This window comes from Ostrea edulis, chromosome 6 (genome assembly GCF_947568905.1).
Source record: "Ostrea edulis chromosome 6, xbOstEdul1.1, whole genome shotgun sequence".
In the NCBI taxonomy this organism is placed as follows: Eukaryota; Metazoa; Mollusca; class Bivalvia; order Ostreida; family Ostreidae; genus Ostrea; species Ostrea edulis.
In genome coordinates this window covers 70,505,536-70,649,714 of record NC_079169.1, presented here as the reverse complement: position 1 = coordinate 70,649,714, position 144,179 = coordinate 70,505,536, and the positions used below count along the sequence as shown (strand labels likewise).

At 34.8% G+C, this 144,179-nt stretch overlaps 5 protein-coding genes and 2 long non-coding RNA genes across 10 annotated transcripts in view; 4 read left to right on the top strand and 3 right to left on the bottom strand.

Annotated features, from left to right (window-relative positions):
• LOC125648051 (Parkinson disease protein 7 homolog) overlaps positions 1-34,893 on the bottom strand; it is a 112,306-nt gene extending 77,413 nt beyond the window's left edge. Inside the window, exon 1 of the mRNA XM_056140665.1 lies at positions 34,884-34,893. The gene's annotated coding sequence lies outside the window, so the exon portion shown is untranslated. The remainder of the gene's footprint in view (positions 1-34,883) is intronic.
• On the top strand, positions 2,082-25,073 carry LOC125648046 (kinesin-like protein KIF28P). The gene is made up of 21 exons (XM_056140660.1): positions 2,082-2,235; positions 2,782-2,987; positions 3,704-3,836; positions 5,076-5,155; positions 5,302-5,413; positions 5,846-5,957; positions 6,462-6,569; positions 7,330-7,460; positions 8,819-9,118; positions 11,016-11,140; positions 11,604-11,770; positions 15,973-16,104; positions 16,785-16,939; positions 17,190-17,476; positions 18,418-18,501; positions 18,661-18,723; positions 19,151-19,294; positions 19,611-19,736; positions 20,716-20,949; positions 21,975-22,113; positions 23,467-25,073. The coding sequence occupies exons 1-21, from the start codon at positions 2,190-2,192 to the stop codon at positions 23,712-23,714; spliced, it is 3,132 nt and encodes a 1,043-aa protein (XP_055996635.1). The 5' UTR covers positions 2,082-2,189; the 3' UTR covers positions 23,715-25,073.
• Positions 27,501-30,762, top strand: LOC125648052 (uncharacterized). Its single transcript, XR_007360184.2, has 2 exons — positions 27,501-27,788; positions 30,521-30,762. It is a non-coding gene; the product is annotated as an uncharacterized LOC125648052 (long non-coding RNA).
• A 2,175-nt stretch (positions 34,894-37,068) lies between the features above and the next one.
• LOC125648047 (serine/arginine repetitive matrix protein 2-like) lies at positions 37,069-103,653 on the bottom strand. Of its 3 annotated transcripts, none has more exons than XM_056140661.1 (6): positions 103,534-103,653; positions 85,037-85,145; positions 49,134-49,297; positions 42,363-42,521; positions 42,058-42,105; positions 37,069-41,951 (listed from the first exon to the last, which is right to left on the bottom strand). In XM_056140661.1, exons 2-6 carry the CDS (start codon positions 85,044-85,046, stop codon positions 40,041-40,043), a joined length of 2,292 nt encoding a protein of 763 aa, XP_055996636.1. In that variant the 5' UTR covers positions 85,047-85,145; positions 103,534-103,653; the 3' UTR covers positions 37,069-40,040. The 3 variants fall into 3 exon arrangements, with proteins under 3 accessions (XP_055996636.1, XP_048730902.2, XP_048730903.2); XM_048874945.2 differs by lacking the exon at positions 103,534-103,653 and adding an exon at positions 103,196-103,234; XM_048874946.2 differs by lacking the exons at positions 85,037-85,145; positions 103,534-103,653 and adding an exon at positions 61,792-61,885.
• Positions 56,485-59,174, top strand: LOC125648053 (uncharacterized). Its single transcript, XR_007360185.2, has 3 exons — positions 56,485-56,703; positions 57,588-57,673; positions 57,777-59,174. It is a non-coding gene; the product is annotated as an uncharacterized LOC125648053 (long non-coding RNA).
• Positions 103,654-116,920: 13,267 nt separating the features above from the next.
• Positions 116,921-130,473, top strand: LOC125645951 (aldehyde dehydrogenase, dimeric NADP-preferring-like). Of its 2 annotated transcripts, none has more exons than XM_048871976.2 (13): positions 116,921-117,060; positions 117,642-117,785; positions 119,425-119,520; positions 119,731-119,952; positions 120,315-120,478; positions 120,698-120,824; positions 121,049-121,149; positions 121,405-121,534; positions 124,206-124,276; positions 124,403-124,518; positions 124,737-124,866; positions 127,141-127,276; positions 129,460-130,473. In XM_048871976.2, exons 1-13 carry the CDS (start codon positions 117,043-117,045, stop codon positions 129,496-129,498), a joined length of 1,494 nt encoding a protein of 497 aa, XP_048727933.1. In that variant the 5' UTR covers positions 116,921-117,042; the 3' UTR covers positions 129,499-130,473. The 2 variants fall into 2 exon arrangements, with proteins under 2 accessions (XP_048727933.1, XP_048727935.2); XM_048871978.2 differs by lacking the exon at positions 129,460-130,473 and adding an exon at positions 125,498-125,626 and having other exon boundaries at positions 116,944-117,060; positions 127,141-127,202.
• A 4,909-nt stretch (positions 130,474-135,382) lies between these two features.
• Positions 135,383-143,849, bottom strand: LOC125648257 (neuronal acetylcholine receptor subunit alpha-9-like). Its single transcript, XM_048875233.2, has 4 exons — positions 143,533-143,849; positions 138,218-138,354; positions 136,602-136,750; positions 135,383-136,155 (listed from the first exon to the last, which is right to left on the bottom strand). Exons 1-4 carry the CDS (start codon positions 143,588-143,590, stop codon positions 135,810-135,812), a joined length of 690 nt encoding a protein of 229 aa, XP_048731190.1. The 5' UTR covers positions 143,591-143,849; the 3' UTR covers positions 135,383-135,809.
• Positions 143,850-144,179: the final 330 nt, after the last annotated feature.

The following is a 144,179-nucleotide window of genomic DNA, read 5'->3' as shown; positions in this document are numbered from 1 at the left end:
AGGACTCGCTTCATAACAAAGACTGAATTGAAATATACAAAAATTGTTTATAGCAACTATAAACAATTTTTGTATATTTCAATCTAATCAAAATTATATCTTCCATCCGCTCTCCAGTTTTCGATACGTCGCGTGGTCGCTAGCAGTAAATGATTGCGTTTATTTTATAGAATGTATCATTCTGATTTTCATATACTTATATATATTATATGTATCATAAAGTCAGTGAACAATAAATGTAAGAATACACTGCATCATGTGTAGATACACTGTACATGTGCGTTATAGACTTTTTGCCACGAGAGGGGAGCATTCAAACCCTGTGGGTTCTTTCTGTTCGCTATCCTCTGCTTGCCAACACCCCACCTCTGCCAATGCTAAAATTACAAGATTCTTGTAAAACTATATGAAATCTTTTATGCAAACATCCAAGTTAGCTTAATCAATTTATGGTGCAAAATTTTAAGATAACGTTTTACCGCCTGAGAACAATTTCCTAAAAATAATTTTCCGTTCCGCGTTTTAACAATGCCCATATATTCAGGAACATTTGCGCCAATTCATTTCTCTACTTTGTAAAACCAACAATATCTGCATGTATACATACATTCATTAAAGAAGAAAAAAAGAAGAAGAAAGAAACATGTAAATTTGCCCAAAGGCGGATCCAACGCGGCAAATCGACCCACTCCCCTCTTTTAGTATATTTCCCCAGTCCCCCGACCTATAAACCTCACATTCTGACTGAAATTGTTTGATCCGAAACTAATTGAGCCTGGTGTGATTTAATCAACTTCGGATATTTACTTTGTTCTACCCCCCTCCCCTTTTACAACACTTAACACTTTTATAATTTGCACGTGCTCATGCTTTCTTCTTCCCCCAAACACCAGCTTCTTCAAATAACGATTGATGTTAACTGCATGATGGACTGTATCAGTCAACCCGAAAGATTACATCAAAAGGGAAGCGAATTTCATTTAGGCCTATATGTGGTAACCTTTACAGGTGCCCTCGATACCATTTTTCATTAAATTATCAAAAAGAGTTCGGTTATATACAATAGTTCGTTTTGTTTCCTTAAATTTCGTTTCGTCTCCGTAGATTTCGTTTCGTTTCGCATTTTACAGGTACCCATTTGTATATAACGGATTTCTTTTGGTATAAATCCATGCTTTGTCTGTCTTCTAATGATAATCATTATTATATTACGCGGAAGTATAATTCATTCGTAGCGCATAAAAATAGGTCTATGTACATGTATGATCCGAGGCTATGCCATATATTTTGTTATACATATGTCTATATGTCTTTAATTTGTATGATGCAATATATTGGGGGTGGATTGGAAGCAGTAAGCCTAGCTATTTTTGATATCAAAAGCGCAGTTCATGCAGTTATTTAATATGTGACCTGTGGATTAAAATAAATAATCTTATTGAGCGATGCATTTAGCAATCATTACGTGACGATTAAATGGCCTATATAGGCACTAATACCCCGTGTATTGGTTCGTCGTCAAAACACGCGGGGCAATATAAAGGAAAGCATTTTCAACATTGAATTCTTTTAAAAGTGTTGAATTGAAATTGAATTGGAACTAACTTGAATATACATAGGCTACAGTGTTTAAAAAATGAACCCCTCCATCAACCAAAAATAAATATAAAATATCTAAATAAATCTAAATTTTGTCATTAATTTTATTTTCTATGAAAGGCACAATTGCCTAGTTATTTTCAATTAAATAAAAACATTGGAAATTCATATGTTACTGATTCTCTTATTCTCTCTCTCTCTCTCTCTCTCTCTCTCTCTCTCTCTCTCTCTCTCACGATTCATATACAAACACACACATATATATGAAGTACTACATTATTTAATATAAGAACGGTTAGTGAAAGAACTTGCAAAATACTGATCTGTGTATTGCCGTACACTAATGCAAAACCTATTTTGTGACGTACGTGCTGTTTTACGTCACAGTGCTAAAAAGTGGCACGGGCACCCTGTCGGTGCCTCCAAATGAATGACGCGCGCTATAGCAACCAATCAAATGTTTATAAACAGCTGTGAAGTAAGTATGGCTGTTTGGTGAGGGGATCAACATTTTAACCGGCTGATTTGATTACTGTACGGGCAATTTAGGTGTTTAAAGTGGAAAAGTAAAGACACCTCAGCGTTTCATCATGCCGGAGGAAAATGTTCGAGTTGCAGTGCGAGTGCGACCTTTCATATCCTTTTTTTCTTGAGGAAAATATAGATCCGGTACACTGCACCGGGCGCTCTATGGGAACATATAATGATATATATACCGTACAAAGACTGCAGTTTATTTAAATATCGAGGCTTATAGGCTCAAGGTATATGGCCAGTCAGTGAATCTCTTTGATGGGCTCCGCTGTGAAAGAAGTGCCGAACTCTTCAACCATATTTTGTAACATTATATGTAGAGCACAGCAATTTCAATATTAGACCTTTATGTTAATATTAAAGCGTGATTATGCATTGAATATGCACATGTGCATTCAAATTTGAATTCAGAATAGTTATTGCAAATGGTTCAAATAATGAATAAAGTAGCAGTAATCTATGTTGAAGTATATTTTGCCTGTATTTGATATCTTTTGAATAATAATTTGATGGAGCATTTTGTATTAATGAATTATACAATTTGCTTTATCAAAGTAAAGGTATTCCAATATTGTCAATTAACTATACTATATTGTAACTCTTAATACATGTAACAGGCCTAATATGTCTTCCTTAACAATGCATACAATCGCCGAGAGAGGGAGCGAAATTCTACTCTTATTATTGATATGAATGGTGCCACCACAGAGATCACAGATCCCGCTGGAAATGACGAACCTCGAAAGTTTACTTTCGATTATAGTTTTTGGTCACATGATGGAAGCAAGGAGCAGGCCGACGGATACTATGGCCCAGATACATCACATCCAAATGGGAAGAAATTTGCTGATCAGGTTTGTTATCATTGCCAAGAGTGTAATTAATGTCATTTAAATGAAATGGTGATTCAAATGATCAAGTATCTGAAAACTAACGACACTCACTGTTTAGCAAAATCATCGATGGTTATTAAGGAGAACAGCATTCATAAGTGTCGTGAGAAAAGAGTGTTAAATTTAATACTAAACGTTTGATTTTTGTACATATTGTAACTTTGAATGTAACCTTTAATATTGAAGTTACTTTATCAATAAAGAAATACTTAAAGGATAAGGATAATGAGGGATGGTACGTAGTTTTATCACCAGTATCACATTATTAAAGCCACCAGGGCACGTAACTCCTGCCAGGCATGCGTCATACAATTGTTCCCAGCAATGGAAGAACTCTTAATTGGTGTAATTTTATTTTTCATTTTGTAATAATCAAAAATAGGGGTAGGATTGCCAAAACAACTTGTGTAGGATGACTACCAGCTATGCCTTTGTAACTTTTCATTTTAGAATTTTGAAAATACATTGATGTACTATATTCATTTTAATTATCTGAATTAGTTGGTACTAAGATATTACAGTAATTTAACTCTATATAGTTAGAGGATGCCACAGCAAGGTGTGCTTTATAGACAGCATTGTGTCATATCTAAACATGATGGCTTAAAACTTCATTTGCATTTTGATAAATTACATGCACAGAAGTTAATGAACTGCATAAATTAAATGAATTGCAGAAAAAAGTTTATAATGAATTGGGAGTGGCTGTCCTGAAGAATGCCTGGGAGGGCTACAACAGCACCTTATTTGCCTATGGACAGACTGGATCTGGGAAAAGCTGGTCTGTTGTAGGTTATGGAATTAACAAAGGTATGACATGATATAACAGGGTTATATGTATGGTAATGCCCATGTGTTTGTCCTTTACAATTTTTATCCATTGATTTAAAATTTTGAGCTCACCTGGATTAACAGCCCTATGTCAGCTTTTTTTATTTTTGAAATTTCTTCCATTTTCTGACATCTCTCTGTCTGTAAACTCCTCAATTTTTGATTTTTGATCTGAAAAATCACAGGGTCAATTTCAACTAAACTTGGTCAAAACACTTTCTGGGGGGGGGGGGGGGGGGGGTCATCTTACAGAATTTGTGATATAAGGGCATTTTATCCAACTTTTAGATGTTACTATTCATTTCATATCTAAGGAGAATTTTTGAGGATGCAGGCATGAGCTCCCAAAGGGGAACAACTCATCTCACATTGCAATATCCCAGAACAAGGACTGATCAATGATTATTATTTATATATTGAACTTAATTTGATGATAAAAGAATTTAATGATAGAATATATAAAAAAGAAAAGAATATTGTTAAAATTCATATACAATCTGATGTAGGGAAATTCCCTTATTTAGGAGTTTTTCTACAATTGAAGTGAATTTTTTTTTTACATGTATGAAGGGGAAATACTCATTTTTTGTCCAAAGGGGAAAGTGTAGAAATCTGTCATGTTTTCAATTTTCTGTGTTAGTAAATGACTAAAGGCATGTATCAATCTCGGAGGAAATCTGTGTTCTGGCAAGAACTCAAAAGTTATTGGTTCATATTTCTATAAAATATAACCTCGCATGTAAACTAAGTTCTGTATTTGACTGTATTTTCTGATTGATTTGATTTTGGGTGGGGATATGTATTCACAAAACACTGAGTATTCTGAAGTCTGCAGCAATAAGGTGCATGGGTCATTATTACTCGTCAGGGTGGTTACTGACTCACTCTATGTACAGAAATTTGTCAGGTGAGTAACGTTCACAGAAGGTGAGGCGAAGCTGAGTCATCTATATGGATTTTAACAACCCCTGAACAAATATTCTCTATAGACAATCGGTAACAATTCTAAGAAGTGTTTTGTTTTGACGAGGACCAATATGTTTAATATGTAAATGTGTATAAGAAAGTTATACAATTAAAAAGATGCCCTGTTGCTGTCACTAGATATTGTTACTCACTGTCTAAAGAAATTAAGATGGCAATCACATGATGCGTCATTCTAATCCGAGGCAAAACAAATGCTGATATTTACATACATCACTACATTTTCTTATGCAGGTATTGTGCCAATGTTCTGTGATGATGTATTTAAGCAGATTGAGGCAAAGAAGGCAGAGGGAGACAAAACGGAGTTTGAGGTGAGGAAAAAAAAAGAATATATTTGAGGTCATGATGCATTATACTATGCATTTTCATTGAAGCACAATGAAATATTTTCTTTTAAAAGTTGTGGATGCTAACCAGTGGATTACTTTGCTATTATGTCTCTGCATTCCTGTTACAGATCACATTCAGCATGTTGGAAATTTACAATGAACAAGTTCGTGACCTTCTTAGCAGCACCGCAAGGAAAGGTGGACTGAAGGTCAGACAACACCCTAAACTGGGATTTTATGGTAAGGTTTAGTATTTTTTTTATCCCAATGGGACTTAGTGAAAATAAATGTTTTGTCAAAACTTATATGCCTTGATTCCCCCTTATCCATATTTGATCCTTGTTTTAAAAAATATGCATGTGTAGAAAATGTGGTTATGTTTTAGCCAATAATTAAACAATAAAATCAGTAGTCACGATCAACTTGCATATGAAGTATGATGACTATTAAGTAAGCAGATCTCTTGTTATTAGTCAGACAATATATGATCTGCTGACCAGCAGACACAAACTTACTGGTACTGACTGATGGGTAAAGGGATATATATAGCAGTATATTGTACCTGCATGAAAAGGGAGATGCATGAAAATGAAAGAGAGAGAGTATTGACTTGTGTCATTGATTGATACATATTAATGTGTCTCTGATACGTGTATGTCTTCCCCTTGATAGCTGAAGGACTGCAGATCGTGCCAGTCAGCGATTATGCTGATATTGAAAGAAGAATGGAGGAGGGTACACAGAACAGAACTGTGGCCTCAACAAAGATGAATGCCACAAGCAGGTTTGTTTAGAGTCACTCATTCGTAACACTATAAAGATAACATACCCCAGCAACCACACTTGCTCTGTATTCAGTTCAGATTAGAACTGTTTGAATGAATTTTTCCCCCCATTACAATGTTTACCAGTAATGGATTTTAAGGAGGTATGCTACACCAGAGAAATTTGATGTAGATGAAAAGTGGAGGATATGTACAACAATATTTTGAAGTTGAAAATTTTCAAATTTACTTTATTTTGTCAAAAAATACAGTTTTAGAAGAATGTAATCTGAAAAAAATTTAAAACCCCTGCTGGACTCAAACCTACGACCTACAGTTCAGCAGTCGGTATTCTAACCTACTGACCTATTCGGCTAGGTATTTAAATGGAAAAGGAAAAGTCAAATATTGCTGATATCGATTTTTTCATCCATGTTTTTACAGGAAGTCAGCCATTATGACGATGTAGAGTACTACCTTAATGATATTCCATGATGTAGTTGCATGATTCTACTTTATTTTAGTCGTGCCCATACCATTGTTGGAATCACATTCATTCAGAAGTTCCAGAATGCTGCGGGAGAAGACACTACAAAGTCTGCTATCACCAATCTGGTGGATTTGGCTGGCAGGTAAGTCTCCATGACAAAATGCATCAGAGTTCGAACTAGATATTAAATTAGGAGGAATTAGCTTTTAACACACACACAACCAATGGCCGTACTTATTAGTAATAGCTATGATTATATTTTGCATTCTTTTGTACAGATAATCATAGATTGTTCACTGAATATTGGGAAATATGCCTGCTCAAATTTGTTGCACAAAAAACTGGACTGAGCTTGCAAGATCTGCTATTGTGTAATGACTAAGGACTGGCACATTGTCAATATTTAGTCAATGAACTTTTCATTACATATATTTCAAATTTTCGGCGCTTCAAGAATAGTACACTTGTTTACGTTTTCAGTATCAGGCTAAGTTATTGTTATTTGTAAACAAATACGATGTCAGGTCACAATCATTGATTTGACGTCACAATTGCGTGTCAAAGTAGTCCCCAGACATTTACAGGGTGGGCTTTTTATGGCTCAGAAAAAGCCTAGGTACTCTTTACAATCTATAGGAAAAAAATATCAGATACATGTGTGGGTAGGAATACACAGTGACATACAGTCAAAAATTATCATAATGTATATGTACTAATTTGCATTATTCAATTTGCCTGGTATTGCTGCATATTATTAGCATTATAGATGTAAAATAAAAACGCTTCTATTTACATTGAATTTAGATGGGATTTTTTGAAAATTATCATTGAAATATTGTATTTCCTATATCTGACAAAAGTTGATATCAGAATAACATGTAACATTGTATTTCTTCATTTAGTGAGAGAGCTGACAGCACAGGAGCTACTGGTGACCGTCTGAAAGAAGGAGCCGCCATCAACCAATCTCTCTCCTGCTTGGGAAATGTAATTGCTGCTCTTGCAGACAGATCCTCTGGAAAAAATACTCGAGGTGAGTCTGTGCTAGCTCTTTACAATGAAATATCGGCTTTGTTTTATGTAGCTCCATATTGACACATAGGCATGAATAATGGGACCTTTTGTACCCAGTGGGCGATTTTCTAAATTTTCAGCAGATCCTGCAAAATGAAAGACTTTTTTTGTTTTAGAGTTACACCTGTGTTTACCATTGTTTCTTTAAATTTTAGATCTGTATCCATTTCTACAACATGTTGTACAAATCTAAACTACATTTTTAGAAAAATTTCGTTAAAATTATTTTAAAATATGGGAAATGCATAGAAACATGATAGTTTTCCATAGGGAACTTTAGTAAAGTCAAACAAATTCAAAATAAATGCCTATGGAGACTCTGTGATGAATTGTTAGACTTTACTACAGTTCCCTATCTAGACTCTGTGATGAATTTGTTAGACTTTACTACAGTTCCCTATCTAGACTCTGTGCTGAATTTGTTAGACTTTACTACAGTTCCCTATCAAGACTGTGATGAATTTGTTAGACTTTACTACAATTCCCTATTGAGACTTTACAACAGTTCCCTATTGAGACTCTGTGCTGAATTTGTTTGACTTTACTACAGTTCCCTATAGAGACTCTGTGATGAATTTGTTTGACTTTACTACAGTTCCCTATCGAGACTTTGTAATGAATTTGTTTGACTTTACTACAGTTCCCTATTGAGACTTTACAACAGTTCCCTATAGAGACTCTGTCATGAATTTTTTTGACTTTACTACAGTTCCCTATAGAGACTCTGTGATGAATTTGTTTGACTTTACTACTGTTCCCTATCGAGACTTTGTAATGAATTTGTTTGACTTTACTACAGTTCCCTATTGAGACTTTACAACAGTTCCCTATAGAGACACTGTCATGAATTTGTTTGACTTTACTACAGTTCCCTATAGAGACTCTGTGCTGAATTTGTTTGACTTTATTACAGTTCCCTATAGAGACTCTGTGATGAATTTGTTTGACTTTACTACAGTTCCCTATAAAGACTCTGTGCTGAATTTGTTAGACTTTACTACAGTTCCCTATTGAGACTCTGTGTTGAATTTGTTTGATTTACTACAGTTCCCTATAGAGACTCTGTGCTGAATTTGTTAGACTTTACTACAGTTCCCCATAGAGACTCTGTGCTGAATTTGTTTGGCTTTACTACAGTTCCCTATAGAGACTCTGTGCTGAATTTGTTAGACTTTACTACAGTTCCCTATCGAGACTCTGTGCTGAATTTGTTTGACTTTACTACAGTTCCCTATCAAGACTTTGTGATGAGTTTGTTTGACTTTACTACAGTTCCCTATTGAGACTCTGTGATGAATTTGTTTGACATTACTACAGTTCCCTATCGAGACTCTGTGCTGACCAAATTGTTGAAGAATGCCCTAGGAGGTAACAGCAAGACCATCATGATCGCTGCACTGTCACCCGCTGACATCAACTTCGACGAGACTCTCTCCACACTCAGATATGCAGACAGAGCCAAACAGATCAAAAACTCCACCTCTGTGAATGAGGATCCCACAGAACAACTCATCAGGGAGCTGCAGGAAGAAAATGAGAAGCTCAAGGCAATGTTGAAATCTGGAAATCTGGAGATGGTGGCAGGTGAAGATGATGACGATGATTTGACGGATGAAGGTAACCTTTGTTGTATTTGTTATATTGCACTTCCCTCTGAAAACTAAAGCTGAGAAATAATGTCATTAAAAAAATTCATCTTATGTCTCTCCTTTCCAGAATAGGGACATATTGTTTTAGTGTGAATTCTTCTTCCACTTCTCATACAAAGTTTGTCTGGACCATAACTTTTTTGTCTTTTGAAATATGCCTTTGATATTTGGTATGTGGGTATAGCATTATAAGACAAGTTTATCAAGTACCATTTTTTATTACCTTTGACCATACCTTTTATGTAAAGGTCATGTAATAGAATTTTTTGGGCATTTGTTATACCCCCCGAACGAAGTTCAGGGGGGTATATAGGAATCACTCTGTGTCTCTGTCCGTCTGTCTGTCTCCAGATTCGTGTCCGGGCCATAACTTCTTTGTTCTTTGACATAGGCATACCATATTTGGCACACAGGTGGATCACCATGAGACAATGTGTCGGGTACCTTCATGACCTTTATATGACCTTGACCTCAAGGTAAAAATTAAAGTTTTTTTTTACAATGGATTCGTGTCCGGGCCATAACTTCTTTGTTCTTTGACATAAGCATACCATATTTGACACATGAGTGTATCACCATGAGACGATGTGTCATGTACCTTCATGACCTCCATATGACCTTGACCTCAAGGTCAAAATTAAACGTTTTTACAATGGATTCGTGTCAGGGCCAAGACTTCTTTTTTCTTTGATATAGGCATACCATATTTGACATATAAGTGTATCACCATGAGCCGATGTGTCATGTACCTTCATGACCTCCATATGACCTTAACCTCAAGGTTAAAATTAAACGTTTTTACAATGGATTCGTGTCAGGGCCATGACTTCTTTGTTCTTTGACATTTGCATACCATATTTGACACATGAGTGTATCACCATGAGACGATGTGTCAGGTACCTTCATGACCTCTATATGAACTTGAACTTTGACCTCAAGGTCAAAATTGATTAGAGGGTTTTGACATAGTCATACCATAAGACATGGGTCTATCACCATGAGACTATGTGTCATGTACATTCATGACCTCTTTATGACCTTGACCGTTGATCTCAAGGTCAAAATTATAGGTTTATACCATGGATTTGTGTTCGGACTATATCTTCCATTTTCTTCTACAAAGGCATACTATATTTTTACACTCAGGAAAGAGGTAATTTATGCCTATTAACAACACCCTTTGGGAGATTGGGGTAAGCGGGGGGTATTCTTAGTGAGCATTGCTCACAGTACCTCATGTTTTGTCTGGACCATAACTTGTCTTTTGACATAGGCCTTTAATATTTGGTATGTTGGTATACTATAAGACAGTGTGTTGCATACCGTTTTTGATGACCTTTTATGTAAAGTATGGAAAACGGAAGGGGAGACATCAGTTTTAGTGTTCTTAAACAATTCTTCCTAGTTATATGAGAGTTTAGCAACAAATAAAAAGAGAAAGAAAATTTCCAGATTACAGCATTGTCCAAACATTTAAAAGGATGTTTCATGATATCCGTAGTATAAACAGGATGTTTTATTTATCCATTGTATACATGTCATAAAAATCTTTCTTTTTTAAAACCTTGTTTTGAATTGTTTGTGGTAAGGCTGCACTGTTTAATGGGTTTTTTTTTTTTTTTTTTTTAGATAAAGCATCAATCTAGATTTAATTGCAATAAATATACATAGGTAGAATTTCTTACAGTGTTTTTACCCAGTAAGCATCAAAAGTGAATTGCACATAGAATTTCTTACAATGGTTATTTTTCTAAAACCTCCCTGGCGATCACTGTTTGAATATTTCATTGGTGGTAGTTTTAGGGGAAACTCGATCCCTTACATGTTGTAAACATGCTGATTATACCCCCTAATCTCTTTGGCAGAGAGGGCTCAGATAAAAGCAGAACTGGAAGACCAGTACAAGTCTATTTTGGATAAAAATGCTCAAGAAATGGAGGATATGAAGAAATCCTTTGAGGACAAATTAAAAGAAGCTGAGCTGAAAGGCGTAAGTATCACCCAACAATGTTCAGATTTGCTGATGCTGTGTGACTCTAATAATCTTTTTTGGGGATGGGTTTAGAGCTAAATCAGATTTTTTCAGAATATCAGATACTAGTACTGTGCTTGTACTTATTTTAGTGAATGTAAAGATTCAGCACGATTGTAGATCAGAAATTATTTGGTATAATCATCAATTAAATCAATAAGCATCTCTCCATACCATGTGAATATTGATTTATAAGTTGGTGTGGATTATTATTTAGTGCACTTGAGATCATGAAAACTTCAGAAAAATGTTAATTACACCAAAATAAATACACATGATTACAGTGTACTAACTGATTCTAAAGAAAGTAAAAAAATAAAATAAAAAGAATTGACATTCATTTGATTTGTTTTTCATGAAAATTTGAACAGTGCCAATTCTGACTCAATTTAGAAAAGTTTTAACAGAAATTATATTATAGGGTGGAGGAAGTACAGATTTTGCTGCCATTGCTGAAAAGAAAAAGACAGTACCCCATTTGTCTAACTTGAACCTTGACCCCCAGTTGTCAGGGCACATAACTCATTTTGTGGAGGGACCAGAGACCTGTGTTGGTTCAGAAGGGGACATTATGTTCAAAGGACCCAGGTATGCTTGTGTTGTGCAACATGTCATTGTGTAATTTTTAGTGAGTTGCAACAAAATTAAACTTGTGGTGAATGGTGTCAGTGCATCAACATTTCACTTTCAGTATCTCAAGTACTGATGGAACATTACCATGGAAACATTATATGATCAATCTTCATATTGATTATACCCTTCTCAAACAAAGTTTGAGTGTACATGTATGCTGGAATCATCTTGGTCTTTTTCCGTCCTTGTGACCCACTATTTTTCCAGGCCATAACTATGTGATGGATTATTATTAGAAGCTTATACTTGGTTAGATGGTGTTTCATGACCCTGACTCAAAGTTATGTGAACAAGATCAAGGTCACTGTTAAAAAAAAAGTTGGAATTTTTTCATGGACCATTTTGTAAATGGAGAAACATCTGAAGCTCATATTTAGCATTATAGGAGATCAATGTTTTATATGGGATATATGATAAATCTTTAAAGATGATGATTCAACTTTTTAGTCAAAGGCTCAAGTGAGCTTTTCTGATCAAAATCTGTCCGTTGTCTGTTGTTGTCGGCATCGTAAACTTTTCACATTTTTGACTTCTTCTCAAGAACCGGTGGGCCAATTTCAACCAAATTTGTCACAAAGCATCCTTGTGTGAAGGGCTTTCAAATTTGTTCAAATGAAGGGCCATGACCCTTTCAAAGGGGTAGATAATCACAAAAATAGGGTGGGGTTATTTAAAAATCTTCTTCTCAAGAACAACTGGACCAGAAAAGCTGAAGTTTACATGAAAGCTTCCTGACATAGTGCAGATTCAAGTTTATTCAAATCATGGCCCCCGGGGGTTGGATGGGGCCACAATAGGGGATCAAAGTTTTACATACTAATATATAGGATAAATCTTTAAAAATGTTTTTCTCAAGAACCACTGAGCCAGAAAAGCTGAGATTTACATGAAAGCTTCCTGACATAATGCAGATTCAAGTTTGTTCAAATCATGGCCCCCGGGGTTGGATGGGGCCACAATAGGGGATCAAAGTTTTACATACAAATATATAGGATAAATCTTTAAAAATGTTCTTCTCAAGAACCACTGAGCCAGAAAAGCTAATATTTACATGAAAGCTTCCTGACATAATGCAGATTCAAGTTTGTTCAAATCATGGCCCCGGGGGTTGGATGGGGCCACAAAAGGGGATGAAAGTTTTACATACTAATATATAGGATAAATCTTTAAAAATCTTCTTCTCAAGAACCACTGAGCCAGAAAAGCTGATATTTACATGAAAGCTTTCTGACATATTTCAGATTTCAGTTTGTTAAAATCATGGCCCCCAGGGGTAGGATGGGGTCACAAGGGTCCGGATCAAAGTTTTGCATACAAATATATAGGGAAAATCTTTAAATATGAGCCAAGATGACTCAGGTGAGCGATGTGGCCCTTGGGCCTCTTGTTTTATGCTCCCATGGCTAAAGTCAGGATGGGATGGGCATATTGTTCTTGTCCTGTCTAGACTATCTATCTGATACTTGAACCTTGCTCATAACTTTTGATTTGTGAGCCATAGGACTTTCATAAAAATCACAATAGCTTAACAACAGCAGGGCCAAGGTGACTTACGGGCCTCTTGTTTTCTCCTTTCCTCTACCATGTTTTTAAATATTGAGAAGAAACACAGTAAATTTCAAATGTCTCTTATTTCACTATTATTGTATTTTAGTGTTTAAAATGTGGTAAGTTTAAACTCAGAATGGTGAACTGGTTAAGAAATGATACTTGATAGTTCTAAAAACTTAAATTTACATAGTAAACATGATAGAGATGTATCGACATAAGACTTTAAAAATACTGACTGTTCACTTTAAATTGTTTATAGTTTCAGACATACATGTACGTAGTAAACAGGTGTGAGAATTGCATGTTCACTGTTAGCCAGGTGAAAACTCTGTAAATGTACCATTATATTGTATGTTATTTCCATGTACTCATAGCAGGCCAGATCTCAGAATCAATATTATATTTGCTTGATTGACTAAACATTGAAGCAATGTAGTAGTTTATACATTTTGACAACAGAGTTATTATTCTGTGTACACCTATCCACACTTAGCAGTAACTGCATCTGTGAGACGTTTAGATGCATTTACTTTGTATATGACCACAATTGCCCCATTCTTACATAGGAAATCCGTAACCAGTACATGTACTTTTGGAAATAAGTACCTCCAACAAATACTGGAAAACAAACTGTAACTTAAAAATTATACAAATCATATAGAAAATTTAAAAGAATTTTGTCAAAATCAATTTCTTTCAATTAGTTTTTATAGAGAATAAATATTAGTAAAATTTTGTTAGGTTTTATTGATGCAAGTGTGAAAATAGAGCTAATTTGAATATTGTAGAATTTCAAATGCTGTATGTGATTAATCTTTCAGAATTTAGAAGTTTGTGCATAGTAATACATAGGGCAACTTTCAGCATTTTAAATTTTACCTGTCATCAGGGAAAAATAAATGAAATAAACCATATTACCTATATAGATAAACAAGCATTTTATTTCTTGCAAAACTGATAAATTTAATGTAACAAATTGAAATAATAGCAGAAATGGTCCAATGTCAAATATGGTTATCTGTGAATTTTCGCTTTCATCACCTGCCACTGTTACTAAACATTGATATACGAAATGCTCTCGGACTATCATAGAAGTACTGTTACTAAACATAAGCATACCCCATGATGATACGGAAATTCAATGTTAACACTATTATGCAAGTACTGATATTAAACATAAACTTTAGGAGTATGTGTATGTTCTTTTTTGGTTAAATTTGTGAGATACTGTTTATTCAGTGTCAAGGGTGCACATAGGGGCTCCTGAAAGGGAAAACCAAAATGTAAAATAAGTATTTAATAACATATTCCCAGTGAACTGCAATTGCTTTAATAGAATATTTTCCATGATGAGTTGAAGTGCATCCTTGAATATGCCAGCAAACCAATTGCAGTTCATAACATCATATATTCATTGAAAAATCTTACTTATTATATATGTTTCTATATCATTCTATGGCACGCCAAATTCACAAAAATGAGCTAAACATAGTTTCACAGATGATAAAATAGGTTTATCGACTGTAAACTATAGTTTACGGACTGTAAACTGTAGTTAACGATTCGTTAACTATAGTTTTCATCCGTAAAACTATATTTAACGGTTGTAAACTATAGTTTACAAATGCTAATCCAAGTTTATCTGTCTTTAAATAAACGTTAACAATAGATTTTGCTGATAAATACAGATTCACATTTGTAAACTATAATTTACATTCGTTAACTATAGTTCACAATTGTTAATCCTAGTTTCACAAATTGTGATACTATATTTATCAGACTTGTAAACCGTAGTTTACAATCGTGAAACCGTATTTATCAGATAAATTATGTTTTGCAATCGCTAATGATTGTTTTCATTGTTAATTATAGTTTACGCTTGTGAAACATAGATTATCTGTTAACTATGGTTTACAGATGTGAAATATAGATTAACGTCGTTAACTATAGTTTACAGTCCGTAAACTATAGTTTACAGTCGATAAACCTAGTTTATCAACTGTGAAACTATGTTTAGCTCATTTTTGTGAATTTGGCGTGCCATATCATTCAATATGCAATCCATATGGTAACGCATGGTGATGGCATGTGCATTTAATTTCTTTGGTAGAAATGTAGGAAATTTTATACAAAGTTCTGCTAGAATGCATAGATGGAAAATGAGACATTAGTATTGATGTGTTGTCATCTGAAATGTTATACAGATGGAAGTATACTGTATCATGCATGATATTCAAAATGAAAATAGTAGAATAAGTAGAAAATATATCGAGCTAAATGACAAACACTGTTTCGAATCATGGCAAAGATATATAATTCAATTGTTGTGAATTTTTACTGGTATTTGGAAATGAAATGAACATTCATTTTCTTGATACATGTAGGTTTCATATAGAGTTAATTTTGTAATTGTTAATGCAGGTTTCATATAGAGTTAATTTTGTAATTATCAATGTAGGTCTCATATAGAGTTAATTTTGTAATTATTAATGTAGGTCTCATATAGAGTTAATTTTGTAATTATCAATGTAGGTTTTATATAGAGTTAATTTTGTAATTGTTAATGCAGGTTTCATATAGAGTTAATTTTGTAATTGTTAATGCAGTGTGGTAGCTAAACATGCCATGATCCGAGAGGAAGGCGGGAAGTATACGATTGAACCATGTGAAATGACCAACAGATTGGTACAGAATGGAAAGGCAGTAGTAGCCAAACAGCCCCTCAGTCACAACGACAGGTACAACTTTAGTGAACTGTATTTCATATTGTTGGAACAAAGTATTAGAGTTTGTAATGTTGATGTCTTACAGATATATTACAAGTATCATGATAGTCAGTATCCAAATACATGTGATTTGTAATCAACTTCTTTATGTTGCTTAGATTTAAAATTATCTTACTAGCAGTATAAAGTGTGCTGCAATTTAATATTCCAAATTCTTAGTGTGTTATCATTGATTTTACTATGATCATGATTTTAAGTAGCCACAGAATTGTAGCTCTCTGGGAAAAATGTTTTGAAGAGAGCTAAGATTGTTGTTCTTGAAAGTTTCTAGGAGGAAATCTAAGAAAACTAACTTGGAAATGAATTCCAGCAAATCTTACATACTTGCTTTTATTGCAGACTTATCTTACACACCATACTTTTATTACAGACTTATCTTACACATCATACTTTTATTACAGACTTATCTTCAGGACTACACAGTACTATGTTTTATTGCAGACTTATCTTCGGGACTACACAGTACTATGTTTTATTGCAGACTTATCTTACACACCATACTTTTATTACAGACTTATCTTTGGGACTACACAGTACTATGTTTTATTACAGACTTATCTTTGGGACTACACAGTACTATGTTTTATTACAGACTTATCTTTGGGACTACACAGTACTATGTTTTATTGCAGACTTATCTTCGGGACTACACAGTACTATGTTTTTGTCAATCCTAAAGAAAGAGACGCCTCCAAACAGAAGTACCCAGAGGTGACCTTTGAGATGGCTCAAGAAGAGGTCGCCAAAAAGTCCGGATTTGACATGAGTGGAGAAAACAAATCTAGAGGTGTGTTGACTTGAAGGTGGTCCTGTAGAGTAAGCAAAACGCATTTAAATGAAATCAAATTTTTATGATTTGAAAAGAGATTGAAGACCACAGGCTTACTAAAAACAGACATGCCTAACAGCCTCTCTATATTGGCTTCCTTTTTAAAAATAAAAGTTACGTGTAATGTTTGTCAGAATACATGTAATGTTAATTCTGTAGTGTCTTCAGATTTGATAATGATGAACACATTTCCTTCTTTTCACGCCAGAGGATGCTCTGTTACAAGAAGACATGCTGGAGATCATGCCAGCAGTGGAGGAAGCTAACGCTATTAGTCAGGAACTGGACAAAAAGATGAAGTTTGAATCTATGATTGTGTCCCCGGAGGCCAGGGGAGAACAGACTGGCAGAACAGAAGTCATGATCAAGGCCACAAATATAGAGACCAAGCATGAATGGATCTGGCCAAAAGTCAAATTCATGAACAGGAAGTATGTAATGCAGGAGATGTACAACGACTTCCTGGATGGGGATGACCCATGGGAACTACCCCCTGTAAGTATATACAAATAAAAATTCTAGACTGATCGTAAATCAGGGAAACCATATAGTTTTTGGTCTGTTTTTTTGTCTGTCTGCACTTTAACCTTGATCGTAACATTTTAACCTGTACAAGATGGATCCGACTATATAGGAGGTAAACTGAAATGTCATGGTCAAATCCATATGAATGAAGGTCAAGGTCATTTATCAAGGTTGAATTTGCCGAACTTAAACTTCTCCACACACCTCGTTCTTCATCAGATCTCTCTTCTAGGCAAAAAGACATTAGGCGTAAATGATATGAGGTTAATACTCTAGATACACGCGCTATCACAACATTGACAATGTTATGTCAATCCATCTACAATAATTAATGTGGAGAGAAATCTTGTGTGGACTTTCAATATTCACTAATAGTATCAGCAAGTTTCACAAAATATTAGGATTTACAAGTACGAGTGGCCAGTGGCAGTGACTCCATGGTAGAACATTCGCTTCATGTCCGGAAGGTCACGAGTTTGAGTTCCACTCATACCATGGCCGCATCAAATCTAAGATGTAAAGTCAGGTAGTGATTTCTCCCTTGCCAAACGCTCAGCATTTAGAAGTGAGAATCACGGGTCTTTTGGATGTCCTTAAAATAGAGATCCTGTGTCGCTGCAGGTGTTGGTTCTTTAAAGACTGAGTCTCTGCTATGGCCCTGAGTGCTAAGCATAAGTTAGTGATATTGCAATATGAGTGAAAAATTCTCAAATGGACATAAAACATACAAATAAACAAACAAATACAAGTATGTGTGCATTGTTTGTTTGGGTTTTTTTTTAGGAATGAAAATCAATATCCTACAGTTGATTGAATTTCCATGAATAAATCATCATGGATAGGTAGTAAATATTTTGTGAACTGTGAATTTCTTCAATATGCATAATAGATTTCAAATGATTCTTTTGTAGGAGAAGGATCCGTTTATTGATGACATTAATGCAGAGTTCCACATCGGTAGTGTTAAAATATGGCTGCAGTCCACTGCCTACATGGTATGAGTTTCACTAGTCCTTTTGACTCAGTAACAATATATAGAGGGATATTTAGTAGTACCCTGCATCGAAATAAAATAGTTTTCATGAATCTAAATAAAATGTTGTTTAATTGAAAGAAAGTGGTGATGACACCATCTTGATTTTGAATTTGTGCAGATAGCCATGAAGGAACAGTTGGATGTTATTGACTTCCGCGGTTATGAAGTGGGAAAAATCAATGTAAGTTACACAACTCATGTAATCAAAGTACCGCAGACATATACATGCCGGTGATTTGCAATTCTTTTTCAAAAGATTTTAGAGTGATATATTACACCCTCACAGTGGGATTCAGGGTGATTTACTGAAGTTACGCAGTGGTGTGTTTGTGTGGAGTGAGTGCCTGCATAACATGGGATACAAAATGCATCGAGTACCATGTTGTCTGACTATAAGATTTCAGTTATACAAAAGCATTTTGTTGTCATACATGTATTTAGAAAATATATGATCATATACATACAACATTAAAATCATCATTGAAATAAGCTGTTCAATAATGTGTATTCATATGATTTTGAAAAAATGCCATATTCTTTTCTTCTCGTTTAGGTATAGAGAAAATATGTCTTTTCTTGACTATAACAGAATTTGTTTTTGATACCAGATTGAGCTTGTTCCTTGTAATAAGTCGGGGAAGGAATATGCGGAGGACGAGGTATTTGTGGAGGACACATCAGAACTTGTGGGGAAAGAACTCTACTTCAAACTGAAGCTGGAGAATGCCATGGGTCTGCCATCACGATTCACGGTAAGCTTTAGGATTGCTAGATCATATATTTATAGTTGAGTTAAAAAGTGAGTCATGTTTTTAATATCTAGACATTCAGAACACATAAAATGTTACGACTTTAAAAAGATCAAGAAAGTTTTAACATTTTCAACATTTCTTATTTTAGATAGGCATGCCTAAGTACTGAATGACCACACTATAAAATGGGAAATCTACAGTCACTTTGAATGATTTGCATGAATTTTTTATGGAATTTGTAGATGTCAGTGTTAGCAGAAAGTTGTAAGAGCATGGATTTGGTTATTGAATTCAAATATTGTTTATCTGCTTTCAGGATCTGTATGCCAAATACATTTTCAACCTTGAACAAAAACCATATGAGACCAAAAAGATGGCCAATACAATCAATCCCCAGTGGAACTTGAACCAGGTTCATGGATTTGCTAAAGTCACTACTGAAGTAAGCTTATAAAGTTTAGAGAGAGATATTGAAAGAGTTCATCAATGTTTCTGGCTATGAGGACAAAAGGAAGTTTTTTGACCCCTGAGACAGTGATTTCTGACTGTTGCTGTCAAAAAGGATAAGTCTCTCGGTTTTGTCATCATAGTCAGAACCTTTATAGGGTTCATGTACTTTTTTCCTTACTAGCTAAGGACCAGATGTATGTCTAGCAGTAAAATATTTACCTCTTGTATGTTTCTCTCTTGGCCACACTACTGAATTATTTGTTATCAAGCTGTTTTAAATGGTTTCTTTTGAAGTCTCATAATTTTCTTGTTTATGAAAAAATTACCCACGTACTAGTGGGGTATCTTATGACATTTTTATTGACAAACAAAGGCTGGTACCCAGGGATGAAAATATACAGTGAATGTCTTCTTTATACCCAAAGGATAAGTTGTTTTGGTTGACCAGTACATGTCTTTTTGCTAAGTGTACTGGATAGAAGGTTGATTTTTTACAAACTATTGAAAAGTAGAAATATTGATTGCCATGTGAGAGTGAAACAGGGGTAATACATGCATGTCTCAAGTGATGTCACACCCGATACAGTGGAAACATTTCATGTGACTGGAATCTATTTGTTCTTGGAAAAATAGTCATAAACCTATCTGAATTACGATTTTTTTTCATAACAACACTTTAACACTTGACACAAAAAAAAGAAGAAGAGAAAACTTCATAGGTGTGATATAATAGTAAAATACATAGGTGTGATATAATAGTAAAATCCACAGGTGTGATATAATAGTAAAATACATAGGTGTGATATAATAGTAAAATACATAGGTGTGATATGATAGTAAAGTCCATTTACTGTGGATTAAGTGTTAATTCCCAGGTTTTTATTTTCACATATGTAGATAGATGGATAAAAAACACATAGATTCATTCATTACAGAAAATTGTGACATTTTCCTTTAATTTTCTTGATTAGGATATTACATTCCTCCAAGAAGGAGCCATCATGCTGCAGGTGTGGGGGAAACAGAAGCCGCCGAAAGAGAAAAAAACCGTGAACACCAAGGATGCGCTCATTAAAGGAGCCATGACCAAGGGTCAGTCCCACAATGTCAACACCAACAACAAAAAGGTGGACCCTGAAAAGGTCAAGTACATGATGAAGTGTGCAATGTTAGAGAAACAGAACCAGCATTTGGAGCAGAAACTGGTGAGGATACAATCTTTTTAAAATGTCAAATGTTTGGATTTGGTGGTGGATCAAAGAAAAGTTGAAGGAAATCAGTACCTCATACATATGTATTGTTTTAAATTTTGCATCAGCTTGGGCCTGTGTATTATAAGGATATTAAAATATGTGCTCTTTAATGGAGAGAAATCATTTTGGGCATGTCACTGTTAAACACATTAAAATTATGATCATTTTAGGTGAAAACTTAGCCTTTCAAAAAGATTTTAACTTGCCATTTTAGCAGTCATCAAATTTAGACATTACAGGTATCAGCAATGGTTCTGACAAAGCTAAAGATAATTCATGCTAAATAAATCAATCGTTGGATTTCGGGCATTAATAAGTGTGTAAATGATTTTATGAAATGATAGTTTCTGGAGTGGTATGCATTAAGTTGACAGTTGTGTGTAGGAGATGACTGCCAGTAAATGTTGATCTCAGTGTGGGCCGTAGAAAGGCTCTGGGAGCTGAATGACTGGTTATTAAGAAGCAAACATGAAATAATTATCAATGGGTTTAAAGAAAGTGGCATTTTGTACTAAGTGACAGTAAGGTGATTATGCAGTTTGGTAACCATTGAATTGGGTAGTTGATATTGTAATTTACATGAATTTCTTAAATTACTGTAAGTAACCATCTTGTTTCGGATATTTTTTCATCAGCAGATGTTGCTAAAATTTTATTATGCTAATAGTGAATTATTAGAATCGATTTGAATAAATTTGCCAGTTGCTAAAAACTGTTATGCAGTATATAATCTGTATTTTTATTTTCACTTACTGTTAGTATAAAGTTACTGATATTGTCTGGGGGGGGGGGGGGGGGGGGGGGGGGGGCACAGTAGACACAAAGTCCTCTGCCAAGACCTTGACAATGTTCAGTTATTTCAAAAGCATGAAAATATGATCCGCTGAAGAGAAATGATTTTATACTGTGTTTGAATGTTTCCAGAATTAATTGGCTGTTTATACACATGACAATTTTTGGCATGGTTCCGATTGTAGGTAGCCATGAAGCGTATGTTGGAGGAAGCAAACAAACACAAGAAAAAGAAGCTGACAGTTCAACTGATCCACAAGATTTACCACGCACCGTCAAATGATGCTGCAGAGAAATGCATAGCTCTCATTCCACAGGAAAAAGGTAAATAGTTGGTACGTATTTCAGGAGAAATTTTCTTCTCTGCTTTCAAAAGACCTAGCTTGTTAGGTATGATATTGTTTGTGGTGAGATTTAGTCTAATTATGCAGCCCAGTTGTGTGGAGCGCCAAATTAACATAAACTCAAATAATTGAAGATATTTTCAATTATTTGAAGATATCATTAATTCATTTGATGCCCACAACAATTTAATTAAAGATCTCTTCAAATAATTAATGATATCTTCAATTCTGAATTATTGTGTGCATTAATTGAATTGATGATAGCATTAATTCTTCAGCTGAATTGATGCGCGCTTTAATTGAATTAATGATCTCTTCAAATGAATTAATGATATCAACAATTGAATTGATGTGCGCTACAATTCAATTGAAGAGAGCAATAATTGAATTGATGCACACATTAATTCATTTGATGAGAGCAATAATTGATTTAATGCACGCATTAATTCAATTGTTGCTCTCTTCAATTGAATTAATGATATCTTAAATTCATTTTAAGAGAGCAATAATTCTTTTAGAAATAGCAACTATAAAATTAAAGATATCCTCAATTCAACATATCCACAATTGAATTAATGATATCTTTAATTGAATTGTTGCTCTCTTTCAAAGAATCGATGCATGCATTAATTCCTTATACAAAAGCATTGTAAATAATTAAAGATATCTTCAATTGGATTAAAGAGATCATGAAATTATATATGCCGAGCTCTAAATTATTGCGAGCAATATTTCTATGAAATTGTTGCTCTCATCAATTGAATTGAAGAGAGCAATAATTGAATTAATGTGCGCATCAAATCTTTTATTGCTTTCATTCAATTGATGCGTGCATCAATTGAATTGAAGAGGGTAATAACTGAATTAATGCGAGCATTAAATCAATTATTGCTCTCATCAAATGAATTGATGAGAGCAATAATTGAATTGAAACGCGCATTAATTCATTTAATGAGAGCAAAAATTGATTTAATGCACACATTAATTCAATTAAAGAGAGCAATAATTGAATTGATAATATCTTCAAATAATTGAAGCTATCTTTAATTATTTAAGTTTATGTTAATTTGGTGCTCCATACAGTTGACTTGTTTCAATTTCATCTGCCAAATCAAAGGTTCGTTGATGACTGAATCTATGTAGAAATAGCATTGAAATTAATGGCATAAAAATTTGGAGTACAAAATCCACGTCTTAAAAATACCAGTGCAAGTACAAATAGGTAATAGCAAACAAAACTTGATAAAGTATTTATTAAAAAAATGTGTAAATATGATGTGAAGGAACTGATGAATAGAAGAGTTTATGTAATAAAAAAATTTCAACTTTATAGATGACTCTTCATCTGATTCATCTTCCTCCTCCTCCTCATCCTCCTCTTCCTCATCTGATGAGGAAAATAAAGGGAAAAATAAAGATGCTAAAAAGAAAAAGAAGCCATCATCAAAGTCTAAGCGGTCAAAGAGCCCAAAAGCCACACATCCACCGAAGGAAAAGGAAAACGAAAAGAAAGCTGTAAGTAAACAGACCTCCAATGCTATAAAAAACCAGAACAAGTCTAGCTCATGTGTACTCTTATAACTGCAAATCTGTGTGAAAAATATGTTTGACCCTGACCGTTTCTATTTCTTTTTTCATCTTGGGAGTTTTGTACAGAATAGACTGTTGATATTGATATGCTGTCATCATTAAATGTTTTTTACCTGCTAGATATTTGCTGCACATTGTATTTAAAACAAAAGCCAACCATACATTTGCTCAGATTCCCTTCTTTTTTTGTGTTCTTGTATTGTTATCAAATATGTATATTTAATATGTACATTTGTCCTATTTGCTATGAAAAATACTCTGTACATGTATTTCCTTTATACTTTAAAGACTTTATTTAGTATTAGAAACACACACTGCATTTTGTTTTGTACTGTGAATTTATTGTATTGTCAGAGAGTTCATAATTTATTATTATCACATTATTTTTAAAACTTAGAGCTGATGTAAATAGTTTTTGTGGAATTATTCAATTTACATCAGTTTTGAATTTAATTAATCTCTGGGCATTCAAAATATACACATGTATGATATGCTCCAGTTATTATTCATTTGAATGTGACCACATTCCATCAATTCTAGTATGTGATACTTTCCATTTTCCGTCCATTTTTCGATGATATTATGAATTATTAATGAGTAATGTATGTGCTTGCAAATACATGTATTTTATTTTAACTTGGTATCAGAATGCCATTTTTTTTTTTTACACATGCCTGTAATACTATGTTACTCCCCCACGCTTTTATTTTATTTTTTTTTTTTTTTACACATGCATGATACTAATAATGAAATCCCATTTGTTTTGGTAAGCAGGGTACTTTTGAAAAATATTTTGTTTTGTTGTGAATGTTAAATTTTGACCAAACAGAATGCTCTATATACTTCTGTAAATATCACAGTTATTACTTAGATAAATAAGACAATTTGAAATTCATTTTAATTGATAACTGACCATTTCATTGAATTTATATGGCTTGTTTGGCACAGTTCTGCAAGCTTTCAGCTCTGGGTGCAGTCTAGTAGTTTGCACATCAATATAGGAAAGCACAAATACAATGCTGTAACCAAGAAAAAAAAATCCTTTAATTCATAGAAACCAATAGTAACCCAGGATTAAGTTTGGTGTTAAATCTGCGGAGGTTGTATTTATGGTATAACGTAATGATTTGCTTTTCATGGAAATGATTGTCTAAATTATTTGTTGGTAACAGAATTGTTTAGATTTGGCTGTGAAATGTTGTAACTGACTGTGATATATACATGCATTGAACTGTTACAGTGTAATTGTCATAGTTTCTGTTTTTGTGAATTAAGTCCAGTGTTAATAACGAAAACCAACTTGAGATGTTTTTGCTGTTGAAATAAATCATATGATCAACATTCCCCAAATATGGTGTTCTTTGTCTTGCCTCTACTTGACAGTATATTGTGTGGTTTCAAGAAAAGTGCATTCACTAAGTATATAATTTTTGATCAAAGAATACAAGGAGTAATTTGTACAGTTGGCAAAATCAACTATGCATATTCACCACGTTTCTATTGTTTTCACGCTCCAAAATACAAAAAGCCTAGTAAAGCATTTCATCCAAAAAATTAATTTGTAAATGCCATTCTGATTCTACACACAAATACGCAGAAGTTATTTAAAAATATCTGGTGTTCCTAGTTAAAATATCTACATAGTCTTTGATGATTAGGTCTTCCAACAGTCCGTTGGAACTCCCATGGGCATGAATTGTGCTTCTTTATTAACTAACCTGGTTTTGTGTTCTTATAGGGCAAATTTATCAAAAACCGTCTACAAGTGCAAGGCAAGGGAAAATATCTTGCTGTGGCCTTCAACTAGACATCAGGGGCGCGTTTTACAAAAGAACTTACGACAAACTTTAAATGCTGCAAATTTCAACTTTATTGTAAATCATTCACTCCAAATGCAAAATATTTTTTATAGAAAATCTTGAAAATTAAGCCTCAGAAAAGTTTTAATTCATTCATTTAAAGTAATAACTATACTACAATATAAGACTTACGACTTTGTCGTAAGTTGTTTTGTAAAACGGGCCTGTTATTAACGGCGTTTTATCTTTTACAATACTCGTTTATGTTAATTCGATATACCTCGGTGAAATCAACGGAGTCTTCCTAATCTGCTTCATGTTTAGATATCTTACTGAGCATGGACATTAACTACAAACTAACAACTCAATGACAGACGGTGACTGCAGCTTCTCCACTGTCATTTCCCCAGATTTAGGGCTCTGCAATATGACGGATGCCCTGTAGCAATCACTTTCCGACCGTCATTACTCTCTGTGGCACTCCCATAACTTAGGTTTCATGGGGAAGATTTTCATAACTTTATACATATTACTTAGATTAGGCAGAGGAAGATACCCTCGTTTTTGGCCTTGTCGTGGCGGAGTTATTGGATTTTTTTTAGTCAATAAATTTAGGGGGGAAATTGTCCGGGTAGAATCCCACTCCTACGTGGGATGTTTTGTTTCATCTTCATACATTAATTTAGTGTCACCATGAACTGTATCAGCGCGTAATTCAGATTACCTACAGACAATGACATAATCAGGTATAACACAACAGGTGTAAAATAATACAGGTAATATACGCGGAGTAGAGAGAGGGAGAGAGAGAGAGAGAAGGGAGGGAGAGAGAGCGAGGAAGAGAGAGAGAAGAGGGATCGAGAGAGAGAGAGCGAGCGCTGCAATAATCATTTTCACTGTTCTCTATATAATATAGAAAGCATTCTAATTAATATATCAAGAAGGTACACGATATAAAAAATACTGTACCGGAGCGGGTTGTAATTAATTAAGCACTACAATGAATATTATTTACAGACTGAAATATTTGTCATATTGTAATTTTTTGTATCATTTACATTCACCCAGTAAATAGAAAAAAATACCACCACCCCCCCAAACAAACACCAAAATGAAATATACCCCTCCCCCTTCCCATTATATATAATGTTGATCTCGGAATATTTATTCCTGTACATGTTGTGCATGCAATATTTTGTATTTTCCAACCTCCTCTCTGTAATGTATGACTGTGCATCTATGAGAATAAAGCATTGATTGATCGAATGATTTAAGAATTAAAATTGATAGGGAAAAATACCATATAGATAGGGAATACGCTCTAATTAGCTGTTTAGATAATAATATATATTTAACTGAAGCTCATCAAAGGGATAATTACGAACGTCCTACGATTAAAACTACGAAAAAGATATTCTAATCAATGTATTCAGAGGTTAGACAACATAAAAAATCTAATTATTAAAGCGAGCTGTTATTAATTAAGAATGGACTTTGAAATAGGTGTCATATTGTAATTTTTGTATTTCAGTAATTTTTTTTTTTTTTTTTTTTTTTTTACAAAATGACATTATATGTTTACTGTATAAACTTGTGTATAATTGTAATTACAAACATAAGCCCTTCCCATTCCCCGTCTATACATAATTATAATGTTGATCGATTTAAAAATTGGAATTGAAAAGAAAAGACACCGGTCAGCTACACAGAGGGCGCGCTCTAATGAGCTGCTAATGTAGAGCCCACAGTACCTCTAGATAATAAAGAATAATTATATATTTTATTTGTAATAATAAATAGATTTCCTCATCAGAGGGCTTATGAATGTCTACAGGTCAACCCAACCCTACTATCAAAAAGTACGAGAGAGAGAGAGGGGGGGGGGGGTTGAGGCAATGCACTAAAAGGGCAAATTTAGTTCAATGCCCTCCTCAACGGCCGCCCTCAGGGATCGAATGTTTCTTGGCCTTGAGAGAGCGTTCAAAGAAAGATAACTCTAGTATTTGGTTTTTGCCACGTGTGAGCAGCACAGAAGGTAAACATGTCGCAAGGAGACGAGAAATATATGGACGAGTTCGACAAATACAACATCGAACAGGACAAATATGTTCATTCTGGTAAAAGTGGGAAGGGGCGCAGCAAGACGGAGACGGAGCAAAATAAAAACCAGGGAGAACACACGCGCAAAATCGCCGAACAGCTCATGAACAGCGCGCATAAATCGGAAAAGGAGCCCGAGCATAATAAAAAATAACCTGCCATATGCGTAAGTGTCATGTAATCTTATTTAACTTGTGTGTATGTTGCAATATTTTGTTACAATGGACAGTGTTGTCATGCCTGATTATTTGCCATTTCGCTAGCTTTTTGGTGAATGTAATCAATATGGATCGATATACATGTGCCCCAAGGGATAATTTGAATAATTGTACCTAATTTAATGGCGCACTAAATGCAGTGAACTGTTTTTAAAAGTTATGTTTATCGTCTACCCAGAGCTGTCGCGATACATCGTACCTTAAACTTGCTTTCAAAGTTTAAACCCTATAAGTACCCCACATGTACAAACAACGATGTACAGACAACTTGATTTGGTGAGTTGATGTACAGAGAGTTATGGACATCATATAGGCCTTGTTCACATGTTCTTGATAAATTAAGAATTCGAATTATGTATATGAATTCTGTGCTTCTTTTTGTTTTAAATCAATAAATAGGATTTAAAAAAATATATATATCTACATGCATAAATGGATTTCTTGATATATCAAGAATTAAGAACTTTGAGTAATAATAATAATCATTTTTTAAATATCAAATATTTCCCCAGAATCATTACCCAAGACTGATATTGTTTCATAAAATTTTGTAGCATTTCTTGATATCCATTATTTGAATTCGTATATATTTTAAAATAACAGAAAGTTTATTTTGCCAATCATTGCCCCATTGAGGACATAACATAGATAAGAAGAGCATGATTTCTGATTTGTTAGACATATACAAGGACAAAAAATCCACAGCAATTTATTCAAGAATTTTTTTTATTACCGGTAACCCTGGCTGGCCAGTTGAGACAGGTATTGAACATTTGAATTATCTCCCTTTTCACCGAATTCATCAAATACTAGAAGATATCAAAGGACGGTGTTAAAAACAGTCTGGACAAAATTCCTCTTCATATCTAATGTATAGATCCGCAATATAGCAATATCATCATCATAATAAAGTTATAGTATTTAAGTATTACTTGTATCGTATATATTAAAGTCATAATAAAAAAGTGTAAGGTTTGAATACATGGTAGGAAATGTACTTATGGTGCCAGTCTGTAGTAGAGATTAAGGGAGCTGTAGGAAATACATAGATTCATCTTCGGTAGCTTCATATAGAATACAGCTTTCCCTCTCATGTCTAATGTAGACAACACTAGCACAGAAAAAAAAATAATAGTATAGCAATGAAATACATGATTGATTGTATATTGTTTAACGTCCCTCTTAATTATCAACTATTGGATTATTTATGTTAATGGTGAAGATTTTGATATAAAGAATTCAATTTATTGGTATACCAATCAATATGAGGAATATTTGATATCATCATTTGGAATTGTTAATATAAAGAATTAATTATTGATATGAGTATCAAATAATAAAGCGTAGCTTTCCACAGATAATTGGTGTCGGGGGGGGGGGGGGGGGGATTACCTTCTTATCTCTGCTTTATTCAAGCTGAAAACTGACGTGGGTCTGTTCCGTGTTACCAAGAATATTTTACCTTTGAACCAGTGACGTTAACTAATCCTTGCGCCTTGTCAAATTAATAGGTAGTGACTACTCATGCGCCTGGGATTAGAAATGAGAGTCACGGGCCTCTCATGTTGTAACTGGTAATACAAAAGTTACAATAATATTGTAAATTTTGTATTAACTGTACATGTCACTCGGTAAATTCAAAGTTTACAGTATGGGATGATCTTTCGGGTATGGGATGATCTCTCGGGTATTTGATTTAAAACATTGGCCCCTGTCATGACAAGCGTCGGCACGATAAAGAACCTTCACTGCTACGACCGTAAACAGCCCTTTGCAGTCCAGATTTGCGGCCTGGCTATCACTTTTTTTTGGGGTTTACGTCCCGTCGAAAATTTTTCATTCATTGTTACGTCACCGGCTGTAGGCGAAGTATCACAAATTCAGACCTATGGTCATGGTGCTTAGGGCCTTAGCATCGCGGTTCTTTAAGGTAGTACTCTACATCGTCATAATGGCTGACTTCCTTTAAAAATATGGATGAAAAAATCGATATCAGCAATATTTGACTTTTCCTTTTCAATACCTAGCCGAGTAGCTCAGTAGGATAGAATACCGACTGCTGAACTGTAGGTCGCAGGTTCGAGTCCAGCAGGGGTTTTAAATTTTTTTCATATTACCTTCTACTAAAACTGTATTTTTTGACAAAATAAAGTAAATTTGAAAATATTCAAATTCAAAATATTGTTGTACATATCCTCCACTTTTCATCTACATCAAATTTCTTTGGTGTAGCGTACCTCCTTAATGTGTTAACGCCTGTCGCGACACGGAACCTGTGTTTTTAATGTCATGTCCGAAATACCCGTGAATCTCACTTGTAAATGCCGAATGTTTGACGAAGGCGCATTCGCTACCATCGTTGGATACCCACGGGTGAGTAAAAGACGAGATCACCCGTGGGTATCCGACGATGATTCGCTACGTGTATTTATATCTTTAGTTTAAAATAACGCGGCCAACACTCGAGCAGGACACGAGCACACGACTTCCTGGTTACGGAGCGAACGCTCTACCACTGAGTTACCGCGACCGGTACTTGCAGCTGCTGAGCGAAAAATCGTAAAGTAACATAAAAGCAAACAAAAACGTGGAGGATGTATCCTTTTTTCAAGGAGTTACTCAAAACTTTAATAGAGTCGGACACACAAACTGATTTAATTCTAGTTTTAATTTCTTACAGAACGATTATAACGGATGCGGAGTGGATTGATGTCAATGCGGTTCACTATAATGAAGAATTGTTGAGTTAAAATACATGGAATGCAATGTAAATTATTAACTGTGATTCAAACTGAAACAACAAAACATTAAATTTTGGATTGGGATGTTGCTTGCAGTCTCAGATATTTGTTTGTAATTCATTTAATTATATTTTTTTGTATTATTCATCGTTGTTTCTTTGTATAAACGTTGTTTCCATAAGTGTGTATGTTGTGTGTCATTTTGAAGGTCAGAGTGCAAGTATAAGCTTACTGATTTATGGTTAACATTGGTTGTCCAGCAATATTTTGAAGGTCAGAGCGCAAGTATAAGCTTACTGATTTATGGTTAACATTGGTTGTCCAGCAATATTTTGAAGGTCAGAGCGCAAGTATAAGCTTACTGATTTATGGTTAACATTGGTTGTCCAGCAATATTTTGAAGGTCAGAGCGCAAGTATAAGCTTACTGATTTATGGTTAACATTGGTTGTCCAGCAATATTTTGAAGGTCAGAGCGCAAGTATAAGCTTACTGATTTATGGTTAACATTGGTTGTCCAGCAATATTTTGAAGGTCAGAGCGCAAGTATAAGCTTACTGATTTATGGTTAACATTGGTTGTCCAGCAATATTTTGAAGGTCAGAGCGCAAGTATAAGCTTACTGATTTATGGTTAACATTGGTTGTCCAGCAATATTTTGAAGGTCAGAGCGCAAGTATAAGCTTACTGATTTATGGTTAACATTGGTTGTCCAGCAATATTTTGAAGGTCAGAGCGCAAGTATAAGCTTACTGATTTATGGTTAACATTGGTTGTCCAGCAATATTTCAAAATTAGAATTTCATGTATTTATACATGTATATTCAGAGTATTCACGCGTGATATCCATGCATTTTTTGTAAAAGTTGCGAGACTACAAGAACTCGTAAGGACTGGTGGTGTACGTATTGAATCTTCTTTCATTATCGTTATTTTAGCAATAGGAAAATAGGGCCATAACATTGACTAGCAAAGTAAATGTATAGCAATTCTAAAGTCATTAATGACTAACTAGCTTGTTCATTGTTCAAAGGTGCAAACCGAATTTAACCGGCGATGCGTCAGTGGAGTCGGTAAAACGGATGTTTGCGACTGTTAAACATGCAGACATCACAAGCCTCAAGGTTTCTACTATTACTTTGATTTTGTTTGATAAAACGTGTCACGAAAAGGAGGAAATATTTACTTGGCTTAAATTAGACGTGATATTTGTGTTCCGATATAACATCACAATTGAAAGTAACTATCTCTCGACCCATACCGCACTCGGATCATCACTGCCGTTTTTGTAAACTCTTGACGGAAAAGGCCAAGTATGTTCCGATTGTTTCATTGAATTAAAAAAAAAAAAAAAAAATTAAGTTTTATACGCCCGTCAAATATGATATAGCGTCGTCCGTCTGTCCGGACCTTGTAGTGAACTGTAAGCTCCAGGATCTTACAACTTGTTACATTTGATCACCATGATGAGAGGAAGATGCCAATTGTTTTTCAAGGTCAAAGGTCAAGGTCGTAGTATCAGTTACAAGGAAAACCTTGTAGACCGAACTATTGGGGCTTGGATCTTGCAACGTGGTGCATTTAATCACCATGGTGAAAGGAAGATGTTTATTGTTTTTCAAGGTCAAGCTTGTAGTATCAGTTGATAGGAAAACCTTGTAGGCAGAATACAGGCCAATCTATTATGGCTAAGACCGTCAAACTGGGTACACATACTCCTCATGCCAAGTGGAGGACGCCTTTTGTTCTTCAAGCTCAAGGTCGTAGTACCACTTAGTAGGAAAACCTTGTAGGCAGGATACAGACCAAACCGTTGGGGCTAGGACCGTCAAACTGAGTACATTTGCATCTTTTGCCAAGCAGAGGATGTTTATTGTTTTCAAACGTCAAGGTCATAGTATAATTTAGTTGAAAAACCTTGTTAATTTTTGCATTGACGTTTTTGGAGTATTTTTATGCCCCTTTTTAAAAAGAGGGTGCAAATTCGTTTGCACAGTTCGGTCTGTCGGTTTGTCGATCGGTAGACCAAGTGTCCGTCAATATCTAGAGAAACCTTTGCTTAAGAAACATCACACTTGATTAACTGGTGGCACCATAAGAGGAGATGATGCATATCGAGTTCGAGGTCACAATACGAGGGCTGTTCGATATGTAATGTGTATTGTACCACAACGCGATAACGCTTTGCACGATTTCGTGGATGATGATACTCTTGAATTGCTCTATTCAATACCTTCCCAACAGTATAAACACAAACCTTCAGCTCCACCTACTTTTAAACTTAGTCATTTCAATAGAACCAGTCGTTGACCACTGTTGTAAAAATGGTTGGGAAACGGGTTGAGAATATTGAAGAAATTGGAGCTTGTATATAACTTCGCACAGAACTCGGTCATTCGGTAATGCAGATATTTACTGAATTGGGGGAAGTTTATGGGTCTGATAAGGTATCTTATGAGACAGTTCGTAGGTGGAGAAAGAAATATCTGACTGGCACAGAGTCAGTCAAAGATGCAGCAAAATCTGGCCGACCTGTGACTGTAACAGGCAAGGCAAATGTCTCAAAAGTCAAGGAAATAATTAAAAGTGATGGCAGATACACGATTCGTGATATTGCCAAAGTTGTTGGCATATCGCTATCGCGGGTGCATTTCATTTTGAAGCGTATTTTGAAAGTATGAAAGATTTCTGCCAGATGGATATCACATATAATGACAGATGACCGAAAACGAGTACGAGTACAAACCGCTAAGCAATTGCTTAAAATGTTTCCCAATTTCAATCAAAGAAAATTTGCAAACATTGTTACTGGTGACGAAACATGGGTTCACTATTTCGAACCAGTAAGAAAAATTGAAGAAAAAAAAATATGGCTAACTAAACGTGGTAGAAGGCCTGTAGTTGACAAAAGAACCATAAGCACAAAGAAGGTTCTTTATTGCATATTCTTCCCATGAAAGGTAAAGATAACGAACAGTGATCAATCTCATAACTCCTATAAGTAATATAAAATATATAAGGGTACCTGTAAAGTGCGAAACGAAATCTACCGAAACGAAACCTCCCGAAACGAAACGAAACCTACCGAAACGAAACGAAACATTGTATAACCGAACTCTTTTAATTATAATAATTAAAAATGGTGTCATAGGCCCCTGTGAAAGCCGAAAGCCTACATCAAAGGGGAGGTGAATTTTATTTATATGTGTAAACTTTAACAGGGGCCTAAGATACCATTTTTAATTATCATAATTAAGAGTTCGATTATACAATCTGTTTCGTTTCGTTTTGGTGGATTTCGTTTCGGTAGATTTCGTTTCGCACTTTACAGGTACCCAATACATAATTGGGGAAAACACACCAGAGGTGGGATCAGGTGGCAAGGAGTAGTAAGCATCCCCTGTCGACCAGTCACACCCGCCATGAGCCCTATATCCTGATCAGGTAAACGGAGTTATCCGTAGTCAAAATCAGTGCGCCAAGAACGGTCTAACAATCGGTATGTAACACGTTAGACAGCATTTGACCCAATGATAGGTTGTATTGACGAATTAGATCATTATAACGACCACAGAATTTGCGAAATGCTGACTTCAATCGAGACTGTTGAAACCCCTGTACCATCAACTTGTTTGTCAGTAGCTTGCCTCGATTTAAAAACTGACTATACGCAGAATAAACTCTTGCGTATCGAATCAGTTGAGAGATATAAAGCAGGTGATAATGGAATATTGCTACATAAATATGGGAAGTTGACGATGGAGAAGCTGAAATCATCCCGTTTGTCATACAGTTGAGTTGTCAGTTTGCCATTAATGTTTACTTTCAATGAAAAATCTAAGTACGAAGCAGAAGTGGACGATTCTGTGGTGTCTTTTATTTCGAGCTCACAGGGATATATCAAATCGACATATGAATGAAAGTTATTATTATTATTAGACAAAACGTCGTCTATATATCTAAATGTCGAATTGAGAGCCACAGCAAGATATTTTTTCTTCTCACGTAAACGTTTTTTTAATACATTCTGCTTCATATACATATAAAAACAGGTCAGCTAACAAAGGAGTACAATTCGTGCCCATGGGAATTCCAACAGACTGTTGGAAGACTAAATTACCAAAAACCACGAAGATATTGTCAATGAGGAACTCTAGCATATTTTTTATTTCAACTTCAGAGTACTTGTGCGTGGAATCAGAGTGGTGTTTAACAAAGTAATTTTTGGAAGACTGATCACTAGATATGAATATTTCTGTTTTCCATTTTTGTTGAAGAAGCAACTGTCTATGATGTCAAAAAGTCTAGTCTTTAATTTATCGTGAGGCATGGTCGTGTAAAGTGTTGAAAAGGTTTTGGTTTTGATGTTTTTGATTTGGGAAAAGTTTTGCGATTTCTAGTTTTCCAAAAAATTCTTTAGAATTTTTTTTTAGAATTCACATTCGATTAAGACCACTTCTGGCATATGTAGTCGCACAATAAATTTGAAGTTTCTCCTTCACAGCTGTTAATACTTTCGTGAGTAGCAAAGATAGGGGGCTTGGTAGAGGATGTACTTACTGGATCCAGCAATGTATCTTTGTTTGTAAGGGTTTTTATGTAGTTTAGGAATCCAGTATAGGTACGGTAACTCATATTCATTCACCCATTGACTGGGATATTAAATGTGTCTAAAATTGAAGCATGGTTTTGAAGAATTTCATCTTCTGAAAGGGCAGTTGGAGTATAAGTACGATTACCAAAAGTGGAGTTAATGCCGTACAAATTCCGGTGCTGAAGGACAAAAGTGTTACCCTTCGGTATTACCGAGATGTTATAATAAAAAAAAGCTCAAGAAATATTATCATAAACGATGCCCTGTGTCAGGATTTAGGCATGTTCGTCTACTTCGTGATAATGCTCCATTACATACGTCTGAGCTTGTGAAGCAATTTTTGAAGTTGGAGAAGGTTACCGTCTTGTCACACCCACCATACTCTCCAGATCTAGCTACATGCGACTTTTTCCTTTTTCCAAAACTTAAAACGCTCTTATCTGGTCGTCGTTACAAGTCCCGACAAGACCTTGGCTCAGCCATCAGTCAGTCCCTCAGAGGTCTACCTAAATCAGCGTACCGTGACTGCCTTTTAGAAAAGGATTCAGAGATTGAAATTATGCATTTCAAACCGCGGAGAATACTTTGAAGGGATGTAATGTTCATTTCACTATTTGAGTCGAATACTTTTGAGATATCGTACAATACACATTATATATCGAACAGCCCTCGTACCTTGATATGTGCGTTAAGAATATATATTTCCAGTCTGATTAAAACCAGGCCCCCTTCTTCTATCCCTGACGACGATAGGAGAAGGGGGAGGGAAGATGATTTTAATCATAGTGATATATTTCGAGCATGCGCATCCGCTTCGAATGGGTCAACTTTTAGATACTCTAAATGAATAAACATACAGAATAATTTCCACACTGTTTTGATTTTTCACAATACAGTGTACATTCTTTTTATTACATTTTCTGAATACAGTACTTTAATACTATGAATTGTACTGTTTACCCGGTACACGTATATAGAATTGACAGAACAACAGCTGACTCGGTCTACTCGATGTCTTATTTCGACCGGTTCTATAACACGCAGTCTTTAAAAAAAAAAAAAGAAAAAAAAAAAAGCATAAAATTGACATATTTGTTATAAATTAATAGAATACTACTACAAGTTTTTAAATCTTCAAAAAATCCTTTTTATACCTTTATATCATACCTTTGTACTTGACCTTTGTATTTGGGAGAGGGTCTACATAGCCTCTGCCTGTTGCCCAATCCTGTTGAGTTTCTCAATAAAATATGTTTAAATAAAAAACACGCAGAGTTCTGTCTGTGCAGTGTTTTCTTTAGCGGAGGGTGGGGACAATTTAACACAAAGCTGCAATGTACTTTAATGGGGGAAAATATGGTAGAATGTTATTAATATAGCCTATTAATTGATTGCTTCTGAGAAATCATGGAAAGCTGCAGAGCGAAAACTCGCGCATTTTAAATTTGTTGACCGTATGTCAATTCCACCGTACACGATCGGTTGTTTTGTGTAATATTCTATTGATTAAACTCCAAGAGCATTTGCACCAAAGGACAACTGAAATATTTACTCAGAAAAGAATTAATTTTTTAAAAGTTCAATTATAGCTACTGAGGTTACATAACACGTTGCTTTGTACTTTAAAGGTTTTACAGAACGTACTTGTTATTCCACAGCCATGACGTCAGGCTGATGCACATTCAGCATTTCGGTATACATTTTTCTTTCTTTCGTAATTTAACTTTTTTTTCTTCTTTTTAAGAGTTTTTGTTTCTTACCGAGAGGCGTAGATGTAACTGCTAACAAAACCCTGGGAAATACGAATAACATACGAAGCGAATGGAGAACTCGTAGCAAATGGATCAGCCTGCTTATTGGGAGTGTCCGTTGTTGTCATTCAAAACAATATTGCAATGCTACGTGCACAATTTATTGTAACGTAAACAAGTACACAACAACAACATTACAGCATGATCAATAAAGCATGTTTCATAGTCAACATAACGATAATTATCACAATAAATAGTAACAAAGGATCCACCAATCAAAGCATTTCCTCGCCACGCGGCACTCACTACTAATACTTTGCCGCGTACTTACAATCCAATAACAAACAGGATCTGTACTTCGTCCGACTCCATTGCGACATAATATACCTCATCCCTGATATAGTGGCATATTTCAGCCAACCACTTGTCAAATATCAGTCGTTGATATGTTGATTCGTCAGAAATTCAAATTGACTTGTGAGATAATTTTGTTGATCTTTTTTGCAACTTGTCAGAAAATGATGTTGACATGTGGATGGAATTTTCAACCACATGTTTTTTTTTTGCAAGATACTGAGGTCCAGGTAGTCAACAGGTCGACATGAATATATCTGACTAGTAGGTGGCAGAAAAATGTCACCACATTCCTTCCAAATCATACCCATGTACAGAATTGGAAGGGGAAAAAAGAATACATGTATCTAGTTTGACAATTAGTATAACTTTTTTTTTTTTTTTTTTTGGTATCTAAACTTCCATGTAATCAGATTTCCCTTTACGTAACAATCTCAAATCATGGAATGATAATATTGGTACAGAATTGAAATATTTTCTCAATATCGCCTTTGGTAGAAGAGCATCTAAAATTCTCAAAACGTGAACAATGAGGACTTTAAATCCTTTTGCATGGTTAAAACATGATGTTGCTACTGTTACATAGCGACATACAGCAGTTTAAATGTACATATTGTATACCCGCATATAGGGTAATTTTTGCGCGATGGAAATATTTGCTTTTTTGCTTTGTTGATGACGAGAATTTATTGATATGAATCATATTTGCATGAAATAGGTTTCGAAATTGCATAAATATAAATTGATCACATTTCACATTAGCTTTTTCGAAATAGAATTGCCAAATATTCCTAATGCTAAAATTGCCATATATACGCTACTTCGCGTAAAATATCACAGAGGGCTTACTTGGCCATTTGCATGCGTAGAATTTCTATATATAAATAATGCACTCGCGCAAAATACAACAATTGTCTATAAATACATTAAAATACATTATTGGAGGAATAAATGTCAAAATCATTTATATGGTTGGAGGTAATAAAAGAATATCACGATGAGGTAATTTGCATAATCAGCAAAGCAAAAATTAACGTATACATGAACTTCTATTGTTTTTTTTGTTCTTATACCCCCACAACTGTTTTTTGTTTTTGTTTTTATACCCCCACAATGCAAACAATGTAATACCTATATATATATATATATATATATATATATGCTGTTATGCAAAGTTGAAATTTTATCACTTATCAAAAATGAAATACTTTAAACAGTATCTTAGGTTTTCTACGGACAAAACATTAATAGATATGAATAATTTATAGCTGATATGATAAAAGATACAAGGCATACAAATGAAATATAGGGTGTTTAATTTAGATCAGGGTTGCTGATTTTGAAAATGGTGTCCGTATTCTCTACGGAAAATGAAAAAAATCCCCATCAGGGTATACACAAGAGTGCCCTATATAGTTATTTCTTTGTTCCCATCCATGCCTCATTGCAGGACGCGCTTTGAACGTAAGCTCGGAACGCGTCATACTCAGCATCGGAAGTCTATTACCCCCCCCCCCCCCCGGGATTTTTAGAACGGGGAGTTTGGCCACTGAAATTGTCCGGGATCCATAACAATTAAAATATCATGGCAAGGATGCTTTACGATGCTTTTAAGGTTCGTCTAAGTCAATTTGGCTTGATTTCTCTCTCTATGCTTTAGCTCAGTTTCTAACACTCTGTAGCGTGTCAGTTAAAATATAATACATGAAAATGTTCGTCTCCATTTTGTAAACAGTAAATCAATGTTACAGTGAAATAATGCTACATGTTCCAGGAAATACATTTTTAGAATGCTTCAAACCGAACATAAATGTTTATAGAGGCAAAAATGTGAAAAAACTGAAAACACAGTTGAAATTTGATATCTCGAATATCGATATCTCGAATACCATGGACATGTCGAAGTAAGTTGGAAGTCCCATCTACATTTTCTTTATGAATTTTAATTCCAGATCTCGAACCCTCTGATGTTTGTTCTTGGCCCCATCGAGTTGGAGATAACGAGGTTTGACTGTATTAGCCACTTTCGATATACAATGCAAATTTATCCTTCAGTTAATGAATTTGTTGCTTCACTGAAAATCTTTCAAATAAGATTTCTCTCTCGAAGCATCCAGGAAAAATCTATATTTCTTAGTTTAGTCTAAACAATACTTATCATGATCATCATGTGTAAACAATAATGTACAAATACATATTAGGTAGAGAGATAGGGAAACATATCACCCCTGCTCTCTATTTCTGGGGAACTTTTCCTGCATTAAAGGTAACGACATCCTATTTGATTGGGTTAATATATCATTATATATTTTGAAAATTGGTCAAGAAGAATCATGCCAGTTTGATTTGAACGGAACCTTAAACAGCCCTATGGAGTTTAATGCGATGTAAAATGTCTACCGGTATCCTCAGCTGGTAGTTAGATTAAGGTACGGTGTGCAAGATTTCCTTGCGATCCCGTGGAGAGGGATAGAGAGAATGGATGGGAGAATTATTGCACATGTCATATGAAAAACATAGTAATGTAGCTATCGTCTATGGATAATTCGAGGTTCTTCCTTGATTTATCGTGATCACAATTGATAGCCTTTAGGGATCATTCCAGACAAGGTCACAACCTCTACATTAATATGTCAAATTAACTATGTCAAGTCAAACCAGAAGACGGGTCCTTCTTGTGTACATTAATACTTCAAACCCGTTTTGATATGATAAAATCTCATACTTCATCATATGATTCTAATCGCACCTTTATTACCAGTTAACTTGACAAAAATTTATCCAGATTTTCCTGAAATTCATTACCCATAATCTTCTTCATCATACTTTTGTCCACTGGAGGTGCTGGTGAGTTATCGCCCTTTCCCGACAAATTTTTCAGGTCAAAGTCTGAGAGCTTATCTAGCTGTTCTATAGCACTTAGTATTTCCCGATCCTCTTCGGACGGGGCCCTTGGTGGTTGGTCGTCAAAATGTGGCGCTGGTGTTTCCGGTTTGGGCTCTCTTTTCCGAGGAGCAGCCGTCGTGATAGGCGGAGGTGCTGCCCTAGTTTCCACAGGACTGGAGAGAACATCCGGAACATCATCACTGTCGTCGCTATTTTCAGACACTGCTGGCCTGGGCTTGTTTCCGGCCTTAACGGCTACATTTGATGAACTTTCTGCCTTCTGTGCAGGTGATTTACTTTTCGTTGGCACCGCCGCTTTAGGAACTTTAATTGCCTTCTTTTTCTCATTTTCTTTTTCCGACTCCTCAGTATCATCCCATTTAATCTCTTTGGGTTTTTCAGGTTTCTTCTTTTTGTTTTTCTGTTTTGCTGGTGGAGACTCCGGAGTTTCTGCACGTTCATCACTATCTTCTTCATCAGAAGGTTCCGGAGGGGGCTTCGCTTTCTTTGACTTCGATTTCCTTTTAGGTACTTTCTTGTCCTTTCGTTTGGGACTTGACGGAGGAGAGTTTTCATCCTCATCAGATGGTTCGGGGCTAGGACTTTTTTTGTTTCGTTTAGATTTTTCTGTTGGTTTTTCTTTTTTCTTTGGACTTCTCGATCGTGATCGCGATTCAGACGATTCTTTTCTATGTTTAGAATCCTTTCTTTTCCTCGATGGAGTTCTAGACTTAGATCTGTCTTTCTTTCTACTTCTAGATCGACCTCTGTTTCCACTACGATTTATGTTGACATTTAATTCAGGCGAAGATGATCTAGATCGACGAGAGTGGGATCTTTTACGAGACCTTGACGGCGATCTTGAATGCTTTCGCTTTGGTGACTTAGAACGGGAATGAGAATTTCTATCTTTACGATTTCGTGATCGAGACCGAGATTTTCTTTTTCGTGATTTCGATCGTGATCTGCGAGATGGTGAAACATTCACGACAATTGTTCTGTCCTTGGATCGTGAACGGGATTTGTGCCGCCTTCTAGAATCTGATCGACTTCTTTTTCCACGGGATTCAGAGCGGCCTCTGCGCATTTCTGGAGTTTTCCGTTTACGGGAATCTGAATGACTTCGCTGTCTCTTCCTTGAATCCGATCTACTTCGATGTTTGTCGGGATGAACATGATTAACCACTACAATATGTCTTTTTCTGGAGTCGGATCGACTTTTTCGTCTTTGTCTGGAATCCGAACGACTTCGTCTTCGTTTCCCAGAACTTGACCGACTTTTTTGTCTTTTTCTAGAACCCGATCGACTTCTTTTTCTTCTTGAATCTGATCGACTTCGTCGTCTGTCATCTCGATTAGCGTGCACAACAACTGCTACAGATTCACGCTTTGGCGACCTGGATCTTGATCTCTGTCGCCTATGTCTTGGAGTGGGCGACCTGTCTCGATTGTTTCTTCTTGGTGAAGTACTACGAGATCTTTCTCTTGGTCTCTCCATTCCAACAACAGGAACTCCTACGCCTATATCGGGGTCAAAATGGCGCGAATCTCTCGGAGGATGGACCAGACGACGAGAGGGATCGTCATCCCCTTCTTCGTCGTTCTCATAATGAGGATCACGTGACCGCTGGATGGGGGGCAGGGGATCACGTTGTTTTCCATGACTTTCCCGTAACGGTGATTCGTGACGGTTTCTTGAATCCGCCCTCTGATAATTAGATTTTATCGGCGGAAGAGGTGGTGTTGCTGAGAGTGAATGAACGGATCCTTGTTTCGTTATTCTCTTCTGTAGAGAGAAACGTGAGTTAGAAAAGTGTTTGCATCATGTACATGTACTAAATGTATTTACTTTCTGGTATGAACTGTGTCCTGAAGGACTAAGAAGTACTTACTCTAGTACTTGGCGAGTCTTCCATGTCGGGATGAGATGGTGATTGTTTCTGAAAATGTCAAAAATGTGATCATTCTTATAGTACTTTGGATACAGTTGGTGTTTTGTTCTAGATTGGTGATAGCAAGAGTTACTGTGGAATCATGATATTTTGTGGTGGCTCAATTTTCATGGTAGCTTTATCTCACAAATGTACAAAACCCATATCCACGATACTACATCTATTGACAATTCATAGATTCCACAATATCATTTACATTACATTAAGATGCACACATTTTCTATAACTGTGGAAATCAATCTTACTTTAGGTGGGGATTGTCGGTGATTTTGGGCAGCTTCTCGTGATATGGTAGGTTCCGGGGTCGGTGAACGTTTATCGTTTTCCTCCAGACTAGCGAAGTCGGCTATATCCACACTTGCAAACGCACTATCGTTCCTCTCACCATTTGCTCCATCTACAGACTGAAATAATTGAAATATTAAACAAAGTTGTCGCGACATTGGTTTGTCGCTTGGCTTAACAGGAATGCCATAAAATAATCCGAATTTTCTCTGATTCATAATAAAGGCTCTCAATATGAACCTTGTTAAAGGATATCAGAACAATATAATTATATTAATCACCATTTTTTATTATTCCCATAAACACACAAAATTGCATGAAATGAGAGATTGTATTACTCCCTCGATGGTGAATTCATACTTCATGATGCTTTAACGGTCAATTAAATAAAATTTTGGAGTTGCGACCTCCTTTAATATAGGTAGTGACTGTTCCTTCGCCAAGAGCCCGGAAGTCAAGAATCTTTGGGATTTGACCTTAATAACGAAGGTCCCGTATCACGATACACATCTGCGCGATAAAGAACACTACTTGCTACCAGGGTCGAAATTTGTGGCACTTCACCTAAAGCTGCATAAGAGATAAATTCTCGAACGAAAAGAACACACAAACAAACGAAATCAAACATTTCGTGTATTAGGAATCGATTTCTCGTAGATTTCTATACAACAGACACATTTATTTTTGTATAGTTGCGGCGCCTTGTACAATAGATGTGTTACAAAATTTTAATCATATAAAACATATTGGATATAAAATACAGTTTTACAAATTCATAAAAAATGATTGAATTTCATGAAATCTTCTTGTTTATGAATGTTCGGGCATTCAAAGAAGATGTACAGGTAAATGGTTAATGTAAAGTCACTGGCTTTGCAGTTTCACATAAAATTAGATGTTTGGAAGATTTTTTTCAAGTTCGAAAGGGAAAAAATAGGTACATTGTATTAGAAAATGTTCTTTTATTAGCTAAGCACATCAATTACCAAGGCCCTAATAATATATAGTGAATTATTTTCAAACTGTTAAAGCACTTTTTAATGATTTTGAAAACCATTGCCTACTAGTACATGTATATTGTTTTAAATGTTCGTTTTATAATTGTGAATTATTGATCGTTGCAATGACAAGTCGTACTAAATTCCGAAAATAGAACCTTTTAAAATGTTTGGCTTCAATTCAGCTCTGTCATGATATTGGAAGTGAAGATAAATAGCAATTAAGGGTGGGTTCTTGTCACAATGCGGGCATATTAGAAGAGATGTATGTATGTGCATGTATTTTCTTTAGTCTTATAATAGTTGTAACATTTATTGCTAAATGAGGTATGGGGGACTTTAGTAGGGGACTGCATTGGTGTGGGGACTTTAGTAGGGGACTGCATTGGTGTGGGGACTTTAGTAGGGGACTGCATTGGTGTGGGGGACTTTAGTAGGGGACTGCATTGGTGTGGGGGACTTTAGTAGGGGACTGCATTGGTGTGGGGGACTTTAGTAGGGGACTGCATTTTCGACAGAATCAGCGAAGTAGCTAATAAAACTTTATTCCCTCGCTGAAACAATGAAGTGTCTTCTGTAGTAGAAAAATATCACAAGATTTTTTTTTTTTCAAAATTGTGCAAATTTTTTTTTCTGTGCGAACATTTTGCACTTCATTTGCAAAAGTGAGAGAGTATAGAAACTGGGCGTGATATTTTGCACGTGTTACCACTCGGGAGGATATATATTTAGAAAATGCGCCACCCCATAATTTTTACGATAAAAATAAATACTTTTTCTTTTATATGCTCCGATGTCCCTGCTTTATTTCATGTCATTATCACATACCTCATTTACATAATTGTTATTACGTGAAAAGTAAAAGCTATTAAGGAATATACATCTTATGATAGAAGTCACATTCAACGTGCAAAAATCTAACACTATCCGAGGAAATTCGGTCCACCTTATACCTAATCGAATTTGGCAGTGTTTATTGTTTATGTTTTGCAAAAATTTAGAAATATGTTCATGTATGACTAGATAATGGAATCGCAAGGTCCTCTGGCATGAAAAGATACGTGGAACAAATCTTGACACAAAACAAGAAAACTTTATTTTATGTATCACTAGATGTATATATTCCCTAGTTTATACTCCGAAGTATTTTAAAAGTATCAATTCTCAACGCGCACAATAAATAAGATAAACTCTATTAAGTATATACGTAAAAGAACTTGTTTTAAAAAAAAAAAATAGTATTTGTCAAGGTACAGTCATGTAATCTAGTCAATTTCAACATTCAAAGTCCTTACCGAAAACTCGCGTATTGTCACTGATTTACATTTGTATATAAAATCAAGTCTTTTTGATAATTCGGTTTTCTTGTCAAAATGATTCGCTAGAAATAATTTTATTTCAAATATACTGAGGTAACTAATACAGCAGATAATACTCTGAGTGAATAAAGAGCATGCGGAATTCTAGCTGCAGAATTGTAGTTCTATGGGGAAAACTAGGATAGACCAATAAGCTACTGATCCATGCTTTATAAAAAAAAAAAAAAACACCCACGATTTTTACATTGTCGCCTCAAGATTGTTTTTGTAATATCAAAGAATTTCTAATATATTTCACCACTGTATCATGCGGCAATACAAATATTTTTGCAGCAGTTCATTTATCTTATAATTATTCAAAAATACAAAAATTATAATACTAGTGCGCAAAATCTGTTCCAAAAACCGGCATGCGACTTTGCCAAAAAATCCGAGAATTTGCTAACCTGGATTTTTTTTTTTTAATGAAGTGAATTAGTAGCGTGTATGGATAATAATTCTTTTAAATATATCGCTAGAAGCAATCCTTTAATAAACCGTAAGAATATATAAAATCTACCAACTAAGAAGACTATAAAATCTTACTTACTTTATGACAAAGTACCGTGATAAGTCAAATGATAATTAGTTGTAGTATTTTCAGTCTGTGATTCAGACACTAAAAATGCCTTACCTAAATCAAGGTCTCGTCCAGATTATCAACATGCCATTTAGAGAAGAGCTTTAAACTTTATATAAAATCAATAGAAAGTTTTATTAATAATAAATAGAGATTTTTCTCTTTGTTTACATCGATAATCAACATTTCTACTTTGACTGAAAAAATTGATCGATTTTTCGGAGGCTAAGTATCATTGTTAGATTTTGGGTAATGGAACTGCCAGAAAAAATCAGAGAGATACACAATACTATAGTGTTAACTTCATTGTAATAAAAACATTGTCATTTATAAGACATGGTAAAACTATTGTTTAATTCTAAGTTTAGATTAATTTGATCGATAAAATCATTTATTTTGGGTATATCAGTGATAAAAAAGAAATAGCACGCATGCGTCATCTGGTTATATAGTCTGAGCTAAAGGTTCAGACCGTCCAGTCAATTCTTTCACTATTGATTCTGTTTCGTACAGTGCTACTGGAATAATATACCGGTTAACAAAAGACTCCGAATCTTCGATTCGCCGAAAAATCGATTTTCAGAATTTAAATTTACACAAGTATGACGCAAGGAGCAACATTTCGTAAAGTTTCAGATACAAATCAAATGATATCCGAAAAGGTTAAACTATCAAAGCATTTGAAATGTGACAGGAACATAATAACCAGAACTTAAAAATGTCCATTATACACTGTATATTTTTCATGAACTTTGTTTAGAGAGTGACGAATTCCATTATTTTTGAAATCTATAAAATGCATAAGTTTTTTTTTCTTAAAATAAGCCATGGGTCACCTAACTCAATGTTATTCTTATCTTTCACTTTACTTGAAATAACATTGAGTGTATTTTTAATAAATCTAAGATAAACCCCAAAACTAAAAAAAAAGCATTCAACAGGAACATTAATGTGTTTACGATACCCCAAATTATCGCAAATCTAAAAACTCTTTTTTCCAGGTTTGTGAAAACTGAGTTCAGTAGTTGGAGCGTTCGCTTCGTGACCGTTCAAGCTCTCTAAGACGCAGAAATAGGTAGTGAATATTCCTTTGCCGAACGTTCATCACTTAGAAGTGATCGCGGGTCTTTTCGAATGAGACCTTCAAAACCGTGGTCGGCACATTAAAGAACTGCTACGACTATGAGCGCAATGAAATGTTTTAAAATTAGAGTGCTTCACCTACAGCTGATGGCACCTCGATATGAATGAGAGAGTCTTGAAAGGACGTGAATCAAACCAAAAACAACACAAACAAGAGGCCCATGAGCGACATCGCTCACATGAGCAAATATTTTCCCTGTAAATTTGCAAGCAAAACTTTGATCCCAACCTACTCCCGAGGGCCATGATTTGAACAAACTTGAATTTGCACTATGTCAAGAAGCTGCCATGTAAATTTGAACTTGTATGGACCAGTGGTTCTTGAGAAGAAGATCTCTAAAGATTTTCCCTATATATTCGCATGTAAAACTTTGATCCCCTATTGTGGCCCCACCTTACCCCCAGAGGCCATGATTTGAACAAATTTGAATTTGCACTATGTCAGAAACCTACCATGTAAATTTGAACGTTTTTGGACCAGTGGTTCTTGAGAAGATTTTAAAGATTTTCCCTATATACCTGCATGTAAAACTTTAATCCCATATTAAGGCCCCACCATACCCACGGGGACCATGATTTGAACAATCTTAAATCTGTACTATGTCTGCAAGCTTTCATATAAATTTGAACTTTTCTGGCCCAGTGGTTCTTGAGAAGATTTTTGAAGATTTTTCCTATATACTCACATGTAAACTTTGATCCCGTATTGTGGCCCCACCCTAACCCTTGGGCCATGATTTGAACAAACTTGAATCTGCATTATATCAGAAAGCTTGCATATAAATTTGAACTTTTCTGGCCCAGTGATTCCTAAGAAGAAGATTTTAAAAATGTTCCCAATACATTCACATGTAAAACTTTGATACCCTATTGTGGCCCCAAATCTACCCCGGGGGCCATGATTTGCACAAACTTGAATCTGCACTATGTCAGAAAGCTTACATGTAAATCTGAACTTTTCTGGCCCAGTGGTTTTTGAGAAGAAGATTTTTAAATGACCTCACCCTATTTTTGCATTTTCGTGTTTATCTCCCCTTTGAAGGGGACATTGCCCTTCATTTGAACAAACTTGAATTCCCTTCACCCATGAATGATGTGCACCAAGTTTGATAGAAATTGACCCAGAGGTTCTGGAGAAGATGAAAATGTAAAAAGTTGACGACGACAACAACGACAACAGCAGATAACGGGAGGTTTTGATTAGAAAAGCTCACTTGAACCTTCGGCTCAGGTGAGCTAAAAACCCACTATATACCAAGTTTGGTTCCGCCCTGGAGTCAGAACCTCTACCCTGGAGATCAGGACCAAAAGTTACAATTTATGTCCCCCCCTTGTCCCAAAGATGATTCATACCAAAGTTGAAAAGAATTGGAATGGTATTTATCAAGAATTAAGGCAGAAATGTTCAATTATGAACGCACAACGGACAACGACGGCATGAGTAGTTAAGCATAAGTTTTCCTGTTCCTTCGACAAAGTTCGGCATAAGAAGTTAGAGGTAACGGATTTTTGGGATATCTTAGAAGTTCCACAACTGAGATAGCTGAGGTTATTTCCCCTATTTGAAAATAAATTCCACCTAGATTAATTATACAGCATATATAATCAGAAGCTTAAAGCTGTATGGTCCGAATTACAATATTTTTTTCGATCTCATAAAAACGCTATTAAATCATCGCACGTATGTAGTTATGAGGCTGTACGACATATCATAAATTATTTCACCTGTTTTAACCCAAATTATTTGATTTTAAATCGATGTTTACAAATAACCGAGTCACTCTGTCATTTCAAGTGACAATCACGTGACCAGTTCAAACTTTCAGATCATCATTGTTAAAAGCTGTGTATTTTGTTATAACAGTACCATACCATAAGTTTAATAGAAATAAAAATATCAAATACCTCTTAGTAATTCGTTGTTTTACGCTCTTTCAGCCTTAAAACTAGACAGTTGCGTATGAGTTAATACATCATGTTGGGATTCCCCTGACGCACGTGGGTCTATTTATAGACATCTATTATGGGTGATTTATATATGTACCCACTATATTTACTTTCTAAATAATATTCGCACTGTTATCTTTTACATGCAAATGTTTTCAAGCATGTAATTAAGGGAAAGTTAATCACTTTATAAAGTAATTAATCTGCTTTAAAGTAATTATGTACAAAAATAATGAATGAACATCGGGTCATACAGCTTTAAGAAATATGTTACATTCTATTTTCTTTAAAAAAACCCCATATAAATGGTATAATTAGTTCTTCACTTTTGAAAGATACCATTTCAAGTCCACTGTATTTACTTATTTTACGGTATCATTATTTTACCGGCTTCAATTACTAAGCACGATTCCCCCATTAGACCATGATGTTGTAAGAAAATATGCAACGTACTGATATCAAACTTGGTCATTCACTCTGGGAACAGGGCAAAACGGTATGGCATACATGCATATATAAAGATAGATAGATAGATAGAGTTTGTATGCATTCATGTAGCAAATACGAAACCATCTGAGGCCAATACCATATGTAATCTGTATCTACAAGTCCACATCACCAGTTGTATGTATTAGAAGTGCGCATGTCCCAGTGAACCAACAATTGAGGAAGAGAAGGGACACAGGAAGAGAAGATAATTCTTACCCCGCTACCATAGCGGTTCATCCGGATCCGATCCGCCAGCGTCAGTCCGTCCTTGGTCTTGCGTTTGAATTTGGTTTTAAGGACCGCCTTGGCATTAACGAAATCCATCCCGTAGGCTTCGTTGATGGCCGACTTCAAAACCTCTGAGTCGTTTTGTTTTGTTCCTTCATAATATATGAAAACTTCAACATCAAACAATAAAGATTATCTATATTTTAAAAAGCCTTACAATCCTCACAAAAAACCACTACAGATCATGTATCGGTCGAGCTGCTGCTCCTGACATATAATTACCAGTATGGATTTTTTTTCAATCATGCAGTTATAATACATACCAATTTTTTCCTATGTATTTTACAATGTATAAAACAGATTTTTTTTACTTAATATACATTATTGTATATATAACTGAGGCCTTTCTTACATTTCTTAAAATACTGTTATTCCAAACGACATTGTTGCTTTCAACATTAAGCAATACTACATCAGCTTCTGAATTCAATATTAACAAGAGATATAGATTTTTGTTATGGTTCTTAAGCCCGCCTTTTCAATTGACAGGCGACGAACTTCAAAGTGATGCTGTTGGCGAATGATTAAAATATTGATCCTATAAACTCTCTGGTCTTGTTTTAAAACCCGATCAAGATTTTTTTGTAAAGGAATGCCTTATGCTGAATATAATTCAAATCATTTAACACGCGTTGAAGCTGAAAAAAAAGAATGTCATCCATGTAGAAAAGGACTAGAGTGTATGACGTTGCCATGGCGCTAGAACAATTATAGATTATTGTTTCTGATATTTTGTGTAGAGGCAATGTAATCCTTCAAACCGGAAGTTCTCTAAATCCCCTGCTTTAGAAAAGTGTTCAAACCATAATTTAAGTTAACGATTTAATGTAACATACGGATATTGGTTTAGAAGGGAAAACTGTTGGGTAGAGTCGACAGCGAAATAAAAGATATCGAATAATTTGATAACATTTTGTAGAAAATGCGTTTGATATTGGAATAAAAATGCAAATTATCCAACTGTCGGGAAAATTTACAGGTCCGTTTCAATAGTGATGGCAAATCCAGTTCTGCCAAAAGTAAAAACACAATTTGCAAATGGTAGATATTGAAAACACAATTATGATCGTGCAATTAAATTTCATGTTTTAAATATAAACCCCTCTGAATAGATAAATATGACAATAATTAAAAATCTTGCAGCTCTGTCCTCAATCCAGTATATTCGAATCGTTTTGGCGTGTTACTCGCAACTTTTATCTGGTAACGTCTTTGTACTGACTACTGGTATACATGTACTGACTACCAGTATACATGTACATCTATATCTAAGATCCACACTACCCAACAGTTTTTTTGTTTTTTTTTTAAAGAATTAATTGTTATTCAATACAAAAATCGTATCAAATGATAGATATTTTAACATACAAAATGATTCACTAAATCGATTTTCCAAATTGCAAAAAAATAAAATAGAATATTAGAAATATCCGTCACAGAAATTAACGCTAGAACATGCAAACTGAAATACCAGATTTCTGATACATAAAGTCAGTTTAATCATGATTTCCAAAGAAAATTTATGTTGAAAAGGTTCATAGCACAACGGTATTTCAGAATATGCAAAGGAAAGTATAGGTCACCAAACATTTCTGCTAAAAAAAAAATCTGCAAGGGGAGATAACTCCGATAAAAATTTAAATCACTTTGCATAAAAATAGCCATCACTTACTTCTCCCCGCCATCCCCATCACACTAAATACACATGTGTGTACTTTGTTTTTATCGGAGACCTAGTGTTACAGATAGACGTAAGGTGAAGATAACGAACAGTGATCAATCTCATAACTCCTATAGAGGTGAAGATAACGAACAGTGATCAATCTCATAACTCCTATAGAGGTGAAGATAACGAACAGTGATCAATCTCATAACTCCTATAGAGGTGAAGATAACGAACAGTGATCAATCTCATAACTCCTATAGAGGTGAAGATAACGAACAGTGATCAATCTCATAACTCCTATAGAGGTGAAGATAACGAACAGTGATCAATCTCATAACTCCTATAGAGGTGAAGATAACGAACAGTGATCAATCTCATAACTCCCACAAACAATAAAAAATAGATAGTTGGGCAAACACGGACCCCTGGACACACCTGAGGTCTAATGTACTTTTGGTATAGACTGTAGGTGCTACTATGGATCGGAAGTTGGCATCATGAATTCAGTATTTGCTAAAGTAGCATAGATACCGGTACTGTCCGCGATGTGACTGGTGAAATTTTTGTGTGTTACCTACATCAACTATGACATCACTCTATTATATGAAATTTTGAAATTCATAAGGGTCACAGAATTTAATTTTCATCTAACTAAAATAATATTTAAATGGTCTGAAAATTGATTGAAGGAATTACATGATTAAAAACCGATTCTACTCCTTTTTCGGATCAGGATATCAGCCGAAATATTGAAATGAAAACTCACTCGTCAACGCCTTACGTGCATTGATGCAGTTTTCCATCCAATTTTTTTGCTTATGAACAGTGATGACTATTGATCAAAATTGCTTTGATAAATGAAATAAAGTCTACTTTAAAGATCCGCGCATGTGCCTTTGACAATTGTTACTTAATTAGCCCCTGATAATGTTATACACCAGATTTTAAGCACTCTATCATCACCATAGAATCGTCTGTATGAACATTAAGCAACATTTTGATATCAAAGAATTACCACATTGATTAAAATTCAAAATATTTCTTATTTTTTTGCAAATTCAAAGAGAAGTAACAAAAATTGGGCATAAATGAACGTTGAATTTGTTGAAATGAGACGGTCTTTATTTCAACTTTTCATCAATATTTAATTCTAGTTATTCAATGTTTCAACCACAATTTTGCGTTTTCAACGTTGAAACAATGCTGTGTGCCTGCTTGACATGCACCATTTACATATTTTTACCGGCTAGAATCAAGTATATTGCTTACGGCGGGTGTGAGCTGTCAAAAGGGGATGCTTACTCCTCCTAGGCAGCTGATCTCACCCCTAATGTGTCCTACATGTAGATCCGTGTTTGCCCTTTCTCAATTTTGTATGTTTTATAGAATTTATTGAGATTCATCACTGTTTCTTGTTATCTCTTGAAAATTTTATCAAATTAGGAATCCTGAGTTCGAGAAAAAAGAGACTAACTCGCACTGGTTATGGAACCTGCATTTTCTATTCTGTTGATATACTGCCTAGATAAGCTTCAGTACTAATTTGAAAACGTTAAAAATGGAAAATCCCGCCATCTATAGAGGCTGCCACGAAGTGGAACTCTTTTGTATTCAAGACCACAAAAAATCAATACTTTTGACACCGTCTGTCCCGGTTTTGATGAGAGTCTAAGATCATCAAAGATGTGCATGTGGTAGATTTTACGAATAAATAGGTTGATGCCTTCCTGTCAAACTGTATTGCACTAATGCGAAGGGGAGATGTGAAAAACGTTTTTCGAACCGACGGTGTGACGTCATAAATTGAACTCAAATGGTCCATCTCTCAGTAGCGGGTAATTTAGAATATACATGTATGATACATTAATATTGATTTAATCGTTAAGCAAGGATTGTTGTAGTTAAAGACTATCATTTACGATATCAGTAAGTATTACTTTACTCATAAAAGCAACGATGTGGTTGGGGTTGCCTTTCCCTTTAAATAATGAATTCTTTCAGACACTGGATTCCCACATCATTAAATACAATGGACATTTGAGTATAGAATCAAATTTGTTTTCACTATCATATGTTGTACAAGTTTACACAACCTTTGTTCTTTCACATATCTTCCAGTTTCAATACACAGATTGTGAGCCGAGCAACGAACGCAAACAATACATTTTTGATACAAACACCTCAACGAATTTTGCATAAATCATTTTCAGATGTATCGACTACCGGCGATACACCAGACGACGAGAATGAATGCAGATGCTTAACAGTATGCTTTGTTTATAACAAAGTCAAACATTATTAGATAGCATTATTCAACCCCTAATATCTATCATATATATATATATATATATATATATATATATATATATATATATATATATATATGAGCGACTTTTTAAAATCCATACTTTTGTTTTTTCTTATATCCAGTTTCATAAATCTGTTGATTAAAATCATCGATGGTCCAGAATTTTGCACCCTTCTGGAATATCCTAAATATTGGCAGCTGTATGTAAGCTTTAAGACATTGAATACCTATGTGGTTCTGGCCGAGGAAGGGATGACTAGCTTAATGAGAGAGAGAGAAAGAGAAAGAGAGAGAGAGAGAGAGAGAGAGAGAGAGAGAGAGAGAGAGAGAACATGTGTAGAATATCGACAATGTCAGTATAAACTATAAATAGATACACGAAATGTAAAACGTGTAATTTAGAATTCAGTTGATACACATCTAATCGCAGTACTTGTCGTTTTGACACAAAAAGAATACTTTTTATGATAATTCAAATGTCAATAGTGCAAAAATTAAGGGTACAATTTAGTTTCAATATATAATTACAAATTTGCAATTTCGTATTTTTAAAGAGGTTCCCAGCTGAGGTTTTGAGTAATGTCAATTGTTTTGGGAAGCGTATTTTTTATTTCTACATTGAAGGAGAATTAGGAAATTAAAAAGAAAAACTGGGGTCACAATGCTTGTTATTCAACTATGTACAGTGTTCTAAACATGACCTTTTTGCGCTTAAAATTCATTCAATTAAACTTGATTTGTCTGTTGGTGTCAACACAACATAAGCAACACAAATCAATCATTACATAAAATAGACACATAATCATGTCTTCTAACACTACAGATAAAATAAAAAAAATTAATACTATCAAAATGGAAATAAATAATGACCTTTTTGCACTTGATATACGAAAAAATTCATGATATCAAAATTGAGAGTTTAAAAGGACATATTAGGAGTAATGTCAATTTCTAAAATTTTACATAATTCTTAAAATGTAAAATGGAACTAAAAACGTGGGGGTTGGAGATCAAATTTTTCAATCATTGGCGAAAATACTGAATTTTTAAACAAAATTTCGAGTAAATTAATTAAAACTTTCATAAGAATCGGTGTTCTGTTTGGAAAAATATATCAACAAAGTTAATAAATTACAACATTTGAACTAATTCCAAGTCTCAACTACCTGTATCATAAATTATAGAACTGAAATACATGTATAGGAGTATAAAAATAGACGATACATTGGATGAAACAGAAATATTGATATATAGTTTTAGAAGCATGAAGAGGGACCAAGCCTCTTTAAATAATTGCTCTGTAAAGTCAATAGAAATGTCCAAGTAAACATTTTTTCGCCAGCACATTGAGGAATTCTAATTAGAAATTTCCTTTATTTTCATATGTATGTATATTGATATATAGTTTTAGAAACATGAAGAGGGACCAAAGAAAACTATGTACAGTGATCGCTTTCCTTAAGGAAAGAAAAATTAATTTCAGATTCCAGATTTTTAAGATCATCTATACACTAATCAATTTAATCAATATAAAATTCCCAACTTACTGAACAACATTTGAAGAGTATGAAATATTTTCTTAAATCAGCATATTATGTGTCTATAGAAGAAACCTTGATAAACCAATACTGCATTGCATAGAAATAAATTTTTAATATAGACAAAAACAACTTGACAGCACATCTTGAGTAGTTATTCTCTTTTGATTGAAGGACAGGTTTCTAATCATTAAAGTACATGAATCATATTCTATCTTTTCTTTGTAGGAATTCACCCGTCTCACAACACCCCCTTATTTTTTGTTGTTTTGTTTTTTCAAGTTTACAACAAAAAAACCCCCACACCTTTGATATCGTAATTTAACATTCAGTAAATCATTCAGTAGTTCACTTCTTGGAACCTACCCCCATCTCTGACGTCACCAGGTGGTATGTGTTTGCCCTGATTTTATATCATTGATAAGATTTATGAGATTGATCCCTCTGTTCATTATCTTCACCTTGTTAATTTCAATATGTAGTGCATGTCCCTACGGTGATTCACTTTTAAATATTTGACGTCCTTTTAAAAAAAATCCATAATTATCTATTATCTACAATTCTAAGCGTGGGAAATACTAGTACCTAAATTGTACATATAGTCGTATATTGGATTCTTTTACGATTTTTACCGGTATAGTATCTTTAACCCCCCCCCCCCCTTTAGTAGCTTTTCTCCCCAGAAAATTGGTATATAGCAGATTTACACCCCTGAGGTTACATGTACCATATAGCAGCCCCCACTGTAGGGTTACCCTCTCCCGTTTTCTGGTTAAAAAAAAAGAAGATGTTTAACAGAGAACCAATCAGACTTTAAATCAAGTAATACCATAATTGCATTTTCAATTTAATTATTAATTTTTTCGTAAAAGTAAAGACGGTCACATTTTCATGCTTGCATTGTGACATCACAATGCATCAATACATTCTTACGTAGTAAGACTAGTATTTCCTGACGTCAAGTTTGCTAATGTGACGTTATTATTTTGAATCCAATACTTACAAAAGGTAACAAAGTAATTTGGTCTGCGAATTTTTTAAATTATTTCATTCATAACAGTATCGTTTACGATTTTATTTTTACGCAGACTGATGTAATTTAGCTACCTCCACATCCCCTCCTCCATCCCATTTTTACTGCATAATTACTCGATAATTTCTTTTGCTTTTGGTCTATACATATGGTTTTTGTAATGGCGCATAGGCCTTTATAGTGTTTGGCCTTTTTGTGCTCCACCTTTCTTGACATCATTAGTGTTTTAGTTGTACAGTGTATATTGGCTGGGATCAATCTGTGTAATGTATATATATGTTTATTTGCGCAGTTGCAAATCTAGTTCTATTTTTTATATTAAGGTAGCGACGGATAGCAACCACGTGATCAGTAATAATTGTGTATTTTCACGTGAATTCATTTTCCGGAATTCCTTACTCCGTCATAGAATAGTCGAAAAACAAAAAGGGGTTCCGAAAGTGTTTTGTTGCTGTGACTGACTCGCCTACAGAAAATATGCACATACCACATAAGTATACGTCAATGTCTGTAATAATGGTAGATCAAATGTTTCATCTGTGTGAAACTTTCTGCTAATCGAAATGTTAAACCAACCACCAATCCATGTACATAGATGCGCTACGTAAACAAAGTTGTTGATTGATGCATCGTAATGTCCGAGTGCTGCATGCTGAGAGATTAAATACTGTTTATACAGTCATTGAGAGGCTAAACAAAGTTTCTTGCAAGAAGAGGAAGTTGGTGGATGTTGATTGAGTATCCTTGATGTGAACCTGACTCTAGTCGAGTCCGTGTTTTATACATTGCCTGTTAATGTATTGTGTAAAACGTCACTTCCAGCATCTTCATTAAATGTGTTCATAGTTTGCAACACGTGTTTTGTGTGAGCTTCACTACATAATTGGCCTGTTAACCCAGCTTATTTACAGTGGATGCATTCAACTTGGACAATGAAATCATAGTTTCGTTTGGTGAGTGAAAAAAATGTCATAAATTTGTATTCAAAAGTTCAACTCACATTTCCTCTGCTATTTCACAACGCGATTTATAATAACATCTGTAAGTTTAAACACACGACATACAGTAGAAGTATTATTTTGTATGTATATATGTAGTATTCCATATGTGCATAAAATTTAACTCTCACCTGTGCATGTGATTGTAAACGAACGGATGTCATGTAAATGTATACCACATTTGTAAACGTACATGGGCTCTCACAACTCTTTTATTAAGAAAATAATAATATCGTTATGAAAATAACCGTTACGAAAAGAACATACCTTGAACTACATGTATAAAAGTAATGAAAAACAAATATCTGTATAGACCTACTATCTAGGGGTATGAGGGAACCGGATAAAAAGTGGAAAGGGGGGGGGGGCATGTGTTGAATTATAATTCCCTAGACTATAGTATACATATACTATTACTTTGAAATTTCAGTGACCTAAGAAATATATCAAACCTGAAGTTTCGTGTTTCATACAAACATGTAGGTTGGCAAAACCTTTTTAAATAATGTAAATTAATCACAAGTCTGCATATGCCCTCTCATAGGCAAATGTATGCACTGTATGTATGAGTAAGATATGTATACTACACGTATGCCCTTCTCTTGACCCACATTTTGTAAATAAAACAGATATGATAAGTCTATGGCAGTTTATGAAAACATATATACATGTCATCTCATTGCAATTTATAATTTTGAAACATCAGTATTTAAATTTTAACTGAATATGTGTTGAGACACAGTTTTAAAATTCACATTGTCTGACGCAATCTAATTACTCAATGGTATAATATAGACCTAACTGTGCAAATATCAGTTATGATGATCTTTGTTTTCTAGGCATCAGCCTGAAGACCGAGGGAGGTTAGATAGGACCAGTGCAGATTGAAGTGGATTTCGAGTCAACAAGTATAACAGCAAGAGAGGTACTATATTTTTTTTGATAAACATTTGTAAAGACAATTCTGAGTATATCAGATATTCATCTTTTTTGCTATATCTAAATATATTTATCTATATTTTGAACAGATACTCCATTTACAGTGATGATGACATATCCCCTGGACCCCCACAACTCCACAAATTTAAAAATGTTTGATCAAGTTCCGAAGATTAAAGAACTACTGCAAAATTTGGGACTGGATGAAAAACATTAATTCACTTATATGAGCTCAGAGCAGTGGATGTTATACAACCTAAATTGTGAATTTAAGGGAAAACAAGTACATGTACTCGTATATTACAAGTACATGCCTTTTGAAAGACAATAATATTGCATAGATGTAAAGGAAATTTCAATGTTGATTATTCTTTCTTAGATATATTAGTAAAAAATGTGCACATGATAGAATATCAATTTTATAACTTCAATCAATGTGTTTGAATTTTCCTTGTAATTCAAAATTTAGTTGAAACATACATCATAGATACATTAATGTATTATATCAAATTTTTAGAAAAGTTTCATAATGGAACTAATTCACCCCCCCCCCCCCCCCCCCCACCCCCTTATACATACAGTGAACATAGACCTTCACCTGGGGAAAACTTCAGTTAGTTAATGCAATATACATGTACATGCATTCTCAGTTATCCAATAGTGAGTTTTTGGTTCCATGTGAAACTACAATTAGAAATCTTAAACTTATAAAGACACACCTATCTGTGAGGGCAAGGTGACTCAGATGGACTTACATGTAGTGATCCATGGGCAGTCCATGGGTCTCTTTCCATTGATATTAATTATTTATTGAAATATGAAATGGTTATTTAAACAGATTTGGTGTATTATACTGTATAGTGATATAAATTTCTATCAAAAAATATGTATAGGTAATAGATTTGGTCCAGTTATTACAAGAAATTGTATGAAAAATAACTAAATATTTAGGCAATCATTGTGAGTGCGAAAAGGTCAACTGCAATAGCACACACTATATATCATTCTTAAATGGCTCATAGAAACTTCTAGTATTGTGAGTTTGAATGCTCAATATGGTAATTTGGGAATGCTTAATCATTTAAGGTCAATAGTTTATCTCTGCTGACTGTATCTCTTAAACTTCATTTCTAGAAGGGAGGGGGTAGGGTTACAAAATCTGACATAGTTTCAGATTAAACCTCATTTGGTATATTTGTTTCTATTCAGTATTTTAGATACTACTTGACTTATTGTAAAAATGAAATAAAATCAGAAATTTTATGAGCAGAATTTTGTTGTTGTCAGAAAATGTATGCCTGATAGTATTTGAGAAACGCCATATTTAGGGTAAATTTAGCCAATTGCCAAGTCGAATCATGCCAATGTTTTCCTTAGAATAGATGCATTTTGAATTTCTAATCCATGTTGATTTTTTATCTGTTTGTGTTTAATTTACATTATATATGACAAACAATATTTCTGGTGTCAATAAAATTTTTATTGGCTTTTGTGTTAATTTGCTCAATTTTGGCATTTTTTGCCTTTTGGGGCTGCAAAACAGGGGATTTCAATCTCGCTTTCCTCGAAAATTAACCTGATTACTTTTGTTGATTTTTTTATATGTTTTAGGATAAAGTCAAAATATTAAAATAAATAAAATTGAAAAAAATTCAATGAGCGGTTTTTTTGGGGCTAGCTATCAATAGCTACCTTAAGTGGTCCCAGCCAATTAATTTTGTAAAAAAAAATTTGAACTATGATGTATTTTTTCTCTGTCGTCATTTCTTTCAATAAATGACATAATCACTCAACAATATTGTTATTTCATCATAATAATAGTCAGTGTGACAAAAACGAGCTTCTGAATGCCAGAGGTCCTTCCAATATTATACATTGCTTATCTTCAAAATTGTTGAATATAAATAACTTTTAAGCAATCCGCATTTAGCGAAAAGGAGGTATTTATTTGGGTCTGTCAGCCTTGTTGTCTGTCCGTCTGTCTGTAACATTTAGTTCCGGATGATATCTCTAAAAATCCTCGTGTCTTGTAATGAAATTTTACATGATGAATCAAATTCAGACGTAGGAATAACACAGACTGTTTTATTACCAAAATTTCTATACTTTATATTTACTTTTAAACTAATGTGTATAAATTCAAATTAAACCCGAAATAATTAAATTAATTTTCACAAAAATTCAAGTATTATATGATTCAATTATTATATTATGATTATAACTGTTTTTATCAAGACCAATCTAGTAAAGGGATTTAGTATAATAGTAGCTTTTTAATTCAATTTTCACGCCTCGACTGACAATTTTACACAGTTGATCAATTTTGACATGAACATCACTTACTGTATTGTCTTTATATAGTAAATGTATTAGTACATATTGTAGGAACAAGGAGTTAAGCAAATGGATATACGTGTATATATACGTGTATACACAAACTGTAGACAAAAAGGGGGAGGGGCAAAATATAGTACCGTAAAGCTTACATAGAGACATAGCGAATTTTCAAAATAGGTTGGCTGGAGTTGATATAGCAACCAAATCCCAGCTAATCAACTGCAAGACTTAGTGTTTGTCAAATTTCACGATATGACTTGAAATTAAATTTTATACAACTGTACAGAACATCTGCCATATTGTGATTTTAAAGCAAGATTTTCCCTCTTTAGCAAAGAAATGAAATTTACATTTTCTATAAAGACACTTATGCTCAAGTTACAGTTTTTAAATCTCGAATTGAATTGATGACTGATCAGAGTTTGACTGTAGTTTGTAAAAATGTTACATTTTGTATTTTCGAGTGTCAATGTAGCGTTACGGTAGCACGTGTGTGAATAATTCATGAAATCATACCCTTTCATATGACACACATTTTCAAAATTGGTGAAAGTGCATTAGACATATAGGCAAATGAAATGGTTGCTAGCACGTTTTCTGAAACACCTTGTATGCACTTCGTGCATTCGATAATTGTATTGTTTTTTTTAGAGGTATAGTGTACCTCAGAGAGATATATGTCGACCAATCAATTAAAGGCGTCATTTCATTTTGATCTACATTTGTTTAATATAAAGACATTTTTTTTCTGTTAGAATTTGTTTGAAATGTTTTTCATGATATTCAAGGGACATTCGTGGAAATATTTTCTCACAATTTTCACACCACATAAGCGATCCCAGACGCTTTGTGTCACAAGACAAAAATACAACATGGACAATTTGCACTTTTCGTACACATTTCCTGGAAATTCATTAATCGTATTTTACATATGTTCTGACAATTATTCTGCACTAAAAGAGTCGCAAAAAAATTCAATTAATCGATCAATCGGCTATAAATCGGAATTGGAAGTGACATCATAGAAATATGTCGTCATTAAAAACTTAAAAATAACACATAAAAAAAAAAAAATGAATCGTTTACGGAAAATAACGCATCTTTCAATGTATGTGTATAGAATTGAACAGAATATCCAGTATCGGGTTGATTTAACAGTCATAAGAATTAACCATATCTTCTCAAATATTCATAGTTTTCACCATAAATGGTCTTCCATACACTTAACCGGAAAGGAATTAAGAAGAAATTCGTCTATAGAACATATTTTCCGGAAAGGGGGGGGGGGTGTAATTAGATAGAACAGAATATTTCACTATACATAGCTATCTTTCTGTGGCGGCCATTCTCCTACAGTACATGTACATATATGTATATAGCTAGGTTTCCTGGAGAGAAACTGCTACATAGCCAGTTTTCCAGGGGAAGGTGCTAGAGGGAAAGTTTATTACACAACACTGATCGCCTAGTGGTTGGTAAAACATATCTATTATGTATAATATCATTATGGAAAACAATCGGCAATATCATTTAAAGAGAGTCAAATGTTGAATACAATATTTTCCATCAAAACTAAACATCTTGATAAAAGATTAAAAAAGCTCTTATTAAAAATAATTATACTAATTATAACATATTGATATATAGATGTACAGTTTAACGTCTGTATGGAAACCGGACAAAACTATATACATGGCGTAGGATAGCATTCAATTATTTAGATATAACATAAACCAGGCATAGCAATCAAACTTATTTTAAAGTTACCTTAGGTAAATCCACTATTATCACCGTGCTAATATAAAACAAATTCCATTTTAGACAGTATTTCAAACTATACTGATTGATCGAGGCATCCTATGTCAAACTCTGGTGGTTTTTGGATATTGGAATGAATCACATGATTCTTTCTGTCTGTTATGACAATTATTTAAGTTCTGTTTAGTCTTCGATCTATCGGTCGATGTTGCTGGAAGTGAACCCCAAAATCATTCTTTGTAAAGTCACGTGTCATTTAACGAAGGCAAAAAAGTCAAGTAAAGCGTGGAATACAGTGTTGAATAATTCATGGATAGTTTCAAAGTGAAAATAGAATACCGCTTCTAAATGCATCATGGTTTATGATTGGAATGCATGTACCACGTAGACAATTTGTTTGATGTTTTAATAGAAAAATTAGCACTCAATGATCACCAGTCGTAACACCCTTTGATATCTGTGCAAATATTAACAAGGAAAAAAACCTAAACTTTCGACATTTTCACTTGAATTTGATCCCCCCGAAAATTAACAAACTTGAATTATTTGATTACGACAGTGAACACTGTACATAATATCCTTTAACAAATGTGCTATTTCAGAAATATATCTCTTACCTTGAACGTCAAAGACTACATCCTTTGCAAACACCGAACTAGCAAAAATAAGCAGCTTATTTTGTTTGTAAGGTGGTTCATCGATCAAACGGTGCTTATAGCTTCATAATCGTTTTCTGTCATGTGGGAATGCATAAACGGTTCTTGATTCTGTCGCAGGAAAGTCAATCACATGTGTTTGCATACCACCGTAGGAGACTTATTTAAATTACCTTGCTCAATTACTTTACTTGTTTTGTAAAAATTTGATTCATCAAAATGAGAGTCGGTTTCATTAAAATTCAATAGCGTAGCCTTCTGTTACTAGTAATGAAAATCCATACTTTCTGGTAAAAGTTTCAAGTTTCTTTATTTACTCAAACCAACAATACGTGGTACATGAGGTCAAGTACATGTGGTACATTCCAATGGGAAAAGAGGATGTACGAAATGGTCATTGTAAAGTTATGTCAGTTCTGCTAAACAATTCATAATCTACACGCCGTAACATGCATATGGGATACCTTACTTAACTGATGCTTAAATTTTACACGCCAAATGATTCATGATCTGTTCAAAAACATTTTCTAATGGTTACTTAAATTTTTTTATGCAACTTCCGCAAAATGCATGAATTGTATGCTGGTATTGATTTGCATGAAACAGTACAATCAAGGATAAGAAGAAATAAACTATTGACGTCTCTCTATGAGTGAAAAATTCTGGAATTGGACTGAAAAAACAAATATATATATATATATATATATATATATATATATATATATATATATATATCATCTATCGACATTTTTCGTTGCGGAGTTCGTTCTGAATTCAGTTTAGCTTCATGTTTTCATGACATTGAAATACAGCGGTTCAGCCATCAGCGCCAATGTTCTCAATGTAGAATCAGTACCGCCTGTCAAAAACCTTTTTGATGAGAAAACAAACTTTCCTTTGGTGAACCATATTGAGATACCCTTTTAGAATAATATCTATCAATTTTCTACGACAATTTTAATGCTTTACAAAGACCGAAAAGATTTTATCTCGCGTGGAATGAATAATCAATCCGTTGTTTCATTGATCACCATAGGATGGGGATCAGACAGAAAAGAAATCATTTACGGCACCAAGAACAACACTTTTCAGTTTTTTCATATTGAATATATATTGATTGGTTTGGAAATTTCCCCATAATCTGTTCCGATATCATAGCCATGTCATGTAATAGGTATAAAAACAGGAAGAACGTGTATCACCTACAAGGCTTGTTACATTAATGTAGATAATGTTATGAATTCTTTCAGGCAATGATTTCACAAACATATAATCAGGGCAACTGGTGTAACAGTGTTCCGAGATTGACGATAGGCAGTGCACAGTTCTAGGGGCAACGATTCAAACTGTACCGCCGCCATTATTTCTTATGTCGACCATTGCAGTTAGCCCACAGTCGATAGAAGTTCAGGTTCTTTATTTTTAAAAAGGCTTACCAATGCGCATAATCAGAAATTTTTATAATTTTTTACTCATATGGAAAATTACTGTCATTTCTTTATAAGCCATAGGCATGATGATATATTGATGTTTTTCTTTCCTGTTCATTGTTGCATGTAGACCATTATTCGGGTTGTAGTTAAGACATCCTTGATACATCTTGTTTTGTTACTTTAAATCCAGTTTAACCAAGCATGAGATAGTGAAATGTGAAACAAGCATGAGATAGTGAAATGTGAAACAAGCATGAGATAGTGAAATGTGAAACCTATAAAAAGGAACAAGTTTGAAAAGCTATCAAATAACCAGAGCTGGAAATGCAAAACTTTTCATTAAGACAAAGAAAGGCACCTGATCCCACGTCTGGTGTGTTCAGGGGTCTGTGTTAGTCTGATCCCACCTCTGGTGTGTCCAGGGGTCCGTGTTTGTCCAACTCTCTATTTTGTATTGCTTTTAGGAGTTATGAGATTGATCACTGTTCGTTATCTTCACCTTTCATGATATACATGTATATGTATGAAGAGCAAATAAAAGGTGAAGATAATGAACAGTGATCAACCTCATAAGTCCTATAAGGAATACAAAATAGAGTTGGTCAAACACGGACCCCTGGACACACCAGAGTTGGGATCGGTGCTTAGGAAGAGTAAACTTTCCCTGTCGACCGGTCAAACCTGCCGTGAGCCATATATCTTGATGAAGTGCACGGAGTAATCCGTAGTCAAAATCAAATATTTGTAAATCATGTTCCGATAATGAAATCGGTGATAAGTACAATTATTTGTATAAAATCAATCTAAATGCTCATATAGAAAAATTTCAAAGCGTTAAAGAGAAACCCAATATTCTATTATTTCATAAAAGAAATCATGTCCAATGCAGTTTCACATAATTTGTGCCTGATATTTGCCGAATTTGCAGTTAACAGCATCAAAAGAATAGCATTTTCTCAATTTCACTCAAATCCAGTTTAAATTGTTTTTTTATGCGAACGGTTTTCTTTCAGGGAAATTTCAGCGCAGCGTTGGACAAACAACATTTTACTATCACATAGGTGTATTGAAAAGATAAACATATGCTTTAAATATGAAGTTTGTTTAAGCATGTTTTTCAGAGGAAAAATTGAGTGAAAAATAGCAGCTTGATGCCAAAATACTAACAAATGTTGGGGGAAATATCGATGGTTTTCATATCATAATTTTGATTTTACGTCATTTTGATCAAATGATAACCAAGTTGCAAAATACACCTACTTTTGAAACAAACTCACGAATGTTGATTTTGGTGGGCAATATAGAGTCCATATCATATATAGCCCTTTAAAGTAAACGGGAAACAATTGACCAAACTTTAGCAATATTCATGAACAAACGAGTTCATGGTTAAAATCACTTTTGTCATGCAATATATTTTATTTATTTGAACAAATTCGTCTATTTAAAATGTTTCTGTGTGTGCAATTCTTAAGAGAATAAATGTTTGTCATTGTCATTCTTACTAGTTATCCAGCGTCGGCGATCATGGATTTCCTCATTAAATATGTGTTTGTTTTACGTCCCGTCCAGAATTTCTCACTTATACTGAGAGAGGCGGAGCGGATCGTAAACCCTTGGCTAGCGAAGATGATCATTATAGCGACCACATAATTTGCGAAATGCTGACTTTGAATTAACGAGACTGTTGAAACCATTGTAACATTAAATTATGTCAGTAGCCTGCCTCAATTTAAGAATTGATCATAAGCAGAACATGCTTTCGCGTATTGAATTAGTTGATATTATATAGTTTATAGAATGGGTATGAAGGTTATAGCATATCGATGGTCCCCGATGTACCAAGATAAACTGTTACAAGTTGCTTTGGTTGCTATAACAATATATCTCAATAATTCGTCTCTCGCATAATTAGACCCTAGGAAAGTGATGAAGAATTGATATAGATGAATTTGATTATTGAAATAAAGAATACTGATTCCTAGAATGTATTAGACAATAGAACAATGTTATATTACTAAAGAATTCTGTATTTGGTCATTGTCTAACATCAAAATCGGATTGGGCACTTCATTTATTTCATCTATAACATGAAAAGCAGCATATCATATGACCAGGAAGCAGGGTAGTTTCAATAAGACACAAAAAGAAATGAAAACCTCTTTTTTGGAAAAATGAAGCCAATAAAACACATTCAAGGAACTATATTTCATATGCAGGAAATATCGAGATCGACATCGTTACTAGACCGTGTTCCATATAATCCATGTTAGGAAGGCGGTTTTTTAAAAGATATCATAACTATGTATAGTATTGTTTATTAATGCTGATAAGTTAATTGTAAGCAACGAAAATGTATTATGTAATAACTCATAATCATAATTCAACCTAACTAAAACCTAATTACCAAGGTATAGTTAGGAATCATGCGAGGTGTCCTTTTCAAGGCCGATTTTTTAATCTAAAAAATAGACGTGGTTTATTCCGCGTAGGTGGTATTCTACCAGGACTGTTCGGGGTCTGGAGGACGCTAATAGTTGTAGTTAATATTAAATGCAGCTCTACTTTTGAAAGTTTGATTGTTAAGCGATTGAACATTGATCTGGACACTTGTAAATTTTAGGGGTGGTGATTGAAAATTGGGACTTTAGAAAGTTGCCTCTTGAAAACAGCTTGTTTTTTGCTTGGGGGAGAAAAAAGTTCCTGCATGTAAACAATTGTAATAACGCAATTTACTCACCCCGTGTCGTCGCTGCTTGATAAATAATGATCATTAGAAGATCAAACTCTATTTGTGATACGACACCTATACATTTAGAATTCAATTTCATATTCTGAGGAGAGAGGCCACTCAAATTCTACAATATCAACATTACAGAACCACCACCCTTCCCTCGCTCTGTTATGGATACGAAAGGTGAAGATAACAAACCGTGATCAATCTTATAACTCCTATAAGCAATACAAAATAGATAGTTGAGCAAACACGGACCCCTGAATATACCAGAGGTGGGATAAGGTGTCTAGGAGGAGTAAGCATCCCCTGTCGACCGGTCACACCCGCCGTGAGCCCTATTACGAGTAACAGACAAATCGGCAAACTATGAAGAGATCAAAGACTGATTAGTTTACAGTCTTTAAAGATTAAAGAACATGTAAGTGGATGCAATTTTAATTAGTAAATTAAAGTTGAGATTGAAGGACAACGTTAGCTAAATGTTATGGACGTTAGAAATTGCTGTCGTTCTTTAAATTAGCGGTTTTTTTTTTGTTTTCTATAGGATTGTGATGATTAATAGTTATAGTGTATTAGGTCCATGTCTTCCAAACGCAGGATTGATTTATAATTTAGAATAGTCCAAGGACCTGATTGCCCCTTTTAGATAGACAATCACATGGTCCAGTAGTATATAAGAGCCTGCAGTCGAGTAATCAGTCAGTATGATGTGAACAGCTCAAGAAGCGGGAAGAAGCAATAGGTAGGCGAAAAATAGAAATAGGCTTGGGAGAAAAAGAATAAGCATTAGTGAAAAGAGCTTAAGGAATTGCAGTGGGTACTGGGTGCAATTATCCTGAATGAGGGTGAGGCACCCTGTACTTTCACTAAACAATAGGAACTTGGCGCAGGAACACGGTGCAAGTAGCCCAGCTAGCGAACTACCCTCTGTGTAAGATTAGAAACCCGAGATAAGTAGCTCGGTACCAATCAACGCTCAGACAGAGAAATAGAAAAAGATATGTTAATGATAAATCAATAGCTCAAGTAAAGTAAGAGGAAAATTATAAATATATGACCCCATCTCTTGTAAAGAACCCAGTAACACGTTGCAGGTTTTATCAGATTACCGTCCGTAAATAATTCAAACAAGTGAAACTGGTTGTCTTCTTGATTGGAAGTACATCTAGTTAATCTAGGATGAGTTTGAAGGATGAAAAGAAAATCATTTGGCAAAACTCATTTTTAGTAAGTTAAGGGCGTCAGGGATTTCTATCGCTCTTCAAAATGACGTGTTTGGTTTTCTATGGGACGTATTAGTTTACTGTGTGTAGACAACTTAAACAAGTGAAACTGACATCTAACATTCAATATATATATACGTGTAATAGGTTGATGTACAATACTAGATTAATGATAAGATTATTTTTCCCTTATTTATTTTGCTGAAAATTTTCTTCAAAGCTTGGGGATTATGTTGGTTATATCGATAGGTGTTATTTAGTTCATAATTTGATAGTTGAAAAATACCGTCAGTTACAGAGCTCTTGTATTGCGTTAACTTACAATGTACGTCCCGTAGAAATGTTAATTAGCCTAAATTCGCAATCTTGACTAAACTGACAAAGGAATTTTATGGCAAAAAATGGTAGTTGAACATAGAAAATATACTTACTTTATAAATTCCCCCAAGACAGGCTACATATCGTATGAATCTTCAAAATTACAGGAGTACAAATCGCTTTTTATGTTTATCAAGTTATCTCCCTTTGTGAAACATGGAAAATAAACAAGGGGAGACAACAAGATGATAGATTCATTCCAGAACAAATGCATAAGAAGGATAATGAAGATGAAATGGGAAGATCGGGTGAGAAATGAGGACCTACTACAGAGAACAAAAACTGAGACCAATTAGTGAGGAAGTAGCAAGGGGAAGATGGAAATTTCTTGGACACACACTGAGACAACATCCTACCAGTGTCTGTAACATCACACTAATTTGGGCGCCAGAAGGGAAAAGAAAGCGTGGACGACCAAAAACAACATGGTACCACACGGTAGAAAAAGAATGGACAGATGCCGGATGGCAGTCTTAGAATGAAGCAGGAGTAGCAGCAGCCAACAGAAAGAAATGGATATGCTCTGTGGAGGCCCTATGTGCCGGTAACAGTTATCGAGTTATCTCCCTTTGATTGCAATGCGAGTCCATGGGTAACGGAATTTGTGCGAGTTAAACATCAACTGATTAATAAAATTTTAAATAAGTACAAGGTAATTGGTATCAAGTACTTATTTTACATTTTCAGCATTTCAGATATTAACATTGATTTTTCAACGATGATAATCTCGAATTTATATTACATTTCTCGATCAAAAATGTACAAAAAACTTTTTAAAATAATTGAGATATACTATATTCCTTTATATTAATCTACCATTATCAAATGTTTTAAAAGGACACGTCCATTTTGAAATGAAAAACTATCATTATTTGATGCATAATATGTTTGTCCAAGACCTAAAGCAAGAAATTTCCCTATGACCACATTTAACGGACAAAGTAAATCCACATTTATTTGTGCATTTTTCATTTCTTTACCCATGTCAAAATTTTAAGTTCAATTGATGTGGCCAAACTGAATTTTTGAATCTAAGTTCCAATTTGTCATTTGTAAAGAAAAAAGTGCAAACGCCACGGGTTCTGTACTACACAGCTATGACGTCACAGAATTAACATTGTGATATGAATATATTTACTACGATGTATATTGACAATATTTAGTGCAGTAATTGTTTGTTAAGTTTCAGTTAATTTTTCATGAAAAATACAGGCCGGTTTTGACCTTTCGTGGCTCTAGCTCTCTAATCTAATAACTTATGTTTTGGTACTAGGATATTCGCTTGCAACATTCTGATAAATAATCTTCAAATCATGCAGACCTTTTGCATCAGAAATGAATCATCTTTAGCCATCACTAATTTGTATGCAAGAGTTGCCCAAGTGAAGCATAGTTTTCGTAACTTCTTTTTCTGAAGAGTTCCAAAGAGTTCTTACTGCGATTTCATTTTGGATATAGATTATTTATAATCTAGATCTATAGAAGAAAATTCATTGCGATATTCTACTTTGAAGTTGTGACAACTGTGAAAGATTGAAATAAAAACATGTCAAGTGTGATGTCTGGAAAATTAAGGAGAGCGGAGCGGGCCATTCTCATCTCTGAATATTTATTCAATTGATTGTGTTTGAATATTATTTTACGTCCCATTCGAGAAATTACTAGTACAGTGAGGCCAGCAGCCTTAGGTGAAGTGCATCAAACTTTGAACTACGCTTGACGCTTAAGTCTCAGCCGGTATCAAGAATCGAATCCGGGACCTCTCGGTTGCGAAGCGAGTGCTCTAACCACTCGGGTACTGCAGCCGGTCCTGAATCATGGAGGGTCGAAACAAAAAAATATTTTGATAACCTTGTTTTGAAATCAATTATCAGATATAAAATTGACTTGAGCACTAGTACATAATTGGGCACTTCTGCCAAAAATGAGTAATTTGAAATTGCAATACTGTAAATTCCTAAATATACGCGAAGAATATATTATCGCGTAATATCGCGAAAAAGTACGATATGCGAAATAAAATTACTCGCTTTTATTTTTATTTCGCTAAAATACATGTTAAAGGTCTTGATCAATAGACCACTCGCGAATTCATGATTACGCGATTTGACATGCACGAGGCATTTATGCGATATTAAGTACTCGCGTAAAATAAGGATGGTAAGTTTTACACTTATCTTCTTAAAAGTGGATATATTCTGAAACCTATTAATGATTCATTTTGTTCCTATGAGACAAAACTTATTTCATTTAAAATATAACTGAAGTACCATTAAGTTTCCTTGTGAAATCATTAAAAAAAATCTGTGAAATTATAAAAACATAAAAATCATTATATGTTGTGTTGTATAGTCTGAATTTCATATCTTCTAAAAAAAATTGGGACAAGAATAAAGTTTCTGAATATTGTAATTCCTTAATTTAATTGTATAGGGCTACAGACTCTAATCTGTACACAATATTGTAATTCATTTAATTGTATAGGGCTACAGACACTACTCTGTACACAATATTGTAATTCATCTAATTGTATAGGGCTACAGACACTACTCTGTACACAATATTGTAATTCATTCATCTAATTGTATAGGGCTACAGACACTACTCTGTACACAATATTGTAATTCATTTAATTGTATAGGGCTACAAACACTACTCTGTACACAATATTGTAATTCATCTAATTGTATAGGGCTACAGACACTACCTCTGTACACAATATTGTAATTCATTCATCTAATTGTATAGGGCTACAGACACTACTCTGTACACAATATTGTAATTCATTTAATTGTATAGGGCTACAGACGCTACTCTGTACACAATATTGTAATTCATTCATCTAATTGTATAGGGCTACAGACACTACTCTGTACACAATATTGTAATTCATTTAATTGTATAGGGCTACAGACGCTACTCTGTACACAATATTGTAATTCATTCATCTAATTGTATAGGGCTACAGACACTACTCTGTACACAATATTGTAATTCATCTAATTGTATAGGGCTACAGACACTACTCTGTACACAATATTGTAATTCATTTAATTGTATAGGGCTACAGACACTACTCTGTACACAATATTGTAATTCATTTAATTGTATAGGGCTACAGACACTACTCTGTACACAATATTGTAATTCATTCATCTAATTGTATAGGGCTACAGACACTACTCTGTACACAATATTGTAATTCATCTAATTGTATAGGGCTACAGACACTACTCTGTACACAATATTGTAATTCATTTAATTGTATAGGGCTACAGACGCTACTCTGTACACAATATTGTAATTCATCTAATTGTATAGGGCTACAGACACTACCCTGTACACAATATTGTAATTCATTCATCTAATTGTATAGGGCTACAGACACTACTCTGTACACAATATTGTAATCCGTTCATCTATATTGCAATTCATCTAATTGTATAGGGCTACAGACACTACTCTGTACACAATATTGTAATTCATTCATTTAATTGTATAGGGCTACAGACACTACTCTGTACACAATATTGTTATTATGTTCCTGATATTTTTATGTTTTCTACAAAACTCTTTGTAATATTATTTTTCCAAGTCATGAAGAATAAAAAAGAAAATATATTCTATTTCATCAATTAAAGTTCCAATTATCTGATACAAAGGAGTGAATCCTCATTAACTTGTTAATAGATGCCACATCTGAAATATATCTGTAAATTGGTTGCCATATATACATCCATATACAATATTTTAAGCATAGTATACCTATAACCCTGAAAAGTTGAAAATAGCACACTTAGGTGCTGATACTATTTCTTCTGTTATTTTCTTATTCTTCAACCAAATCTGAAACTGCAAATTTTGAAAGAAAATGTATATACTAAGATAAATATTTAAATACCTTTACTTGGATTTGACCATGCAAATAATCTGTACAATTACATGTAATTAAATTTGACACAGATCACACCCTCAAAATTATGTATAATTTTCAATATAACCAAGTTTTTTGGTTACAAAATGATGCAAAGTGATTAATTCTGGAAAGCTGAATGTGTCTACGTTGCAGTGGTGTTATTATTGTAGCCAAGTGACAAGACTTTTGTCCGTTTCTTTAATTTATTGTGCCAAAAGGCAGCAGTGATCTGTATAACAGCAAAGGTTCTTAATAGTATAACATGGTATAAAGAAAAAGGCAGAGTAGCGGTGTGGTCTATGCTGCAGCGTAAAGTAAGAATGACGTCAGCCCTCGTCTGCACTATAACTACATCCGAAAAATACCAAAACAATCACGTTCTGACAAAATTGGAAATTAATATAAAAATAATCAATTTGCACTTGTCTACATTATTTAAAACTGCAAAGATGTCTGCTTCCATATTAGGTTAGTAGTAATTTCCACTCTGATTATGTTTTAGGCGAAAATGTTTTCTATCGGAATTTGTTTTGCCTCGGACTAGAATGACGCTCCGTCATGAGATGAATTTAAAATACGTTATGCGATTGCCGTCTAAATACGGCGCGTAGCAAAAGTGAGACAGTAACATGGCGTCTGGAACGTTTCTTTCTTATGCAGTACATATTTACATATTAAACATATTAAACTCGACAAAACAAACACTGATTAGGTTTGTTACTGATTGTCCACAAAACTGCGTCTGGTTGTTAAGGTCTCTAAAAGACGAGTTGAAGCCGAGCCTTCGATGGATTTTAACAACCCGGCACAATGCAGGCCTGACAGGTAATACTAAATGACTTGGTTTTCTAAAATATTTGTATTTCATAAATAATCTGAACGTCCAAAGAAAAAGATAAATTTCAGATGCCATACCTTAAAACATCCTCATGTCAGCGGTCCCACACTATATTTCATAATTAGTTACTAAGTAAACATTTATGTTAGCAATCGATGTATATTGAAACCGATTATTGATGTGCACTCTACGAGTTTGAGAAATTGTAAAATTCAATAATTTTGTGTTTACTTCCATTAAGGGTATTAAGCTTACGATTCATGCAATTATGTTGTAGATTTACTATGCAAGATTGACGAACGTAAATACATGCACTCATTGATAATAAATTAATAATTCAATTTTTTTTAAATCTCTCTGTTTGAAAAAATAATGGCAGCTGCCTTCCACACACCAATTTAAGAGATGGATCGGGAGAAATAGAACCAAAAGTGTAAAAATTTAAACCGATATATGCTTATAAATATATAAATAGAAGAAAAAACAAAGGAAATGCTTCGTGGTAATTTATCGTTGAATCAATTCAATAGATTGTTAATACATTTTTAGGATCTGGAATGAATCGCCAAATTACTCATCGTTACATCTAACACTTTAGTTAGATATCCTATAGAATTTAAGGACAATAAAATTTGTTTTTATAAAATCTTAAAGAATAGATAGAGAATTTACTATTTTCTGATTGCAATCAAGTGCTAGTTAAAGAGACACTACAGCTCATTTTCCACATTTTAATAAAGTGTTTTTTAAAACACGTATTGATAAAATGATAAATGACACATCGATACTGACAATTTTGAACAATTGCATCAATTTACTCTCAAATGCGCTTTGAAGATCGTCCGGAATTCAAAGGTTTCTTCATGCTGACTCGGACTATTGAATGCTTATTTACATCACGTGGTTTTGAATGACAGCAAAGGTGTTGTGTAGGAAATTATTTAAATTCCCCTTCAAGGGGGTCCACACTCACCTTTCAAGTATAAGATTATTCCCTGCTCCTTATAATAAGTAATTATATAAATCATTGTTTCAACAGAAGCCCTTCCATGTTCCAATTGACCGATGTTTTTACAACTAACACGTGTGTGTTCAGATAAAAATAGCACAAGTTTACTTTTAAAAAGCAGTGTCTTCGCGGCTAGTCCCAATGGCAGATTTAGGGAGGGGGGGGGGGGGCAGGATCCCCCTCCCTCTCGCCACAAATTGTGAGTGAAAATCCAAATTTTGCACCCAGAAAGCCGATTACTTTGGCTAATATTTGACTTTCTCATTCCCCTTCGAAAATCCTAGCTAGATCCGCCACTGAGTTATAATCATTTCTCCTAGCCTTTTGTTTTCCAACAGTCATACTGATCGCAAGGTCAATTTTATTTCACATATTAGTTTTATCTCATTTTATTTTTACCTCTTTTCTTACAGAATCTGTCAAAATTCTGGATCTATCTATCCACTACACTTCCTCTCACTGGACGACATGCTGCACTGTTTACTGTCTGTGCGCATGCGTCTGAAGACCGAAAGGAGGAGACTCGATATTTTTTGTATAGGCCATCAAAAAGTATTAAATTTTACGTTAAAACGAGAATTTTTGACTTTAGATAAGTGTTATTTTCGCAAAGTTCATACATTCAACAATGCAACAAAAATTGAAAAAGCGCTGGGAAAATTGTCATTTAATGATTTTTGCGCAAAATGAGCTGTAGTGTCTCTTTAAAACCGGTTTCTGTAACGCTCAATTGTTGTATGTTCCTCATGCATGTGATTCAGGAACCAGTAGTCTATCGAATGCATGGGTTCTCGATAGCTGATTGCGATTCTTTGAATGTAACATGTTTTATGGATAACTGGTAGGGTGGTGCTCTGTTTGACACAATTAAACACATAACACAGTTTGAGGAATTAGAATGGTCATTTATTAACTAATAAATGACAAAGTATTACACCAAAAAATCATATAAAACAGTTAAAAAATAACAAACTAAGAACACAATACTGCAATTCATGCTAAGGAATTGTGACTAATAAAACATTACAAAAATGCCACAATCCTAAAAACTACAATATAAAAAATCATAAATTAATATTATGACTAGGAAAAACCTCAAGTTATAAGAGCAGATACTTTGGCAAATTGTATATACAAAAAGTGTCAAAGATTGGGCATCTTCCGCGAGCACCACCCTACCAGTTATCCATAAATACATATTTATGAACATAAAACATTTATGGATACTGTATTCATAATTACCGCCACTGTCTATAAATACCACCTATTATTTTTGGTACTTGCGCATGTGCAACTTGGTAGCGTCACTCGCCATTTTTTATTCGATGTTTACAATTGTGTTTGGAAGATTTTACCACCACCCACCCCACCTCCTAGCGGAAGATACCCCATCTTTGACACTTTTTGTATATACAATTTGCCAAAGTATCTGCTCTTATAACTTGAGGTTTTTCCTAGTCATAATATTGTAACATGTTTTTGAGAACCGCCGCGTCTGAAATGATGCTCAACGCAACAACGCAAATGGATTGTGTCACAATTTGCACATGATCGCTTCATCCGATTATGTCATCTTCGTCAACGACTCATAACAACGTCATCTACAGCATCTGCCATTCCTTGGATTCGCAGAATATCAAATCAGACTGTTCGCGATCGACGATTAGAGCGCGCAGACCTGTTCGTGGTATTATTCTGACTCCGTAATATCGCTAGAACCCCCGTCGTAAAATGGCTGAAATATTGCAAAACGGCGTAAAACCGTAATCAATCAATCAATCGCCGGAACCGACTTCATTGGTCTCAGACCCAATGATAGGTTGTATCACATGTGGTTCCAATAATGCAGCATCCCGGAGCAGTATTCCAACACGACATCAGACCACATGCTGTTTGTCTAACACGTGACGTTTTGCAAAGACACAATATCCAGGTTCTTCCTTGGCCATCCAAATCACCAGATTTGAACCCTATCGAACATGCATTGGATGAAATGGACAGGCGCATCCGCCAAAGAAAACCGTAGCACCAGACTCTGCAACAACTGGCTCAAGCTCTGCAGTTAAAATGGAACAACATCCCTAGACAATGTTTTTATAAAGACTTTAAAATTGCGTCCTTGGAAAGGCGTTGTCAGACTGTCATTGGTGCACGTGGGGGACACTCGATATTGAACTTGGGTGACCTCGAACTGTTAATGACTGTAAGTATCATTTGTGGCAATCTCTACCCAGAGTTGTCGTTCCTTGCTCTCACTTGTAAGTGAGTGTAAGGAACGATAACTCTGGGTAGAGATTGCATTTGTAGTTGTCATACTTTGATTATCAATCTAACGTTTACACCATATTTGTGTTATCAATGAATCAATCAATAACTACATGTATTTAAAATGAATATGAAATTGTACAATGCGGTTTTTTTTTTATCGATCAGTATATCATGATAAAAATGATACTCTACGTAAGGAAAAAAACACCCAGTAGGTTTTACCAAGAGAGATGACTCTTTCGGTTCTCCTGTCTAAGAAAATTGATTTTATTGATTGATTGAATATTGTTTAACGTCCCTCTCGAGAATATTTCACTCATATGGAGACGTCACCAGGGGCGGTTACGGGAGGCGCCACTTTATGAGGCGGGGGGTCTGAGTCGAAGTTCTGGTGGGGGCCCAGGGGGCAAAGTCCCCGTAAGCTCCTGGATTTTACAGATTTTATAGGGCTTGAAATATGTCTACTATTTAAGTCATTTGTACTATTTTCTATTATTTTTATGAGGTGAAATTAGTAAAATGACGCAAATTTTAATGATTTTTGGAAAAAATTTAGTTTTCCCAATAAAGTAATTCAAGGAATCAAAAGATTTTGTCATTTATTTTTCCGGGAGTGGAAGAAATCATTGCTTCTTTTATCGTTTAGTACATTTTTCTAACCAAGATGCCACGAATTACCTTCAATTTGAAAATTTTAGGGGGGGGGGGGCGCCGGCTGCGCTCCCCCCTTAAATCCGCCACTGGTCACCACTGCCGGTGAAGGGCTACAAAATTTAGGCCTATGCTCACCGCTTACGGCCTTTGAGCAGGGAGGGATCTTTATCATGCCACACCTGCTGTGATACGGGACCTCGGTTTTTGCGGTCTCGTCCGAAGGACCGCCCCATTTAGTCGCCTTTTACGACAAGCAAGGGGGTACTGAGGACCTATTCTAACCCGGATCCCCATGGGACAAAAAAATTGATTCAAACAATTTTCCCTTGTTCGTAATATTAAACAGTTGTTCAAATATTTCCACATTTGGATTTATACAGCGAAATAAAAAATGATTCTGGTTTGATATATGAGTGGTTCATTTTCATTGATTTGATACAAATAATATTGCTCATCATATATTTCATAGATGGCCTCCGTGGCGTAGTGGTTAGAGCATTGCGCTCAGAATCACATGGCCTCTGCTCGTCGCGGGTTCGAATCCCGCTCGCGACAGTAAGTGAGAAAGTTTCCCAGTTTACTTGCGGAAGGTTGGTGGTCTCTTTCCAGGTACATTGTATCTGGGTTCTCTCTTCCACCAATTAAAAAAACAACTGGGCGCAACCATATATATGTAACTGAAACATTGTTGAGTGTGGTGGAAAACATCAAGCAATCAATCATTACTGGAGCATGCTTTACTATAGCTTGTCAAACGTTGCAATATCTGATCTCTTTTATTTGTTTTTATGATTTTTCATTCGTGTTGTACATTTTCCATTTGTATTGTATAATGTTTCATTTGAATTTTATATTTTCCATATATATTGTATGATTTTCATTCGAATTGTATATTTTCCATTTGAATCTCTAATTTTTCATTTGTTTTGTAAATTTCGTTTGCATTTAGTGAATTGTATTTGCATTGTGTAATGTTTCATTTCCATTGTATAATTTTTCATTTGTAATTGTATAAATTTTCATTTGCATTGTATAATTTTTCATTTGTGATTGTGTCCGAGGGATTGAAAAAAAAAGTGAAACCTTTACGAACATAAAAAAATCAGAAGATTTTTATCTGCTTATTCAAATTTCAGGTCTATTCGGGGTGTTTGAACTGTAATTTTCATTTAAGAAACTGAATTGATCTATAAAACGTCTATAAAACGTTGATTTCACTTAGAATAGAATAGAATAGAATATGATTTATTTCCAAATTAGGGCCCTCTCGGGCATACAGCATACATGATTGTTAACATTTCAATGTGCAATGACGATAAAAAGAAAAACAAAACAAGAGTAAAATATGCACTATTAGTATAAGCAATGTTCATACGTGAGACATTTGAACATGATAATACTTATTTGTATTATATGTAAGTACCACCGTGTATCCTAATGCAAAACAGTCAGAAATACACATAGGAAAAAAATATATATATAGATGTCTATATATATACATATACATAACAACTCTACATGTAATAATAGTAAAGGTAGTATAAGTACATATGATTAACTCCACTGTAATGCAAAAGATACCACGGGATGGTGCATTGGTACTAGGTCAACATGTCATGTTTATAATGAGTGCATATGTGCAATATGGTTTCATATGGTTCACACATAATATACAGTAATACTAGTAGTATGAGCTTAGACAATGTACATAACACGAGACATTACTTGATGTAATATATGTAAGTACCACCGTGTATCCTAATGCAAAACAGTCAGAAATGCACACAGGAAGAAAATAATAACAATATATGCAATGACACATAATAATAGTAAAAGGCACGTAGTACAAGTACATATTATGATTGACTGTAATGCAAAAGATACCACGGGACGGTGCATTGGTACTAAGTCAACATGTCATGTTTACAAGGAGTGCATAATTATGTATAAACATATTGGTTTGAACTTTCACATGTTTCATTTTATATTGCTTCTTTAATCAAATCGCAAAAGGCTACAAGTACATCAGTATTTTCACAATTGAGTAACCATATTAATCTATTCATGTTGTCAAGACTGGAAAAATGTTCACATTGTTGTTTTATAATTTTATACATGTTCTGCCTGAGTGAGTTATAAGTTAAACATTCAAAAATTAGATGAATTTCATCACCAATTTTACAAGAAGAACACTTTGTGCAAAATCTTAAATGTCTAGGGATTCCTGAATAACGACCTCGTTCTACTGGTAAATTGTGCGCTGATGTACGTAATCTTGCAAGTGCTTTACGTTGTGCAGGTGGTAAGAGTGTTAAGTAGTTTTCAAAAACAAAATTAGTTTTAAATTTAACATAAGTTTCAAGTTTTCCATATTGTAAACTTCTGATATGTCCCCATTCTTTCAAATAATGATTGCATAACAATTCCTTGCATTTTTTCTTAAAAATTGATAGGTTATTGATTGCAATATGATTGTTTCTAATTCCAACAATTCCAAATAACTTTTGCACCACATCATACCATGATTGCGATTTTAATGTACAAGCATTATGCTTACTTTGCATGTATGTTTACATATTTTATTATATTTTTCACTACATCAAAATGTAGTGGAAATCTGCCAAGTTCGGATAGTGTTGCAAAGTTTGAGCTTTTTCTATGAAGACCTAGAATAAATTTACAGAATTTCACATTTTAATTTAGAGTAAAAATCATGTAAGGAGATATCATTGCGAATGAAAAAAGAAGGGCGATTAAAAATTACCCAAATCTCACTGCCGTAGAGTAAAATTGGCTTGATTGTATGATCAAAGACATGAAGGGATGTTTTAATGCTAGGTTGTAATGATAAAAAATCTTTATGTAGTTTGAAATATGCTTTCATTGCCTTTTTGTACAGATCCTCTTGAGCATTAGAAAAATTTCCAGCTGTATTGAAATATATTCCCAAATATCTGTAAGAGGGGACACACTGTATTTCCCTTTTCTCCAAAATAAAATTTTGCTTGAGAAATCTTCCTGCCTTGTTAAAGATTAAAACTTTAGTTTTATCAATATTGACTTTCAAGCACCAATCAGAACAGAATTTTTGCAATTTATCAAGGTTACATTGTAAACCAACTGCTGAGTGTGACAGTAATATTACATCATCTGCATACATTAAATAATGTATTATTTTATTGTTTAGAACTATTGGGTCACTTGCATCTTTGAAGTACTCTGGTAAATAATTGATAAATATATTAAACAAGTTGGGACTGAGGTTGTCTCCCTGTTTTACACCGAGTTTAATTTGGAAAAAGTATGTATGATGACTTTTTAGCTCTTCTGAGCCGAAGGCTCAAAGAGCTAATGCTATGGCCATTTGTTACAGGGTATCATTGGCCCAAGGGCTTTCATACATACTAAATAGAGGGATGTGACCCTTTAACAAGGGGAGATAATCAGGAAAATACAAAAAAAAGTAGTGGTTGCTAAAAAATCTTCTTCTCAAGAACCACTGGGCAGATTATCACCAAACTTACACATAAGGATGAGGATATGTTGTAGATTAAAAATTGTTCAAGGCATTACCCTGGGGCAAAGCGCGTGGTCTCAAGGTCACTTCAAAGTTGACTTAAATTTATATTTCCTTAAATCTTTGATATTTTAGTCATTATAAGGACTAGGATCATCAAATTTTGACAGTTGATGCATCTTAGGACCTTGTGTCAAGTTGTCTCAAAAGTAGGTCACGGTGACCTACTTTTTGAATTTTGCAGGTATTTATTTTAAAATTAATTTTGATGCATATCTTGGACACTTTGAAGCCTATGATCATCAAAACTTGTCAGTTGGTGGATCATGGGACCTTGAAATGCGTCAACTGAAAAATAGGTCACCGTGACCTACTTTCTGAATTTTATGGCTTATCATTTATAGATATATTTTAAGTTGTTATTTCAAATACCGAGAGGTTTAGAATCATCAAATCTTGTAAGTTGATGCATCTTGAGGCCTTGAAACATATTTATAAAAAAGTAGGTCACAGTGACCTTCTTTTTGAATTTTGCAGATATTCAAATTTCACATTTTCAATTTTAGATGCATATTTTGGGCACTGTAAAACCTAGGATCATCAAACTTTGTCAGTTGATGCGTCTTCAGTCTTCGGTTTGTGTCGACCAAAAAGTAGGTCACTGTGACCTACTTTTGGTATTTGACAGCTAAATTACTATATTTCAGACACTATTTGACCTACAATCATCAAACTTTGTCAGTTGATGCATCTTGAGTCGTCGGAGTGTATCGACGAGAAAGTAGGTCACTGTGACCTACTTTTGGCATTTGACAGTTATATTTATATATTTCAGTCACTAATTGACCTACAATCATCAAACTTTGACAGTTGATGCATCTTGAGTCTACGGAGTGTGTCGACCAAAAAGTAGGTCACCTTGACCTACTTTTGGAATTTGACGGCTATATTTATATATTTCAGATACTATTTGACCTACAGTCATCAAACTTTGTCAGTTGTTGGGTCTTGCATGTTCGAAGGGTTTCGACCAAAAAGTAGGTCAACTTGACCCACTTTTGGAATTGGACGGCTATATTTATATATTTCAGATACTATTTGACCTACAGTCATCAAACTTTGTCAGTTGATGCGTCTTGTATGTTCAAAGGGTGTCGACCAAAACTTTTGGAATTGGACGGCTATATTTATATAATTCAGATACTATTTGACCTACAGTCATCAAACTTTGTCAGTTGTTGGGTCTTGCATGTTTGAAGGGTGTTGACGAAAAAGTAAGTCACCTTGACCTACTTTTGGAATTGGACGGCTATATTTATATATTTCAGATACTATTTGACCTACAGTCATCAAACTTTGTCAGTTGATGGGTCTTGCATGTTCGGAGTTCGCTGACCAAAAAGTAGGTCACCATGACCTACGATTGGAATTTGACAGCTATATTTCAATATTCAGATACTAATTGGCTTAAAATCATCAAACTTTGTCAGTTGATATTTCTTGGGTTCTCAAAATGTGTAAACCAAAAAGTAGGTCACATTGACCTACTTTTTTGAATTCTTAGGATTTAACTAAAGATTTAGAATACTAAGAGGCTAAGAATAGAAATGGTGGGGTTGTACAATTTATCAGAAGAGCGATTCTAGGCCCTTGGGCCTCTTGTTATCTTAATGCATGATGAATACCTCCCACTAAACAGCTATTAAATAGTTTATGTAAGCTATCGATAAGTGCGGTTTGTCCATGTTTCAGCATGTGATTAGTTACTCTATCTAATCCTGGAGATTTGTTACATTCTAATTTACTTATTGTTTCAGAGATTTCTATTTTAGAAATCCTAAAGTCTAATTCATTAAAACATGCTTTAGATTCAAGTTTAGATACTTGTTCATCCAAACTAGCAATGCGACATTTGAAAGAATCTGTAACAGTATTTAACATAAAGAAATTGTGTAGCCAATCTTTAGAAGATATTTGGGATCCTTTGTCATCCACTTTCTCATCTGAGGGTTTCTTTATTAATTCCCAAAACATTTTCGGGTTATTATCATGCAGTTCATCAATCTTTTCAAGCATGCTGTTTTTGAACTGTCTACATTTAAATTTCCTAAGTTTTGCATAGTTTCTCCTAAGTTTAAAGAAGTGTCCTCGAACCAAAGGATCTTTCGGGTATTTAGCAAAAATTTTTGCATATTGTAATAGATCTTTTCTTTTCTTAAATAAGTCGTTATCAGACCAATTTTTGGTTTTTTTAATGTGTGTGTTTTTATTGCTGGACACATTTCTTTTCTCTTTCAGAGATTGTTTAGCTGCAGATAGTATAATGGATGTCAAGTCATCACAGGCTTTGTCTATTGAATTTTGTGTGTTTTCAATAATTTGATCATTCACAAAATAATTTAATTTCTTGCTTAATTCAGTGCTGCTAAGTGCTAAACAAAACTTCTCAGCTGAATTATCATCCCATATAAACTTGGGTTTTAACTGAAATACAGGCAGTTCATCACATATTTTAAAAGCAAAATCAGCATATATTTGCCATTCTAGTACTGAATGACAATCAGAGAATATGGGGTGGAACTGATTTACATGAAAATATAAAAAACATGGTAATATTTTCTCAGAGGCTATCACATAGTCTACCACATTAGCACCTTTTGTTGTATAACAGGTGTATCTTCCAAAACAATCTCCGAATACTCTGCCATTTAATATTCTTAGTTGATTACCAATACACAAGTCTAATAATTGTTCACCTCTTACATCAATTGCCTCATCTTGACTTGTACGCTTCCTAATAGTGATATCCTGGATCTATGTCATGTGATGATGCCGATTATTTGCTATTTTGGTTATGCAGTGTTAGCTGTAATAATATAACCCTATTCTGACGTTTTCGGAATAGGGCTACAATTTCATAGGATCTTCGTAATCACAAATGGTGTAAAATATCTTTATGAATAGCCTGTAAAAAAACTTAAATTATTTTCCCCAATGTTGTTTACACCAAAGGAGTACCAACTTTGTGCTTGGGCATGTCTAATAAAGGTTTTTTTCCCCCATTAAATATCATGTACAGAATGCAAAATTTTTCGTCTCCTCCGACATGCTTGTTATTCCGAGATCTCGTAGGTGGATCTACTGTAAAACCTAAACATTGACAATCAGCGCGAAAATGTAGTTACTCGAGCCATTCCGACAAAGAAAGGAAAATCATATGGTGGCAGAAAAAATAACACTCTTCTGTTCGTTTTTTTAAAAACTTGATATCAAATTTAAACCTTTTTCAATACCGACGAAATTCCTTTTTCCTCCGTATTCACCTTATATGGGTATATGCAAATAACTTGACAACCGGAAGTTAAAACAACATGGCGCACAAATATGAATCGAGAAATTGGAATACATGCATATCAAAATTGTTGAAAACGGTAGAATAGAGCCTCACAAATCGTAAATTGCAGGTTGTACATAAATTATATATTGACTAAGAAACCTATTTACACAAAGAAAGTCAGCAAATGTTTAGAATGCATGATCGAAAATGTTGCAGGAGTGAATCACTCCCGCATCTGCACCATTACGGAGATCCTAAGGAGTTGTAGCCCCCCCCCCCCCCCCCCCCCCCCCCAATCGGAGAGGGCTACTTTGTTGTAGGTAATGCAGTGTCTGTGAGTCCGATTTGCACATTGCAGTTTTTGAAACACGCAATAAGCAATATACCAGATATAGACATTCAAACCAAAATAACTCGTACCTTTAGAAATTTATTTATCTAATACTTGGAAAATCGTAACAAGCTACTTTTATACAAGTACATGTATCTTATACACTACCATTTCGGTGAATACTTTCTTGCAGAAAATTTGTATAAAATCGTAAATTCATAATACAATGTACTTGATTAAAATAAAACGTATTAATAAAGCTATTAAGACTTGTATTCAAATATTTTCAAAAAATCTTTTAGAACTTTCATGCATGTCATCAATAAGGGATTATCTCTCAAAACAATAAAAAAAAAATTCTCATTTCTCTATATGCACTTTGTAACTCGATCGTGCGGTCGATAATATATATATATATATGTTCGCTATCACTTCCCTGTCTTAATGAGTATTCAGTATCTCTCTGTCTAAATCAAAAATAAATTGCAAGGTGAATTTTTAAAATCATTCAACATACGATGTAGTTTTCTTTCAGGTTCTGTGATTTAAAAATGTTTTCGATGAGTGGTACAATTTACTATGCCATAATGGTTTCAATTGGTCAGATTAAAACCAAACCTATAAGAGAAATATTAAAAATGTCTCTTTAAAATGAGCGGGAAACAAAAATCATTATGCTACAATACCTATGACCATAATTCTCCGTGAGGCGAAAAATAATTAATTCGTTTTAAAAAAGATGCTGAACTTCTGTCGCCTGGAAGTTAACTTTAATGGTCGATATCCGGAGAAAAACAATATCTGTATTATGTCTATACTTAATCCATGAGAACATTAGTGCTAGCTTGCAATTTATTCCTCAACTGAGTAAGCTGATCAAAAAGAGAAAGGAAAAGAAAGAAGAGCAAAATGTATGATACCACTAATCCTTAGAAAGTATATTCATATCGGCCTTACCTTCTTTCATCTTTAGGATTTGCAATTATTTGTGGCCTCTATTCTAAAGTACGAACATTTTCACAATCTGCAATTCTTCTCGTCATGAGGAGGCAATATTGATATTTCCCTGAAAGAAATTTTAGAACTTTCTTAGCTGTATTGAACTTTTTCAATTGAACGCTCCTTAGATCGTTTTTATTTGAACAAAAATGTTAGATATAGGTTTTCAGACATTAATGAATATCACATCACAAACTCCCTACTAATTTACTTCGTGCCATACTTGTGACGAGCACTTTGATTTGACGTAAGTTACATTAATAACGACCTGTGAGATGCTTCACAGTTGCAAAAAAATATTCAAAGCTCTTCTGGAATATACTGATGTATATTTTCAATACAAAATCAAACGCTGATATTCCTCTATCACAATTTTCACTCCCAATTGGGGATCCATTTTAAAGCTTTGTATAGAGAAGACATTGTGGAGGTTCTGAATGAAATTTTACTTTATTGAAAAGGTGAAGATAACGAACAGTGATCAATGTCTTAAATCCTATAAGGAAATACAAAATTAAGAGTTGGGCAAACACGGACCCCTGGACATACCAGTGGTGGGTTCAGGTTCCTAGGAGTAAGCATCCCCTGTCAATCACTCAAAGCCGCAGCGATTCTTATATTTTGATCACAGAAACGGAGTAATCCGTAGTCAAAATCAGTATATAAAAAACGTCCTTACAATGGTATCAAACACGCCAGACAGAATTTGAATAAATGGCAGGTTGTATTGGCAAACCAGATCGTTATAACGACCATAGCATTTGCAAAATGCTGACTTTAAACGAGACTGTTGAAATCCCTGTAACAACAACTTGTTTGTCAGTAGCTTGCCTTGCTCTTGAGCATCGAATTTCATGAATCATGATGATAACAAAGAATTATTATCTGCTGTATTTTCTGTGCATAATGATGGTATTGACAATAATATTATTATGCAAGAAGTTACAGATTTGATCTATATTCTTCCTACAAACAAGGCATTAGGACAATATCAGTCTCAAAATGTTGATTGATTGAATGCCGTTTTTGCAATATTTCAGCCAATTTACGGCGGTTAAAATGGTCGATATACATCACTGCGAAGCTTGTGTTTATGTTTATTATCTAATCGTTCATAAGACGGTTGTACTTTTCCATGGACTTGGAAGACAAAAAATAAAATAATTTTATATAAGATAAGTTATCCTTACCAATTGTCCAAATACAGCCCCTTTTTCTTTTTATTGAATCTTGTGGGAAAATTTATGGAGCGTATTAATTAATCTCAAACACATACATGTTTATTTTTCATGAAAATATTATCAAGTCTTTTTTCCCCCAGATCATTCTAAATTATTATTTATCAATTTATGGAAACATAGGATTACATTTTAAGAGCAGCCAACGATGTTGCATGGTGTATTGCCAAAACCGTTTGAACGTATGTGGTATGCAAGGTGAAGATAACGAACAGTGATCAATTTCATAACTCCTATAAGCAATAATATATAGATAATTGGGCAAACACGGACCCCTGGACACACCAGAGGTGGGATCAGGTGCCTAGGAGGAGTAAGCATTCCCTGTCGACTGGTCACACCCACCGCGAGCCCTATATCCCGATCAGGTAAATGGAGTTATCCGCAGTCAAAATCAGTGTGCCAAGAACGGCTTAACAATCGGTATGAAACACATCAGACAGCATTTGACCCAATGACAGGTTGTATTGACGAACTAGATCGTTATAACGACCATAGAATTTGCGAAATGATGATTTCAATCGAGACTGTTGAAACCTCTGTACCATCAACTTGTTTGTCAGTAGCTTGCCTTGATTTAAACACTGACTACACGCAGAACAAGCTCTTGCATATCGAATTAGTTGAGATATATAAACACCATATGCAGGTGATAATGGAATATTGCTACATAAATATGGGAAGTTAACGATGGAGAAGCTGAAATCATCCCGTTTGTCATACAGTTGAGTTTTCAGTTTGCCATTAATGTCTACTTTCAATAAAATATCTAAGTATGAAGCAGAAGTGGACGACTCTGTGTTGTCCTTTATTTCGAGCTCACAGGGATATATCAAATCGACATATGAATGAAAGTTATTATTGTTAATAGACAAAAACGTCATCGATATATTGAAATGTCGAGTTGAAGGCCACAGCGAGAGATTTTTTCTTCTCACGTAGAAGTTTTTGAATAAATTCTTCTTCATATGAATATAGAAACAGGTCAGCTAACAAGGAGCACAATTCATGCCCATGGGAATTCCAACAGATTTACTTTTTAGATTACATACATATGAATTAGGTGCAAATTTCTACATATGCATGTAGTTTCAAAGTTATCTTGATGATGGATCACAAAGAGATTTATATAGAAATTTGCTGTCAACTGACAAACAGTTATATGCTGGAGTTCCACAGCGTTCTGTATTAAGTACTGTGTTGTTCTTGATGTTGATAATATTATAACAGATTAATGTTTAACAAAGTATTGGTAGATGGTAATAGTTTACAACATGCTTCAGATACGTGAGCAAATATTCAATATAAACTTAACCAAGTTCTTCAACAACTTGAAATTTGGTCTAAAAGATGGCTGCTGAAACTTAATCCTCCGACAACAAATTCAAAGTGGTACACTATAACACCAGCCCAGGTGGTGTACATAATCCTTGTTTCAATTTTCAAAATTTCTAGAACCATAAAACCTTACAAATATGTTGAAGCAATTATATCTCAGAATCTTGGCTAGTTAACATATTTTGACGCTATAACAGCGACTGCTTCCAAGAAATATGGATTTATGAATATATTAAAATACAAATTAAATCGCACAACATTATCTCTTACGTACACTTGTTTTTGTTAAACCAGTTTGAATATGCTAAGTTACAGATTAAAATTAAAATAAATAAATAGAAAACCTACAAATGCAGTGAGAATTGTGATATGTACTTGTAAATCTACTTTTATATCAAGGGGATCTCTTTATTTTGAAACTGGCTGGGAAGAAAAGCAGTCCGACTTAAATCAGTGTTCAAAGTCAATAAAAATCCTGTACCATCATACAAACAATCCAACATGAAGTACCCCTTTTCGTAGACAACGAGAGCACTGGATCAGGACTCTAGGTACTGCATTTCCATATGTATGCAATGATAATGTATATGATGTAGGAAATTTGACAAGTCCACAAAGAAATAACGTGAACTTTTCCAATATTCAAAGACGGAAACTCACTCATGGACATCGTTCACGTTTAATTCGCTTTTACCTTACGTCAACAGACAATTAGGTCCACATCATATTCGCACAAAACTTTACTCTGTTCCATTGAGAGTTTTACATACGTTATTTGAAGAAGCTACAGCTAGTCTATACTTGGATTTTTCAACACCTGAATATAGACTGAACTCTATGATAATGGATGTTGTCTATCACAGGCTCTTTAAACTACCATACACGAGTCATGGATGATATTCCTTCGAAATCGTGCCGCCAGTTTCTTAGACTCAAATTTACAAACAAAGGAATAGATGCCGTCAACATAAACAACATTTTTCGTCATAAAAGAGTCCAGTTGTGTATTTCTACGTATTTCAAGTTCAAGTCTACACTCTGTATTTTCTATAAATATACTTCTACTATTACATCCAAACTTTTTAATTATAAACAAACTTTGCAGTACCTAGATATAGATCATCTTATACTAAATCCACCTACGTGTTCTTCATCTTCTTTCAACTATAGTCCAGCTGGACATATCATTACTGGTGATGTTGATATAGTTGAAAAGGAGGACCTCAAATCACTTATACTAAAAGGTCCTAAATACAGAGAATTTTGTGTAAGCCAGTGCTAGAATTCATATTCTTTTAATGAAACGAATATCATAATTACTGGGTTTTTTTTTTACACTGTTTTAGATATCTTCAATTTTAATTGTAGTGTATTGTTGTTTTAATGTAAAGCGCTTTGAGTAATGCGCTATATAAATACTGTAAATAATAATAATAATAACCTCGGTCTTTCATTTGGCGATAGAACTTCATCTCTATTATGAATTCTGTCGAAGATTATGCCAGACGATGGGCTAAATATGAAAAAGAACTTGATACATTGTCAGAATGGATTAAAAGTGTAAGAGGAATATTAAAATTTCGCATTAGACACATCAAAACAAAAGTACGAACCATCTATCCTTCTGTGTTTAGTAAACCAGAGGTGATAAAAGAATTAGGTTACATGAGAAATATGTTTTGGTTCCAGCTGACAAATCTTGTAACAACATTGTCATTGTTTGTAAGGCTGATTATTACAACTGTATTTTAAACGAACTTGGCATTAATTCCACTTTTGGTAATCATACTTATACTCCAACTGCTCTTTCAAAAGACGAAATTTTTCAAAACCATGCTTCAGTTTCAGACACATTTAATATCCTAGTCAACGGGTCGAATGGATATGAGTTACCGTACCTATACCGGATTCCTAAACTTCATAAAAACTCTTACAGACAAAGATACATTACTGGATCCAGTAAGTGTTCTACTATGCCTTTATCTTTGTTCCTCACAAAAATATTAACAGCTGTGAAGGAGAAACTTCAAACGTATATCAAATGTGGATTCTAAAGAACATTTTAGTAAACTTGAAATCGCGAAACCTTTCTCAAATCAACAACATCAAAACGTATGACTTTCAACACTTTACACGATCATCCTCATGATAAATTAAAGGCAACACTTTTTGACATAATAGACAGTTGCTTCTTCAACAAAAATGGAAAACGGAAATATTCATATCTCGTGATTAATTATCCCCAAAAAATTGCTTTGTTAAACACCACCCTGATTCCACGCACAAGTACCCTGAAGTTGAAATAACAAATATGCTGGAGTTCCTCATTGACAATATCTTCGTGGTCTTTGGTGATCAGGTCTTCCAATATTTTGTTGGAATTCCCATGGGCACGAATTGTTCTCCTTTGTTAGCTAACCTGTTTTTATATTCATATGAAGCAGAGTTGATTCAAAAACGTCTATGTGAGAAGAAAATATGCTGTGGCCTTCAATGCGACATATAGATGAAAGGTGAAGATAACAAATAGTGATCAATATAGTTGGGCAAACAATGACCTCTGGACACACAAGAGGTGGGATCAGGTTCCTAGGAGGAGTATATATCGACGACGTTTTATTTATTAACAATGCTAATTTTCATTCATATGTCGATTCGATATATCCCAGTGAACTCGAGATAAAAGACACCATAGAGTCGTCCACTTCTGCTTCATACTTAGATATTTTATTGAAAATAGATATTAACGGCAAACTAACAACTCAACTTTATGATAAACGGGATGATTTCAGCTTTTTCATCGTCAACTTTCCACATTTATGTAGCAATATTCCATTATCATTTGCATATAGTGTTTATATCTCTCAACTAATTCGATACGTAAGAGCTTGTTCTGCGTATAATCAGTAAATCGAGGCAGGCTACTGAAAAACAAGTTGATGGTACAGGGGTTTCAACAGTCTCGATTGAAATCAGCATTTCGCAAATTCTATGGTCGATATAACGATCTAGTTTGTCAATACAACCTATCATTGGGTCAAATGCTGTCTGGCGTGTTACATGTACATACCGATTGTTAGACCGTTCTTGGCACACTAATTTTGACTACTTGATCAAGATATAGGACTCACAGCAGGTGTAACCGGTCGACAGGGGATGCTTACTCCTCCTAGGCACCTGATCCCACCTCTGGTAAGTCCAGGGGTCCGTGTTTGCCCAACTCTTTATTTTGCGTTGCTTATAGGAGTTATGAGATTGATCACTTGTTCGTTATCTTCACCTTTCATACCTAAGTACCTAAGAGACATCCCCCAAAATATTCCAATATATAAATGCATGATTTAATACTAAAATGTAGATTACAATTTTGTGTTTCACCTCTTATTTCCGAATGGACTTTTCTGCCCTTGAGATTAGACAATGTGATTCCCTTTTTGAATTCACGAAAAGTTTACCTAGATATTATGACTGAATTATAGCCCAATCTTCCTTTTTTGTATGATAATTGAACCTTAAATATCAGTCATAGTAAACCTTGCCGAAACTGTGTTTTCAATAAAGATTTATTTCGATGAGATATCATTATTTTACAAGTACAGTTGGCAAAGTTAAAGACACTTTACACAGGAATGATTTTAAAATGGAAAATTCCATATTGTTCATACTCATGTCTTATTTTGGTGTTAGTTCGCCGAGAATGAGTATTCATTTTAATCCATATGAATAAAATAACTGAAAACAACTGAAAGGCTTTAAAATGTATTTTAGAAAAAAACATCATACACGTAAATTAAATACAATTGTACATGTTGGTACGTTTTTCATAATTCAGTGATTTGTATTGTGTAATAACGACCTTTTTCATAGTTGTAACTTTAAATTCTAGTCAACGGGACGAAGGAATACAAAAACCCCTAAAAGTGAGGTATAGTACAGGCTTCAAGCTCCTATCTTTGTTCCTAACAAAAAATATCAACTGCTGTGAAGCAGATATTGCAGACGTATTGTGCCACAACATATGTGAGAAGTGGTGTAAAAGAAATGTGGATTTTCAATAATTCCAAAGAAGTGGTACTAATTTAAAAATCACAACCGTATTCGCTCATTATCTGAGCCACACATGGTCATTTTGAATTGCAATTTGCCAATTGGGATATAGATATATTATGAGAATACACAAGTCCTTTCGGTCAAATAATTCTTGGCAGAGTTATGCCTCTTGGACTTTGAAAATCTAAAACAATTAACGGTTTCCACTCATCATCTCAGTCAAATAAGGATATTTTCAAAAGATACGTCATGAAAATATGCAGACCAAGTTAGAATTTGACTGAATAATTTTTGTAAGAGTTGATCCACTTGTGTATACTCTCACCAAACATCTACACCGAGTTTCTCAAAACTTTTGCTCAGCTTTGTGTGTAAAACATTAAGCGAATGGTACATGTATTTGAACTTATCCACTTGTTACCACAGAGTATGTATGAAGTCATCGTATAGATTCAAGACGTCTATGAAACGCTAGGGAATTGGTTTAGCTGTAGATGAAACGGCATTAACAACTTTGAAGACACTTGATCTATTTTAAAATACCATGAATATCTGAATTTACAGCTTGGAATTCCCACAGGCATAAAATCCGAGAAATCTTTCTGTGGGATTTCTAAACGAATATTGAGTTCATCAAACAATGCAAAGATCACGTGTCACGGTAAGCGAAATCTGTCGAAGATGTCTACGGATTGTTTCTGCCCATGAATACAGTTCCTTCCGTGTAAAATGCCCACCCTGAATACACGACTTTCTCTCCAAATGAAAGGCTTATTACTCATCAAAATATAGGCCTTCGCCATTTTAAAAGTTGATGAAGACACATATCGGGAGGTCTAAAGATTATAATACAATAGCAAACACATTTTATGTCGTTAGCATCCCCATATTTTTGGTTTACTAAGTTAGCGCCACTCAACATGCAAGAGTTTGAAAGCGTACAGATGCTTGTGAGGGAGTATACACAATTTTAAGACTGACTTTAGTCACAGGTTTTGTGAAACTAGTTCCTGGTTTAAAATTAAAATTTACAATTTGCTCTTACCTCTGAAAATATCATTGTTTAGATTTCACACAAGGAATGCAAAGCACTATCGCAATTATAACAAGAGGCCCAAGGGCCTAGAATCGCTCTTCTGATAAATTGTACAACCCCACCATTTCTATTCTTAGCCTCTTAGTATTCTAAATCTTTAGTTAAATCCTAAGAATTAAAAAAAAGTAGGTCAATGTGACCTACTTTTTGGTTTACACATTTTGAGAACCCAAGAAATATCAACTGACAAAGTTTGATGATTTTAAGCCAATTAGTATCTGAATATTGAAATATAGCTGTCAAATTCCAATCGTAGGTCATGGTGACCTACTTTTTGGTCATCGAATTCCGAACATGCAAGACCCATCAACTGACAAAGTTTGATTACTGTAGGTCAAATAGTATCTGAATTATATAAATATAGCCGTCCAATTCCAAAAGTAGGTCAAGGTGACCTACTTTTTGGTCAACACCCTTTGAACATGCAAGACGCATCAACTGACAAAGTTTGATGACTGTAGGTCAAATAGTATCTGAAATATATAAATATAGGTGTCCAATTCCAAAAGTAGGTCAAGTTGACCTACTTTTTGGTCGAAACCCTTCGAACATGCAAGACCCATCAACTGACAAAGTTTGATGACTGTAGGTCAAATAGTATCTGAATATATAAATATAGCCGTCAAATTCCAAAAGTAGGTCAAGGTGACCTACTTTTTGGTCGACACACTCCGTTGACTCAAGATGCATCAACTGTCAAAGTTTGATGATTGTAGGTCAAATAGTGTCTGAAATATAGTAATTTAGCTGTCAAATACCAAAAGTAGGTCACGGTGACCTACTTTTGGTCGACACAAACCGAAGACGAAGACGCATCAACTGACAAAGTTTGATGATCCTAGGTTTTACAGTGCCCAAAATATGCATCTAAAATTGAAAATGTGAAATTTGAATATCTGCAAAATTCAAAAAGTAGGTCACTGTGACCTACTTTTTTTATAAATATGTTTCAAGGCCTCAAGATGCATCAACTTACAAGATTTGATGATTCTAAACCTCTCGGTATTTGAAATAACAACTTAAAATATATCTATAAATGATAAGCCATAAAATTCAGAAAGTAGGTCACGGTGACCTATTTTTCAGTTGACGCATTTCAAGGTCCCATGATTCACCAACTGACAAGTTTTGATGATCATAGGCTTCAAAGTGTCCAAGATATGCATCAAAATTAATTTTAAAATAAATACCTGCAAAATTCAAAAAGTAGGTCACCGTGACCTACTTTTGAGACAACTTGACACAAGGTCCTAAGATGCATCAACTGTCAAAATTTGATGATCCTAGTCCTTATAATGGCTAAAATATCTAAGATTTAAGGAATTTAAAATTTTTTTTAATTTAGGTCAACTTTGAAGTGACCTTGAGACCACGCCCTTTGCCCCAGGGTAATGCCTTGAACAATTTTTAATCTACAACATATCCTCATCCTTATGTGTAAGTTTGGTGATAATCTGCCCTGTGGTTCTTGAGAAGAAGATTTTTTAGCAACCACTACTTTTGTTTGTATTTTCCTGATTATCTCCCCTTGTTAAAGGGTCACATCCCTTTATTTAGTATGTATGAAAGCCCTTGGGCCAATGATACCCTGTACCAAATTTGAAAGAAATTGGCCAAGGGGTTCTTGAGTTATAGCCCTTTTTCTAAAAAGTTTACGCACACCGCACACCGCACAAATGGCCATAGCATTAGCTCTTTGAGCCTTTGGCTCAGAAGAGCTAATTATGTATGGTACAGTACTCCTTGAATAACATATTTATGGTTCACCAAAAACATAGTCGCATTGAATTTAAGTTCATCAAAACCAAATTTAACATTACATAATACAATTATAAGCCAGAACGAGTAGTGTGACTCCATAATCCACATGTTTCATAGAATCACACATTGGCGTTTATCGTCTAATTTGTCTGATTTATGACAAAAATGAAAATTTAAGATAATGAAGAGTGATCAATCTCATAAATCCCATAATGAATACAAAATTAAGATTAAGGTAAACACGGATTTCTGGGCACACAAGAGGTGGGATCAGGTGCATAGGAGGAGTAAGCATACCCTGTTGACCGGTCACACCCGCCGTGAGCCCTCTAGATAAGGGAAATGGAATAATCCGTAGTTAAAACATGTAAAGACAATTGGTATGAATGCCTCTTACGGTTTGTGGGCCTTTTGTACGTAACATCAGACATTTTAAGGCTCGCTGTCTTGTAATGAGTTCTTAGTATAGATCAGATCTTGATACCACGCCCGCATTTGGTGTAGGTTCTATACCGGTATAAAGAACACACACACGTGGGTATGATCCAGTCTACGATTCCCACGTTTAGTCATCGTTTTTACGTCATAGTATAACTAGGAAGATAAAGAGGCGAATCTAACAGATATTTATTGTGTACTATCTGCTGTGCCTATCTCAATACGTTCTCACGTGCTTGGGCCTCTAATCCTCAACCGAGAGTAGACGTAGATAGGACTCGAGTATGCAGCAATGGCACCAGCAATACCCAGTCTTATTCAACATAGGGCAAGCAGAAGAAACTCAGGTTTTGCGAACTTCTGAATATATAGTAAACCGCTCGTTATAGTTTTCGTAATAAACTTCAATAAATGTCATTCAGAAACATCGTTTACAGAGAATGAAGTTGATTGTTGATGGATCTAGTGATGTCGACAGTCATCGTTGCTTTCCGTTAAATTGCTTTCTCCTGGTTAGCTGGAGATGAACTTTGCAACAAGTATAACCAAACCCCCAATATCTGAATTCAAACTTTTAATATTAGTGCCGGGTTCAATCGAATATGCGCGTAATTCCGATTTCTAATTCATCATTTAAACTAACGTCAACATGATAGAATTTAGGACGTGTATAGCATCACAATGCATGGACGTTGTGAGAGAATACAGATACTGATAAACTGTATATATTGGCACTTTTTAATAATTAGTATTGATCGCAATCAACTCCACATTTACAACAAGCATTTGATATATTAAAAAAAAAATCGTCATTTCGTTCAAACGGCAACGCCATTGATTTCAAGAATTAATTAAATTAGACTTGCATGAATGGTGGGAATTCTATTATGAACAAGGTATGGAAAGAGGATTCAGAATCCTATCTGCACGGGCGTTGAGTTTATGGAGGTAATGAGTATTGATTTCATTATCAAGTTTATTTTACTTGGATGAACATACTGTGGTATGAAACCTTTACGTAAATAAACCTTCCCAAAACTAATAAAGTGATCCAGTAATACGAGACATAAATTGCATGGTCATACAAATGTTTTTTCTTCTTTGAAAATAAACTGCTTTTAAGGTATTCAATGTATAATGACCATATTTCATATCTAAGAAATGGATGGTGGAATATTTGTAATCTTGGTATCATTTTGAAGGGTCCTTCAAATAAAAATAATCCACCATAGGAATTTTCAAAATTTTGTTTACTGCCTGATTTATTTCACCTAGAATTTAACATTGAAGTATATGGGAAAAGCATGTTTTATTACAATGTTTTATTTTAAAAACAAATTATATTTTCATAATTATCTCTTGGTAGAAAGCTACAGATACTTCCTTTTTATGAAAATATGAAATAAAATTAATCATTGACCATACACATTTTTAGAAAATTAGATTTTTCTTATTTTTACAAAGGGCAGACAACTCTTCCAAAAAGTCTTAAGTGCAAAAAGGTCAGCTTCTAATCATTTACCAGTCATGTGAATTTCACCATTTCAGCTTCATCACTATTTAATAATAAACGTTTATGTCGATCTAAATCCTTCAAAATTGTTCATTATCCTTTCATTATACATGGAATACCTTAATTAAGTATTATTTTGCTATGCACAATTCCTATTCATTACTCTGAAGTGATAAGAAACTTTTCACAATCACAGAAAACTACACAAAGCAGAAAAAGGCGAGTTGCGCATGAAGACAGATAGAGCTACAACTTGTTGCAAGTTCCAAGTGCAAGGTGTGAAGCTTCTTTTCGTAGGATAGTAGGACACTTCACAACCTTAGCAATACCTACTGCAAGTGCTCGGATTCGAATTCACTAGTTTAACGTTCGTATGTCGCTGCAGTGTTTAATTCACTAGTTTAACGTTCGTATGTCGCTGCAGTGTTTAATTCACTAGTTTAGCGTTCGTATTTCGCTACAGTGTTTAGTCACTAGTTTAGCGTTCGTATGTCGCTGCAGTGTTTAATTCACTAGTTTAACGTTCGTATGTCGCTGCAGTGTTTAATTCACTAGTTTAAAATTCGTATGTCGCTGCAGTGTTTAGTCACTAGTTTAACGCTCGTATGTCGCTGCAGTGTTTAATTCACTAGTTTAACGTTCGTATGTCGCTGCAGTGTTTAATTCACTAGTTTAACGTTCGTATGTCGCTGCAGTGTTTAATTCACTAGTTTAACGTTCGTATGTCGCTGCAGTGTTTAGTCACTAGTTTAACGTTTGTATGTCGCTGCAGTGTTTAATTCACTAGTTTAACGTTCGTATGTCGCTGCAGTGTTTAGTCACTAGTTTAACGTTTGTATGTCGCTGCAGTGTTTAGTCACTAGTTTAACGTTCGTATGTCGCTACAGTGTTTAGTCACTAGTTTAACGTTCGTATGTCGCTGCAGTGTTCATTTCACTAGTTTAACGTTCGTATGTCGCTGCAGTGTTTATTTCACTAGTTTAACGTTCGTATGTCACTGCAGTGTTTAATTCACTAGTTTAACGTTCGTATGTCGCTGCAGTGTTTATTTCACTAGTTTAGCGTTCGTATGTCGCTGCAGTGTTTAATTCACTAGTTTAACGTTCGTATGTCGCTGCAGTGTTTAATTCACTAGTTTAACGTTCGTATGTCGCTGCAGTGTTTAGTCACTAGTTTAACGTTCGTATGTCGCTGCAGTGTTTAGTCACTAGTTTAACGTTCGTATGTCGCTGCAGTGTTTATTTCACTAGTTTAACGTTCGTATGTCGCTGCAGTGTTTAGTCACTAGTTTAACGTTCGTATGTCGTTGCAGTGTTTAGTCACTAGTTTAACGTTCGTATGTCGCTGCAGTGTTTAGTCACTAGTTTAACGTTCGTATGTCGCTGCAGTGTTTAGTCACTAGTTTAACGTTCGTATGTCGCTGCAGTGTTTATTTCACTAGTTTAACGTTCGTATGTCGCTGCAGTGTTTATTTCACTAGTTTAACGTTCGTATGTCACTGCAGTGTTTAGTCACTAGTTTAGCGTTCGTATGTCGCTGCAGTGTTTAGTCACTAGTTTAACGTTCGTATGTCGCTGCAGTGTTTATTTCACTAGTTTAACGTTCGTATGTCGCTGCAGTGTTTATTTCACTAGTTTAACGTTCGTATGTCGTTGCAGTGTTTAGTCACTAGTTTAACGTTCGTATGTCGCTGCAGTGTTTAGTCACTAGTTTAACGTTCGTATGTCGCTGCAGTGTTTATTTCACTAGTTTAACGTTCGTATGTCACTGCAGTGTTTAGTCACTAGTTTAGCGTTCGTATGTCGCTGCAGTGTTTATTTCACTAGTTTAACGTTCGTATGTCGCTGCAGTGTTTAATTCACTAGTTTAACGTTCGTATGTCGCTGCAGTGTTTAGTCACTAGTTTAACGTTCGTATGTCGCTGCAGTGTTTAGTCACTAGTTTAACGTTCGTATGTCGCTGCAGTGTCTATTTCACTAGTTTAACGTTCGTATATCGCTGCTGTGTTTAGTTCACTAGTTTAACGTTCGTATGTCGCTGCAGTGTCTATTTCACTAGTTTAGCGTTCGTATGTCGCTGCAGTGTTTAGTTCACTAGTTTAACGTTCGTATGTCACTGCAGTGTTTAGTCACTAGTTTAACGTTCGTATGTCGCTGCAGTGTTTAGTCACTAGTTTAACATTCGTATGTCGCTGCAGTGTTTAGTCACTAGTTTAACGTTCATATGTCGCTGCAGTGTTTAGTCACTAGTTTAACGTTCGTATGTCGCTGCAGAGTTTATTTCACTAGTTTAACGTTCGTATGTCGCTGCAGTGTCTATTTCACTAGTTTAACGTTCGTATGTCGCTGCAGTGTCTATTTCACTAGTTTAACGTTCGTATGTCGCTACAGTGTTTAGTCACTAGTTTAGCGTTCGTATGTCGCTGCTGTGTTTATTTCACTAGTTTAACGTTCGTATGTCGCTGCTGTGTTTAATTCACTAGTTTAACGTTCGTATGTCGCTGCAATGTTTAATTCACTAGTTTAACGTTTGTATGTCGCTGCTGTGTTTAGTTCACTAGTTTAACGTTCGTATGTCGCTGCTGTGTTTAATTCACTAGTTTAACGTTCGTATGTCGCTGCAGTGTTTATTTCACTAGTTTAACGTTCGTATGTCGCTGCAGTGTTTAATTCACTAGTTTAACGTTCGTATGTCGCTGCAGTGTTTAGTCACTAGTTTAACGTTCGTATGTCGCTGCAGTGTTTAGTCACTAGTTTAACGTTCGTATGTCGCTGCAGTGTTTAATTCACTAGTTTAACGTTCGTATGTCGCTGCAGTGTTTAGTCACTAGTTTAACGTTCGTATGTCGCTGCAGTGTTTAGTCACTAGTTTAACGTTCGTATGTCGCTGCAGTGTTTAGTCACTAGTTTAACGTTCGTATGTCGCTGCAGTGTTTAGTCACTAGTTTAACGTTCGTATGTCGCTGCAGTGTCTATTTCACTAGTTTAACGTTCGTATGTCGCTGCAGTGTCTATTTCACTAGTTTAACGTTCGTATGTCGCTGCAGTGTTTATTTCACTAGTTTAACGTTCGTATGTCGCTGCAGTGTCTATTTCACTAGTTTAACGTTCGTATGTCGCTGCAGTGTTTAGTCACTAGTTTAACGTTCGTATGTCGCTGCAGTGTTTAGTCACTAGTTTAACGTTCGTATGTCGCTGCAGTGTCTATTTCACTAGTTTAACGTTCGTATGTCGCTGCAGTGTCTATTTCACTAGTTTAACGTTCGTATGTCGCTGCTGTGTTTAATTCACTAGTTTAACGTTCGTATGTCGCTGCAGTGTCTATTTCACTAGTTTAACGTTCGTATGTCGCTGCAGTGTTTAGTCACTAGTTTAACGTTCGTATGTCGCTGCAGTGTCTATTTCACTAGTTTAATGTTCGTATGTCGCTGCAGTGTCTATTTCACTAGTTTAATGTTCGTATGTCGCTGCAGTGTTTTTATTTACAGGTCGTTCTCCTTTTTCACGTACCAGCGCTTTACGCGAAATGCTACCGCGACATGGAACCTCCATTTTAAGATTAAATCTGACTGACCCTTGACCTTTTACTTCTAATGCTGCGAACTGGACAATGGAACGGTCACATTTAATGTATGTATTAAGCTAGACGCAGCCCCGAGATCGAACCTTGGACCTACTGGTGATGAATTGAGCGACCTATCCATTTGGCTACCGAGACTGCTTCTCTACAGTATGGCATACATTGTATCAGAACTGCAATGGCAATTCATTTGTCTATCATTATGTCGTGCAAGATACACGTATATATCTAATCATGTTCAAAACAATTCGTTATGCCAGTATTTTCACTTGAAACATTTGATTTCGACACGCTTCAATGCATACCTTTAAATATTTATTACTTTTGATTTAAAACATTGAACATAACAGGAAATTCATCACAATATTGACAAACTCTAGAACTTACAAGTTCCGTTATCAAGGGATATCAGATGCACTGATATTAACGATAAAAAGAGTTATTGATGTATAACACAACAATCCGCAATCATGAGAAAAGTAATAATGAATTATTCATCAAGTATTCTTATTGAAAAATTGTCATCTTAACATGAACATGTTTTGAATGCAATTTTACTTTTAAAAATATATAGCTAGATATGTTTTTGATTTAAAATGTGCAGAGTATATCTAGTTTATAACTAGATATGGTTTTTGATTTATGCAGAGTACTGTATTACATTTGGCTGTGTGTTCTATTTAGCGCCTTTGGCGGAACGCAGCTTCCGCTAAATCAAGTACATCGTTAAATGCTATCCGTAAATCTAGATGTTTAAAGTAATTCAGGAATGCGCTAAATCAAATCTACGCCAACTTGTTGAAAAAACGATTTCCGCCAAATATCGTACACGCCAAATATAATACGTTTACAGTATATCTAGTTTAGTCGATTGATACAAGTAACTGTATTAACTTATCTCATTTTATTTTTCATTGGAGTCAAGTTCACAATATCAAAAGGATCTTGTCGACATCGCGGTGTTTACAGTAGTTTTTTGTTCCACTTATTTAACGACGAATTACAAACTTTGGCTGGTCCAGAATTATTATTGTCAGTACAGATTATATTCTTAAAGTAGCGTTCAAATAAAAAAGATAATTAATTATTGTTGATGTTCAGTAATTATTATTGTGGTGGAAAGATTATATTTCTAAAGATAATGTGTGATTTTTATTGCGGCAGTATTTATAATTATAATAATGTCATAAACGAAGAATATTTTTCTTTTGGGGATGAAATTATAATTTGGTGTTTGAGAATCGGGACAGATTATTATTATCGCTGCGATATAATAATAATGTCAGCAAATAGGGGAAAAAATTTTAATTTTGGAAGAGATTATAATTTTGGTATTTTATATAGGGAAAAATAATAATAATGTGGGGGTACCCTACGGCTTTCCATACTACGGCTTTCCATAGTTAAGAAATAAAGGAAAAACAAAAATGAAAACACACATACATGTTGTAAGTAAATACCTGCAGTACATCAATGTGTTTTATGATATAATGGAAAAAGTATAAAACCATAATTATGTATGTAGACGTTGATACATATACACATAATTTACATTTTTAATTTTTGAAAACAAATGACTGTCTACGCATTAATGAGGAATACAAATACTTTGCAACCTGGCGAGGATAATTTGAAATTAACATGCATAATACATCCATATCTGACCTTAATAACATTTGGTTAAATCCAATATTTTCAAAAAGTTTTGATCGATAATCGTAGTACAGAGGACAGTGCAATAGAAAATGAATTTCGTCTTCTACACTAGTTTCGGAACAAAGGGTACAAATTCGTTCTTCAACAGATTCTCCATGATATCTACCAGTCTCTATTCGTAATGGTAAAATACCACATCTAAATTGCGCCAAAACTGAACGTAAATATTTAGGTATATCCAGAACTACATAATTTTCCCTACCAAAAGCCGTTTTGAAAGATACATAAGTACGCAATTTGGGAATATTGAAAATTTCATTGCCCCAAAGGTTTGAATAATAAAAGTGTATTTTTGATTGAACCATATTTATATCTACCATTAGCTTTGACTCAAAATAATAGTCTAACTCTAAATTATGAAATATTTCTTTCAGATCACTACACCAACTGTTTAATTCTACATCTATTATAATCAAACTCAAATATATTTCTTGTAATACGCTCATTATCGAAGGACAATACTCTATTCCAATATCGGATAACATTTATCCAACGTCTGTATTGACTGGGTATACATCCATTGTCCCCGTAAACAGCCAATGTACGTGCAAAACGATGTACCCCAATAAAATAACGAATAGCCCTGTTTTGAATATTATCCATTGATTGAAATGTTTTGAAACTCCAGACACTAGATGCATAGTCCAAGATAGGTATTACACAGGAGTAAAATAGTTATACATGTGTGTAGAAAAGTACTTTGCACTTTATTTGCATTAACTTCCAGTACCTGTATACTATGCCTCTTTAATATTTATTCAAGATTGTTCGTAAAGACGGAAAGCGTTTTAAAACAGCTATACTTATCGCTATATCATATTCACAGCTGTTTGAATATCACGGTTTAGATCCACGAGGAAAATAGCTAAAATTAACCTACAGTGAACAAAGTGCCGTATACAGTACCATCTCTATATTTGTTTACGTTTTGGTGAGTTGATAAACATAACAAATTTCTGCATTAAATTTGATATTGATGTACAATCACTAAGAACAACATATGAACTTTTCCATATACTAAATACTAAGGTAGAAGTAAATATGTTATAACTAAAACCTCAATAGTGCAAATCTCTTACACATGAATAGCATAATATTGAGAAATATATATCACTATTCCAGTGAATATATCTATCTATCTATCTATATATTAAAAGAAATAAAATGAACAGTACACAAAGTAAAAATTTTAACGCAAGCGTTTTTCAAAATGTAACGCCTGAGGATTATAAAATGAAAGCGCTTGCATTAAAATTCTAACTTTGTGTACTGTTTATTCGATTTCTTTTTTTCTTTTAATATATATATATATATATATATATATATATATATATATATATATATATATATACACACTAAAGCCCATTGATACCACCATAAATGCTTACCTAACAAGATTGGAATCCATTAGTAAGAGTGTAAGTTTTATTCCTAACGTTATGAGGACGGCGCCAGAAGGCGGAGAATACTCAGTGACCCGAGAGTACAGCGCAACGCACTGCGCATGCACCAAGAAACAGGACTGAATATCATACTATATACTAGTACTACCTCCCACTATGTTACCAAGGAATTGTTATATCATAAACTTAAAACTTCTTTTTTTTAATATAATTGCCTCTTAGATAAGAAAATAAATCTCAGCAATATATAAGTATTACTTATTTCATATAATGGTTATTATTATTATTATTAATAAAGATAAAACAAAGTGTTAATTTCTTACCATCTTTCTTTGATCTCAATTCCCATGTTTTCCAATCTGTGGGTCATTACAGCAAATGTTTCTCATTTCTAGAACTAATAAAATCGTATGCCACTCTGTAAAAGTCATAAAACGCATTTCAGTGATCTTGTATGTGAATCCCCTAAAAAACCCTGATGAAATCAGTCAAGTTCATAACAATCCCATACAAATCAATGGAATTTCCTCTCCAGACAGTATTGATCAGCAACATTCTCCAATTCTATACAAAATTTTAATTAGACAGATCGTAATTGCATTCATGGTTTACCATTCTTTTTGGTTTTTACTCTGTTGCGTCAAAGAGTAACGATCATAGTGTCAAAAAGACAAATTGAGTGAAACAAACCGGATATACAGAACGGATATTTACCCAACAGCAGGAATGATGATAGTTTCTCTCGGTACTTGAAACCTTAATTTGATTACTATATTCGTCATTTCATTAGACAGTTTCTTATCTTAGAAAGGATTTTATAACATTTGTGGATATATTTAGGTTGGATATATGCGAATGATTAACAGGTTCTAGGTAATTCATTTGAGCTACACAATAAACTGGAATTAGGTAGAATCATTCTACAGTACATCACTAATGACATCTAAGGGTCATTGTACGAGTGGAGATAGGGACCGCACGTCTTTTGACCATCCAAACTTCCATACATTCCAACAAACAATCGTCATTGCAAAAAGACGTTTCCAAAAGTGAACAGCCTTTTACGACAATGAAACGAAAGTGTCCTTACATCCTTTCTGCTACATTACTAGTGCCATAAACCAATCTGCAATATTACTAGTGCCATAAACCAAAAAATTATATAGTAGATAACGGTCTGAAAAGGCATTAAAGCTGAAAGCGCTAACAGTGAAATGTTATTCGAGTTTTGTGTTTCTTTACCTTTATTATCAGATATAGTTACTGTATCAAATATTCAATGTTTTATTCGAATAGTCGGTCAAACGTTTTTGTCTACAGGTTTACTTGTATGGAGACTACGCAATCGTCTGCAGTGGATAAAATAATGTTTTGTTGAAGAAAAACTCTGAATAATGTATATCAAAATCACAGTTAACAATTATGTTCTTTCTAAATGTATTCCAATGGGTGAGGGTATTCAGAATGCCATAATTTTGCATTTAATTGGAAACAGAGTGTCACGCATGTGGTCTTGATTAATAGTCATAGTGGGTGTTTACATCGGGGTCTGCAATATGTACCTAACAGAACTTGTACAGTTAACAGAACACCAGGGTAAATATCCTGCTCATGCTGTCATATACGCTCAAGGTGTTAATCATATTTATCCCACAGAATGCCTATACATGACAAATTTATTCATTTTTAAAAAGTTTTTAACATTACATACTCTTGCTTGTCGTAAGAGGCGACTAAATGGGACGGTACCTCGGATGAGACCGTAAAAATCCGAGGTCCTCTGTCACAGCAGGTGTGGTACGATAAAGATCCCTCCCGAGCATAGGCCTAAATTTCCCAGCCCTTCATCAGCAATAATGACGTCTTCATATGAGTGACAGATTTTCGAAATGGTTGATTGATTGTTTCTTGTTTAACGTCCCTCTCGATAATTTTTCACTCATATGGAGACGTCACTAAGACCAGTGAAGGGCTTCAACTTTTGGCCTATGCTCGGTGCTTACGGCCAGTGAGCAGTGAGGGTTCTTTTGCGTGCCACATCTACTGTGCCACGGTACATCCGTTTTTAAGGTCATATCCGAGGACCCGTAACATTCACACCTGATGCCGAGCATTTGGCAATGGACGTCAAACAATAGACAACCATTACCAACATACCTTGAAGTTAATTGTATTACACGTATCTGATTGTTGGTAAGGGCGCGTAAATACGTGAGTAAGTTGTACTGAACAATGAGTATTCGAATATTCTTTGACTAAAGCACAAGACTTTATTTCCAGTTCACCATGACAGAGTTACTTCTAAATGGAAGGGATCTACTTATCTCGTATTATATCGAACTTTTCGCTGAAAATTGCAAGTGATGCAGCTGATAAAAAGTAAAACAAGTTGGCGGCATGATATACTTGTAAATGTTTTGTTGTATATAATGCAGCCCAGTACAGCACTTTTAACACAAACACGACGTATAGCATCACCGTGTACCATCGTATGAAAAAACGTATGTTGAATACTTTAGGAATTTTTTTAACAAGTTAAAAGGACGCTGAAATACGGTGGCATAACGTGGGACACACTACCCTCCCCCCCCCCCCCCTCACGCCAACAGAAAATGGATATACATGTATAAAAAATTGAAATATTCATGCATTCACTATAAATCCAAATGTAAAGTACATAAATATTACTATACTTTAATAATAAAGGTATGTAGAAGGTCTGATTCAAACCTTTGAATTTGCTTTTGAAATATTCTCCAGACAAAGATACCCCCCTCCCCTTAAACAAAATAGAAATTAGCATAACTTTCTAATACTTTAAATATTCAGATTTAAGATAAATGCATAACTTCTGTCTAAGAATAATGTATTTACAACGTTTAAATAAAATCTCTTCATGAATTAAGATATCCTCTTTTTAGTTAAAAAATGACTAAATCCATAAGTAGAAAAAACACTGTAAATTGAAGAAAAATTATCCAATTAATATGAAAATACCAGGTGCAGTTCTTCCTATTATGAGTAATGAGTGCACAGATTTTCAGAAAAATCCACGCACAAGTTTCTTAAAACATGCACGGACAAAATCATGTGTACAGACAGACGGACAGATTCCACTATATCCTCTAAACTTCGTTTGCGCGCGGGGGGTGGGGGTGGCATAGCAATGTTTAACAGCCAAACACTCTAGGGATATATTGTACAAACTGTCATAAGGTTTTAGACGCTATATATGCACTAGAGGAAACCTATTCATACGTCACTCACAATAGATCATATATTCGTTAGCATATTTTTATGCATTCTGTTTGTCCCAAAAGCGTCCTTTTGATTTTTAAATCAAACTTCAACGTATGCCAGGACGTTTGATAATATTTCGGTATCAGTTTTCTAAACGTCGTAGTGAGACAGGGCCTCAAGGGACGTTTATTGGTTGGTTGTATACTGTTTAACGTCCCGCTCGAGAAAGTTTCACTCATATGGAGACGTCACCGTTGCCGGTGAAGGGCTGCAAATTTAGGCCTATGCTCGGATCTTACGGCCTTTGAGCAGGGAGGGATCTTTATCGTGCCACACCTGCTGTGACATGGGGCCTCGGTTTTTGCGGTCTCATCCGAAAGACCGCCCCATTTAGTCGCCTCTTACGACAAGCAGGGGGGGGGGGTACTGAGGACCTATTCCAACACGGATCCCTACGGGATCGCTCATTGGTAGCATGACCAAAACTCCAATCGGGTTTTCAGAGGATTTTGAAACAATGACACTATACTTACATGAAATTTTGTCCACTTTGGCAAACTATTGCAATATCAATAACATTCTAAAACGAAAAGTACCAAAAGGAATTCAAACACCAATGACCCCAGGAGATGGAGGTCACGATACAGAGGAAAACGGAACCACAACGAATTGTCCCTAACTTAAGTGTTTAATATTATGAAATATATACATTCAAAGATAACGACCGAGAGTGTAAAACTTTATTCATTAATCATAAACTGTGAGGGCTTTATACCCTGTTACTGATTGAAAAGGCACAAAATCAGAATTCAGCCCGACAGCAAATCTAACGCGGAGTGAATTCCGCGTGACAGGAAATCAAATGTTTTCAAAAGAGACCTAACCGATGAGATAAACAAACCTCGGACTATCATCGATTGACGAATTGTATAAATTGTGTATAATGTCATCATATTTCCATGTCAGTCTAAATATAGAGGTTATATGTTTGTCGACATGTTGATAAATATCTGTTAATTTGAAATATTCGTGATGTCCCTGAAATAGTGTTATTGAATTCCCTGTCTGCCAATTAAAGGTATAAATCTGTTCCGACTTACTGCAATCAATACAGTTGCATGTTTACCATGGCCGGTTTTCATTCATTATAGAATACGGTTTATACGGAGACGTGACGTATTTCCGGGTCCCATGAACTGTCGGAAACATTCAGTAATATCATTTCATGCAAAGTGAGACTCGGTGTTGACGGTCTCAAATGGCTATTTGTATAAACTCCGCGATATCACACGAAGCTCATTAATGATATAATTATATCTTTTAAAATAATTTTGCAAAGATACATTTATACATAGTAGGCAAGGAGCACAATTGACAAAAAGACCTTGAAACAACATAAAGATACAATTTATGTACATTTTTGTAAACAGCAGATGTTTGTCCTTTACCTTCGGTTAAGTAAGATATTAAATCTTGTTGTGTTAGTCTTTAATTTCGTATCTAATATTGAGCGACGTCAAGAAAGGTGGAACAATTCTCGGATAATAGGATGAATGTCTACAGATTGTGTGTAGTGTGTTGTTAAATGTTCCCTTCCTTGATTTTAATATCTAACACACTCAACACTCATTTTATGGTACCCACTCTATAGCTGTGTATCTCGCATTGCAATGCGGTATTTTATATGGGTTTCTACTCGACGGCAAGCTTTGTGGATGTTGAATGTACGTTTATATAAATTGGTAATTGGAACCTATTTGTTGTGAACAATTAAGCTAAATTCAATAAAAACACAATACAGGTGTTCTAGTGACCATTCAACCTTGCTATTTTGTTAGTTATCTATCAATCAATCCAGTCTGAATAATGAGTGTTTCATTGTTACAGTTTTTAGTTGCCTATGGCAGACTAAGACCATCAGAGCGACGTGATCCAATTTATCCTTGAAAACAGCTGACACATTTACCATCAGAAATATCAAAGCGATGTAGTTTCAATAGACTTAGGTTACTTTAACACAGAAATGATGTTACATTTTACGATGACATATATGTTGCGTGTTTCTTAGCAACACTTAGATAACACTCATCCTTTGTTGGTACACTTCGTCGTCGTTTTAATGTTACATATGCTGTGACATCCAAAGAATATGCTGAAAACACATGTAAAGCAAGAAATGTTTGTAAAACATATATGCCCCCCGTGGTGCAAAATTGAAAAGGCTTAAACATATGAATCATTTAATTGATAGTAGTGCCAAAAACAATTCAAGATATTAAGTAGACAATATCTTCCTACGTCCAGAGTGGATTGAGCCTTGGCTTTTGATCACGTGACCTAAAAATCAATAGGGATCATCTACTCCTTAGGATGTACCAGTATACCAAGTTTGGTGTCAATCAAGCAAATGATTCTTAAAACGTAGTAGAGAATATATTACTATGTCCAGTTTCACCCTTGACCACATGGACCCAAAATTAATAGAAGTCATTTACTTCTTATGATGTACCAGTGTACCAAATTTGAAGTTTTTCAAGCAAATGGGTTCTCAAGATATTGAGCGGACAGAATATTTTTATGTCCAGTTTGATTCTTGACCTTTGACCATGTGACCTCAAAATCGGTAGAGGTCATGCACTCCTTAGAATGTACCAGTGTTCTAAGTTTGATTATTGTCAAGAAAAGGGTTCTCAAGATATTGAGCGGACAGTATATTCCTATGTCCAGTTTGACACTTGACCATGTGACCTCAAAATCAATAGGGGTCATCTACTCCTTATGATGTAGAAGTGTACTAAGTTTAATGTCTGTCAAGGAAAGGATTCTCAAGATATTGTGTGGACAATATCTTTCTATGTTTACAGGGCATTGACCCTTGACCTTTGGACCTCAAAATCAACAGGGGTCCTCTTCTACATATAACCAACCCACATATGAAATATCATTATGATCAAGTGAATGGTACTTTTAAAAGATATTGAGCGGACAACATGTGGTCTACCGACCGACATACATGTACATACCGACCAATATACCGACCGACCGATAGGTGAAAAGCAATGATGAATATGCTCCTCTTCTTCGAAGGGGGCACAACGTATACCAGGGTAATTCGATAATTGAAGTGACATTTCCAGGCCAATGGTTGGATGACTGAGGAGATTGTGGGGCTGTGGTCACGGAGGTCTTTCTAAAAGATTGTAGCGGGGCTAAATCACAACTTCTCAAATCTGGACGACCATTCTTCTCATGACAGTCTAGTGATCCTTCAGATTGTTATACATAATCAAATACACAACCTGAGCCTTCATGTGGTATTTATCCTTTCAATCCAAGCGATGTCGGCCTCCAGTTGCCGAAACCCTCAGCTTCCGATCCAACAGTTAGTTCGATTTCTGATACAACTGAATAGAAACACCTGTCTGTTCTTGATCTCTCATCTGCAACCACAAGCAATGTTCAACCTTTGGATCTTGCCTTTGTACCAAGCAATCCTGAAAGTCAAGAGGAGTCGACATTTATTGGTTCCGACGAGGAGGTGCTTGCGCCTTCCCTTCGAACTGTCCACCTGTTATTGGTGTTCCAGAGCTACTTTGAGTATCACCACCTCAGGGAAACTAGAGACCGATTACGTAATAAAGCTTTAAAGTAAAAAAAGGATGAACATTGGGAGAATACAGGAAGGTTCGAAATAAAGTTAATAACATAAAAAAGCACGCTATTTTAAATTACTATGATAACATTGAAACACATTTGAATGACTACTAAAAAAATAATAACAAATTATACTGAAAACTTATTAAAAGCGTGTTCCAGGTTAAAGCCGACAATGAAATTCCGCCCATCCAATATATTTCCGATGACGGTATCAATATGGTAGCTTTTTCAGATAGAGAAAAGGCAGAAGTATTAAATAAATATTTTTCCTCAATATCAAATATTAACGACACAAACCACATTTTGCCCAATTCAAATTACTTAGGCAATGACAGCCTTACTGATATTTTTATTGAAGAACAAGAGGTCATAGATATAATATCCAATCTTCATGTCAACAAGGCTATTGGGCCCGATTGTATAAGTCATAGGATGCTAAAGTCAACAACACATGTCATTTCTAAACCACTATGTATGCTTTTCAATAAATCTCTGCGCGAAAAATCTTTTCCTAACTTCTGGAAAGAGTCACATGTTCTACCTCTTTTCAAAAGAGATGATCCTTCTTTGCCTAGTAATTATAGACCCGTGTCCCTTTTAAGCTGTGTTAGCAAAGTTATGGAAAGAATAATTTTTAAAGCTGGTTTTTTACCAGGTCATTCTACAGTTTTTCAATTATTAGAAACTTATCACAGCATTGCAAAAAGCATAGACGATAGTAAATCTTGTTGCATGGTCTTCTGTGATCTATCTAAAGCTTTTGATAGAGTTTGGCACAAAGGTCTTCTATTTAAATTACAAACTTATGGGATCAAAGGTAATATTCTTGAACGGTTTTCTGATTATCTTTCTTGTCGCAGCCAAAAAATTATGTATAAAGACCATTTTTCTTCAAGTGTAAATGCAGGGGTACCCCAAGGTTCTGTTCTTGGACCACTATTGTTTTTAATTTATGTTAATGATGTTGCTGAAAATATGCTGTCTTTTTGTAGATTATTTGCTGATGATAACTCCATTCAATATGCATCTAAGAACTTACGTGAAATTGAATTTACGTTGAATCATGATCTTCGTGTTCTAGATGAATGGTCTAAACAATGGTTGTTAAAATTTAACCCCTCTAAAACAAAAGCTGTATTGAATAAGGATATTGATCCTCCTAAATTATTTTTTCAAAATTGTCAGTTGGAATATGTGCCAGTGCACAAACATTTAGGGTTGTTCATTTCACGTGATTTGGGTTGGTCACATTTTATAAATACAATAACAAGTAAGGCTTACAAAAATTTAGGACTTCTTAAAAAGCTAAAATTTACTTTAGGAAGAAACACTCTATTAAAAATGTACACTACTTTTATAAGACCAGCTTTAGAATATGCCTCAGTGGTTTGGGATGGTTGTAATGCATATGATAGTGATTTGTTAGAAAAAGTCCAACTATGTGCAGCGCGAATAATTACTGGCCTACCTATATTAGCATCTAGAGATTCTTTATATTTAGAAACTGGCTTAGAGCCTCTGTCTTTTAGACGAACAACCGCTAAATTAGTTACCATGTTCAGAGTTCATAATAATGATGTTCCTGAGTATCTACAAGAAACGATCCCAAGAAAAATAAATAATACATCCAAGTACAATCTCCGTTATGGAGACAATTATAAAATACCAAAATGCCGACTTGAACTTTATAAGAAATCATTTGTACCTGGTGCTTTATCCCAACCCACCGACATATTTTTCCAATGGTACTCGTTTTTTTAATATAATTCATACCAAACTTAGACACACCTGTATTTTGAATTACGATCTATATAGACGCAATATTGTTGATTCTCCGTTATGTTCTTGTGGTATGAAAGAAGACGCTTATCATTTCTTCTTTATTTGCAGTAAATATTCAAATGCTAGATATAAGTTAATGGATAGCTTGCTGAGGTTAAATGATCTAGTTATTATCGATGTCCACCTTCTACTTTGGGATAATAATGCTTTATCTTCTGAGTTAAACAAGTGTATTTTTTCTTATGTTCAGTCGTTTATTCATGAAACCAAAAGATTCAATTGATTTTCAATATATATTTTTTGTACATTAATTTTCTACAATAATATATTGTTATATTTTTAAGGAGAAGAACTCGTAAGTTATTTGAACTTGTTTCTGATCCTTTTGTATATCATGTATGTACAATAAAATATGTTCAAATCAGGGAATCTTAAAGTATCTACTGAGTCCTTGGACTTATCGTCACTACTAGCAGAGGACAACACAACTGAAAAAGTGCATTCAAGCATCTGGAGCCTTCAATTAGCGAGCTTGTTTATCCCCCTCCATTAATGATAGAAAAAGCGACAGCTTCTAAAGCATCAAGACAATCATCTCACAGGCTCCTCGCCTCTGCAGAAGTGGTCACTGATAAGCAGCGACAACAACTGAAAAAGAAATAACAGAAATGAAGAAAGAGAGGAAATAATGCAAAATCACAAGATTACTTCGCGTAGCCATATGTCCCTCGCCGCCACAAAAAATTTGCACAAAATACCCATAACTCCTGAAAAATTTGTCATCAAAATGTCGGCGCAATATTATAAACTACATATGGTGACTAACAATCCTACAAAACTTGAACAAAGAATGCGTTCCTATAACGTAGCATGTACAAATTCAACAAAGTTCCATAAAATTTGTCGAATCAAAATGGCGGCGCAATATGATCAACTAAATATGGTGACTATTTGAACAAAATCCTTTGAGCGGTTTCTGAGGAGTTGCGTCCAAAAAGTCAAGTGAGACGGACGCACGCACGCACGGACACCGATATTTCTAGGTTTCCTTCCTCGTTGCGGCGGGGGACCAAAATGAGATTTTCATTTGAAAGCAAAAAAAAAAACAACAAAAAACATTCCAGACCTATTCTATAACAAAGAAATTATTTCTTAAACTAGAGAAAATGGTAGCTACCGAGGATGGGGCCCCGACCAAACTCCATCTAAAACAATGTTCAATACACATTACACAGGAGGCGTAAATATTAATAAAGATATATAAAGGTATATTTGATTCAGTAAATAATACTATATATATGATACGCAGTTATTATCTGCAATGTTTAACAGTGAAATATACATGTACATATTGAAAATTACCTACGCCGCGCTGCCATACTGAGTCCACATCACATCACTAACTTTATAATTGACTCATTAGGCAGCTCTATCAAAAAACTGAACCCTTTTGAACATTACAAAGGGAGAAGGGATTTTTTTTGCATATGAAATATCTATAGCATATTGCCATGATTACATTCATGTTTGAACATAACTGAATAGTTTATGCAGGGATACAAATAACTAATGACAATGTACGGAATTCTCTAGGAAGAACAATGACAATATATAGTAGAGCAAATTAAAAAAAAAAAAAATGTGTTGACAATACAAACAGATGTATATAAAAAAAAAAAAGACAATGATAATCTTTCTTCAACACTTTTGAATATGTTCAATTTCCGAGGTTTATATTTTGATCTTTTTAGAGCATAGTAATGTGTGTTTAATGAGCTCTTGATATGACATGAAATTCTATCTGATGATTCAATCATTTCTTCAAGTCTGCACCACATTTTATATTTATAAATTCTAAGTCATATAAATGATATAAGATCGTTTTCTCATTCCCTTCATTTTGGAATCCTACAACAATTAGTTTCCAAGACGCTGAATTTTAAGATTAAATTAAATCATTTCAGGGTTTTAAAGACAAAACTCCATTTAACTCAATCAAATGCATTTTGAAAATCCAGGAAAAGTAAGATTCCGTCGTAATTTTCATTTTCGCAATACAGTGTATTCAATTATATCGAAAATAGTTCTTGCATTTGTTCCTATATATCTTCCCTTTATGTATCCTGATTGATGCTAACTAAATTAATTTTAAATTATCTTTTGAAGTATGTTAGCTAATACAATGGCTATCATTTTATAATCAGTGTTTGTGAGACTTGTAGGTCGATAGTTTGCTAGGTTTGAGTTGTCTCCCTTTTTTATGGATAAGCGTGAGAAAATGTCATGCGTTTATGATTAAAGGTTTGTGTTAAGTATGGTTTTAGTTCATACCGGAAAGGTTGATAAAACTCGCCTGGTAAACCATCAAAGTCTGGCGATTTATTATATTTTAACATTTTGACAGCTTCATCACATTCCTTCATTGATGGAAATTCATCTAATTGTATTTTTTGTTTATTGTTAACTATATGTAATATTGGTACTAGATGTATCTAAGTAGGATTTAATGTTATTGTCGTCAATATTTGATGATTCACATAGTTTTATGTAGAAAGCACATTTTACCTAAAATATTACGACACTTGGTAGCGATATTATCTTCATATTTGGTACGTTTAATAATACATTCTAGGCGAGAAGGTTCAGGTTTAAGAGAGAAGGACGAATTCGTTTCTCCTTCATCTATCCACTTCGCGCGGGATCTCATCTGTCCACGTTTGGTTTTTTATTTATCAATTCTTTTAATTCTGACTATAATTTTCGCTTTTTATTTATGAAAGGTGGAGATAACGAACAGTGATCAATGTCATAACTCCTATAAGCAATACAAAATAGATAGTTGGGCAAACACGGACCCCTGGACACACCAGGGGTGGGATCAGGTGCCTAGGAAGAGTAAGCATCCCCTGTCGACCGGTCACACCTGCCGTAAACCCTATATCTTGATCAGGTAAACGGAGTTATCTATAGCCAAAATCAGTGTGCCAAGAACGGTTTAACAATCGGTATGAAACACGTCAGACAGCATTTGACCCAATGATAGGTTATATTGGCAAACTAGATCGTTATAACGACCATAGAATTTGCAAATTGCTTACTTTAAATCCCTGTACCATCAACTTGTTTATCAGTAGCTTGTCTCGATTTAAAAACTGTCCATACGCAAAACAAGCTATCGAATTAGTTGAGAGATATAAACACCATATGCAGGTGATATTGGAATATTGCTACATAAATATGGGAGGTTGACGACGGAGAAGCTGATCCCGCTTGTCATAAAGTTGAGTTGTTATATCCATGTTTATCCAGGATCCTGTGGTCCTACGTCAAGCCACAAAACTTTTTAATTTGTTTGAAAATCTTTAACACTGGGATTATCGGTCTTTTCGAGATTACAAATGAAGTCTCCTGCCAAAATGATATTGTCAGATTCTTGAGAATATTTTGTTATCATGTATTGATTTTCATGGAAAAAGATTTTCGCTCCGCTTGATTGTTTGGTGCATATGTTTATAATTGATAAGGGTTTCTCTTCAAAGGTTATATTGACAAAAAATAACCCTCCTATGATATGATTTATGAACGTTTAGTATATCAATATTTAAACCTTATCGGAATGATATTGAAGTACAAATGTACCTCTACTGTATTGCGGGTCTGAAAAATTATGTAAGCTAATTCCAAACCATCGGGCATTATAGCTTGATTCATGTTTTTCTATAACGTGTGTTTCTTGTAACAATATTGCATCTGCATTGTAAGCAAAGTTAATGTATTTTTATTGTCTTACAATTTCATGCTTTTTAATATTGTGTCGTTGGTGCGTAAAATACGTCTGTTCATGTAAAGACCAATGTTGACTTAAACAAGTTTTGTGATTATTCATTGCTGCTTGCACTTGCAGAAAGATCGGATTGCTGATGCATGTGATTCAATCAATTTACAATTCTTTCAACTTTATCCTTATTTCACATTTATTATTTTATCTATGCCTACTCCTCTTAATTAAACATCTGATTGCACCTCTGTTGAGTCCAGGGGTCCGTGTTTGCCCTACTGTTAATTTGAATTCTTTACAGGGATTATGAGATTCATCAATGTTCGTTATCTTCACCATTATGTGGCCACATACTCGTTGTTGGTTTTGCTGTGTAAGTTATATCACTGATGGTATTCCAGAGATAAAAAAAAAACCTTTGTAAAAAGGATGTCAGCTAAAACTTTCAAAAATCCTATTCATACTCTTCTTCAATCTGTATTTTTAAAATCCTGGAACATGGGAAGAGATCAGCACATACTTTTAAAACTCGGGACATATGTTTGATCTACCGAAAGTCCGCGTTTTATAGCATTATAGACAATATTGAATCAGACTGAGTTCTAGATATCTAAAGTAACTTAAATAAATCGCAATTGCATATATGGTGCATTTATATGCACATTTTATTGTATCACACTACATATTACTTATAATTATACATGTGTACTACACGCACTTTTTTGCAATATTTCAATCCACTTTGATATATATACACTATAAATAGTGTGCTTCTTTTTAAACTTCGGTTGTTGAAGCATATTCGTTATTGAATTAATTGAATAATTTTATAATTCAATTATTATTTTGATGCAGTGTAGGCTACTAATGCATACGAAGTGTGATTTAAAGTAATCATATGTACATGTAATTTATATGTAATTTATCGAAGAGGAACGACAAATTTTAATATTATCATTCCATCATCAAGACGATTGACGACTGTACTATCACATTCCCTTTTCTTTTTTAATCAAAATGACAAAATATTGTAAAAGCACACTTTTTGGGTTACGTTATTTACTTTAGGGAGTATAATTTCTTTACTTTCGGAGTTTAGATTTTTATTCAAAATAACATGAATGGGTGAATGGGGAACCTTCGCGTGGTTAGAGCTGGGTAACGGAATCAATGGTTAATATTATAATAATTACTAATTACCGACATACATCCTCAACTATCGTTTTACGTGTACGCTTACCATCGTAAAGATCGGGTTCGATATTCACCGTATATATTTCATGTGATGAACAAAGTACACAACGGTACACTCGACCCTCACGGCTGACCTGTGCCAGCACTAAACATTTTGTGAAGTTGGCAAAAGTGTGAAAAGATGGCAGATTATAGCAAGGTAGGATTATGTCATTTCTGTATAAAGTTTTAAAATTTGTGTCATATTACTTTTTACTAACAAGGACTTTCATTTTACTATAAAATTTTGCAGAAAAATCATTTATATGATCGATCTAGTTTGTGACCCCGAACCTGTTAAAGGTTACCACAGACAATTTATTGTGAAAGCAGATTAATTCATTAAAAGTAATTGAATTGGAATTTGATTTGAACAACATGTCATGACAGTCTGACTGTCTCCTTCTAAAGGCGGTGAAAATTTCAAATTAATGATTTTATTATTTATTACAAAGCCTATTGCGTGCACAGGCACCTGAAGCGTGGATAGCTTGTGTAGATCTTAAGTACGTAGTACGTAGCTCCCCCCCCCCCCCCCCCCCTGTATTTCTAGAATGAAATTATTTTTATACAGAAACAATAATACCCCTTCATAAGTTGTTCTGAATAGTCAGTTTGTGGTTCCATGTGGAAAGCTTGATAGTAATCAGAATGGATTTTTGATAATTAGTAATTTTGTTAAAATTGTACATTTTGTAGAAACTTTCAGCTGTTTATTACATGTATGTATAATACTTTTAGCTGGTGGAAGGTCTTCGCAGATCCTTCAAAAGTGGAGTCACAAAATCATACGAATGGCGCAGAAAGCAGCTAGAAGGTGTTCTCAGACTCTTGGATGAAAACCGAGACAGAATTGCAAAGTGCCTCAAAGAAGATTTGAACAAGGTACATACACATCAGATCATAGATCTGTGGTTTAGCAGACTGGCGGTTTCAGTTTTACCTTCTGAAAGGTTCATGGTCAAAACCCCACCATGGTCCTGAATGTGTGCCCAAGGATAAACTTGCTAACTGTAAACAAGCATTGGCATTATTTGGGAGGTATCTTTGATCAGTCGGCATCCCAGACAGGAAGGTTCTTGACTCTTATTCAGCCAGAGAAAACTCTCACTGTCACTATTTGCCTTTATTAGAATAGACTCGGTGAAACTAAGCAGGGGTCATTATTCAGTTAGAGAAAACTGTCACTATTAGCCTTTATTAGATTAGACTCGGTGAACCTAAGCAGGGGTCATTATTCAGTTAGACAAAACTCTCACTCTCACTATTAGCCTTTATTAGATTAGACTCGGTGAAACTAAGCAGGGGTCATTATTCAGTTAGACAAAACTCTCACTCTCACTATTAGCCTTTATTAGAATAGACTCGGTGAAACTAAGCAGGGGTCATTATTCAGTTAGACAAAACTGTCACTATTTGCCTTTATTAGATTAAACTCGGTGAAACTAAGCAGGGGTCAGAATCATCTTTGGAATCCCTGGACAGTTTTTGCAAAATTACAATTTGAAAGAAAAATATGCTCTTTGAAAAGCATATATTTTTTTTATGTTGACATATTTAGATAGACTTAAAACTTTTATCAAAGAGATATATGCAGCACTCTGTGTTGATGATCAGACATTATCTGATTTGTCTTTAATTTTATTGGCTAGTAACCAGAAGAAAAATGAATTATAATCTTGACAATCATGGGTATATTGATGGATGCTAAATATATCCCCTAATGATTAGCACTTCCTGTTTTGGAAATGAATTATGAAAAACAATCAGTTCTAGTAGAATCAAGCAGCCTATGATTATTTTAAATTGATATAGTTTTTGTGTAACTTAGTCCTGCATGCAATAATTATTTGGGCAAAAGTGGCACATTGCTCCTGGAATAATCCACATTTCCTTCATGAAATACTGTTATGTATTTTCAAAGTGAAATTTATTAGAATAAAAATACTTGCAAGATAGAACACAAACTTCGTACATTATAAAATATTTACGGTTCCCAATGTTTTTACCTTTGATAGGGGATCATGAATGTGAACAATGTGCGTACGAATCTTGATAAATATAGTACAACTATTTTAACGGCTGGGAATTTTCTGACAGAAATGGAAATTGAATGTTAATATAAAAATAGATTTTGTTTTCGAAATGGTATGATCAGCTATGCTTCACACTGACATACTTTTCATGAAGTGTTAAGTATGCAGGTGTAAAGTGTTGCAGTTCATAAACGCATAAAATTTCTCAAATGCCTACACTGTGTTATGTAAAATACAATGTAAAACGTGGTCGTACATAAACTATATGAAAAAAATTTAAGTATTGAACTTGCCGAAATCCCCTAAATATTTAATAAAACACGTGTAGATAAAAAAAAACCTAGTAAATATTTAATAAAAGATGTGTAGATAAAAAAACCAACTAAATATTTAATAAAAGATGTGTAGATACAAAAACTAAATATTTAATAAAAGATGTGTAGATACAAAAATAGTATTTATGCAAATCGTTTGTGATTCTGTTTTAGCCGACACTAGAAGCAACAATGTATGAGATTGATTACTCCAGAAATGACTTGGTTGACACCATGAATAACTTGAAGGAATGGATGAAACCAGAAAAGGTATTCTAGTAGATTTCCATTTTTCATGATTTTTTTTCTAGTAAATTTATCAAGGCAGTATATATACATGTACACACATACACATGTACGTGTATGATCTAAAATGACTTGTGGATATTAAACAGAGCATGTAATCTACTTCCTGATTCTGAAGTCACTGAGTACATTATGGTATTTAATTGATTTCCATGTTAAACAAAACCATTGTAGGTAAAGAAGGGTTTACTGAACATCATGGACACTGCCTACATTCAGAGGGAGCCATTTGGAGTTGCTTTGGTCATGGGTGCCTGGAATTACCCCATTCAGATTACAATTTTGCCTGTGTTTGGAGCACTTGCAGCTGGGAACTGTGTTGTCCTGAAGCCCTCAGAATTAGCTGCCTCCACTGCTCAGCTTCTGGAGGAGTTAATACCCAAGTACCTGGACAATGTAAGTTCGCAATATTTGGTAGAATACTTTTAGGCATAAAATTGCCAGCTCAGACATATATACACTGTACTGGTATGTATTGTATGTAGATTGTATTCTCTCTCTCTCTTTCTCTCTTTCTCTTTCTCTCTCTCTCTCTCTCTCTCTCTCTCTCTCTCTCTCTCTCTCTCTCTCTCTCTTTGAATTGACAAATTGGTGTTTAAAGATAAGGCACAAATGCTTGACATTGTATAGTCATGGCTATCAGCTGTTTTCTGTGGTTTTTGTAATTTTTAAATCAGATAAAAAAAATGTGAGTGGCATATATTGTCAATTTAAGAACCAGAGTATAGTACTGAGTAAAATAAAACTTTGCTTTCAAGGACTGTGTAAAAGTTGTAAATGGAGGAATCCCCGAGACCACAGCTCTGCTTAAGGAGAGGTTTGAATACATTTTTTACACAGGGAACACAACAGTGGGAAAAATTGTGATGAAGGCTGCAGCAGAGTACCTAACCCCTGTGACCTTAGAGCTGGGTGGAAAGAGGTAATTTGTCATTTATACTTCACAGTTGTAAAAAAATCTTTTGCAGAATGAATGTTAGTGAAAAAATTTGTAAAGTTGGAAATGACCTTGCTTTCAAAGTGTTCATGTTCTTATTACCAGAGCAACCCTTAATTTTTACTTAATGATAACAGTGGTATGATAGCAGGTTGCTTGAATATGATAGAATGAAAACACAGTGGTGTCCCTTTGCCTTTTCAGCCCTGTATATGTAGATGAGAACAGTGACCTGAGTCTAGTGGCCAGAAGAATATCCTGGGGGAAGTTGGTCAATTGTGGACAAACTTGTATTGCCCCAGATTATGTCATGTGTAAGAAAGATGTGCAGGTATTCAAAACTTAAAACAGATAAAATTTTATTTGAAAATCAAAGAAAGAAAAAAGCTGATAAATTTGAATTTCTGTTTTTGAAATACATGTGTAGTGGGTTTGCTGAAAACAGTAAGAAAATTGGATTAAACAGCTGTTCCACATCATTTTGAAAAACTAAATTTGTATGAATACCTGTAGAATGAGTAGAAAGTCTACGTGTAGTTTGATTTCCATCACTAGGACAAGCTGGTGGAAGAATGCAAGAAAGCAATGGCAGAATACTACCCAGATCCTGCCAAATCCGAGGACTACGGGAGAATCATAAATGAAAGGCATCTTCAGTATGTTCATTTTCAGTGCTATCACTTTGTAACAATAACAGAGAATATGATTATAGAGTTCAACTGAAAAGCACAAAAAAAGTAAAGTGAAATAGTTCTTAAACATTTCTACTGCACAGATAATTGAATCTGAATGAGATTTGGTAAAAAAAAAAATTAATTATGGTTCGTGTATTATAAGGTGATTTAAAAATGGCAGTTGAGGATTTTACAAGTATGATTTGATTTAAGGGTTATATTTTTGTTTATTTTAAGTCGTATTAAGAAGCTGATTGATGGATCGGGGAAGCTGGCAATTGGAGGAGAAGTCGATGAAAGTCAGAAATACATAGCACCTACAGTTCTCACTGATGTCAAACCTACAGACCCTGTCATGCAGGAAGAGGTACAAAAGTTGTCAAATCAGAGCCCCATTTTAGGATGGAACACCCCCTCCCTCATGTTAAGGTCACCTGAGTCACTCAGATGACTGATTGCTATCTGCCTGTGTCTGCTGTCATGTGTGAACAATTGAGAACATTTTTAACTTCTTGATAACTACCTTTCCAGTTCTTTTCAAATTTGGTATGAAGCATTTTTTGGACAATGGGAACATAAAGTATAAATTTCAGGATTCCTGCACCCATTATATATATATATATATTATTATTATTATTAGGAATCTTATTCCTTAGACTTCTCTCCCATTCACCTATTCGATTGTTGATTGTAATGCTAGATCTGTGTCTTTTGATTGACCTTGTTTGTTGTTTAATCGTGTTCTTCTGGCAATCATTATTTTTCGCTGTTCACCATATCCGAATCATCAATGGTACGGACTACTTAATATTGTTTTGAACTTAATCACTCCATATCATTATCTTCCCACCATTTTATTCCATAATCACATTGTTTTGTAAGTTTTCCCTCTAAATTTATCTGATTTCTGTAATTTTCAAGAATAATTCTAATTTAATCCCGACCTGACCATGATACAAACTCTCTAAACCATAGTCAGTAAACACGCTTTACAACGAAACCACCACCATTTTTATCACTCAGTACAACAGTGTATCACTCTTGTCACCAATGTAGTTTATCGATACTTGTCGTTTTTGCGCGTTATTTGTTTATGTAATATATGTCTCTTGATAAAGACGCGGGTTGCGTCGAAAATTTGAGTTTTAAATAACCACGCAGTTGTGTTAAGTAGGGCCATAGAAATATATCAGGAAAAAAGCATTAATAAACAGATCAATTTGTGACAAATTCTGTGAACACAACCCTTTTATACAAAAACAATATGTATATATCATTAAGTGCATATTGACCTCTTATACATTTTTCACCAGACCGACAGTCTCAACATCAACTCTATCACGTGATCAAATATCAAGATAAAAACGTATCGTGTATGTATAAATCGTAGAATTGGCACGATATCCAGATATCAATGCAAGTTGAAGTTAAAATACCTTCAAAGCATATTAATTTCTTAATTTGAAAAGTGCTGAGAGCAAGTTTATTGTGACTTGTAACATGTCTAATTTTTGCATTGAATATGCAAGATGCAGCGATTTTTGCACATACGAAGTTGAATCTAACCTGAAAAACATATTTTCTGTTGAAGCCAGAACTTGCTCTCCTAACTTTCCTTTGGCACTGAAGTTCACATGTCACATAAATCAAACATCTTTCGCTTAAAAACCTCGGGGTGTCGTGCCAATGATGAAATTTTTATGTACGGAAACCCTGTTTATGCAAATGAGTCCATTGAGAAAGTAACTATACGTGTAGATTAGGGGCGATATCAATATCACAATATAATATGGATATTACTTTAGCATTTATGCTATATAAAGAAGAAATTGAAACTTTTTCAATATCAAAGACAATTAATATAACCCATTTGACAGAAACTTTTACGCGATTGCAGTTTACCGTTTGACAGCGGTGGTAAATAACGAAACAATATTTTGACATTTCCAACCACAAAAGGACTGTAGATATGTACGTCATGACCTTCGTCACGACGTAATTTTCATTGTGACGTCGTGCAATGTGCCAGTGCGGTAAAGTATATTTATGTACGGCACTGCTATTAAAAAATTTATGGGGAAAGCCTTAACTCAACCGCGCAACAGTGTCGTGGCCTTTTCAGTGCTTTTTATAAATTTCTCTACTGGCCTTGTATCTTCTCAGATCCGACACTTTAAGGAAGTAGGGTGTTGTTGGGTTTTTGTGCTTTTATATATATATATATATATATATATATATATATATATATGAATGAAAACCTCTTTTTATCCAATATCAAACACTGAGCAAGTGCTAAATCATGATTATGTCAAATAATGCATACAGTATATAGTTTATAGTTCTGTATGCAATGCAGAGTACACAGGCATGGAGAATGTATTCTTGTGGTAAGTATTTTCCTGGTCTGAGAAAGTAAGTATTATGGTGGGAACTTTTATTATTTTGTGAACAAACAGTTGATATTCTGTATTGTACACTTTCTCCTGTTCATGGAGGATCTAAATTATAGTGCTTATGTCCATAACAAGAAAATGATGAAAATCAACTTCATTATCAGTGGCAGATTTAAGGGGGACATGTCGCAGCTGGCACCCCCCCCCCCCCCCCCCCCCCCCCCCAATGTACTAAACGATAAAATAAGGAATAATTTCTTCCACTTTTGGAGAAATAAATGACAAAATCTTGATTTCTTGAATTACTTTATTGTGAGAACTTATTTTTTTTCCAAAAACCCTTAAAATTTGCGTCATTTTATCAATTTCACCTTATTAAAAATGATAGAAAATAGTACAAATGACTGAATAGGAAACATATTTCAAACCCTATAAAATTTGTAAAATCCAAGAGCTTCCCTGGACTCAATGGGGGCCTCAAGGCGACCCCCAGTCTCATAAAGTAGCCCCCCCCCCCTAACCGCAATTCCTGGATCCGCCCCTGATTATATGCTGAAAATGAAGGATTTTACAGAATTTAATACATGTGTTGGATTAAGACTCTTGTTAGTTGATACTTCATATAACTTGATCTTTGTATTACAGGTGTTTGGGCCAGTCCTTCCCATTATGCCCATTAGCAGTGATGATGAAGCCATTTCCTTCATCAACAAGGGGTATATAAATCTAAACTGAACAGTGGCTAGTGATTTACAGCCATTTTGAGATTTGGCATGGAATTCGGTTCGTTAGATCGTGAGATTTAGGAAAGATTTGGAGATTATATTTTTATTACCCTACAGAGAGAAGCCTCTAGCCATGTACATTTTCTCCAAGAACCACGATGTGGCCAAGAAGTTTTTGAATAACACAAGCAGTGGAAGTTTCACATTCAATGATACGATGATGCAGGCTGGGTGTAAGTAAACCTTTACAGTAAGATTCATGGTTGATTATCTTTACTTTATTGGGAGTTTAACATAGTTCAACTTTCTAAGTCATCGAGCACAGCATGCAAGGATGCATTGTAAGGGATTTTTGTGTGAGCTGCATCACACCTTCACATTTCTGTGATGCATGTACATAACAGACATAATAAAAAATGTCCATTTAAACATGTAACCCTTCCATTTTCAGTGATGACATTGCCATTTGGAGGGGTTGGTTCCAGTGGTACAGGAGCCTATCATGGGTTCCATACCTTTGACACCTTCTGCCACAAGAGAGCAGTTCTCGAAAGAAAGCATGGGGGTGAAGGAATGGTAGCGTAAGTGTTTACCTGGTTTCAAGATTTCTTGAGGAAATAATTTTTGTGGTAGTACATGTACAGTGTACATGTTATGGTTAGTGGTTATTTTAATAGACCATGGACATTGACCTGGATAGCTCAGTGAGTAGAGCAGCCAACTAGGGATGTAGCAATCTTGGGTTAATGTTAGTCCAGCCAAATCTTTTTATATAAAGAATTGCATGGACCTGGAAAGAATATCCACCACTCACTAAATCATGTTACAAACTTGAAATACATGTAATTATGAGTACTTTTTAATTTAATGTAAATTTTTCACCAGTTTGAATTGAAAGAGGCAGAGAATTCTTCATTACAGAGAATGAAAGAGAATCAGTTGATAGATATGTTTAAATTGTGAAACATATTGGGGAAATTTAAAATGATACGCGATATATGAATGATGCAAACAGGATACAACACTTGTGTACATATGATGGGGGGGGGAGGGGGGGGGGGTACAAATCAATAAATTTCTGAAAAATCATGTACGAACCTTCTGCAAAATGGATTATTTTCAAAAAGAATGAATCGCTGGGAGGAACATTCATTAATTTGAATCTGAGATCACTATTCTGGAGATTTTCTATCGTGACGTTATATTCCACAGAATAAGGTACCCACCGTACACTGAAAAGAAGTCGAACACAATAAGTTGGTTAACAAGGAAATCACCAAAGTCAGGTGGTCTCTGGTCATGGCTGGGATTCTAATATTATACACAAATTTGTTTGAGATGGTAAGTTGGCAAAACCAGATCTAGACCTGCCAGTTTGCTTTGGTCTCCAAATTGTTTAATGTTGAATTTCAACTTCACTTGAATTCTTGTGAAGGCTACTCGATAGCAAGGTTCCAAATGTAGAACAGGAAATGACATAAAACAGGAAATGACATCAAACCATAAGTTATGAAATGGAAAATAACATTTTGACAACCTGAATAAATAAAGGTACAAGTTTAATTGGTTGATAAAGTACCATTCTATGAAATGACAGATAGGACAGCTGAACAGTAGCCTTCACAAGTTCATGTGAACTATCTGATTACTAAACCATGAACATGGATGTGCAGCTTAAGAGGTAAAGTCAAACTTTGAACATCAATAATTGGAAGACATTCTATTAAATGAAATGATATAACATTCACATACTGTAATTCAGATTTAATATATTTGGGACATTTCAGAATGACTCTTATTTTAATAACTCGCTGGAATGACTGTCTGGAGAGCTATTGTTATGACACCAGTGTCGTCGGCGTCACACTTTATGGAAAAAATGTTAAGCTGGGCTACATGTATATCTTTTGAACCAAGGTGGACAGGGTTTTGATATTTCACATATAGATGCCTCATGAAAAGATCTTTCTTTTGGTACCAAGACATTTGCCCTAGTTACCTTGACCTTTTCAACTACTTTTCAAAAACTTTTACCTGCCAGGGTTATATCTTTTGAAGAAAGAGGGATAGGGATTTGGTATTTCATGTTTAGACTTTGACCTACTTTCAAAAACTTTAACCTTTTGAACTAAAGGGGATACATGTAGGTTAAGTAGAGTCATGCTTCCCAGCGAGCTATCTTGTTTTTTTGACAACTCTTGTTGAACATTTTAATTAACAAAAGAAAAACTGTATTTTGTTAGAATAGTATGAGATTTATTCAAAGGCTTTTAAAAGTTAATGAAACAAATGAAAATTAACACATGAAATTTTCCTGTTTTTTTTTAATGAAAATTGATATTGATGTACATTAAAAAGAAGATTGACTTTACAACACATTCAGATCATTGCATTGCTGGCACAAGCACCGACCTGTATGCCTATAGGGATAGCTAGCCTTTTGTGTGCTTATCACTGTGATTTAAAGATCCCAAAGTTTTAGAAGTTAAATCATTGCTGCAGAAATAGATACAGAAGAGAAAGCCTGACAGTGATTGGCACACACATGTTCAGTGTTCTGTCCTTGTATGTAACAGGTCAGACTTTGTGCATATATGCTGTGAACATAGTGAAATACATCATTTCATCAGTATAGATATGTGAAAACAAGCATCACTCAGATGATGTTGAGAAATGCAACTCTTTCATAAGCAAACATCAATACATATAAGTAAAATTGATATGTTTAATTTTCATTATTGAATTGGCAAATATAAGAAATCTGATGAAATTTTTGTCTTTCACAATGCCCCTACTCAGTTTTCCTAACACAGTGGTAGGCATTTATGATGAAGGTGCTTTCCATTTCTCCACAGAATTCGATATCCGCCATATTCAGAGAAAAAAGGGAGCATTGTTAGGTGGATTATGAAGAAAACGCCCAATAAATCGGGTTTACGAACCCTGGTTCCTTATTTCTTGTTCGGAACTATTTTTGCTGTTCTATTCAAGGTAATCAATGGCATTCAAGTTTCAAAGTTTATAGATGAATGCTTGCATTAATTGTTTCGTATTTTGTATGGTCCAAGGGTTTTGTGGATGTTTTTAATGTATACATTTGATTTTGTTTACATATATACACAATGCTGCCTTTTAAACTCTTAATTAGTTAAATGCTTCTTTTAATTTATGCACAGAAATAGAATTGGCTTGTGTTTGGGACTGTTACATGTCTAATTTACATTTTTATATTCCATCTGTTGTCAATAGTATTAGCCAATCAGAATTCAGCATGCACCTGCTACTATTTCTCTGTTTCCATGAACTATTGTGACTTATTGCATTCATGATTATAAAATTTTACATATATATCTGATAAACTATGTTCATAGTCATGTAGAATACTATAGGGTTTTGGCTATAGCATGCAGACTGAGTAGTTGTACCAACTGTGGGCAACATTGCAAGAGTGTAAAATGAATGAAATACTCAGGTAGCGTATGCCCATGGTAGTTTAGTAGATGCTGAACATCACATGTTATCAAATTTGATTAATTCTCCTGAGATGGCTCAAAATTAAAAACTATTCCCCATTTACAATGATTTGGAAAGAATAGGGATACATATACAAGATGAAAGTTGCCATAAAGTCATAGCCAATCCAAATTGACACACCAGCATGACAGTTTCAATCACAATGCATTAAATTTCTTGTTTTATGCATGCATGTTCATTTAGTTTCAAATCATGACTTCAGTAATTATACTGTGCAAGTTCCCAAAGTGACAGTCTGCTATATTACATATGTATATCATTAAGGACATCAAAAATGGATGCTTGGGTGATTTACATGTATTTGCTTGCTAGTAGTTTGGTTGTAATAAGTATGAATATAAATTCCTAACCCCCCCCCCCCCCCCCCCCCCCCAAAGGAATGTAAAGGAACATGTAAATTTCTATGATGTTCAACAGTTGAAAATACATTACCCCTCCCTATACAACTCAGTCCCCTCCCTATACAACTCAGCCCCCTTCCTATACAACTCAGCCCCCCTCCCTATACAACTCAGTCCCCCTCCCTATACAACTCAGCCCCCTTCCTATACAAACAACTCAGTCCCCCTCCCTATACAACTCAGACCCCCTCCCTATACAACTCGGTCCCCCTCCCTATACAACTCAGTCCCCCTCCCTATACAACGCAGACCCCCTCCCTATACAACTCAGTCCCCCTCCCTATACAACTCACAACTCAATCCCCCTCCCTATACAACTTAGACCCCCTCCCTATACAACTCACAACTCAGTCCCCCTCCCTATACAACTAAGTCTCCCTCCCTATACAACTCACAACTCAGTCCCCCTCCCTATACAACTCCCCCTCCCTATACAACTCGGTCCCCCCTCCCTATACAACTCAGTCCCCCCTCCCTATACAACTCACAACTCAGACCCCCTCCCTATACAACTCAGTCCCCCTCCCTATACAACTCAGTCCCCCTCCCCTATACAACTCACAACTCAGTTCCCCCTCCCTATACAACTCAGACCCCCTCCCTATACAACTCACAACTCAGTCCCCCTCCCTATACAACTCAGACCCCCTCCCTATACAACTCAGACCCCCTCCCTATACAACTCACAACTCAGTCCCCCTCCCTATACAACTCACAACTCAGACCCCCTCCCTATACAACTCAGTCCCCCTCCCTATACAACTCAGTCAATACAGATTTTCTCTGCTGTTTTGGATTTAATTGAAAAATCATTGGAATGAATTACATTCGGTAGGGTAAATTGTTTTACTTATAAAAACAAAGTTAGTTTTCATTTTCATCACTTCTGAAAAAATTTGTTTGTAGCAAGTGTCGTTCATTGCTTTCACTTTCATATCTAGCTGATGTGTTTTACTCCACCTTGCTTTTAATTATATAACCCCAACTCATACTCTAATTACTTGCTTGTTTGTACAAAATATATTAAAAGATGTTGAATTTTTCTATTTGTTTATAATCTTATTTTAAATAATCATTTTAGATAAATGCATATCTAAATTCAAAACAAAAACTTCTACAATGTATTTTCTGTTGATTTCTTCATTATCTGGTTTATAATCTTGCTTTTCTTTATGTTATCAATATAATATTTATGGTAATGCTTGATTACTTTGATATATAAAATACTGTATCTTTCAGGTCTATGGATTTCATAATAAAATCCCATTTCTACAATGATGACTTTAAAAATGTGATACCATGCAACATATATGCAAATCATATTCACACAATACGAGGAGCCTGATGTTTTGTGTTGTGACACATGCTTGCATTGCTATGTGTACAATAATTTTCTTCTATGTTATTATAAAACAAATCTGTGCATGAAAAACTTTTAACAAATATTATGTTAGCTATCAGAATTTAAATTGTATGTACTGCATAGAGTTCTATGAATTTTAATCATTTAGTATCATGATTAAACTTTTGCATGTTGGAAGAATTGACCTTGAAGGATTTTATAATGTTTGTCTTGAATCTTCTGTCTTCAAAATTCTCTCTTGCTTTTAATTATATTGTCTTTAAATATTCATGTACCCCATATACATTATTTGGTTTTCTTTGTTTTTTGTTTTTTTTGTTTTCTTTTCATTAAATCATTAACTATAAATTGATTAGAGTTAAAAAAAATAATTTGAATAGTTTTAAAAATAAAAAAAATACATGTTATAAGTTGCACAGTCTTTGGAAGAGTGACTTGCATGTCTTATACATGTCCTAAAAAATGTGTACATGTATATTTACAAAAGACAGTGAGGTTGTTGTTACAATTTGATAGTATTATTTTTTGCATGTTTTGAAATCGAACTTTTATAATAAGAGTATTTACCAGAATTCAGATACTGGCATATCTGTACATGTATTTACAATGAGTAAAATTTCTTTTATAGAAAAGTCTCTAAAAACTAAATACTAATAAATTTTCTTTAAACACGTTATAAATTTAATCATGAATTACATTGAAATTTCATGATGATATACATATATATGCACGTGTAACAGTAGGTGATGTAATAGATATTGATATGCCAATTGTATAAGATCATTTAACTAATTTAAAAATTTGTTGGTTTTTTTTTTATATATACAAAAATGATACATGACTTTATAACTTATTAAATTGTTCTTTAATGAATAAACTGTCAAAGTGGATTTCATGCATGGACTATATGTTTCTATTTTCTTCTTTGGATGGAAAATGTTTTAACAGGTTGAAAATCTATATTGGAGATGTGCGTACAGGTATTTCATGCTTTGTAGAATCACTGTTTGAAATTATATTGTAGGGACAGTAAATGTTAGAATGGAATTTATAGGGCTCACGGCGGGTGTGACCGGTCGACAGGGGATGCTTGCTCCTCCTAGGCACCTGATCCCACCTCTGGTATATCCAGGGGTCCGTGTTTGCCCAACTCTCTATTTTGTTTTGCTTGTGGGAGTTATGAGATTGATCACTGTTCGTTATCTTCACCTTTCATAGAGAAACATTTCTGTTACTTTTTCTTATTGCTTTTAAAATTTTGTTTGTAACACAGTATGATTGGATGAGTAATATATAATTTTTGAATATTTAAATTTCCAATGTTTTTGTTAATGATATCTGTTTAAGATTATGCCAGATGATGGGCTAAATATGAGGAGGAAGAACTTAATAAACTTAATACCTTGTCGGAATGGATAAAAAGTGGTAATAGACATATTAAAACAAAAATATGAACCATCTATCGTTTTAGAAGTGTTGAAAGAATTAGATAGGTTACGTGAGGAATATGTATTGGTTCCAGGGACAAAGCTTAATTGTAACAACATTGTCTTTGTTTGTAAGGCTCATTATTACAACTGTATTTTAAACGAACTTTGCTTTAATTCCACATTTGGTAATCCAACTTATATCCAAGTTCCCTTTCAAAACACGACGTTCCTCAAAATCGCACTTCAGTTTAAAACACATTTAACATTCCAGTCAACGTGACGTGTATATATAGGAGTTATTGTTCCTATACTGGATTCCAAAACTTTACAAAAATCCTTACAGAGGTACATTTCTGTATTTAGTAAATGTTCCACCAAGCCCCTACCTTTGCTCCTCAAAGAAGGAGAAACTTAATATGGTACCACAACATATGCGAGAAGTGGTGTAAATCATATGTAGATTGTAAATTTTTAAAAAAAGAATTCTTAGTAATTTGAAAACAAAACTTTCTCCAATCAACATCAAAACATAAGACTTTTTAACACTTTACACGACCATTCATCACTAGGCTTTTTGACATCTTAACCCTTCTTTAGCATCATAGGGCCTCAGAAGCCCGACAAGCTGCAAAATCGCTTAAACTTTTATATTCGGAACAATTATGACTTGGCCCTTTATGTATTCTCTTAAATATACACCAGAAAGGTAATGATAATGTCATTTTGCCAAAACAATATTTACAGCTGGAAATATACACACTTATTTCTAAACATCCTCTGGTTGCAATGTCGGGCCTTGTAGGCCTGGACCCTTAAAAATAAGTTATTTTCATGAAGTAATAAAATGGCTTGATTGAAATTTATCTAGTCATTTTACACGAGAAGGATGCAGAGAAACATTTTTGAGGCGTTTGGTGATATTTCAAATGATGAACTTGAAGGAGATTCTGATCATTACAGCGAGACCTGATTTTGTCCCAAATAATGGATCTGACGTTAATATGTTAAATCGATCCACACTTTACTGAAAAAGATGGAGCAGTTAAGAGTGGACAACCATATGCACACACCAAAACTCCTCAGCGTAATGTGATCAGAGGACCAGTTCAAAAATTGATACCAATCATATCAGCAGCAATTCAGAAATGTTCAAACTTTTCACTACTCTGCGTATGATATATACTGTAGTTGAACATACAAATTCTGAAGGGAGAAGAAAGATGGTAAAAAAACCTAAATATGTATGGAGACCAACAGACAATATAGAGATATGGGCCTTGATTGGTACACTGATTACAGTTGGTCATCTGAAAAAGAACATGGTAGATGCAAGTCAGTTGTGGAGTAAAGAATATGGGGTTCCAGTTCTTGTGTGTTATCTCACAGACGTTATTTTTTTTAGACTTGAAGGCAGTTTTAAGATTTGATGACAAGAGAGTAACGCAGGGTTAGAGATAAATTTGGGATGAGTTCAATAAAACTCTCCTACAATAGTACAGACCAGGAATTAACTATCGATGAACAGCTTATGCCTTTCAAAGGCCGATGCGGGTTTCTCCAGAATCTACCTGCAAAACGTATGTAGCAATATCCCATTATCACCTGCCTATGGTGTTAATATCTCTCAACTGATTCGATAGGCAAGAGCTTGTTCAGTTTTTAAATCGAGGCAAGCTACTGACAAACAAGTTGATGGTACAGGGGTTTCAACAGTCCCGACTGAAGTCAGCATTTCGCAAATTCTATGGTGGTTATGACGATCTAGTTCGTCAATGCAACCTATCATTGGGTCAAATGCTATCTGACGTGTTTCATACCGATTGTTAGGCAGTTCTTGGCACATTAATTATGACTACGGATAACTCCGTTTACCTGATCAGGATATAGGGCTCAAGGCGGGTGTGACCGGTCGACAGGGGATGCTTACTCCTCCTAGGCACCTGATCCCACCTCTGGTGTGTACGGGGGTTCGTGTTTGCCCAACTATCTACGTGTATTTTGTATTGCTTATGTAGTTATGAGATTGATCACTGTTCGTTATCTTCACCTTTCATTGGTTAAGAATGGTACGGCCTAGGTGACTCAGGTGAGCACTGTGGCCTATGGGTATCATGTTTTTTTGAACATATTTACATTCTCTTGTGAACATTTTACCTTGGTCATGTGTTCACTCAAAGCGATTGGGTAGCATAGTGTGAAAAGACGGAAGTGGTGGACATGATAGTGCAGAAGCTGGCACATGGATTGGCCAATTTTTTCAGAAATCTTTTGGAATTATTGTGTTCATTTGTAATCAGATGTCACTGTGAACGCTTACAGCATGAAACTTCGTTTGAAGGTCTTGTCTTATGGTCCTGTCTCCAAAAACTTTGAGGAAGAATGGTCAATAGACACTAGTATATTTGCACCATCCTTCGTGTAAACGGAGTGAACTCTATAGGTTAGAATTGCGTTAAACTCAGTAGTTACTGCGATCTCTCTTCATTATTACTCTTAAATTAATGATCGTTATTCACCATACACGTGACCTTAGTGATCGTTCTCTCCACCATACACGTGACCTTGGTGATCGTTCTTCACCATATACGTGACCTTGGTGATCGTTCTTCACCATATACGTGACCTTGGTGATCGTTCTTCACTATATACGTGACCTTGGTGATCGTTCTTCACTATATACGTGACCTTGGTGATCGTTCTCTTCATCATACACGAGACCTTGGTGATCGTTCTTCACCATACACGTGACCTTGGTGATCGTTCTTCATCTTACAATTGACCTTAGTGATCGTTCATCAATGTATAGGTTGACTTAGTTATTGCTCTTTACATTACACTCGATCTTAGTGATCGTTTTCACTGTGCATGTTGACTTAGTGATCGTTCTTTACCACACACTAGGCATTAGTGTCTGTTCGTCATCTTATGCTTGATTTTAGTGATCGTTCATCAATGTGCACGTTGACTTCGTGGTTGTCCTTTACCATACACTTGACAATAATGATCGATCGTCAACACTTAGTTTTTGTAGTACTAATTTCTACTTCGACACAGGACGTCCGTTTTTAAGGTCATGATCGAAAGACCCGTTACTTTCACTTTTAATTTCATGTTTGGCGAAGGAACAGTCACTATTCATGTGATACGTCTTAGGGTTGATACAGCGCCGGAGATCGGGAATGGAACACGGACCTCCCCGTTTCAAAATGTAGAAGAGGAACTGATACCTCTACCATATTGTGAAACTTACGTCTGGTGTTTTATACAGAAATGTACCAATTGTTACGCTGTTCTTTACTGTACATGTACATACTGATCATGAATACGGATTACTCCGTTTTCCTGATCAAGATAGAGGGCTCTCGGCGGGTGTGACCGGTTAACAAGGGATGTTTACTCCTCCTAGGCACCTGGTCCCACCCTTGGTATGTCAGGGGTCCGTATTCTTTATAGGATGTATGATATTGATCCCTATTTCTTATCTTAACTCATTCTTGTAAGCAGTAACCATGGCAGTTTATGATGGATTCCTTTTATATGTACATGTATTAGATGCGTTGAGACATACGCTGTATGCAGACCCTGGAGAAGGTACACATTCGAAACTGGGTGTCACAATTCTTGTTATTTGTGTCAGGGTTAGTTCAAAGTCTCAATCTTTTCATATATAGTTCTAATGAACTTTGATTGATTGTGTATATTCTTTAACATCCCTCTCGAGAATTTTTCACTCATGTGGAGGTCCCGTGTCACAGCAGGTGTGGCACGATAAAGACCCCTCCCTGCTCAATGGCCATAAGCTCGGAGCATAGGCCTAAATTTTGCAGCCCTTCACCGGCAGTGGTGACGTCTCCATATGAGTGAAATATTCTCGAGAGGGACGTTAAACAATATTCAATCAATCAATCAAAGGTGCATCAAAACTGTAACGTTGTGACCCCCTTCCGCAGTACGTTTTTATAAGTTTTTCCAAAATTACCAATTTAAACATAAGGAAGAGTTTTCAATTATATACTCCTGAGTTAATGTATATGTCTTTGTTGATATACCTGCTTTTCAGCGTCTTAATAATTAAAACAGTTCTTCATTTGACGGAACTTTGTTTTGTGTTTTCGTCATTTTGAACGAAGGATTATGTAGGGCAACAATGTGAAATGTATGGAAACGTGTTGTTAACACAATTCAATAATAGTTATCGATGATCAAGAATGTAAATATAAGTAATAAGGTATCATCCCGTTGGCCGTTCACACCCAATATGAAAAATTGCTGTAACAAAGCAATTTAGAGAATCTAGAAAGTGCGCTTATGAAGAAACATGATAATATACAGGAAGTGTGGAACTTACGAAGAAACATGATAATATACAGGAAGTGTGGAACTCGTTTTATTATAGCGCTGATACAACATGCGTAGTGTTACAATTTGTTTGTAATATTAGTACATTGTATGGACATATAAATGTACCAAGTATGTGTCACAAGAATTAGATAATAGGAAGCCAGCAGAGGTCTACAATATTGTACAAACATCAAATTAATTCCAGCACCCTACCAGCAATCTTGTATTCGACATTAAGCGAAACAAAAATACCTAATTTTGCTAAAGAACGAATATTTTGTAAATCACAATTCAGTTTCAACCTTTCATAGCAAATTCAATTGACGAAAATGTGTTGAATGGTCTCATAAACATTTATATTGTAGATAAATACTTATTAAAACAGCACGAAATCGATAAATATTATCAACAAAGTTCATTAGAAATAAATTATGCTTGCCGTCTGTCAACTTCATTTATCCTTTGACAGCACTTTTAAATGACAGCTGATAGGACACATCGGGATACGGTTCAGGACAACAGGCATACTTCATCACATTCCGCACAGAGTTGGTGCTCGTGATTTCCCAATCTGAATTAGGATAGTAGTTGGACATACCCAGCTGCCTGTCTGAATGAGTGAGGTTTAACTGTAGTCCGTTGTAGGTCCAGGAGCCAAACTTTAGACGACACACATTTTCCCCCTGTTCGTTTCTGGTGACACAGGTGCTCTCTAGTTGAGAGGGGTAGAGCCAGAGGACCATGCCGTTGCTATTGACTACGATTCTTCTGGACAAGTCGGCCTTTTGTATTTCACCGACACTAAGGAAATAAAAATTGTTCAAACCTATATCATATGTATTTTATTTACTGAAAATACTATGCAAATTTTACCAATATTTCGAAGCATTGTGGTAACACGGTTCATGATATAAGGCTTTTTTTTTTTACAGGAAAGTCTCGTTGAATTTTTCATAAGAATACACGGACATATGGGAAGATTTACATTAACTTATGATTAATTGTCGATAAAAAAAAAACCCACTGATTTTTCAACATGACAAAAAACCTTTATCTATATAAGTAAAACAAGTTAGATTACAAAATATAAATATAACGAATGAAATCAATGAATACTTAGTCTAGTATCTAGTTTGTTTGTATTATTGGGATGGGGAAAAACCCCATTGCACGCAATGGAGTAATTTCTGCATATATACATGATACAAACAACTTTGAATAGGGAGTTTCAATAAAGGGACCATTACCCGTTATACAACGTCACATCCGGTGTCCACAGTAGATCAGGAGTGATGCTAAATGACGTTAAACCGAAATAGCTACTCGGATTCCACGTCAGGCGAGGGTCATGCCATCGCATTGTCACCCAGACGTCACTTTTCAGTGTATCCTGTCTCTGTTATAAAAGAAGTAAGCTTACGTCAGCACAAGATCTTGAAAATTATCACGGGGGAGGTGGGAGGGGGGGGGGGTAATTTCGTTACACCGGTATATACCATGAAGAGCACCGCTAAGCGGATTTCTCTTGCAGTATCGTGTCATTCATGAAGTACCAAACACAATTATATACAAATATATATATATACAATTATATACGAATATTTCACTTCGGACACAATACCGTTCACATTTTTTGCTACCCTTTATGTTGTATTAAGAAAAAATCAAACGCATAATCATTATATCATTGAGTTTTTCGTCTTTATCAAAAAGCTAAAGGGTCAACACTTATATGCTTGTAGAATAAAAATGCCAGCCTCCAAAGCCAAAAATCATTTAGGGCTTTTTAGTCCTGCCGAAATCCCATTATTATCGTTGGGGAAAAATTTCCAATATGATGGTACAATGTACTTAATGGAAGACAATTCCTCGGGAATATTTTTATAGGATATTTGTTCCCTCTTTACAAATGTTGCGAAAGCAGTAAAATACCGGTAAACTGATCAGATACCGATCTCACTAGAGCTTTCAGCTAAAGCAAATGATAGAACAATTACAAGCCTAATATTATGAGTATGGGATATTTACTTCCAACATATTAAATGTAGGAATAGATAGTCTATCGAAAATAATTTGATTATTCATCTTATATGTCAATATAAGATTTTAAATTCTACCATATGATATTGATGAGATCACATTTCCTATAGGATTTTTGTCTTCCAAGGCTGATATTGGTAATCTACAATCAAATGCGAGTTCAACCTTGAGCTAAGAGATACAGACGAAAAATTCCATCTTATGCATTTCAATTCTACTCTACATCACTAATATAAAGGGTAGCAAAACGCATGAACTGTCTCTGGAGTCAAATATCGCACTTACCATGATATACTAATATTCCTTGACCTTTGACCTAAACATCATTAGGTATTTTTCCCACCTGCAACATATGCAGCTAAATTGAGTCTGTTAAACCAAAAGATATTTTTCTGATGCATCCACAACAATTGACCATGACATTTCAACACAGAAATCAATAGGCTGTTTTTACTCAACTCTTATCATCTTTGTATATTAACAATCAAGTTTGACCTTTTGACCACGCAATTTCTTCCGAACTATCACCTTATCAAGAATGAAAGAGACAGATGGAATGACCTTAATATCATTCACAACATTGAATACTACACTCGTCCACTGGGTGGGTGACGGACAGTAAATGATAGCATCAGCTCGCCCTAGTGCTCGGCAAAAGACTGTAAAGTGACAGATTCTTTTGGAACCGAGGTCACGTGTCACAAAAGACTTGACATGATACAGGTGTGTGACTACATGACCAACTTCATAGCGAAAAAACTTTTAACACTACAGCAATAAATCGGATGTCATCTCGACTTTAGACTGAGAAAGCATTATTTACAAAGTCGTTGATACGTATGAGGTCCATGCTATGGTCAACGTTGACTACGGGCACTACTCTTGTGGCTGGCCGCGCATTCTTATTGTATTTCTGGAACAATGCCTTCAATAATGCTTCTTCCGGCATGTCTGGATAGCCTGGAAAACAAATATGAATATTTCTATACTCTTTTTTTTTGTGATTCTAAGATTCATGCAAGGAAGATGCTTAAGAACCTCAGACAGACTACACACTGGAAATACAGAAGAACATTTAGTAGTTTGAGTGATTCACGTTCCATAGTGTTTCATTTTGTAACGCAAAATGTGTATACGCTTTGGATGTCAAAAGGTATTACCAACCTAAGATTAGTAATGACGGAGAGTTTTAGTTTGCTAGAGAGGGTTCGAAAACCAGCATTGATACTCTGTCTTTAGTATAGTTGTAGCAATTTATCATTCATTACTTGAGAGACATGTCAGTCCTGAATTTAATAATAAAGAAATACAAAAATACCCCCCCCCCAAAAAAAAGAAACCCACTTTCGATTTTTGTACCTGGTCACTTTAAACACTCATGACGTACGATTCATATATATTAAGTTTGTTTCATGTACATGTACACGTGTTACATTTTAAATAACTTTAATTTCCAAACGAGTTTTAATGTCTTCTGAATATTGTTTTCGGTCAATCATGCACTTCGTCAGTTTTTTTATGACTGATACGAGAGAGAGAGAGAAAAAAAAGATAAAAATCCAATAATGATGTAATTTGTTTCAAATATCCGAAAATTCAGAATTTTGAATGCAAAAGCGAGTGAATTATTGAATATCTGTAATAATCCTAGTGCCTCACCCTGAATAGTCGAATTAAAAATTTACCTAGCACCATAATTTTGGAGGAAATAGAAATGGGACGAACTAATTTTTCACTGTTATCTGGACAAAAAGAACACGTATACAATGCGCAGTACGTGAAGCTCGCATCGAAGTGCCAAACAATGTTAAATTTGCTTTTAAATGTACCTGCATGTTTATCTTTGATTGATTGATTGAATATTGCTTAACGTCCCCCTCGAGAATATTTCACTCATATGGAGACGTCACCACTGCTGGTGAAGGGCTGCAAAATTTAGGCCTATGCTCGACGCTTATGGTCATTGAGCAGGGAGGGATCTTTATCGTGCCACACCTGCTGTGACACGGGACCTCGGTTTTTGCGGTCTCATCCGAAGGATCTAGTCGCCTCTTACGACAAGCAAGGGGGTACTGAGGATCTATTCTAACCCGGATCCCCACGGGATATCAATCAAAGAAGAATAAACATCTTCACCTTTAAGCAAATTATGTCAAACAACAAACATTGTTCTTTTTAAAGATAATTATGTGCCTTTATTTAGAAAATATGTAAGATATGTGCTCCCATGCATAGAATCCCCTTTACTTTAAATTTACAATAAAAGTTTGTCCTTTATACTATTTTTTCAGGCCTGCAATATTTGCTAGATGTGTATGTACCAACTCTTTGCGTCCCAAACCAGTGTGACACCCAAAACGCTAAAGGCTTGTAATATATGTCAAGAAGAAGATTACGTTTCCAGAAATGGTGCCCTATGTGTTACAACATAGAATGTTGAATCCCAAGAGAGCATAGTCCTTTTTGAAACAGCTAAATCGGACCTATTGTTTCACCCCTTCCATTTTTCTACCTATTGTAGTTTTTGTGATATCTAGGGGTAGTTCAGTATCTTTACCTCAAGATGTACGTATACTCTTGCACCTTGTTTGGGCCCCAAACCATTCAAGACGACAGCAATCTTTTTTACAGCTACACTGGCTATCGTGTACGTGACGAACCTAACCGTACACATTTAGACTAATCTGATGCGGAAAGTCCCATCTTCTTGTGTTTCTATGTATGGATGTCAATAAATCTTGGTCTGGTAGCAAAACAATTTCTAGGCCTTAAACATCGATTCCTGTCGGAATGCGGACATAATGCATCAAATTTCCATCGGTGTTTTTCGGTCTCAAGACGTAGGGACTTCATCTCTCTATTTTGTTGTCATATTGTAATATTAAATATTGATGAAGGGTGGTTTAATTTCAACGTAAACAAAGGGCGTAGTAGAGTATCACTTTTTGTCTTCAGTAAAACAGTTTGCAAGAAAAATTTTTTTTTTCAAACTATAGGAATGTGGTTCGTAGTTGGCAACAGCATACTAGTACCTAAAATATGCTTGTATTTCCGACACCAATGCCCTCTGAATATGATTTTAGAAGCCCTATCCCATTTTGAAGGGAAAAAAATGAGAAATTGTTTTTATCTTACTTGATTGGTCCGATTAGCTATCTCATGAGGTATTGTATTTTGCTTATTTCAATGTATGGAAAACGTAGTGGTGTATCTAAACGGGGAAGGACAATATTTATGACGCCATATTTTAAGATTGCCAACAGTTTTGTTGAAATGGCGTGTATGAGAAAGTTGCATGTACTTCCGTCATCAAAGATATAGGAAACTTTTAAATTGCTTTAAGAAAATTGAAAGTCATTTTAGCGGGCCTCTTTAATTAGATGGTCCGTAAAAGTGCAAAGGAATCTAGAAATAGAAATTTGCCAAGTCTGGCTGGCATGATATCTAATGTACATACACCAGTGAAAGCACGAGTCCAGAGAAAATGAAATAAAACAGTCACTTTAGATGTTCGGCTGCTGTGAAAAAAGTAATAGTGTTTTTTTAGACGCAGAGTGATTAACCGCGAGAGCGTTGGTTCCCGGCGCTTTGTAAGGCTGAAAATACGACTTAGGTGAACTATAGAGAAAACGAGGTGTCAGACTGTAGATAAAGAAGAAGACAAGGAAGCGAAATCAATATTACCAGGGGAATTTCTGTATCTTACTGAAAATACGACAGCGTATTCGTGCCATCAGGATAAGAACTGGGGATGGGGGGGGGGGGGGGGGTGAAATCGTTAAAACAATTGACGAAATCGTTACAACAGCTCAATAGGTTGTGCATATAATTCAGTAGACCGTTTAATAAAATAATTATTAGGTAGGGAGGGAGGGAGGGAGTACTGTAAAACTATGGACTGATGCATTTAACACAGAATTCACCTTTAAAGAAACGAGTTCAACTATACGATTAGGTATAATTTACCATATGCTCTGTATTTAGTATTCATAAAACGGTGAATTGGGTTTATTATAACTGCATCTACATTAAAATACAAGATGCATAACTACATTTATGATTTGATGAACAGAAAATTGAAACTCAAAATATTATTAAAACTGAAGGGTAATTGAGTGTAAGACTCATTGGTCACAGGTTACAGGGCATGGTACATGTAATCTAATGTTCATTATTATCCAGCCTATGGGACTTCTTTGACGAACACCTAAATCTACTTGAAATTGTGCTTATAGTAAAGGTAAATGTAAGCTCCGGGAGATAAACAGTGCATACATGTTGGCTGACTTGTCTCCCATTTCACTAGGCCAGTGTGACGGGGATGAGACGGTAGTGTATTCTCTATCTTGTTTACATCTAACTATACGAGTAACTATACATGTCAGGGCTGTGAAGGTTGAAAAAAAGTTTGTACGCTCCTGACCCTCTCTGACACACATGTACACACTCAAATTGTTTCCAACAGATGTGGCTTGCACAGGAACCTACCATTCAGGGCCTCATGATACCCCTAAATCCCTTAACTTACTTGTCCACACCGCCCTATAACACCCCCCCCCCTTTTTGTGGTTTATGGAAGTAAATCGATCGAACAATTTTCTAAATTATTTTAACGATTTCCTAAATATTTCAAAAGATTTATCATATCGTTCTAACGATTTTCTCTCTCTTTTCTATCAAATTGGGAGAGGGTATCTTAATTACAGAACTCTTTGTCCAATCCCGCTTGTTCATTTCAATAAAGTATGTTCCAACCAAGGGATTTTCACACAGCTACATATCAATGTAAATATTGGAATCGGCTCCTGGTCTTGTCACTCCAAAAAATCCAAAAGAAATCAAAAAAAAAAAGAAAAAGAAAAAAATCTTCAGCAAGTGAATCATGATAAGGAGGCGGCACCCTTTAGTCACAGAACTTCCCGATCCCAATTCTTCATTAATATGCTCAAACCAATGACACAAATACGCTGTCGTAAGAAAAAAAAAGTAACGCCATTTGGTTAATTTCAATAGTTAGATCATACAGCTTTCAACTTGCCGTAGAAAAAGAATACATGGTCTTTTAGATATACTGTAGCTAGTGCTCATTTTATCTTTCGGTTTTAGGAACGTTCACAGATACATCTGCCTTTATACCCGTGAATATAAGGTTTCCATTCCGTTAATAAGCTTGGCAAAGTGCACACGTACCAGTGACATAACTTTGGTTTGCAGTACTTGTAGACTAACACATCTCATGATTGTTCATTAATAGCATGAAAAAGACCTTTCTTTGCCACGAAATATATTAATATATAAAAACTTGAGATCCATCCCAGAACAATTATGATATTATTAATATTACACGAGCTGATAGCCATCAATGCGATAAAAACAAATATGAAATGAAATAAAACCGCCAATTGCACGTATAAATGTCATTCAGGAAATTTATCATCGGTGAAGTACATTTATGCAACATGTCCTTACCAAATCTTACCTTGGCGATTAATGAGTTCATTTCATCAACAGTGACGATTTACATTGAAATCATGGAATAAGCATGGGTTTATATTACCAAATACACAAGCGGAAAAAAAGAAAGAAAAAGGAATTAATTGCACACATACTTAAGATCTATTTTTAAGTTTTCACTTGAATATTTATTACTTTTTTGTGTCTTGCTAATGTGGTTTGTTAAACTAAGTACATTATGTATAACACCGAGGTTTGTTTTATCAGTTTTATTTGGACACTATGATATAAATGCTTGCATCGAAACGGAACAGAATTTTAATGTTCTTCATGACGATTTAAATAAAATTTTAAAAAATTCAATCTAATGATTTATGTTCTATTCGAACTGAAATGAAAATACAGAATATTGTATTTAAAAAGGTTAAAAATCAGAAAAGTCCCCCCCCCCCCCCCATAATCACTCGGGTTATCATTGTTTTCTTTTATCATATAAGTTTAACCAGTATTAAGACGGAATGATATTCTATCTTTATTCGGTGTTGAACATGTCAAATTTGACACAGAGAGTTCAACAATAATATTTGGAAAAGAAATTCATTACAATGCATTTACCAATTCAACAGACAGATAAAACTGCAATTCAAAATAACATAGAGTTAAAAACGAACCAAAAGTACTCACCGATACACCCGCAAATGATTGCAACCGCTATGAAAATCAGAGTGACGTTCTTGGACATCGTTTTATTATTTTCCTTTCAAAAATTAAGTCGTGTTGATTTCTGTGCAAGACACTGTCGTTGTGAGTTCATTCGATGAGCAGAAAGTTTCTGTAATTACTTAAACTTCGCTTCATTAAGTAACAAATCATTAAATGTCACTCCCCCCGATGGATGGACGCCGTGTGAAGTGAAGCTTTTCCACGCTTCCACAACGTTCGATCGGGCAGCGCATCAAGTCCTTTCTCTAACAAAATGTTAACCTGTTTCCACTGCAATCTTCTCCGGTGACTAATTTACATAAATGCACTATTTATAAGCTTTACAAATTACTATAGGCCTCGTAAACGTACACCTTGTGTTCGAAAAATGATGACTGTGGGATATATTATTAAAATTTTACAAATTAGAAAAAATGAAATGTCAGAATGTACATAAATTTTTTTTTATACCGGTACAGGTGATAGAAGCAAACGTGAAATATATTCAGGTGAAATGATATTTTGTTTTTAGATGCGGATCAAAAAAAAATTGAAAAGGTGTGCGACCCAAATTTGATTGTATATTGTTTAACGTTCCGCTCCAAAATATTTCACTCATATGGAGACGT

Excerpts from the sequence above, each read along its gene's own strand:
- LOC125648046 (XM_056140660.1), top strand. The coding sequence starts at position 2,190 with ATGCCGGAGGAAAATGTTCGAGTTGCAGTGCGAGTGCGACCTTTCA. Across the intron at positions 18,502-18,660 it reads TGCAGTCCACTGCCTACATG|ATAGCCATGAAGGAACAGTT; the intron begins GTATGAGTTTCA and ends GAATTTGTGCAG. Across the intron at positions 19,295-19,610 it reads GTCTGCCATCACGATTCACG|GATCTGTATGCCAAATACAT; the intron begins GTAAGCTTTAGG and ends ATCTGCTTTCAG.
- LOC125648047 (XM_056140661.1), bottom strand. Across the intron at positions 42,106-42,362 it reads ACCGACAATCCCCACCTAAA|AAACAATCACCATCTCATCC; the intron begins GTAAGATTGATT and ends TGACATTTTCAG. Across the intron at positions 41,952-42,057 it reads AAGACTCGCCAAGTACTAGA|AAGAGAATAACGAAACAAGG; the intron begins GTAAGTACTTCT and ends TTCTCTCTACAG.
- LOC125645951 (XM_048871976.2), top strand. Across the intron at positions 121,535-124,205 it reads ACCCTGTCATGCAGGAAGAG|GTGTTTGGGCCAGTCCTTCC; the intron begins GTACAAAAGTTG and ends TTTGTATTACAG. Across the intron at positions 124,277-124,402 it reads ATTTCCTTCATCAACAAGGG|AGAGAAGCCTCTAGCCATGT; the intron begins GTATATAAATCT and ends ATTACCCTACAG.
- LOC125648257 (XM_048875233.2), bottom strand. The coding sequence starts at position 143,590 with ATGTCCAAGAACGTCACTCTGATTTTCATAGCGGTTGCAATCATTTGC. Across the intron at positions 138,355-143,532 it reads AATCATTTGCGGGTGTATCG|GCTATCCAGACATGCCGGAA; the intron begins GTGAGTACTTTT and ends TTTGTTTTCCAG. Across the intron at positions 136,156-136,601 it reads GATGTGACGTTGTATAACGG|TGTCGGTGAAATACAAAAGG; the intron begins GTAATGGTCCCT and ends TTATTTCCTTAG.